The sequence below is a fragment of the Triticum urartu genome, chromosome 3 (genome assembly GCF_003073215.2).
Source record: "Triticum urartu cultivar G1812 chromosome 3, Tu2.1, whole genome shotgun sequence".
Taxonomy (NCBI): domain Eukaryota; kingdom Viridiplantae; phylum Streptophyta; class Magnoliopsida; order Poales; family Poaceae; genus Triticum; species Triticum urartu.
Window position 1 is genome coordinate 505373600 of NC_053024.1, and position 144179 is coordinate 505517778.

At 44.7% G+C, this 144179-nt stretch overlaps 1 pseudogene; it reads right to left on the bottom strand.

The window, feature by feature from the left end:
* Positions 1–23647: 23647 nt before the first annotated feature.
* Positions 23648–23789, bottom strand: LOC125549675 (annotated as a pseudogene).
* Positions 23790–144179: the final 120390 nt, after the last annotated feature.

Below are 144179 nucleotides of genomic sequence, written 5' to 3' on the forward strand. Positions count from 1 at the left end.
AGAGGCATACTAGTGACACTTTGTTTGTCTATGTATTCACACATGTATTATGTTTCCGGTTAATACAATTCTAGCATGAATAATAAACATTTATCATGATTATAAGGAAATAAATTATTGCCTCTAGGGCATATTTCCTTCAGTCTCCCACTTGCACTAGAGTCAATAATCTAGTTCACATCACCATGTGATTTAACAGCAATAGTTCACATTACCATGTGATTAACACCCATAGTTCACATCGATATGTGATCAACACCCAAAGGGTTTACTAGAGTCAGTAATCTAGTTCACATCGCTATGTGATTAACACCCAAAGAGTACTAAGGTGTGATCATGTTTTGCTTGTGAGAGAAGTTTAGTCAACGGGTCTGCCACATTCAGATCCGTATGTATTTTGCAAATTTCCATGTCAACAATGCTCTGTACAGAGCTACACTAGCTAATTGCTCCCACTTTCAATATGTATCCAGATTGAGACTTAGAGTCATCTGGATCAGTGTCAAAACTTGCATCGACGTAACCCTTTACGACGAATCCTTTTTGTCATGCCCATAATCGAGAAACATATCCTTATTCCACTAAGGATAATTTTGACCGCTGTCCAGTGATCTACTCCTAGATCACTATTGTACTCCCTTGCCAAAATCAGTGTAGGGTATACAATAGATCTGGTACACAACATGGCATACTTTATAGAACCTATGGCCAAGGCATAGGGAATGACTTTCATTCTCATTCTATTTTCTGCCGTGGTCGGGCTTTGAGTCTTACTCAACTTCACACCTTGTAACACAGGAAAGAATTCTTTCTTTGACTGTTCCATTTTGAACTACTTCAAAATCTTGTCAAGGTATGTACTATTGAAAAAAACTTATCAAGCGTCTTGATCTATCTCTATAAATCTTGATGCTCAATATGTAAGCAGCTTCACCGAAGTCTTTCTTTGAAAAATTCCTTTCAAACACTCCTTTATGCTTTACAGAATAATTCTACATTATTTCCAACCAACAATATGTCATTCACATATACTTATCAGAAATGCTGTAGTGCTCCCACTCACTTTCTTGTAAATACAGGCTTCACCGCAAGTCTGTATAAAACTATATGCTTTGATCAACTTATCAAAGCGTATATTCCAACTCCGAGATTCTTGCACCAGTCCATAGATGGATCGCTGGAGCTTGCATATTTAGTTAACACCTTTAGGATCGACAAAACCTTCTAGTTGCATCGTATACAACTCTTCTTTAGTAAATCCATTAAGGAATGCAGTTTTGTTTATCCATTTGCCAGATTTCATAAAATGCGGCAATTGCTAACATGATTCGGACAGACTTAAGCATAGATACGAGTGAGAAAATCTCATCGTAGTCAACACCTTGAACTTGTCGAAAACCTTTTGCGACAATTCTAGCTTTGTAGATAGTAACACTACTATCAGCGTCCGTCTTCCTCTTGAAGATCCATTTATTTTCTATGGCTTGCCGATCATCGGGCAAGTCAACCAAAGTCCATACTTTGTTCTCATACATGGATCATATCTCAGATTTCATGGCCTCAAACCATTTCGCGGAATCTGGGCTCATCATCGCTTCCTCATAGTTCGCAAGTTCGTCATGGTCTAGTAACATGACTTCCAGAACAGGATTACCGTACCACTCTGGTGCGGATCTCACTCTGGTTTACCAACGAGATTTGGTAGTAACTTGATCTGAAGTTACATGATCATCATCATTAGCTTCCTCACTAATTGGTGTAGTAGTCACAGGAACAGATTTCTGTGATGAACTACTTTCCAATAAGGGAGAAGGTACAATTACCTTATCAAGTTTTTTTACTTTCCTCCCACTCACTTCTTTCGAGAGAAACTCCTTCTCTAGAAAGTTTCCGAATTTAGCAACAAAAGTCTTGCCTTCGGATCTGTGATAGAAGGTGTATCCAATAGTTTCCTTTGGATATCCTATGAAGACATATTTCTCCGATTTGGGTTTGAGCTTATTAGGATGAAACTTTTTCATATAAGCATCACAACCCCCAAACTTTAAGAAACGACAACTTTGTTTTCTTGCCAAACCACAGTTCAGATTGTTGTCGTCTCAACGGACTTAGATGTTGCCCTATTTAACGTGAATGCAGCTGTCTCTAATGCATAACCCCAAAACGATAGTGGTAGATCGGTAAGAGACATCATAGATCGCACTATATCTAATAAAGTACGGTTATGACGTTCGGACACACCATTACACTATGGTGTTCCAGGTGGCGTGAGTAGTGAAACTATTTCACATTGTTTTAATTGAAGACCAAACTTGTAACTCAAATGTTTTACCTCTGCGATCATATCGTAGAAACTTTTATTTTCTTGTCACGATGATTTTCCACTTCACTCTGAAATTCTTTGAACTTTTCAAATGTTTCAGACTTATGTTTCATCAAGCAGATATACCCATATCTGCTCAAATCATATGTGAAGGTCAGAAAATAACGATACCCGCCGCGAGCTACAACACTCATCGGATCGCATACATCAGTATGTATTATTTCCAATAAGTCAGTTGCTCGCTCCATTGTTCCGGAGAACGGAGTCTTTAGTCATCTTGCCCATAAGGCATGGTTCGCAAGCACCAAGTGATTCATAATCAAGTGATTTCAAAATCCCATCAGCATGGAGTTTCTTCATGCGCTTTACACCAATATGACCTAAACGGCAGTGCCACAAATAAGTTGCACTATCATTATTAACTTTGCATCTTTTGGTTTCAATATTATGATTATGTGTATCACTACGATCGAGATCCAACGAACTATTTTCATTGGGTGTGTAACCATATAAGGTTTTATTCATGTAAACAGAACAACAATTTATTCTCTTACTTAAATGAATAACCATATTACAATAAACATGATCAAATCATATTCATGCTCAATGCAAACACCAAATAACACTTATTCAGGTTCAACACTAATCCCGAAAGTATAGGGAATGTGCGATGATGATCATATCAATCTTGGAACCACTTCCAACACACATCGTCACTTCACCTTTAACTAGTCTCTGTTTATTCTGCAACTCCAGTAGTTACTAATCTTAGTAACTGAACTAGTATCAAATACTGAGGGGTTGCTATAAACGCTAGTAAAGTACACATCAATAACATGTATATCAAATATACTTATGTTCACTTTGCCATCCTTCTTGTCCGCCAAATACTTGGGGCAGTTCCGCTTCCAGTGACCAGTCCCTTTGCAGTAGAAGCACTTAGTCTCAGGCTTAGGACCAGACTTGGGCTTCTTCACTTGAGCAGCAACTTGCTTGCCGTTCTTCTTGAAGTTCCCCTTCTTCCCTTTGCCCTTTTCTTGAAACTAGTGATCTTGTCAACCATCAACACTTGATGCTCTTTCTTGATTTCTACCTTCATCGATTTCATCATCATGAAAAGCTCGGGATTCATTTCTGTTATCCCTTGCATATCATAGTTCATCACGAAGTTCTACTACCTTGGTGATGGTGACTAGAGAATTCTATCAATCATTATCTTATCTGGAAGATTAACTCCCACTTGATTCAAGCGATTGTAGTACCCAGACAATCTGAGCACATGCTCACTAGTTGAGCGATTCTCCTCCATCTTTTAGCTATAGAACTTGTTGGAGACTTCATATCTCTCAACTCGGGTATTTGCTTGAAACTTCAACTCCTGGAACATCTCATATGGTCCATGACGTTCAAAACGTCTTTGAAGTCCCGATTCTAAGTTGTTAAGCATGGTGCACTAAACTATCAAGTAGTCATCATATTGAGCTAGCCAAATGTTCATAACGTCTGCATCTGCTCCTGCAATAGGCCCGTCACCTAGCGTTGCATCAAGGACATAATTCTTCTGTGCAGCAATGAGGATAAACCTCAGATCACGGATCCAATCCGCATCATTGCTACTAACATCTTTCAACACAATTTTTCTCTAGGAACATATCAAAATAAACATATGAAAGCAATAACGCGAGCTATTGATCTACAACATAATTTGCAAAATACTACCAGGACTAAGTTCATGATAAATTTAAGTTCAATTAATCATATTACTTAAGAACTCCCACTTAGATAGACATCCCTCTAATCCTCTAAGTGATCACGTGATCCAAATCAACTAAACCATGTCCGATCATCACGTGAGATGGAGTAGTTTCATTGGTGAACATCATTATGTTGATCATATCTACTATATGATTCACGTTCGACCTTTCGGTCTCCGTGTTCCGAGGCCATATCTGTATATGCTTGGCTCGTCAAGTATAACCTGAGTATTCCGCGTGTGCAACTGTTTTGCACCCGTTGTATTTGAACGTAGAACCTATCACACCCGATCATCACGTGGTGTCTCAGCACGAAGAACTTTCGCAACGGTGCATACTCAGGGAGAAAACTTCTTGATAATTTAGTGAGAGATCATCTTATAATGCTACCGTCAATCAAAGCAAGATAAGATGCATAAAAGGATAAACATCACATGCAATCAATATAAGTGATATGATATGGCCATCATCATCTTGTGCTTGTGATCTCCATCTCCGAAGCACCATCGTGATCACCATCGTCACCGGCATGACACCTTGATCTCCATCGTAGCATCGTTGTCGTCTCGCCAAGTTTATGCTTCTACGACTATCGCTACCGCTTAGTGATAAAAGTAAAGCATTACATCGCGATTGCATTGCATACAATAAAACGACAACCATATGGCTCCTGCCAGTTGCCGATAACTCGGTTACAAAACATGATCATCTCATACAATAAAATTCAGCATCATGCCTTGACCATATCACATCACAACATGCCCTGCAAAAACAAGTTAGACGTCCTCTACTTTGTTGTTGCAAGTTTTACGTGGCTTCTACGGGCTTAAGCAAGAACCAATCTCACCTACGCATCAAAACCACAATGATAGTTTGTCAAATAGACTCCGTTTTAACCTTCGCAAGGACCGGGCGTAGCCACACTTGGTTCAACTAAAGTTGGAGAGACTGTCGCCCGCAAACCACCTATGTGCAAAGCACGTCGGGGGAACCGGTCTCGCGTAAGCGTACGCGTAATGTTGGTCCGGGTCGTCTCGTCCAACAATGCCGCCGAACCAAAGTATGACATGCTGGTAGGCAGTATGACTTATATCGCCCACAACTCACTTGTGTTCTACTCGTGCATATAACATCAACATAAATAACCTAGGCTCGTATGCCACTGTTGGATTTCGTAGTAATTTCAAAAAAATTCCTACGCACACGCAAGATCATGTGATGCATAGAAACGAGAGGGGAGAGTGTTGTCTACGTACCCACGCAGACCGACTGCGGAAGCGTTGACACAACGTAGAGGAAGTAGTCGTACGTCTTCACGATCCAACCGATCAAGTACCGAAACTACGGCACCTCCGAGTTCGAGCACATGTTCAGCTCGATGACGATCCCCGGACTCCGATCCAGCAAAGTGTCGGGGAAGAGTTCCGTCAGCACGACGGCGTGCTGACGATCTTGATGCACTACAGCAGCAGGGCTTCGCCTAAACTCCGCTACAGTATTATCGAGGAATATGATGGCTGGGGGCACCGCACACGGCTAAGGAATAGATCACGTGGATCAACTTGTGTGTTTCTGGGGTGCCTCTGCCTCAGTATATAAAGGACTAGAGGGGGGGCTATCCGGCCAAGCTTGGCGCGCCAGGAGAGTCCTACTCCCTCTGGGAGTAGGATTCCCCCCCCCCCAATCCTAGTTGGAATAGGATTCGCGGAGGGGGAAAAGAGAGAGGGGGCCGGCCACCTCTCCTTGTCCTAATAGGACTAGGGGAGGGAGGGTGGCGCGCAGCCCATCTAGGGCAGCCCCTTCTCTTTTTCACTAAGGCCCATATCGCTCCCGAGGGGTTCCGGTAACCTTCCCGGTACTCCGGTAAAATCCCGATTTCACCCGGAACACTTCCGATATCCAAACATAGGCTTCCAATATATCAATCTTTATGTCTCGACCATTTCGAGACTCCTCGTCATGTCCGTGATCACATCCGGGACTCCGAACAACCTTCGGTACATCAAAATGCATAAACTCATAATATAACTGTCATCGTAACCTTAAGCGTGCGGACCCTACGGGTTCGAGAACAATGTAGACATGACCGAGACACATCTCCGGTCAATAACCAATAGCGGGACCTGGATGCCCATATTGGCTCCTACATATTCTACGAAGATCTTTATCGGTCAGACCGCATAACAACATACGTTGTTCCCTTTGTCATCGGTATGTTACTTGCCCGAGATTCGATCGTCGGTATTCCTACACCTAGTTCAATCTCGTTACCGGCAAGTCTCTTTACTCGTTCTGTAATACATCATCCCGCAACTAACTCATTTAGTTGCAATGCTTGCAAGGCTTAAGTGATGTGCATTACCGAGAGGGCCCAGAGATACCTCTCCGACAATCGGAGTGACAAATCCTAATCTCGAAATACACCAACCCAACATGTACCTTTGGAGACACCTGTAATGCTCCTTTATAATCACCCAGTTATGTTGTGACGTTTGGTAGCACCCAAAGTGTTCCTCCGGCAAACGGGAGTTGCATAATCTCATAGTCATAGGAACATGTATAAGTCATGAAGAAAGCAATAGCAACATACTAAACGATCGGGTGCTAAGCTAATGGAATGGGTCATGTCAATCAGATCATTCTCTTAATGATGTGATCCCGTTAATCAAATAACAACTCATTTGTTCATGGCTAGGAAACATAACCATCTTTGATTAACGAGCTAGTCAAGTAGAGGCATACTAGTGACACTTTGTTTGTCTATGTATTCACACATGTATTATGTTTCCGGTTAATACAATTCTAGCATGAATAATAAACATTTATCATGATTATAAGGAAATAAATTATTGCCTCTAGGGCATATTTCCTTCAGGGGCATGTCACTTTCTTCATACCTGCGGTCGACATAACTAAAACTCCAGGCGGTTAAACCAAAATCACACAGAACAAGGGAGTACCTTGCTCTGATACCAATTGAAAGTGCGTTATATCGACTAGAGGGGGGTGAATAGGCAATTTTTATGAATTCTTCACTGAGGAATTTGCAGGTGCGGAAATTCCTTAGCGAAGAACTACTAGCAGCGGAATAAGTACTCAAAAGTAAACATAGCAGAACACAATCATAGTCTTCATGATGAAATGAAGACAAGCACAGAGTACAGAAAGCGTAAGCACAGGATAACACTGGATGAAGACAAACAGACTGAAGAAATTGAGAAAGTCGTCAGTCAAAGTCTTCAAACACAGATACGAACAAGCACTCAACACGGTTATGAGGAAATGAAAGAGTTGAGGAAATAGAACCAGTGAGCTTGATGAAGACAATGATTTGGTAGACTAGTTCCAACTGCTGTCTTCGTTGTACGTCTGGTTGGAGCGTCTAGGTATTTAAACCTGAGGACACACAGTCCTCACTGTATTCCCCTTGAGTTAAGGTCACACAGACCTCGCCCAATCATTCGTGGTAAGTCTTCAGGTGACTTCCGAACCTTCACAAACTTGGTCACTCGGTGATCCACAATTCCTCTTGGATGCTCTAGACCTTGACGCCTAACCGTCTGGAAGAAGCAAAGTCTTCAAAAGGTAACAAGCGTCGGATCCACGCAGGATCAATCTCTTCAGTGATGCTCAATCACTTGGGATTTGTAGGTGTTGGGTTTGGGTTTTCCTCACTTGATGATTTTCGCTCAAAGTCCTCGGAGGATGGGATGCTCTCAAATGACAAGTGTCAGTTTCTCTCAGAGCAGCCAACCAGCTAGTGGTTGTAGGGGGTGGCTATTTATAGCCTAGGGAGCAGCCCGACATGATAATACATAAATGCCCTTCAATGATATGGCCGTTAGGTGGGTAGATATTTTGGGACAGCTGGCACATAGCACAGCAACGGTCGGAATTTTGAGTAGCAAAATCCTTAGGGCTATCATGTTCCTCACTGTGTAGGCAATCCGCACTGGCGAATTCCTAACTCCTCAGTCAAAACAAATTCCTCAGAGACCAGAAGAACTTCATCTCTGTCACTGAAGAATATGACTGAACTGTATGAGATTTCCAATGGCTTCACTCGAAGGGATTGGTAGGTGTAGGATTTTGAGTTGAGCATCACATGGAAAATTTTCCTTAGTATTTCCTCGACCCCCTTTAACAGTACGGTGTTTCCTACGATTCAAGAAAGAGAAAATGAAACTATAAAAACAAAAGTCTTCATGCTTCATGTTCCTCGAATGAATACCAATTCTTCAGGATTGCACCAATTTCTTCACTTTCAAAGTCTTCAGAAAGTCTTAAAAAATCCAAAGTCTTCAGTCGAAGAACCTCATTTTTAGGGGTCGACTTTCTCTGTAAATATCAAACTCCTCATAGACTTATAGACATGTGTACACTCAAAAACACATTAGTCCCTTAACCTATAAGTCTTCAATACACCAAAATCACTAAGGGGCACTAGATGCACTTACAACAAGCATCCCACTTATGATTAACCCCCATTGCAAGCATCCGCAACTACAACAGAAGTATTAAGGTAAACCTAACCATAGCATGAAACATATGGATCCAAATCAGCCCCTTACGAAGCAACGCATAAACTAGGGTTTAAGCTTATGTCACTCTGGCAACCCATCATCTACTTATTACTTCCCAATGCCTCCCTCTAGGCCCAAACAATGGTGAAGTGTCATGTAGTCGACGTTCACATGACACCACTAGAGGGATGACAACATACATCTCATCAAAATATCAAACGAATACCAAAGTCACATAACTACTAATAGCAAGACTTCTCCCATGTCCTCAGGAACAAACGTAACTACTCACAATTCATATTCATGTTCATAATCAGAGGGGTATTAATATGCATAATGGATCTGAACATACGATCTTCCACCAAATAAACCAACTAGCATCAACTATAAGGAGTAATCAACACTACTAGCAACCCACATGTACCAATCTGAGGCTTTGGACAAAGATTGGATACAAGAGATGAACTAGGGTTTGAGATGAGATGGTGCTGGTGAAGATGTTGATGGAGATTGACCCCCTCCCGATGAGAGGATCGTTGGTGATGATGATGGTGATGATTTCCCCCTCCCGGAGGGAAGTTTCCCCGACAGAACAGCTCCACCAGAGCCCTAGATTGGTTCCGCCAAGGTTCCGCCTCATGGTGGCGGAGTTTCATCCCGTGAGCTTGCTTATGATTTTTTTCCTCGACAAAAGACTCCATATAGCCAAAGATAGGCATCAGACTGCTAGGGGGCCCACGAGTGTATAGGATCTATTGTAGCCTTTTCGATAAGTAAGAGTGTCAAACCAACGAGGAGCAGAAGGAAATGATAAGCGGTTTTCAGCAAGGTATTCTCTGCAAGCACTGAAATTATCGGTAACATATAGTTTTGTGATAAGGTAATTTGTAACGAGTAACAAGTAATGCAAGTGAATAAGGTGCAGCAAGATGTCCCAATCCTTTTTGTAGCAAAGGACAATCCTGGACAAACTCTTATATAAAGGAAAGAGCTCCCGAGGACACATGGGAATTATCGTCAAGCTAGTTTTCATCACGTTCATATGATTCGCGTTCGGTACTTTGATAATTTGATATGTGGGTGGACCGGTGCTTTGGTACTGCCCTTACCTGGACAAGCATCCCACTTATGATTAACCCCTATTGCAAGCATCCGCAACTACAACAGAAGTATTAAGGTAAACCTAACCATAGCATGAAACATATGGATTCAAATCAGCCCCTTACGAAGCAACGCATAAACTAGGATAAACTAGGGTTTAAGCTTCTGTCACTCTAGCAACCCATCATCTACTTATTACTTCCCAATGCCTCCCTCTAGGCCCAAACAATGGTGAAGTGTCATGTAGTCGACGTTCACATGACACCACTAGAGGAAAGACAACATACATCTCATCAAAATATCGAACGAATACCAAATTCACATGACTACTTATAGCAAAACTTCTCCCATGTCCTCAGGAACAAACGTAACTACTCACAATTCATATTCATGTTCATAATCAGAGGGGTATTAATATGCATAATGGATCTGAACATACGATCTTCCACCAAATAAACCAACTAGCATCAACTATAAGGAGTAATCAACACTACTAGCAACCCACATGTACCAATCTGAGGCTTTGGGACAAAGATTGGATACAAGAGATGAACTAGGGTTTGAGATGAGATGGTGATGGTGAAGATGTTGATGGAGATTGACCCCCTCCCGATGAGACGATCGTTGGTGATGACGATGGTGATGATTTCCCCCTCCCGGAGGGAAGTTTCCCCGGCAGAACAGCTCCGTCGGAGCCCTAGATTGGTTCCGCCTCGTGGCGGCGGAGTCTCGTCCCAAAAGCTTGCTTATGATTTTTTTTCTCGGACGAAAGACCTCATATAGCATAAGATGGGCATCGGAGGGCCACCAGGGAGCCCACGAGGCAGGGGGCGTGCCCAAGGGGTAGGGCGCGCCCCCCACCCTCGTGACCAGGGTGTGGGCCCCCTCTGGTACTTCTTGCGCCCAATATTTTTATATATTCTGAAAAGTGCTCCCGTGGAGTTTCAGGACTTTTGGAGATGTGCAGAATACGTCTCTAATATTTGCTCCTTTTCCAGCCCAGAATTCCAGCTGCCGGCATTCCCCCTCTTTATGTAAACCTTGTAAAATAAGAGAGAATAGGCATAAGTATTGTGACATAATGTGTAATAACAACGCATAATGCAATAAATATCGATATAAAAGCATGATGCAAAATGGACGTATCAAGCATCATATGTTTTGGGCATAGAAATTCACCGAGATAGGAAAAAATGAAGTTTCAGGACTATCGCAGAAGGCATATTTAGAAAAGGTTCTTAAAAAGTATAATATGCATGCGAGTAAACCTACACCTTCTCCTGTAGTCAAGGGCGACAGTTTTGGGAAATTCCAATGTCCCAAGAACTAGCACGAGATCGATCAAATGAAAGCAGTACCATATGCTTTGGCTGTTGGAAGTTTACAGTATGCACAAGTGTGCACTCACCCTGACTTAGCTTTTATCACCGGGGTACTCAGTAGATATCAAGAAAATCCAGGCACAGAGCACTAGAAGATGGTAAATAAAGCATTGCGGCGCAAGGCACGAAGGACCTCAAGAAATCTGATTACCTAGAGATAAGAGGGTACTCAGACGCAAATTTTGTGGGAGATAGAGATGGTAGAAAATCCACGTTAGGATACGTGTTCACTCTCGCTGGAGGGGCTATTTCGTGGAGAAGCTCCAAACATTCACTAGTTGCATCGTCCATGATGTATGCATAATTTATAGCATGTTGTGAGGCCACGGTGCAGACGATATGGTTAAAGAAATTTATACCTGACTTGAAAGTGGTAGATTGTATTGACAAACCACTAAAGATGTACTGTGACAACCATCCCGCAGTATTCTATGCTCACAACAACAAGTCGAGTAATGCTGCCAAAACAATAGAGATAAAGTATTATGTTGTGAAAGATGAAATCCAGGGTCACACTATAAGTCTCGAGCAAATAAGGACAAATGATATGCTTGTGAGTCCACTTATGAAAGGCTTACCACCCAATGTGTTCAAGGAAGACTTAGCCGGCATGGGTTTAAGGGAAAGCCTATGATTCCTGGATCATGAGAGGCCCAAAAGGAACATAATTTGTTTCAAAATGGAGAGGTATGTTGTAGCTGTCTGATTCTATCGGCAATTGAGCTGTGACAATGAAACATGTTCTATGTATTGATCTGTGATGAAACAAGTAAAGTTAAAAGTATACGGTTAAAAGAAAAGTTGAGATCAAGGGGAGAATGTTAGGTTGATCTCCCGTGTGGGCCCAACGGCCAGCCGGGCCCTTAGATCCATGCCCTGATCGGGGGCTCCCAACCCACTATGGTTGATGGGCCCCTATCACACTGGGCTATATAAAGAGGTGGGGGCCGGGGCATGCACTACGAGGTTCGTCACGCATCCGCCAATCCCATCGACAAAATTTATTGATCTAGGTCAGCCATGCAGTGATGGGAAGCTCCGCCGCCACTGCCCACTCACTGTCACCACCGTCGCCCTCCACCATGGCCACCAGCTCGAGCTCATCGAGCCAAGGAGAAGGTATACTACCGATCTAATCTAGCCTACCCGATCCAAAGAACCTATCACCCTTGTCAGTGATTTTCGTGGTATAGATACTACCACCATCATGCCTTTTCTTTTCTTATAAAAACAAAATGGCAAAACCTCCAATTTCTGCATCCTCAGTAGTACACTCCGACTCACCAAGGGTTTAATTTCAAAAGAAGTTAAACATAAAGGCCGAGTTAATCGACTAGTACAGGAAAAATGTACCAACATACGGAGTCGACATCTTCAAAATATATCACAAGCCCATCAACCATTATCATCAAGCCTATCACCGTTGCCATCAAACGTAAATGATGAACCTGCAAAAGAGATAATGATGAACTCACTTGAATTTGTAACATGCTTTTCCATTTTTATTACATCGTCCACATAACTTCAGTTGTTCATCGTACCTCACCTACTTCTTTGCATAAATATTCATGCAAACAGTTTTAAAACCAATAAATGTTTATTCATAATTACGTAGTTGTATATTTAACCCTCACATTGTTGTAACATTGGAATTGCCATCACATGTGTTCAATAGACAATAAGCAGTATGAAGCTGGTACAAAAATTGTACACAAGTTGCATACATACATGATACACAAAACATTGTGTGCCAGAAAAGTGGTCCTAAAGGCATCACGGTTTTCATAATTATATTAGTATATACACTCATGTGGGGAGGCTTCAGCCTATACAAACCTAGGCAGTACAACTTGTTAGATGGTATTTGTGGCACATGGTACAATAAGTATGACTATCCCTCGATAACTTTTACCAACACTCTCTCCGGCGATCATATCTTGTAGTTGCAGACACTGGTCTAATAGTGTTCTCTCCGATGATTGTATCCAATAGTTGTTGTTTTTTTAACCAGGCTCCCCCCTTTTCACTACTCCCATAACGAAAATACACCGAGTTCACTAGAGATAGATGAAGGAGACAAGAAAGGGAGAGAGAGAGAGAGAGAGAGAGAGAGAGCAAGTTTGGGCATTGCCAAGAAACCCAATGGGCACGTCAGAATCGGCTCAGGCGCTGCTTTATTTGGAGCAATGCTAGACATACGAGGGATTTGCTGGGGGAGGGGGGTACCCACCACGTGAATTCAGGGGGGGAGTTAATTTGTTGGAAAGATCTTTAAAACTTTAGCAAAACATTAGTATGTGTGGTATTATTGTTTTAGTTGCTTCATCTATGAAGAATAAGCAAACCGAGAATATGCTACCATGCATATGCCGTGTGGCATATTTGGAAGGATCACAATCGAAGAATCTTTGAGGGGATCTTTGAAAAGCTTAATAACCAATCTTTGAGGAGAACAATGCAAGGTCTTTAGGAGGTTCTCATATAAATAAACCAATCTTTGCTTAAGCATCGGTGATTATTTCTATAGGATAGTCGCTTAATTAGGCACCCTTACTGTAGAAATAAGTCACTCTGTGCGTTCGGTTTATTCGGTTTTTTGGTTTGTACGGTATTAATACTTCGGTAAATACGGTATGAAATTAAAATACGGTTCGGTTTCGGTATATACGAAATTATTTCGGTATGGTTTCGGTATATACCATAATAACCAAAGTTGACGTGAATTTGAAAATGACGTAATAATAATTTGCAAATTTATGACTCAAAACACATATTGTTTTACACAAATAGTATATAACTATATATAAGTATATATGCATGCATTGATTCATCTGTTGATGGTTATGGACGTGCTTAGCATTTTCAAAAGAGAACAATGACTATGTTACAAGAAAAAAGTGTGTGCTTAGTAGTGAATTTGACTCATGTACAAGAAAAAATGACAACTTGTATTTTTTTGAAACGGAGGCAAAAGATTTGCCTCTTCTATTAAATAAGGGAGGAGCAGAGTTAAGAGTTTTACAAGAGCACTACATATACGACATGACGATTACTCATGGAAAAAATGATCCCTAGTCTTTTAGCATCGACGGTGATCCAGAGCTTTGCCTCCTCGACGATGTTGCTAAGTAGAATAGACGGCGGCGCGCTCTTGTGGTGGAACACTCTTGCATTACGCTCATTTCAAATGGTCCAGGAGACGAGCATAGTGAGGGAGGTCATAGCGCTCCGGTTGGGGATGTGATTGCCAGTTCTCTTATCCCACCACTCGTGGACGGAATCATCAAAGTGCCAAACGGTGGTGTCCATGTGAGCAAGGCCAAGTTTTTCAATGATAGTCCTCCATAGACGGAGCGTGTAGTGGCACTTGAAGAAGAGATGTGCACCCGATTCTTGCTCTCTTGAGCAAAGAGGGCATAGCCCACAATTTGTCCAACCCCGTCTCTCCAAGCGGTCGGTGGTCCAAATCCGATCTTGGATAGCCAACCAAGCAAAGAACTTGACCTTGGGGGGGGGGGGGCAAGCCTTCCAAACCATGCGGTCCATAGGGGAAAGAGTTAGCCCCTGGAACTGGGCTTTATATGCAGTTGTCGCCGTGTAAATCCCGCCGTTCGAGTGCTTCCAACAAATATCATCCTCAAGATGTTCATCGAGATGAACCTCGTTGACAAGCATCCAAAGAGTGAAAAATTCTCTAATGTGTTCGCCGGAGACAACAGTGTTGTACTTGATTTTGAAGATCCAGGCATTGCCCTTTAGAGCCTCTCCCACCTTCCAATTCTTTATTCTTGAGGCCTCAAAGATTAGCGGTGCAATATCTTTGGGCTTGCGCCCGAGAAGCCAAGGTGAGTCCCAAAAAGGCGTTTTGGCTCCGTTCCCCACAGTGATGGTAGTGGAGGCATAGAAGAAATTGGGATCATCTTCCGTGCAAGGATTGCCAAATCCTACCCATAATCCGTGAGGTTCCTTCCACTCATACCAAGGCCATCTTAGCCTTAGAGCACGTGCAAATTTGCTAGTATTAAGCACCCCAAGGCCACCACACTCCTTTGGCCTACAAACTGTATCCCAATTAACCTTGCATTTGGCACCCGTCGTCTTGTCCGCACCGGACCAGAGAAAAGCTCTTTCAATCTTGTTGAGGTTATGAAGAGTGCTTGGAGGAACGATGAGGGGTGTGATGGAGTACACCGCTTGAGAGCATAATACCGACTTGACCAGGGCCGTGCGGCCAATGGTTGTGATGTCCTGGCCCTCCCAAGTAACAAGTTTGCCGGCCGCCTTATCCTCAAGATATTGGAAATCCACCTTCTTAAGTTGCCACACCGAGAGAGGTAGGCCTAAGTATCTCACTGGGAAGGACGCTCGGGCTGCCGGAATGCTCTCGAGAATGAGACCAAGGTTGAGGTGGTTGCATCTGATTGGCATAACCGAGCTCTTCAGAAAGTTGGTATGTAGGCCCGTAACCTCGCCAAACCCACGCAGGATCGACGCAAGGTTATCAATGTCTTGCTTGATAGGAGCGACAAAGACCGCGACGTCATCCGCATAGAGAGATGTTCGCACCGTGGCTCCCCGGCCTCGAATCTTATGAAGAAGGCCTTTCCGCGTTGCCAAATCAAGGATCTTGTGCAGGGGGTCGATCGCAATGACAAAGAGAAGGGGGGACACGGGGTCTCCCTGCCGAAACCCACGGCCGTGCATGATCGGCGGTCCACGCAACCCATTAAGAAGGATGTGTGATGAAGATGTTGAAAGGAGAGCAGCAACCCAGTCACGGAATTTGGGTGGGAACCCCATACGCTGCAGAAGGTCCAGAATGTAACTCCGCTTGACCGAATCAAACGCCTTCTTGATGTCCAGCTTGAAAAGCACCGCCGGAGTTTTGCACTTTTGTAGCCTCCTTGCGAAGTTTCGGACATACATGAAATTGCCGTGAATGCTATGCCTCTTGATGAATGCACTTTGAGTGTTGGACACTAGGCCATCCATAAGGGGGGCAAGACGGAGCGATATGACCTTGGCGATGGCGTGGATGAGGCTAATGGGCCTGTAATCGGGGATGCCCTCCGCCCCCTCCTTCTTGGGTAGGAGCACGACATTGGCGGAGTTGAGCCAGTGTAGGTCGGATGTGTGGAGGGAGTCGAAACGCTCGATGACCCTCATGACCGCGTGCTTGATAATGCCCCAACACTTCTTGAAGATGACAACTTGTATGGTTGTTCATCATAAGAAATATAAAATTATTTTTTACTTCAATTTATTCGGTTAACCGTTTGGCTTTTGGTATATACCGTAAAAACCAAAGTTCAAATCGGTATGAAAAGTTCATACCATACCAAAACCAGAAACCGTAAAAACCATAAATTTGGTTTGGTTCGATTTATTTTTGGTATGGTTTTTTAGTTCGGTTTTCAAATGCACAGAGTGAGAAATAAGCACTAGCGCTTAACAAATATGATTTATTTTACTAAGCATCTCTAAGCACCCTGCATTGTATAAGGCCAACAGGTTAAGGGAAGCTTTTGCCGAGCAGTTTTCTTTGTGTTTTCTCTGTACAACCAAGCGGCTTTTTTATTTTTGTTTTTTCTTCATTGTGGCTATTCTTTGGGCATTTTATGTACAGTTTTCCAGGGTTTGTTAACATAAGCAGAGCAGCTGCTCTGCTGTTTGGCACACAAGCAGTTTCCTAGTTTTCCAGTGCATTCGGCAAGAGAACACTGATGAGAAGGGCGCACAAGCACGCACATAGTCCAGGCCAAAGGCGATCCAGCAAGTCCGCCTGCTACGTCGTCCAATAATTCCAGGAGCACGAGGGGGCCTCCCTCCACGCTGTGATGATTAGCTAGCCCGGGTTGGCGTGTTGCCATCATCCACGGTGACAGCGCCGCCGTGCCGCCGCGGCGGGAATCGGACGCTCCCCAGCACCTCCCCAGTGGATATCCCTCGCGCCGGCATATCCGCGTGGCATCTCCTCCGCGGCATGCATCGCCGACTAGTTCAGGCTACAGTTGGCGTGTACCCGCATCATGGCCCAGGCATACGAGGGATGGTATACCTGCTGATTGCCGGATATCCTTTTTCTCCAGTGACTGTAACAAGGCCCAAGGACATGATGAAAGGTCAAGTTTACGTACGGGATTGAGGAGTAACTCGACAGAAAGGGCATGAGATTGATTTCCAGCCGTGCAGGTCGATCTCGCTCACTGATCACCGGCTGGGGTCAGATTATGGATAACTAAACTACCTGTGTGATCCCCCCGGATCGACCGATTAATTTCTTATTCTCTCCGCATCGCTCTCGTGAAAACTGCTCCCTGCTCCCACCGAATAAGACCTTTCATTAGGGGGCTACAAATATCATCGGTCGTCAGCCATGTATTGCCAGATGCTTGCCGTTAGTTAACATTATCTTCCCCCTATGAATTGAATTGTGAGTGAATGAATAGTATAACATGGGCGAGTAGAGTGGAGTAGATCTTTTTTCTGATAGAGTGACATACAAGTGTACAGTATTTCTTACGCCTGGATCGGATCACACGTTTTAATCCACGACCACGAGACGCCTCAACTGCTGATACACATTCTTAAAAACTTGTTCTCTGCGTCGGCCTGGGGGAGATGATTCGGCTACTAACCACTGCCCACTGGTATATACCAATGTGCATATCATGGCTAACAGCATATATGCAATGTACCCGTGTTTTTGTGCTTTCAGCATTGCAATGGGCGGCGAGAATGGTAGCCACGCCCACACGCCGCACACAGAATTCTACACTATAGTAGTACGTACAATTGTCTTGTTCAGCGGCAAACTAAACAATGGGAGCTGGGGGCCAATGGCTTGACTTGTACATGCTCTGCCAGTGTGCCATGTAGATTAGGTCCGAAGCCCCCTGCATCTGCACCTCACGACAACATAGGAACACACTAATCATTGTGCATTCTTCTGAAATTTCTGCTCTTCTAATTTCCGTATTCGTTCTCTTCCTCGGTTCCTCGTGCCCCAAGAAAAGTTAGGGTTCCTCTGCTTCTTGTCGGCGTCGCCGCCGGTCCGCTTTGTCTCCGCTGGCCTTAGGACCATGCGGCGTGGTGGATCCTGGCCATGGCCGATGAGAGGACTTCGTTTTTTGACGTTTATTTGAGTTTTGTTAGGGTTTATGTCTTATTTAGGAAGGCGAGACGGCGGCGGCTCTCTGAATATGAAATAAGATTCTCCCAGCCTATCCCCCTTCCGGTGATGCGTCTAGTATCGTCGGTGGGCGTGTGGATGTATGTCTTCGATGGATCTGTCTTTGGTGGATCTGCTTGGATTTGGTCGTTGTTCGTCTATGTTCATGTGTCTTTTGGTCGGATCCTTTCAGTCTAAGCTACTATTCATGGACGGCGGTTGCTGTTCTGGTGCGCAGGTCATATGTGTCCTTAGCACGACGACTTACCCACTGTCTACTACAACAAATTTTGCATGGCTCCAGTGAAGAAGGGGCGATGACGGCGGCGCGCCTTCGACTCGCTTCTGGTAGTCATCGCTAGTTGGTCTATGGATCTGGATGTAATTTTTATTATTTCTAATTTTCGTTGTACTGCCATGATTAAAGATGAATAGATTTGAAGTTTTTTCGTAAAATAAGAGAAAATGAGATGGCTTTCGGAAATGAAATGAATGGCGGAACCGGAACCGTATGATCCTCTGGTTTATGAATCACAGGGAACTGAGGCGGGACGGATAATCTAGACAGGCTATGTTTTGTACATTTCTGCATTCAAACAAATGTTTTAGCGTATCAACAGTATCAAGAAATCTAATTATCAAACTGCCCTTCTTTGCGTCTTGTTCCCAGTGAACGCCAAGGAACGCGTACAGATATCAGATATGGAAGGAGAGCCCTTGCTTCCGCTGACGAATCATAAGGATGAAGAAATATATAAACGATGTTCACATTCCAAGCAACAAGGGCCAATGGCGGCATGAATGGTAGGGTAGCCGATGTTAAGCGGCGTGTCTCTAGCTTCCTTCGGATAACAATGCCAACGCTACCGGAGCTCTTTCGCTGCTCCTTCGGATGAGCTCGTCCTCGTCCGCTGCATCGCCACCAAATGCTGATATAAAGTGATAAGCACCCTCCTTAAACAATCAGAGGGAGCAGGTCAATCATGAGCTGCTCAGGTCCGTAGTTTGTAGTGCACATATATATATTCCTAGTACCAACTGGGTATATTTTCTCGATATATAAATCCCAAGCTCTTTTCGATGTGCCAAAGCCTGATGGAAGCAGGGACAATTCACTAATGGTTTAATAGGTGCGGTGAAAGTAATGTATACCCACATAGTCAGGAAAATTTGGTATAATGCAAGATAAAGTTCCGGTTGATTAGGTATCAGGGTGTATTTTAAGAGCACTTTCAGCAGTTTTTATGCTAAAGCTAAAGACCTTGCGAGGGTTTGGAGAAACTCCTGAAAGATTGCGTGGAAGCGTATGCCTTTGAGCAGGGACGCGTACGTGTTATATAGGCAATGCAGATTACATCATGCGGCAGTTAGGTTGTGGATTGATCCTCAAGAAAACTATACAAGAGATAAGGATAAACCCTAACAACCTAACCACCTAGATTACAACGCACGCAATCTACCTACCTCTCTACGGTATACGGTTTACACTACCGTATACCTTGTACATGACTCTTTCTAACACGCCCCCTCAATCACAGCTTCACCAAGTTGAGATTGCTCTTAAAGTCTTCTAACTTCTTTCATGACAAAGCTTTGGTAAAACCATCTGCAACTTGGTCACCTGTGGGAATAAAACGGATATCTAGTAGTTTGTTAGCTACTCTCTCTCGAACAAAATGATAGTCCACTTCTATGTGTTTTGTCCTTGCATGAAACACTGGATTTGCTGACAGATATGTGGCACCAATATTATCACACCAGAGACGTGCAACTGGTGAGTGCATAACTCCAAGTTCACGTAGCAAAGTCTGAACCCAAATAATCTCAGCAGTGGCATTGGCTAAAGATTTGTACTCTGCCTCTGTACTAGACCGAGAAACAGTAGCTTGCTTACGTGCACTCCAAGAAATCAAATTTGGACCAAAGAACACACAAAACCCTCCTGTGGACTTTTTGTCATCTGGACATCCTGCCCAGTCAGCATCAGAGAAAGCACTAACAACATTGAAAGTTGACTTGGTAAATTTCAGACCCGTACTCATAGTGCCCTTGAGGTATCTCAAAATTCTCTTAACAGCTGTCATATGTTGAGAATTAGGAGAATGCAAGTACTGGCATACTTTATTAACAGGGAAACAAATGTCAGGTCTTGTCAGTGTCAAGTACTGCAAAGCACCTACCATACTCCTGTATTTTGTTGATTCCTCATCCCCTAGAGGCTCCCCTTCTTCTCTTGACAACTTTTCTGACGTGGAGAGGGGCATGTTTGAAGCCTTACAATTTACCATTCCTGCACGCTTAAGCATATCCAGGACATATTTTTCTTGAGTAAGGAGTATTCCATCTTTTACCTTTCTCACCTCAATACCCAAGAAATAATGAAGACCACCCAAATCTTTCAAGGCAAAATCCTTCTTAAGATCTTCTAGCAATGCTACAGTTGCATCTTGTGATGAGCTAGCAACAATAATATCATCAACATAAACCAACATAAAAATAGTGATATTTCCCTTTCTGTAGAAGAACAAAGAAGTATCTCCCTTGGATGATTTGAAACCAAGTATTTGAAGTTTTTCCCTTAACTTGGAGTACCAAGCCCTAGGTGCTTGTTTTAGTCCATACAGAGCTTTATCAAGTTTGCATAGATAATTATCCTTTCCTTTTACCTCATAACCAGGTGGTTGTCTCATATAGACTTCTTCCTCTAGAACGCCATGAAGAAACGCATTCTGAACATCCAATTGCCTTAGGCTCCAATTTCTTGATACTGCAACAGAGAGAACAAGTCTGATAGTAGCTGCCTTTACAATAGGACTAAAGGTATCTTCATAATCTATACCATATCTCTGTTTAAAACCTTTGGCTACTAATCTTGCCTTATACCTATCAACTTGACCATCTGCTTTCCTTTTAATTCTATAAACCCATTTACAGTCAATGATATTCTTGTTTCGTGTTGGTGGAACTAGATGCCACATCTTATTTTTAATAAGAGCACCATACTCATCATTCATAGCCATTTTCCATTTTGTGTCACTTAGAGCTTCATGCAAACTACTTGCCTCACCAGTAGTTGTTAAACCTCCAAACCGAGGTTTGAGCTTGTCATACCTGACCGTACCGTCTGTACGAATTTGTGGTTTTACAATCCCGTGTTGTGATCTTGTCCTACAAGATGGCATATCAGGAGCTGCATGAGGCTGCGCCGCAGAAGATCCGGCCGAGGGAATCACAGCTGCGCGGGATCCCACGTCGATCCTGCCATCAGTTGCACGAGATCCCATGTCGATCCCGTCGTCAGTGCCGGGGGATCCGACATACGCGCCCACATCAGGTTGGTCCACCTGGCGGTCATCGTGAGGCAGCGCCCGGTGCGAGGGACCGGTCGGCTCAGAAGTTGGCCCACCCGGGGAGCCAACGCCCGACACGCCCACGCGCCCTCCTGGCCCACCTGGGGAGGCAGCACCCGACGTGCACACGCGCCCCCTGGGAGGGGTGCGATCCAAGGCGGATTCCCCTGGGATGCCGCCTGCACCTGCACTGTCATCCTCGGAATCAGCGGCAGCAGCACCTGAATCTCCTCCGTGCTCCGAGCCATTTTTGTCCTGTACTGCCTGCATAAAATGACGCATAGGGGCTAGATTTTCACCAGAATTAGCAGGAAAATTTGCATGTTGATCAAGCACTCGTTCACCCCCATGATCAATAGGCTCAGACAGGGTAGTTTCAGGTAGCAATAAGATCTCAGATCGAAGGGGAGTGCCTGCATTAGGGTTTAAAGCCTTGAAAGGAAAAACCGTCTCATCGAAGATGACATCCTAGATATGTAGAATCGGCCAACAGCAACATCAAGGCATTTAAAACCTTTGTGAAGATTGCTGTATCCGAGAAAAACACATTGTTTGGATCGAAATTCTAATTTTTTGGAATTATAGGGACGGAGGTTTGGCCAACAGGCACATCCAAAAACTCGAAGGGAATGATAGTTTGGTTGTTCATGAAACAGACGACCCAGGGGGGTTTCATAGTTGATCACTTTACTAGGGGTGCGATTTATGAGATATGTGGCAGAGAGAAAAGCCTCATCCCAAAATTTTAAAGGCATGGAGGCATGAGGCAAGAGAGAAAGACCCACATCGACAATGTGACGATGTTTTCTTTCAGCTGATCCGTTCTGCTGATGAGCATGAGGACAGGAGACATGGTGGGTGATTCCTAGTTGGCGAAAGAAGGAATTTAAACGTTCATATTCGCCACCCCAGTCAGTTTGCATGGTGATAATTTTCCTATTGAACAACCTTTCAACTAATGCTTGAAATTCATGAAAGATTTTGAAGACTTCAGACTTATGCTTAAGAAGATAGATCCATGTGAATTTGCTATAATCATCAATAAAGGACACATAATAGTTTTTCCTATTGATAGAATCACGGGCAGGCCCCCATACATCGGAGAAAATTTGCTCTAAAGGAGCTTTAGATACACTGATCGAACTAGGATACGGTAGTTGGTGGCTCTTGCCTAATTGACAAGCGTCACAAACACCATCTTTATTCAACTCACTACTTGAAAAAGGAATGTTGTTGTGGCTAAGGACATGACGAACTATGGTTGATGAAGGATGCCCTAGCCGACTGTGCCACCTGTCCGTGGACACTTTATTGACACCAAACGCCTGTTTGTTGGAGGTCACCGGAGCCGATGATAGGGGGTAAAGACCACGTTTACACCTGCCTTGGAGAAGGGTTCTCCTCGTTCCCCGTTCCTTAACGAAAAATAAACGTGGGTGAATTTCAAGAAAGGTGTTGTTGTCAGTGGATAAACGATGAGCTGAGATAAGATTTTTGGTGGCATCGGGTACATGCAATATATTTTTGAGATGAAGATCACGAGTGGGGGTTTGAACAGTGGATTGACCAATATGACAAATTTCCATACCTTCCCCGTTTGCAGTATGGACTTGCTCGTTGCCGTTGTACTTGTTGCGGACGGTCAACTTGTCGAGCTCGCTGGTGATGTACGGTCCGTAGCCCCCGTGTCCAGGTACCAGTTTGTGTCCACTCCATAGGACGAGGTGGTGGCCGAGCCTGCACTTTTCTCGTTCTTGGTGAAGGAGATGTCGAAGCGGCGGCAGCACTCGACGGCGGTGTGGTTTGCCTTCTTGCAAATCTGGCAAACAACCTCAGGGAGATCGTTGCCTCCTCCATTGCCGTTGCCACGGCCTCCATTGCCGCGGCCACCGCCTCCATTGCCACGGCCTCCATTGCCGCGGCCTCCTCCGTTTCCACGGCCTCCACGGCCGCCTCCTCGACCGAAACCACCACGGCCACGAGACACGGCGTTGGCCGAGGATTGAGAGGACTGATTTCCCCCTTCAAACATGGCAAGACGCTTTTCAAAACCAATCAGCTGAGAATAAAGTTCAGCTACCTTGATGGGCTCAGTCCTCGCAGCGCAGATGGACGAGACGAAGGAGATGTAGTCGAAGTCGAGTCCGGCGAGGATGTAGGAGACCATGTCGTCATCGTCGAGCGGCTTCCCTACTGAAGCCATCTCGTCGCCTAGCGCTTTCATGCGCCCGATGTACTCGGCGATGGTCGCGGTGCCCTTTTTGGTGGTGGAGAGGGCAATCCGCGTGTTGACGATGTGGCCTGCGTCTCGGAGAGAACCATCTCTCTGATCGCGGTCCATGCCGCGGCGGCCTTGGTGCAGTGGGCGACTTGGATCATCACAGGAGCAGAGATTGAATTGAAGATGAAGCTGAGCACCTAGGAGTCTTGCGCCAACGCGGTAGATGTTCCGGATTCGGCACATCGGTGGGCTTGCCGTCCTTGTCGACAAGCTTGGGCTCTGGGAACGGGTGATCGGGTTGAGGTGGTCGATTAGCCGGGCTCCGCGGATGGTAGCTAAGGCCTGTGCGTGCCACACTAGGTAGTTGCCGCGGTGGAGCTTTTCAGCGATGGGAATGAGGGCATATGGAGCGGCGGCGGCGGAGCTAGAGCTGGCCATGGCTACTAGGTTTGATGCGAGCTGCTAGGTTTGGATGCGGTAGAGGAACTAGACTCTGAATACCATGAAAGATTGCGTGGAAGCGTATGCCTTTAAGTAGGGACGCGTACGTGTTATATAGGCAATGCAGATTACATCATGCGGCAGTTAGGTTGTGGATTGATCCTCAAGAAAACTATACAAGAGATAAGGATAAACCCTAACAACCTAACCACCTAGATTACAACGCACGCAATCTACCTACCTCTCTACGGTATACGGTTTACACCACCGTATACCTTGTACATGACTCTTTCTAACAACTCCGACAAACAGGATCCAATGGCAATGCTATGTAGACTTGTAGTTATGCGATGCCATTTCCATGTCGTTCTCACATATTTACATAACTCTTTTATTTGTTGCAATCAAAAAGGATGATGCGCAAGCGAAGAGACACCACCGGTCATCGGACACATTTACATATTGATATATATGTATTGACAGGTACCTGATTTCTATTCGCATGCTATAATTGATGAAGACTCGGGATTTATCCACCCATCTTACCAAATTTCTACTGAATATATCACATGTGTGTGTGTGTGTAAATGTAAGCACTAGGATTTGAACGTGGTGTGTGGAGCCCTGGTCCTATGACTGCACCACACTAGCACTAGATTCCATCTCTAAGCTTGTATTGGCCGAATGTAACCCTGTTAACATTCAATATAACTCCCTGATTACCTGCAAAAAATGAAAGATGCATAACATTAGATACATAAGAGCAATACTTTGGTTTTCCTAAAAAAAATTGTTCATTCTTGCTTCATACGCAATGTGACCATTTTTGTCAACATTTTCAAAAAACAATTCTAGTAAGTTGAGGTCAGTTTTACTAACGCAAACTGCAGAGGTGCTGTGAATGGTTCAAAAGGTTTAAAGAACCAAGCATGCCAACTATCATAGGACAAGAATACTCTTTTCCAAGTTGTACTAACTACAGGGTACCCCGTGCGTTGCTGTAGGAATTATTGATGAAAATTTGAGTTGATAGCATGAAAACCAAAATTTAAAGTAATATGGCTTATTATATTTGATTATGTGTAGTTGTAGAAATATTTATAGAATATAATTGAATGAGAAATATTTTTTCATGCATGGTTGAATGTTGTGGTGGGTTCTTTCCCATGCATGATTGCAAGTTGAGGTGGTCCTTAGCCCATTCATAATTGTATGCTCAGGTGGCATGCTTGCATATTGAGATAAATAAGTTAGTGAAGATGACTCTCTTAAGTATATAGGATTTGAGGTTTGATTTTTAGTCCTTACACAAATATACGAAAGGATGTGTAGGAAATGGTATGATTTTAAACAAATAATACTTGGTTGAATATAAAAACTAAGACAAACAATGGAGACTCATGGCAAAACTAAAAGTAACAATAAAACCTTAAAAAGACCCTTACATATCTTCCTTACGGCTACACCTTAACGTCATTCATCCCTACCTCTTATGAAACAATTTCGAAAAATCAAAACTACATAAACTTGACTTCTCGCAAAGGTGTTGAATAGTACATTTTTTGTTATGTCACACTACTAAAATGACGTAACCAACAGGAGATCTACTATTCATTATAGTAATTGTATAATCAACAAAGTAAACAACTTTTAGAGTGGAATAAAACATGAAAAGAACGAAAATACCAAAGTCGGAAACACCTGGACTCGGAATAAGGAAGACTACTCCTCTTAGCCGCCCTCTGGGGTATCTGGAAGAGTTGGAACTCTACGGTTTTTCGGGACAATCACCGCCCACCCATGGTAGTGGCATGCAACATTGTGGTTGACGTTTTGTTGTGTCGTTGGCGCTGCTTTAGGTCTATGCGGAAATCAATTTTAGAGTCTTGGGTATAGATTTTCTTTGTCGTAGCGTAAGTGCTTTGTAAAACGCCTATCGGCGAGCGTGTTTGCTGCCGATGTCCAGAAACCCTTGTATACTTCCCTACATCCTTGCCGTGAAAACTAAAACCGCATCTTAATAAAAATGTTTAGGTGGGCATTTCGCGCTTTTCAAAAGAAAAAAACAGCCTATAAACTACAACGGGAGTGCAATCCCCCCCCCCCCCTCGAAGGTGCGATGATATCACTCTTTCCACAAATACCAAATCACATAGGAAGCAGTAGTGATACTTTCCTTTCTTGCATCCTTTAGCATAGGTAAATGATCCGCTACCAGAAAATGGTTGACATCTCATTCATACTAACAACAACCATCTCAGGGTTGGAATGGCTAATGGTGCTTAAACTTATTTTACAAGAGGTCAATTCAACATTAGATGACACCACACTACTTCTCAAAAATGTACCTCGTGCACCCAGGAGACTAAAGTGCAAAACAAATCTGGCATAGAACTAATACAATCCATGTACCATAAAATTTGAAAATCCAAAATCATCAGTGGCTCGAGAAATGGAATGGACAAGTGAGTGTAAATAATTCCAAATGTGAAGTAACATCAGTCAGCTTATACTATTCACAAGTTAATATGTCATTTTGTTTCTTGTGCTCTAGTTTGACTATCGGTTTGAAATAGTATGATAAAGTGCATATATGCCTATGTTAATGAGCTTTCTTATTTATGTTGACAACTTTTACGCGTTGTACTTAGGACTTAGTACATAAGGTGCACTCAAACCACAAAAACTATATCTCACCTATTTCTAGTTGGAGCAAGCACTCACTTACGTGTTTGCCAAATGAGCCACGACCACATATTAGGATTACTCTTTTTTTGTTTTCCCTTTTCCTTCTGTTTTCCCTTTCTTTTTACATTTTTTTGTTTTTTTTGTTTTACTAGCTGTTCCCTTTTTGTTCCTTTTTCTTTCTTTCCTTGTGTTTCTTGAGTAAAATGCATGGTTTTTATAAGACACATTATCCTTTTTTGAACACTTGGCAATTTTTCTATTACATGAACATGCATTGGAGAGATACAAAGAATTTTTCCATATACAAATAATGTTTTTTATAGATGAACATTTGTTTGCAAAACACATATTATTTTTCATATATACGTGAATACCTTTTTGTAACATTTGAAATTTTCTTTTCGCATACAAGAGATTTTCTATATAAAATATATATTAATAGGTACATGTTTATATTTGAAGTATGTGCAATCATTTTTCTCAACACATGAATATTATTTATTTAATTATTAAAATAATAACAATATAAACTAGGTTTTTAGACAATAATAATATAAACTAGTGAAATATGTCTATATGTCTGTATTTTTATTGATGCTGTCTATATGTTGTTTGTATTTAACATTTATATCAACGGAAACATATTCATGGGCCTATGTTGATCGCTAACGGCGCCCAATAGAGAGCTCCCCGGTGAGCCACCAAACGCCCACCTTGTTGTCATTGTGACGTGCTATGGAGTGAGCTCATCACTTGTCTCACTCGCTTGTATGCTCTCCTCTCTCTTTTGTAGCTCTTGTGATATACAAACCAGGCGCTATTGGTAACAGAAAAACCGACTCTATTTTTCATAGATTTAAACAAGTTATTCTAAAAAAAATCATGGATTCAAAAAATGTTCAACATTTTTTAAAATCTTCATTTTAAAAAGAAAATTCATGAATTGGATTTTTTTATGAAATTGAGAAAACATTTAGAAATTTAAATAATATTTGTTTAGTCACAAAATGTTCATGGTTTTTAAAAAATATTCATTACAGAATTTTTTCTCAAATTTAAAATGATGTACATGAATATAAAATAGTGTACAAATTAAAAAGAATGTTCACAAATTTAAAACTAAATACGAACAAATGAGAACAAGAAATTAAAACATTGAAGAAAACAGGTAAAGCCAACCAAAAATATATAAAAGGTAGAAAGCTGCAAAGTGATGGTTCAAGAAATAGTCCAAAACCGTTGACAAAAAAAGAGCCGCACTTAACGTTGTGAGCCGTGCGATAGAGTCGCCTGAAGGAACCTCTAGCGGGCCGGCCCAGTATAAAATTGCCAGATAGTCTTTCGTTTGATTTTTTTTCTTCTCATTCTTTTATTTTATTTAATATTCAAAATCTATAAAAAAAAATCCCCCTGGCCTTTTCTTAAAGAACCCGTGGTCTAGTATTATGTCCCTCTCCTATCTCTCTCTCTCTCTGTTAGGCTTCGGCCCAACTTATGTGGCCACTGTCACAGGCACCTGGGCGCTAGTTACTATTCCATGTTCAGCTGCAGTAGGTCCAGTTCACTCTATTTTCAGCCCGTTTAGATCTCTGGTCTTTATATTTATAGAGAATGTGTTAAAATGATCATGCTATAACTTTGCAACAGTAATTCAGAGTAAATAATTTATATATGTAATTTGACCAGAAAAATTCTTAGCTTCCAACCGTGCTATTAGCCGTTCCTGTTAACTAATATAAAATTCTTTTCAGGACATAAACCTTGATTAACCTAATTAATTGCTATGGAAGTATTGAATGTTTTCTACCTCGTTTAAATTGGATGTCTATGTTAAATAAAGTATGTAGAAGGGCCTGCGTGCACCTTTTTTTCTATAGACTAAGGAGTAGCGAATATATATGTGTGTGTTTTTACCCCATTTAAATTGGATAGATATGTTAAATAAAATATGTTAGGAGGGCCTGCATTGCACCCTTTTGCAGACTAAGGAGCAGCAAAAGTTATTTGTGCTTTGTGGGATTTGAACTCATGACCCCAAAGGCCCCAACCAGCTGACCTAGCATGTGCTTGTGTTAAAAAATAGGTTCACTATTTAATTGAAAGGTCCCGCCTCGACTCTTTACAGAATACATCATTTTATATACATTTGTAGATTGTGTGTAAATCGGGAAGTGACTTCAAGAACCAAGGAACAAAGCGAGCGAAAGAAATAAATGGATTTGGGTTAGCATGGCTGATTGGCTCTAAATAAATAAAATTATTGGATCTGCATGGATGGCTGCGTCAATATAAATTAAGCGGGTTTGTTCAATTCGGGATTATTGCTGTGAGGGGAAGACTCTATAATTAATGAGTTAATATTTCTGGAGTCTGCCAATCTTGCATTAATAATCCACTTTTTTAGAGTTTCGTGAGATAATCACAACAACGGAGGGAGTAGATTTCAACTTCGGCGTGCGTATTCCGGAGTCCACCAATCTTACTCCCTCTCTCTCAGTTTACAGGACGTGCGCGTATACCTAAGTCGTCAATTTGGCCAACCTAATACAAGTCATATATTACAAAAAGTATACCAATATAAACTTCAGAGTTTCTACTTTCAGAAGGTATAATTTTTGTGTTATATAGTTTATATTAGGGTGATAAAATTGGCAATCTAGGTATACGTGCATGACCAGTAGACTGAAACGAAGGGAGCACTTAATAACAAATGAGCTTTTGTTTCTGCCCATCCATTGTCAGATTTGCCCTCGAAGTTATCAATAATTACCTCCTATACCACCTATAAGTGGAAAAAAACAATTCACTTTTTCTTTTAAGTTACCATCGGCTTTATAGTTTATTTACAGTGAGGCCCCAAATTTTCTGCATGCATCGAAGTATTGTGGTGGATTGAGCCTAATCGCCCGATACAGGAGACCCGAGTTCAAATCTTGAATCTTCTCTTTTTGTGCACTTTCTCTCCAATTTCCAATTTCCGCTGGCGTAGGATTAAATTTCCTCGCCCAAGCCTATCTATGCACAATGTTGCAGCTTCAGCCCAGCTACTATATTTTTATCCCTTTTTCTTCTTTTTTGACAGATTCAAATGCTTTAAAAATATATTTCAAATCCTAAATACAAATTAAACATGTTATATATGGAAATCGTTTAAAAAATGTGTAGATTCCAAATATGCTATTATCCTGCATGTTAATACTTTATATGGTGTATTTTGAAAATTCCTATTATATATGTTTTCTTTATATGGTGTGTTCCAAATATGCTATTATCATGCGTGTTAATACTTTTTTATATGCTATTATACTGCTTGTTAATAATTTTCTCTAAATGGTGTATTTTTTAAAAATGTGTAGAATCCAAATATTTTTAAATTATTTTGAGGATGCACCCTTAATTAATACTTTTCTTTATATGGTGTATTTTGAAAATTCTTATTATATATGTTTTCTACTCATTTAAATTGACTAGATAGGATTTGATGGTCTTATAAAATCTAATATTGACGCCACAGAGGATGTACATATGCTTACGGTGTGTCTAATAAATTGGACATACCTTTAGTATACTTAAAATATCGTCCTACCTTTATGTCTTCGTGCAACACCACTTATCATGCTGTTTCTCGTACGACAACGTGAAATATTTCTAGGGATTTTTCGATGCCGTCAAGTGTGTATGAGGAGTGGTATGTTTTTTCTTACGTTGCAATGCACGGACACGTTTGCTAGTATTTCAAAAAGTACTTACTCCATCCCTTAGTCCCATAATATAAGAGCGTTCTTAACATTAGTTAGTGTCAAAATGCTCTTATATTATGGGTCAGAGGGTTTAATATTTAAGAATGTTCATCACATCTGTTCTCAAAAAAATTTAGAAGTGCTCGCACCATTTAGATTTTTTAAACATGTTTATCACAGTTTTGAGATATGCTCATGAGAAGTTAAAAAATTGATTGCGTAATTTTATAAGAATGTTCATACCATTCACGAAAATGTTCATGTCATTTAGAAAAATGTTCACACATATACTTTTTTATGTGGGTTCACCACACATATACAAATGTGTCCATGACTTTTTTGAAAATGCTTTGCGTGTGTTTGAAAAGTATTCAATATGCATTTCATAAATGTCCGCCTTATATTATAAAAGAAATAAAAATTTATTTTAAAAAATCAATGTGTATCTGATATGTTTTCAACATGTATGCGAAAAACGTCCAGTGTGTATTAATAATAAGGCGTTGTAATAGGAGAAGAATAGGGGGAAATGTGTCAGACCCTTGGAAAAAAGAGAAAAAAGAAAACTGATAAACCAGTAAACAAACAAATTAAAATGAAATACTCCATCTGTTCATTTTTATAAGGCCTTGAAGACATTTCAAACAGGGTGCAAAGTAGCTCATTTTCAGTTATCTGAAATGACTTATAAAAATGAATGGAGGGAGTAGGAAAAACTGTCAGAGCCTTCCGAAAACCATACGGAATGTTCCCAAAGCAGCTACTAATTGTGCTCTATGACAGTGTTTAGGCCGTGGCCCACTAGAAAATTGCAAAGGCGAGCATGACTGTTCTCTCGCAGTAAGCGAGGCATAGTATTTGCAGTTTTTTCGAGACCCCACGCTACTCGCTAAATAGAATCCATCGCCTAGGGCGCTAAATTCGATTACAAGGTTTTTCTTTTTCTTTTGAGCGGTATCTGATTACAAGCTAAATTCTATTTTCCCAACCTAGTTTGGTCTAGCCCACCACCACCACGATGCACATGGTGCAACCCAGCCCAATGAATGGATTTTTTTTGAGGGAAAAAGCCAAGCTTTATTCAGCAAAATCCACAAAAAGTGGGATACAACGTTGGTCATGGGGTTGGCCTAACCACAAGTGGCGCCCCTGACCTAAAGAAAATGCATGCTTGGCTAATCTATGTGCCTCGACATTGACGGCACGACCTTCAAAAGAAAAATTACAGCTCAAATTAACATCTATGTTTTGAATCTCCGTAACGATAGCACCACTCGTTCCATGGCTTCTATTGATGATCGCTCCAACTGCCCCCTTGGAGTCTGATTCTACCAGCAGGTTCTGAATATTGAGATCTTGTGCCAGAGCAAGCGCCTCCCTACATGCATTTGTTTCAAGAATCTTTGGGTCGTCGACGCCTGCAATCACCAGTGCAGAGCTTCCCAGGTAAGCTCCTGTTTCATCCCGGCAAACTGCTGCTGCTGCACCTCCTAACCCCTTTCTGCAAGAAGCGTCAACGTGGATCTTTGCATGGCCCGGCGGTGGAGCTTTTGGGCGCTGGATGCTAGTGCTCGTCGCCCGGGCACCTCTCTGACTCGGGTTAGTGGCTGGTGCAGCCAGCATCTTGAGCTCCTGTAGGTACCTGATGATGAAGCCATTGATGGTTTGCGGGCTTTGGAATAAACCTTCATGGATCGCTTTCCGGCGTGCCGCCCAGATAGCCCATAGAGTGACCGACAGCTTCACGAACGACTCATGCGATAATGCACCCATCAGAGTAAATAGCCATTGTTTCGCTTTCGGTTCTGTGATCGTTGCCAAATTTTGTGCCAGTTCATCATCAACGAGAGCCCACGTGCATCTTGACATTGTGCATTCTAAGAGGGAATGTCTCCATGAGTCAGGGGCGTCGCAAATGTTGCATGCGCTAGAATCTGACATGTGTCGTTTCGCCCTAACATCATTAGTCGGAATAGATTGTTTTGATAACCTCCAGAGGAACATGCGAACCTTCCCTGGTACTTCGGTTTTCCATAATCTCTTCCACTGTGCCTCATCCACGGAGGTGTTGGAGGAACCGGCCCTGTTTTCCAACCATGCCTCACGCCTCTGCCTTGTGCTCACTAGCATACGATATGCAGACTTCACTGAAAAGTTGTCGTTCTTCTCCTGGCTCCAGCTCCAGAAATCAGCTACGTTCGATGTGCACAAAGGGATTCCCAAAATAACCTTAGCATCCATGTTCATGAAGGTTGCTTGGACCTTCTGTTTGTCCCATGTAGCCGAGGTCATATCTATCAGCTCCGAAACATAGGTCGGTGGATCATTTAGTAGGCAGCCATAAGGCCTCATCATTTCATTCCGAGGGAGCCAATTATCTTCCCAGATCCTCGTGGTTGCTCCGTTGCCGATGCATCGGACCAGGCCCTGTCTGAGGATATCTCTTCCCTCCATTATTGCTCTCCACACCTGGCTCGGGTTGTTACCCAACCGGGCACTTAAGATTGATCCGTTGGGAAAGTAAACACCTCTGAGCAAACGCGAGCACATGCTATCAGGGTTTTGCAAGATGTGCCACGCCTGTCTAGCAAGCATTGAGAGATTAAAAAGCTCGAAATCTTTAAAACCCAGGCCTCCCATTCCTTTTGGTTGAGTCATCTCTTTCCATGGAACCCTGTGGGGTTTCCTCTTTCCTTCCTTGCTACCCCACCAGAACTTTCTAATAAGCTTATTGAGATGTTCACATAAGCCCAATGAATGGATAATAGGAATTACAAAGGACTAGAAGGTTCGGGAGCACCTTATGGGCCGGCCCAGGAACACGCATGGGATTTGTAGCGCGAAAAAGATCCAATTTTTTTGCTCCACTGAGGATTCGAGCTCACACCGATTAGTTACAGCACACAGTGCCTTACCACTTGAGCTAAAGGAGCTAGTGAATGATTACAACACGAAATGTTCAGAACGTACCATGCTATTCCTTGCACATACATTTCAGAAAAAGGTGTTTTTTGGGGAAAAAAATTGAACAAACTTTTTAAAAAATCACAATGTAGGAACAACTTAATCGAATATGAAAAAAGTTCATCAATTTTAAAAAGAAGTTCATCGAATTTGGGAAAAGGTTCATTGAATTTGACAAAAATTTCACCAAACTTTTAAAAAATCATCCATTTTGAAAACAAAAGTTCATCAAATTTGAAAATTTGCATCAATTTTTCTAAAAAATCATCAGAATTTTTCAAAACTAAAATAATTTAAAAGGTTCGTCAATTTAGAAAGAAGGTTCAAGAATTTTGAAAAAAACAGGCACTAAAGAAAACAGAAAAGAATGAACAGAAAAGGATAAAAAAACAAAACGAATTGAAGAACTAAATAAAAGAAAGAAGCGAAGTTTGTTTGCACGAGCGGGACGGTGGCCTGATGGTTAGAGCGTAGCCCTCGCAGCGAATGGGTCTTGGGTTCGAACTCGTGTGCCCGCACAATGACTATTTATCGCATTAGTCGAGTCCACAAGGATCTCTTGCGTCGACGTGAACAATGTCGAGCCGGCCCATTTAGCGCGCGCGGATTCAAAAAGTCAAGGATAAACGGGGAGCCCACAAGGTTCTCGCCAGCGCAGCTTAACCACTCCGCCCACTTCATGTTACTGGTTGGTAGTAGGATCGAGATATGCTAGAGGCGACCGAGCCATTCTTCTCCATTTTTTTCTTTTACTTTTTTTCGTTTTATTTTATTTCATTTCTTTTTCTTCTCCATTTTTTATTCTTTTTTTTCTTCCCAGATTTGTTTCTTTATTTTTTGTTTTCTTTTTTTCTCCATTTTTTGTTTTGTTTTCCTTTTTCTTTTCCATTTTTTTCTTTTTATTTTGTGTTTTCTTATGTTTGTTTTCGTTTTCAATGTACATTTTCGTACATGTCACAAAAAAAAATTTGTAACAAGTGACGTGTATACATTGAACACTATTTCAACATTTTTTAAATACTTGTTCAACATTTTAGTACTTATTCAACATTTTTTCAAATATTTGTTCAATATTTTTAATACTTATTCAGCATTTTCAAATACTTGTTCAACATTTTTAATATACTCATTTAACAATTTTCATATACTCGTTCAATATTTTTTAATATCTATTCAACATTCTTCAAATACTTGTTCAACATTTTTAATATCTGTTCAAAATTTTTAGATACCCGTTCAAAAAATTCCGTATACTTGTTGAACGTTTTTCATATACGTTCGACATTTTTCAACATCCATTCAACATTTTGAAATACTTGTTCAACATTTTTAAAATTCTTATTCAACATTTTTTAATAAATTTTCAAATTTAAAAAAAATGTATTTTTAAACAGTGTTTTTTAAATTATAAAGAAATGTACAAAGTAACAAAAATGATAATAGAAAACAAAAAATGAGAAAAAAAAACAGGTTGTGGCTCCCGCGCGGCTGGGCCGGCCCATTTAGGGCTCGGCCCCTCGCGAGCACATCCTCCTGTCTCGCTTAAAGTGAGACATAGGGGTGCCCTTGTGCCCACGCCTTTTTTACGTTTCTGAAAACAGGAAGAAAATTAGAAAATCGGCCAAACCCAGTAATCACGGCTGCAGGCGCCGGCAGAGTAATAACTGGCGCTTGGAGCGCTAAATAGGATTCGTCGGAAGGTTCTCATAAAGCATGCGGAAGCCCATGAGGCATATAATCTGGCAGCGAGCCAAGAGCCCACTTGTACGTGCCTGGGCCATGGTTTCTCCAACAATCCTTCACCTATGAAAGGCCCTTTTGTTGACTACATATTGTGAAGCTTCGGGCCACAGAATAAACATGTGCCCAATGAAGCTCTAAATGCAATATATTTGGGTATGCCAAGTGACGTAGGAATATCAAAAAATAGGGCATTCAAATATATAAAGGATAGTATGTGGAATAAGGTACAAGGGTGGATTGAAAGAACCCTCTCTTCGGCAGGGAGCGGAGTATTAAACTATTAGTTAGGTCGATTGCACAAGCCCTCCCAGTTTTTTCTATGTCATGTTTCAAACTCCCACGAGGTCTATGCGAGCATCTTAATTCCATGATAAGAAAATTCTGGCCGGGGAGTAAACAAGGACAGCGCAAATCTACATTGGTGTCTTGGGATGTAATGACGAGACCGAGTTTCTGGTGGGCTAGGTTTTAAGATTTTGAACTATACGATTTAGCTCTCTTGGCCAAATAGGCTTGGGGTTTGTTGCAAGCATGGAATCTCTTAGTGCAAGGATACTCAAAGTTGTATATTATCCGGATGGTGATATTTTAAATGCCAACCTAGGCTCCCACCCTTCACAAGTGTGAGATCAATTATTGAGGGAAGAGATGTACTATCACATGGGTTGATTAGGAGGACTGGGAACGGACAGGGCACTGACATATGGAGCCACAACTAGCTGCCTAGGAAGGAGATGATGAGGCTGTTGATGTCAAAACTTCAAGATCCACCAGTATGGGTGGCTGATTTGATCAATGGATTGAATGCAACATGAAATTTCAACACTATCCAACAAACTTTTTTTGCCTATGGACGCTCAGGTGATCATGAAAATTCCCTTATGCACAAGTAATACCAGCAACTTTTGGGCCTGGAATTGGGAACCATCTGGGCAATTTACAGTGAGGTCAGCATATCGGATGTTGGTCGATACGAAACGACGAAGGGAGGACTGGTTGGAAGAGAGGCCAGGCTCCTCTAGCACTAAGGGAACATAAGAGGCATGGACAAAGCTTTCCAATATTTCAGTTCTGGCAAAGTTAAAAGTTTTCCTATGGTGCCTTCCCTTGCATTCGCTACCGACAAATATTGTGAGAGAGCATAAAAAAATGGTAACTTGAAGAGCATGCTCACTTTGCGGAGTGGCGGATTCATGGAAGCATTTACTTGTGGAGTGCACATCATCTCGGTGTGTCTGGGCGCTGGTTGATCGAGAGCTACTGGATAAGATTATAAGCTCGATGGAACCCTCTGCAAAACAATGATTGTTCCTTATGCATGAAGCTTTATCACATGCTCAGTTTACTAGATTGGTGATCACCCTTTGGGCGATTTGGACGGTCCGCCGAAAAGCTATACATGAGGAAATTTATCAAAGTCCGTTATCTAATTTCTCGTTCGTAAATTGATACGTCGAGGAACTTGATCAAGTCCAAAAGATGAACAAGGTTCTAGTAACAAGGGCTCCAGGTGTACCACCTGGTCAATCCGCATGGTGTGCTCCACCACCAGGTACTCTGAAAATAAATGTTGATGCCGGTGTGGATACAACAGGTAATCGAGGAACTGTAATAGCAGTATGCAGAGATGAGCATGGACAGTACCAAGGGGCGTCGGCCCTAACAATTCTGGGAGTGGTGGACCAATTGATCCTTGAAACTCTAGCATGCAGAGAAGGACTAGCTTTGGTTGAAGATTTGAATGTCTGAGAAATTGTGGTAGTATCTGATTGCTCGTCTGCTATTTTGAACATTAAATCTGAAGCAATTGGCGAAACAGGAGCAATTATCAATGAGTTACATTCGTGGAGAAATATATTGAATATATGTGATTTTTTGTACGAGTCTAGGAGCACAAATATTGATGCTCATAACCTTGCAAACTTTAGTTTCAGACTAGCTTTTTGGTAGACACTTGTGGGCTGGGTTTCGTTCCACCACAAGCCGTCATCCTGTGATGATTCAAGTTTAAGTAATAAAGTTGCGGGATGATTCTAAATAAAACTATGAAAGGTCCATTGTAAGTTTACTTTTTCTAAAAAACAAAGTTTACTTAACCTTCCATAAGCCCCGCCCTCCCCAATTTAATCGGGCGGGCTCCAACTGCTAATCCTTGCCCAACTGATCACCGCCACATCAGCTTTTACGTTAAAGAGCCTCATGTAAGCTTTTGTATGTTTACCATTGCTCTAGATTCTCCTAACCTCCAAAATAATCTGTCGCGCTTCTCACTCTCCCTAGAAAAGGAAACGCGGCCCTTCAAAAAAGAGGGGGGAAAACGCCGCACCCCTAATTGTCATTTTCCGGCCACAGGTCCACCCCAAAACACCTGTTCTTCTACAACTCGTAAAAAACAATGTGTTCTCATTTTTTCACGAATACGTAAAAAACTTGCATATCATTGTATTGATATGAGAAGATAATTAGAAGTCATTACAGGAGCAGCCTTACAAGCACGGACACGGGTGCGCATGAGATGGGCAAGCACGACCCAAGAACAAAGCCTACGTCTCGGGAATCAGCTGGTCAAACCCCCTGGCCCCAGCGCGAGCCCAAGCTCTAGCGTCGTCTTTGATGCCGTTTGTGAGTCGCATAACCGAAGGTGTTTCACCAATGAACACGCAACCACATGCGGTGCTTCCATATTCGCCAAGCGGTGAGAATGAACATGGTGGCGAGGCCGCGTCGTAAGGCAGTCGGTGGGTCTCGGATAGAATCTGTGAACCACTGTAACATCCCAAATTTTCAATTTGAAATGTTATACACTAGATCAGCATTGCATATCATATTTATTGCATTTTGGTTGATCCTAGAAATTTCACGCAACTCAAGGACCCTCAGAGAGAGTTGGGGATTTCGTTATTTTCATATTTGAGTTGTCTCAAATTTTGAAAATAGGATCGTTTGATTTTATTTATTTTATCTTCAATTATTTCTATTACAAAAATATGAGAGAGGGAATAAAATGACTTTCTCAAAATAAAGAAATATTGGGGATTTAATAAAAAAATCAAATAAGATTTTATTTGGTTTTATTTGCTATTTATTTGAATTTAGAAAAAATGTGCATTTTTCAAAATTGCATTTAGGTCCCAAATAAATGTTCATCCTGTGCGGCTTGATTTTAGAAGCCGTGAAAATTTATTTTAGGATTTTTGAAGTCCGTTTAGTATTTTTTTTGTTTTTTTTCTAAGCTTAACTATTTAAGAAAAAAACGCAACCGACCTAACGGGCCGTGTCCGACCCGGACACTAGGCCCGGCCGGCTTTATAAGCCGGGGAGGCCCAGCCGGAACCCCCCCCAAACCCTAGCCGCCTAACCCCGCTGCCGCCTAGCGCCGCCGCCGCTGCCGCCGCCCCGCCCCGCCGCCTCGCGCCGTCGACCGCCGCCGCCCGCCGGATCCGTCGCTGTTTTTCTCGAAAAATCGTTCGGTTTTCCGACGGTTTTGTTCGTTTTTTAGTTTCGGTTTTTTTAAATAGATCGGTTTTTCCGGTTTATTTAATTAGCGAGCGTTCGTCCGTTCGTTCGTTTTAACGAACGTTCGTCATTTTTTTTTCTCGGATTAAATCCGCGATTTTTCTGATCGTGATTTCTGATTCGATTTTCGTTTTAGTCTAATTTTTCGCTCGTTTATCGGAATCAGGCGATTCAAGCGCCTGGAGTTTCGTCTCGAAATCCTCTTTCTGTTTAACCAACTCAAATAAGTTTTTGCCACTATAAAAATTGCCCTAGATCCAGAATAGTAAACGAAGCCTTTTTCTTTTGCCGTTTGTCTTTCGTTGCTTCGCTCGTTTTGATTCTTTTTGCCAACCGGAGTTCTTAAGTTAAACTTTCTGGTTAGATCTCTTATTTGAGTTTTACTTGTGCATTAGTTGAGTACTTATTGTATGCTTGTTTGTTTGCGATAGAGTACCCGGAATGCGCCGCTTGCTACTTCGAATCGCTAGGTTTCCCGGATCATCAGCAAGGCAAGTAACACTTTGATCATGTTTTTTCCTCTACCCAGTTTTATTGCATTAGATCAATCCTCACACATTGCATGATTAGGATCTAATTAAATTGTGGGTTTGGGAAGTCGTTGAGGTAGTACCTATTACCTGTTATCATCAAACCTTTGGGAGTTACTTCTACGTTTGCTTATTATGCCATGCTATGCTAGTAGACGTGGATTGGGTGAGTGTATCCATGACAGATGTGAGATGTTAATTAATGGTTTACTTAAGGTGGCAACTTAAATACACATCTGGGTGGATTGAGGCACCTGGGTATTCCAGCGATTGCCTATTTTTCTTTGTGGAACGCCACCCAGGCTCAAAGGGATCATGAGATTGTTCATGCTAGAAACTTCCGTGTGCAGCCACAAGCTACTATGGGCTCTAGCATAGTTGATTAAGTCGTGCGAACTCTTACAGTGGTAGACTAACAGATGTAGGGGATGTAGGTTGGTACGGTCTACCCGTTCGTAAGGTGCTAGCGCTTCTGAAAGACTATGTCTCGGTCATCCGTTTCTCAAACACCATGTAGTGCGAGAATCCCAACGGAGGAGATCAAGTCTTGTGGGGAAAAGTGCGCAAACCTCTGCAGAGTGTATAAACTAATCACGGTTAGCCGTGTTCTCGGTTATGGACATCTTGAGTATCTAGTATCTGGATTATCATGTGAATCTCAACATGTTACTCTAAAATTAATTTTGTTGGGTTTTGTTAATGATGATGCTTAATTGGGATTGAGAATGCTGTCAACCATTCTCAATGTTTAACAACTACCATGATAGTTAAATAAAATTTATTCCTTTGTAGTAGGGAAAAATTGGCTTTACGCAAACTGTAACTATAGAGCTTTCCACCAGCCAAATATGCATATAGAATAGCCTGTTTCATTCCATTACTCTCTATGTGTTACTTTGCCAGCATATTCCATGTGCTGACCCGTTTCGGGCTGCAACGTTAATGTTGCAGACTTTTCAGACGACGATTAAGGAGTTTTAGGTCGTGGTTCTATATTCAGTGATGCCGTTAGAGTTGATGGACTCACTTATCTTCCAAGCCTTCCGTTGTTATCGTTATTAGATGGCCTTAAGCCATATTTATTGTAATAAGTTTTCTTTTGAGACTCTCGATGTAATAAATGTGAGATTGCTACTCTGTTATAAATCCTTCAAGTACTGTGTGGTGTCAGCACTACTGATCCAGGGATGACACCTGAGCACAGAGATTGGACCGTTTGAGGTCTGGTCGCTACAACCACTCACGAAACTCGTCGTCCGGGCTAGGGAGCGTGGTCGTGTGTAACGCCCCGGATACAACTTTCCATATTCGTAACTCCAACTCTTGCCTTTTCCAGAGATGCGATATGTTATTCCCTTCGTGGTTGGGTTTTGTCTTCGTTTTGCATTTTGTTCATGTCATGCATTTCATATCATGTCATCATGTGCATCGCATTTGCATACGTGTTTGATGTCTACTACACAACCTTTTTCTTGTAGACGTTGTTGGGCCTCCAAGTGCAGAGGTTTGTAGGACAGTAGCAAATTTCCCTCAAGTGGATGACCTAAAATTTATCAATCCGTAGGAGGGGTAGGATGAAGATGGTCTCTCTCAAGCAACCCCGCAACCAAATAACAAAGAGTCTCTTGTGTCCCCAACACACCCAATACAATGGTAAATTGTATAGGTGCACTAGTTCGGCGAAGAGATGGTGATAAAAGTGGTATATGGATAGTAGATAATGGTTTTTGTAATCTGAAAATATAAAAACAGCAAGGTAACTAATGATAAAAGTGAGCACAAACAGTATTGCAATGCGTTGAAACAAGGCCTAGGGTTCATACTTTCACTAGTGCAAGTTCTCTCAACAATAATAACATAATTGGATCATATAACTATCCTTCAACATGCAACAAAGAGTCACTCCAAAGTCACTAATAGCGGAGAACAAACGAAGAGATTATGGTAGGGTACGAAACCACCTCAAAGTTATCCTTTCTGATCGATCTATTCAAGAGTCCGTAGTAAAATAACATGAAGCTATTCTTTTCGCTCAATCTATCATAGAGTTCGTACTAGAATACCACCTTAAGACACAAATCAACCAAAACCCTAATGTCACCTAGATACTCCAATGTCACCTCAAGTATCTGTGGGTATGATTATACGATATGCATCATACAATCTCAGATTCATCTATTCAAACCAACACAAAGTACTTCAAAGAGTGCCCCAAAGTTTCTACCGGAGAGTCAAGACGAAAACGTGTGCCAACCCCTATGCATAGGTTTATGGGCGGAACCCGCAAGTTGATCACCAAAACATACATCAAGTGGATCAATAGAATACCCCATTGTCACCACGGGTATCCCACGCAAGACATACATCAAGTGTTCTAAAATCCTTAAAGACTCAATCTGATAAGATAACTTTAAAGGGAAAACTCAATCCATTACAAGAGAGTAGAGGGGGAGAAACATCATAAGACCCAACTATAATAGCAAAGCTCGCGATACATCAAGATCGTATCACCTCAAGAACACGAGAGAGAGAGAGATCAAACACATAGCTACTGGTACATACCCTCAGCCCCGAGGGAGAACTACTCCCTCCTCATCATGGAGAGCACCGGGATGATGAAGATGGCCACCGGAGAGGGATTTCCCCCTTCCGGCAGGGTGCCGGAATGGGTCTAGATTGGTTTTCGATGGCTACGGAGGCTTCTGGCGGCGGAACTCCCAATCTATTCTCGTCTTCGATAGTTTCAAGGTATATGGATATATATAGGTGGAAGAAATACATCAGCGGTGCCACGAGGGGCCCACGAGGGTGGAGGGCGCGCCTAGGGGGGTGGGTGCCCCCTGCCTTGTTCCTTCCTCGTTGCTTCCCTTACGTACACTCCAAGTCTTCTGAATTGCTTTCGTTTCAAAAATAAGTTCCGTGAAGTTTCAGGTCAATTGGACTTCGTTTGATTTTCCTTTTCTGCGATAGTCTAAAACAAGGGAAAAAACAGAAACTGGCACTGGGCTCTAGGTTAATAGGTTAGGCCAAAAAAATAATATAAAAGTGCATAATAAAGCCCATAAACATCCAAAACAGATAATATAATAGCATGGAACAATCAAAAATTATAGATACGTTGGAGACGTATCAGTGTTTTCTCATGCATCCGAGCATTTTCTCTGTTGTCCATTTTGCAAACACTCCTACGTCCTCCGGCGTACCCCTTTTGTCTCTTTTCGTGAGCGGGTGTTAAACGTTCTCGGAACGGACCGAGATTTGCCAAGTGGCCTTGGTACACCACCGGTAGACCGCCTGTCAAATTTCGCGCCATTTGGAGTCCGTTTGATGCTCCAACGGTTAACCGGGTAACCGCGAAGGCCTCTTTTGTGTTGCAGCCCAACGCCCCTCCAAAACGGCCCGATAACCCATCTAAACCACTCCCATGTCCTCCGTCGTCGGATCACGATCGTGTGGGCGAAAACTACACTCCATTTGGACACTCCTACCTCGTCCTACCTATAATATGTGCAACCCTTCCAAATTCGCGGTTGAAACCCTAGCTTCCTTCTCCCCGCTCCGCCGGACGTCTCCGTCCGTGTCGGACGTGTCCATCGGCCACCTCACTCCTTCCAATCAGCGTCCGCCACGTCAGCCACGTCGCCGCCGCATCCAATCGGGAGCCGCCGTGTGGACCGGCCGCGTCCCTCTGCCACCGCGCGCCGCCGTGGCCCGCGGGGCCTGAGGCCGGCCCGCCCGAGCCGCGACCGGGCCCAAGCGCCTGAGCTCTAGCCGCCGCCTTCACCCGTTCACCACCCGTGCAACGCCTCCGCTCCACCACCGAGTGCCGGCGCCGGCGCCGCCCCTCCGCGCTACGCGCCGCCCGCCATCTTCTCCGCGCCCGCGCCACCTCACCTCTCCGGCGCCAGATCCGAGCTCCAGCGACGCCCCCGGCCTCCTCCTCGCCTCTCTAGTGAGCTTCGTCAACTTCGGCCGCCGTCCTCTCCCTCCCAGGCGAGTTCTCCGGCGAGATCCGCCGCCTGCCTCGGAATCTGTGCGAAGAACCCTAGATCTGGGCGAGGTGATTTCCACCAAGTATTTTCCCTGTGACTTTTTCATGCCATGTTCAATGCATCATAACTCCGTGAACGAAGCTCCGATTGATGCATATGATATACCGAAATGTTCATTGGGAGATACTCTTCATTTCATTACATTGTGGCATGCTTGTTTGAGTCCATCTTGATGCTCAAATAATTGATGCAAGAGTGCGATAAAATGTTTACTGCTGCTACTTATCAGTTTAGGATGATTTGTCATTTTTTCACATTTGTTGTGTGCTTCATATGGGCATGAGCTCTACATGTGTTATGGTCCATGTCATGCCATCTTTATAGGGGTGCTTTCTATGTATTTTTGTGATCAATGTGGTGACTAGCACAAGCATGCAAAGTAGCCTTCATGATATTGCTTTTTTCAGGGACTTGGGATTTTACCGTCATTTTTCCTGCTGTTATTCTGATGCCATGTAAGCATGATGCTACAGTAAGATCCATGCTTGTTTTGAGTTGCTTCATTAAGGATGTTTTGGGCATATGGTTATGCTCTATCCATCCATGCCCCTGTTTGCATTTATGGAGTGACCTAGCTTGTCTGAATCTTGCTCTACTTTTGCTATAAAATGTCCCTGGCAGATTGTTTACATGTTAATCAATTTTGCCATGGTTGTTACTAGTGATCCATGCATGCTATGAACTTGATCTTGCATGGTTAGCTTCCTGAACATGTCTTCTTGCTGTTAGTATGCTTATCTTGTCATGCAATGCCTTGTGGTGAGTGGTTTGAGCTCGCAAAGATGCCTTCATATTCTGTTTATGTCATGCTCTGTTTTCTGCTAAGTCTGAAACTGTTAATGAAACTTGCTATGTTTAGATGGGTGCCATCATATCTTCTGTGCCATTTTGGCTCATATTCAGTAAGGGACTTCTGTTCTATGCATTTAGTAGATTCATGCCATGCCTTGTATTCCTATGATATGTTCCTGTAGCATGTTGTTTGCTTGCTCTAAACATGGCTTCCTGATGTTATTTCTGGCATGTTAGTATTTTCACTAAGTCTGTGATGCTGATATCTTTTGCATTTTTGTCATGGTTGTTTGAACCTGCTCTTGTGTGATTTAGCTGTAGCTCAGTGTTCATGTTTTGTCAAGCATCGTGAGTACATCACTGCCATATTCTTTGTTTCTATGTTGGAGTGCAGTAGCTTAGTTTCTTGTTGCATTCTAGATGGCATCATGCTGTTAATCGTAGAATTGTGTCATTCTTGTTTTGCTTGCCATTTGCAAAACATGCATCCGTTTCCGGTGATCTTTATATCGATTTCATCCGAAATCATCTCATCTTTCCAGCGGCACACTTGGTTTGACAAGTTGATGCCTTGATCATTCTTTTCCTTCCGGAGCACGCATATGCATTGCATATCACATCTCACATATCATGCCATGTTTTGCATCATGTTGATTGTGCATTGCACCATGATTGATTGTTGTTCATTTTCTTGTGTTCTTGCTTTGGGTAGAGCCGGGAGACGAGTACGTGATTGAGAAACCTGTTGAGTACCCTTTCGAGGATCAATCTTTCGACAACTCTGAGAACTTTGCAGGCAAGATGACCATACCCTCGAAATCACTTCTATCTTTGCTTGCTAGTTGTTCGCTCTATTGCCATGCCGCGCTACCTACCACTTGTATATCATGCCTCCCATATTTCCATGTCAAGCCTCTAACCCACCGTCCTAGCAAACCGTTGTTTGGCTATGTTACCGCTTTTGCTCAGCCCCTCTTATAGTGTTGCTAGTTGCAGGTGAAGTTGAAGATTGTTCCATGTTGGAACATGGATATATTGGGATATCACAATATCTATTATGTTAAATAATGCATCTATATACTTGGTAAAGGGTGGAAGGCTCGGTCTTATGCCCGGTGTTTTGTTCCACTCTTGCCGCCCTAATTTCCGTCATACCGGTGCTATGTTCCTTGATTTTGCGTTCCCAACGCGGTTGGGTGTTATGGGAACCCCTTGACAGTTCGCTTTGAATAAAACTCCTCCAGCAAGGCCCAACCTTGGTTTTACATTTGCCTAATAACCTATTACCCCTTCCCTTGGGTCGGCCAACCCGAGGGTCATCTTTATTTTAACCCCCCCCCCGGGGCCAGTGCTTCTCTAAGTGTTGGTCCGAACCGAGTAGATTGCGGGGCCACGTCGGGGAAACTTGAGGTTTGGTTTTACTCGTAGGATGTCTCATCCGGTGTTGCCTTGAGAACGAGATATGTGCAGATCCTATCGGGGTTGTCGGCACATCGGGCGGCTTTGCTGGTCTTGTTTTACCATTGTCGAAATGTCTTGTAACCGGGATTCCGAGATTGATCGGGTCTTCTTGGGAGAAGGAATATCCTTCGTTGACCGTGAGAGCTTGTGATGGGCTAAGTTGGGACACCCCTGTAGGGTTTTGAACTTTCGAAAGCCGTGCCCACGGTTATGTGGCAGATGGGAATTTGTTAATGTCCGGTTGTAGAGAACTTGACACTTGACTTAATTAAAATACATCAACCACGTGTGTAGCCGTGATGGTCTCTTCTCGGCGGAGTCCGGGAAGTGAACACGGTTCTTGTGTTATGCTTGAACGTAAGTAGTTTCAGGATCACTTCTAGCTTCTCGACTGTTGTGTTGCTTCTCTTCTCGCTCTTATTTGCGTAAGTTAGCCACCATATATGCTTAGTGCTTGCTGCAGCTCCACCTCATTACCCTTTCCTACCCATAAGCTTAAATTGTCTTGATCTCGCGGGTGTGAGATTGCTGAGTCCTCGTGACTCACAGATACTTCCAAACAGTTGCAGGTGCCGATGATGCCAGTGCAGGTGACGCAACCGAGCTCAAGTGGGAGCTCGATGAAGATCTTGTTCGTTGTTTTATGTCTTTTTCGGTTGATCAGTAGTGGAGCCCAGTTTGGACGATCGGGAATCTAGCATTTGGGGTTGTCTTCTTTTATTTTGGTTCCGTAGTCGGACCTTGATTATACTCTGAATGATGTATGTTAATCCTGTATTGTGTGAAGTGGCGATTGTAAGCCAACTCTTTATCCCTTTCTTATTCGGTACATGGGATTGTGTGAAGATTATCCCTCTTGCGACAAACCTACCATGCGGCTATGCCTCTAAGTCGTGCCCCGACACGTGGGAGATATACCCGCATTGTGGGTGTTACAAGTTGGTATCATAGGCATCCCCGACTTAGGAGCCCCCTGCTTAATCGAATCGCTGACGTTGTTGAGTCTAGAACAAAATGTTCTGAGTCTTAGGATTATATATATATATATCGGAGAGTAGGATTCTTTTTACTCCTCAGTCCCTTCGTCGCTCTGGTGAGGCCTCCTGACGTAGAAGTTTTGACTCTTCTCTTCTCAAATTTCACGAAATTTATTTTAGGTTCACGCGGGTATCTTGGAATTGTTCCGATAGACTTGTGACGAGAATATTGTTCTTGGTGCCTCCTGACATTTAGGGGTTGGGGCAGTGTCCCGGGGAGTTGAGCTCTGAGGTGTTGTTGTCACAATTTTACCGTTGCAGTTCTGGAATACCTGAGTTCGCCGACATCGAAAATCTCTTTTATGCAGTTGTTGGTGAGATAACCTCGACGCCACCCAGTACTGAGGCGGGAGTTCAGGAGTATTGCCATAACTTGTATAACAGATGCTTTTCGAAAGTTGAGGTAAATGATTTCCGAAGGTTTATTGGTTATGTGTTGAAGGATGGATACAGCTGGATGTAGGAATTGTTAGTTTGGGTGAGATATTATGCTTCCCCTGTATCCCCAACACCCGATTGCATAACCAGAAAGTTTCGGGAGTTTATAAGTGGGAACTCAAGTATCTCGTAGGATATCTTTCCGACAGACACATGATACGATATGGGGTCTATCATATGTTTGTTACGACTTATTTTGCAAGCCAATCCTTTGTTTTGTTTTTGTTTGTGGTATTCGAGTTGCTTCGACGTCAAATGTGGATTCCATACCTTTCCTAAGCGGTGTCCTCATATTCCTATGTGAACACTAATCCTTCTTATTTATCGAAATTATCATCCCAATTCTATTTCCAACCGGTGCGCTTCTCTTCAAGATGATCCTATCATTTTTCTCATTCGCGAGATCAAATTTCAGTTTTCTCAACGGTGTTTGTGTGTTTCATCCGTCCCCAAGTTTCCTTTGTTTCCCGCCCTCCCACCCTTTCTCCTCAAGGACTCAGAGATACTCAAATCAACTATCCATTTTGTTCACACGAAGTCTCTCCATTCTTTTCCGTCAATGTTCTTGTCCGGTGATTCTCAGGAAGATTCTAATAGAGCTTCAAGTTCATCATTCTCCATTCTTTTCTTCTCCGGTGGATTCAAGTCAAGCTTTGTCGATCATATCCTTTTCTCATTTCAAATGTTTTCTCATGCCGGTGCACCTCTTAATCGTTCATCTCTCTTTATTCATATCCGAAGTGCCAAAGATGTCTCAGAAGATTCCCGTTTCCATTCTCAGTTCGCTCAAGTTGTTTTGAGGATGTTATCTCATTCAAGCAACTTAATTCAACCGGTGCAATCTCTCTTCAAAATCGTTCAACGGTGTATTTTTGAGTGGGCCCTAACCCACAGGTTTTTCCTAGGATCTTACCTGACTCTTCTAATTTTTCCGGAGCTATCCTCAAATTCTTTCAAAGTGTGTCGTAAGAAGGAATTATCATCAGCCTTACGTCTTTCTCCAAGATCTTTCAAAATCTTTTCATCGTTGGTTTAAACTTTCTAATTTTCATTCCGGAGTACCTCAAAAAATTCATGGTGGTGTTTCTCGTCATCATTCTCGAATTTTGAAGACCGAAGAAGAGTTTCTCCTTCAAATTTTATCCGTTCTCTCAAAGATTCGTGATTCTAGCTTGTTGCCATCCTCTCATAATTGTTTTCGATTGTGAGAATTATTTTCACCCATCCAAAGCAATTCAGGAGTCTTTTCAGTTTGATTCTCCGGAGCTCATCATCTCAGAATTATTCATTCCAGCTTTCAGCTCCCATTCTCCAAATCTTACCGGTGCATCATTAAAATATTCTCTAATCAGTTCATGATCTCTTCATTCTCATGTATCTAAATCCCAACAAGTATCTTCATTCGTTTTCTAATTCTTCTCGATGAATTGTGCCTTTGCTACTTGCATTTTCAATTCTTACAGTGGTGTGTTCAAGATTTCTCTTCCTTTGTTACTGTCTCTATTTATTCGTTGTTTCAATCCTACTGGTGGACCGTTGAAGATCTTCTCAAGTTTACGCTATATCTTTCTTGCCCCTTTCAACGAGAATAAGTAGTATGCCAAATCCATTGCTTGTCATCAATTTAATTTGATGAAGGATAAGCATACAATAAATCTTATTCTTATTTCCTCGAGGTGATTCAATTCATTTCTTTCGTAGATTGTTCATTTTCGGAGTTCCAAGCTCTCTCAGTTATCTCATTGCGAAGCTCCATCTAAATAATTGTAAGGCTTCACCTTGTTCTTTCAACTTCTCTTTCTTTCCATCATCCTTTTATTACCGGAGTTCTTCACGAAGGCTCAACATGGTGGTTTGCAAGGATACCTTTCATCCTTCAATTGTTTGTCAAGATTTTTCTCGGAGTTAGATCCGCCAAACTATACTCTAAAAATAAACATGGTGCCCAACACATGCCTTGTTTTGAGGAGTTCAAGCATTCTTCATCTTGCATTCCAAAGTGCAATTCTTTCTATCTTATCTTTTGAGGTGGTGTTATGTCACTCTTGACAATTTCCCTTCGTGTTTCATGATTCACAAGTTGTCCGGAATGACATATTTTAAACCCATCATTTTCAATTCGTTCATGAGATCCTTTGCAACCCATCAATCTCTTCATTGTAATTATCTTGGGTTATATTTCACCTAAAGCTTTCCCTAAAGTTTGTTGCTATTTATCATGCTTATAAATGACCCAAGTTCTTCATTTATCCTCCCGGTGATATAAGTTTCTCGTCTCCTTGTGGGTATCAATCCAATCTGTTGTTTTTTGTTAGTGGCAGAATTTTGCCTCAATTTTGAGAAGTTTTCCATAAGCCCACTACAAGTTTATTCGTTTCGTTGTTGGTTTTCCATCAACTCCGTTATAAGCTTTCTTCGAAGGGTGCTTTCCAAGCTCAATTGTGGCAGAAGTTGTCATTTTCTTCTCCGTTCTTTTGTTCTGACGATCTACCTTCTATTCCTTCATCCGGAGGCATTGTGATGTTAATATTTTCTCTCATCATCTCGAGTTGTGAGGATCGTGTTCTTTTCATGCTTATCCATTTAACCGGAGTGTTGTATCCTCTGCTCAAGTTCTTTTCATCTTATCAAGTCTTGCATATCTTTTCAACCGGAGTGCTATCCGAATTTGTTCTTCCATGTTCCTCTTTTCGGACAGAGTGTTTTCAACTTCATTCATCTCCATTGTATTCTTTCTTTCAAGTTGCTCAACCTATCAAGGTTCTTTAGTTTCACTCGTTTGTCAAACAAGCAACTTTGTTTTACCCCCTTCATCTTCTGTTTCCTTCCGGTGCCATCCTAGATCTCGGGACGAGATCCTCTCGTAGTGGTGGAGTGTTGTAACGCCCCGGATACAACTTTCCATATTCGTAACTCCAACTTTTGCCTTTTCCGGAGATGCGATATGGTATTCCCTTCGTGGTTGGGTTTTGTCTTCGTCTTGCATTTTGTTCATGTCATGCATTTCACATCATGTCATCATGTGCATCGCATTTGCATACGTGTTCGTCTCATGCATCCGAGCATTTTCTCCATTGTCTGTTTTGCAATCCGACACTCCTACGTCCTCCGGCGTACCCCTTTTGTCTCTTTTCATGAGCGGGTGTTAAACGTTCTCGGAATGGACTGAGATTTGCCGAGTGGCCTTAGTACACCACCGGTAGACTGACTGTCAAATTTCGTGCCATTTGGAGTCCGTTTGATGCTCCAACGATTAACCGGGTAACCGTGAAGGCCTCTTCTGTGTTGCAGCCCAACACCCCTCCAAAACGGTCCAATAACCCATCTAAACCACTCCCATGTCCTCCGTCGTCAGATCACGATCGTGTGGGCAAAAACTACACTCCATTTGGACACTCCTACCTCCTCCTACCTATAAATATGTGCAACCCTTCCAAATTCGCGGTTGAAACCCTAGATTCCTTCTCCCCGTGACGCCGGACGTGTCCGTCCGCGTCGGACGCGTCCACCGGCCACCTCACTCCGTCCAATCAGCGTCCACCACGTCAGCCTCGTCACTGCCGCATCCAATCGGGAGCCGCCGCGTGGACCAGCCGCGTCCCTTCGCCACCGTGCGCCGGCGCGGCCCGCAGGGCCTGAGGCCAGCCCGCCCGAGCCGCGACCGGGCCCGAGCGCCCGAGCTCTAGCCGCCGCCTTCGCCCATTCGCCGCCCGCGCAGCGCCTCCGCTCCGCCACCGAGCGCCGGCGCCGCCCCTCCACGCTGCGCGCCGCCCGCTGTCTTCTCCGCGCCGCGCCACCGCTCCTCCGCGCCCGTGCCGCCTCACCTCTCCGGCGCCAGATCCGAGCTCCAGCGACGCCCCCAGCCTCCTCCTCACCTCTTCGACGAGCTTCGTCAACTCCCGCCGCCGTCCTCTCCCTCCCCGGCGAGTTCTCCGGCGAGATCCGTCGCGTGCCTCGGAATCCGTGCGAAGAACCCTAGATCTGGGCGAGGTGATTTCCACTAAGTCTTTTCCCTGTGACTTTTTCATGCCCTGTTCATTGCATCATAACTCCGTGACCGTAGCTCAGATTGATGCATATGATATATCGAAATGTTCATTGGGATATGCTCTTCATTTCATTCCATTGTGGCATGCTTGTTTGAGTCCATCGTGATGCTCAAATCATTTATGCAAGATTGCTATAAAATGTTTACTGCTGCTACTTATCAGTTTAGGATGAATTGTCATTTTTGTCACATTTGTTGTGTGCTTCATATGGGCATGAGCTCTACATGTATTATGATCTATGCCATGCCATATTTACAGGGGTGCTTGCCATGTATTCTTTTGATCAATATGGTGACTAGCACAAGCATGCAAAGTAGCCTTCGTGATATTGCTGTTTTCAGGGACTTAGGATTTTACTAAGTCATTTTTCCTGTTACAATTTTGATGCCATGTAAGCATGATGCTACAGTGAGATCCATGCTTGTTTTGAGTTGCTTCAGTAAGGATGTTTTGGGCATATGGTTATGTTCTATCCATCCATGCCCCTGTTTGCATTTATGGAGTGACCTAGCTTATCTGAAGCTTGCTCTACTTTTGCTATAAAATGTTCCTGGCAGATTGTTTACATGTTAGTCAATTTTGCCATGGTTGTTACTAGTGATCCATGCATGCTATGAACTTGCTCTTGATGAACATGTATTCTTGTTGTTAGTGTGTTTATCTTGTCATGCAATGCCTTGTGGTGAGTGTTCTGAGCTCGCAAAGATGCCTTCGTAATTCTGTTATGTCATGCTCTGTTTTCTGCCAAGTCTGAAACTGTTAATGAAACTTGCTATGTTTACATGGGTGCCATCATATCTTCTGTGCCTTTTTGGCTCATGTTCAGTAAGGGACTATTGTTCTATGCATTTAGTAGATTCACATGCCTTGTATTGCTATGATATGTTCCTGTAGCATGCTGTTTGCTTGCTCTAAACATGGATTCCTGATGTTATTTCTGGCATGTTAGTATTTTCACAAAGTGTGTGATGCTGATATCTTTTGCATTTTTGTCATGCTTGTTTGAACCTGCTCTTGTGTGATTTAGCCGTAGCTCAGTGTTCATGTTTTCTCAAACACCTTGAGTACATCACTGCCATATGCTTTGTTGCTATGTTGGAGTGCAGTAGCTTAGTTTCTTGTTGCATTCTAGATGGCATCGTGCTGTTAATCGTAGAATTGTGTCATTCTTGTTTTGCTTGCCATTTGCAAACCGTGCATCCGTTTCTGGTAATCTTTATATCAATTCCATCTGAAATCATCTCATCTTTCCAGCGGCACACTTGATTTTCCAAGTTGATGCCTTGATCATTATTTTCCTTCCGGAGCACGCATATGCATTGCATATCACATCTCGCATATCATGCCATGTTTTGCATCATGTTGATTGTGCATTGCACCGTGGTTGATTGTTGTTCCTTTGCTTGTGTTCTTAATTTGGGTAGAGCCGGGAGATGAGTACGTGATTGAGGAACCTGTTGAGTACGCTTTCGAGGATCAAGCTTTCGACAACTCTGAAAACTTTGCAGGTAAGATGACCATACCCTCGAAATCACTTCTATCTTTGCTTGCTAGTTGTTCGCTCTATTGCCATGCCGCGCTACCTACCACATGTATATCATGCCTCCCATATTGCCATGTCAAGCCTCTAACCCACCGTCCTAGCAAACCGTTGTTTGGCTATGTTACCGCTTTTGCTCAGCCCCTCTTATAGCGTTGCTAGTTGCAGGTGAAGTTGAAGATTGTTCCATGTTGGAACATAGATATGTTGGGATATCACAATATCTATTATGTTAAATAATGCATGTATATACTTGGTAAAGGGTGGAAGGCTCAGCCTTATGCCCGATGTTTTGTTCCACTCTTGCCGCCCTAGTTTCCGTCATACCGGTGTTATGTTCCTTGATTTTGCGTTCCTAACGCGGTTGGGTGTTATGGGAACCCCTTGACAGTTCGCTTTGAACAAAACTCCTCCAGCAAGGCCCAACCTTGGTTTTACATTTGCCTAATAAACTATTACCCCTCCTTTGGGTCGGCCAACCCGAGGGTCATCTTTATTTTAACCCCCCGGGCCAGTGCTTCTCTAAGTGTTGGTCCGAACCGAGTAGACTGCGGGGCCACCTCGGGGAAACTTGAGATTTGGTTTTACTCGTAGGATGTCTCATCCGGTGTTGCCCTAAGAACGAGATATGTGCAGCTCCTATCAGGATTGTCGGCACATCGGGCGGCTTTGCTGGTCTTGTTTTACCATTGTCGAAATGTCTTGTAACCGGGATTCCGAGACGGATCGGGTCTTCTTGGGAGAAGGAATACCCTTCGTTGTCCGTGAGAGCTTGTGATGGGCTAAGTTGGGACACCCATGCAGGGTTTTGAACTTCCGAAAGCCGTGCCCGCGGTTATGTGGCAGATGGGAATTTGTTAATGTCCGGTTGTAGAGAACTTGACACTTGACTTAATTAAAATACATCAACCGCATGTGTAGCTGTGATGGTCTCTTCTCGGCGGAGTCCGGGAAGTGAACACGGTTCTTGTGTTATGCTTGAACGTAAGTAGTTTCAAGATCACTTCTTGATCACTTCTAGCTTCTCGACTGTTGCGTTGCTTCTCTTCTCGCTCTTATTTGCGTAAGTTAGCCACCATATATGCTTAGTGCTTGCTACATCTCCACCTCATTACCCTTTCCTACCCATAAGCTTAAATAGTCTTGATCTCGCGGGTGTGAGATTGCTGAGTCCTCGTGATTCACAGATGCTTCCAAACAGTTGCAGGTGCTGATTATGCCAGTGCAGGTGGCGTAATCGAGCTCAAGTGGGAGCTCGATGAAGATCGTGTTCGTTGTTTTCTGTCTTTTCCGGTTGATCAGTAGTGGAGGCCAGTTGGGACGATCGGGGATCTAGCATTTGGGGTTGTCTTCTTTTATTTTGGTTCCGTAGTCGGACCTTGATTGTACTCTGGATGATGTATGTTAATCTTGTATTGTGTGAAGTGGCGATTGTAAGCCAACTCTTTATCCCTTTCTTATTCGGTACATGGGATTGTGTGAAGATTATCCCTCTTGAGACAAACCAACCATGCGGATATGCCTCTAAGTCGTGCCCCGACACGTGGGAGATATAGCCGCATTGTGGGTGTTACATTGTGTCCCGACACCAGACGAGGATCGCGTGCCATACCTGGCAGGAGAAGGAGCAGCCGACGAGAAGGTGCTGGATGGTCTCGGGCTCCTAGTCGAAGAGGAGACAGAGCGGCGTGTGCCGCAGGCCCCGACGGGCTAATCTGTCTGTTGTCGAGCATCGGGCCTGATAGGTAAGCCATAGGAAGATCTTCACACGTAGTGGTGCCCATGATTTCCAGGTTAGGCGCCAAAACGGCTCGATGGTCGTTCCAGAGAAAAGTGCCAGGTAGCATGACTTTGCCGAGTACGTGCCCGACGAAGTCCAGTGCTAGGTGATGCGGTTTTCCTCGTCAGATAGAGAGAAATCCTGCAACTGGGCCCATAGGGAGACATACTGTGCTAGCTCGGTCTGGCTAAGGGTTCCATGGATGTCACGAATCCACAAGCACCCGAGCAGGCTATCATGCACAGAGCGGGCCTTGCCTCTACGTCGAGGGACCAGAGCGTATAGCAGAGGGCAACCTCAGCGATGCAAGCACCATGGAGCCAGTGGTCCTCCTAGAAAAGGCAGGAACTACCATTGCCAACCTCCCAACGGGCGGATCCACGGAAGATCGCGTGAACCTCGGCCGAACCGAGAGTGTGTAGGTGTTGCCAGGGGCGCAACTGGTCGGTCTTGTGCGGCCACAACCTGCGGGCTTGGATTGTGATACGTCTCCAACGTATCTATAATTTTTGATTGTTCCATGCTATATTATATTCTGTTTTGGACATTATTGGGCTTTATTATACACTTTTATATTATTTTTGGGACTAACCTATTAACCAAAGGCTCAGCCCAGAATTGTGGTTTTTTTTTGCCTATTTTAGGGTTTCGAAGAAAAGGAATATCAAACGGAGTCCAAACGGAATGAAACCTTCGGGAACGTGATTTTCGAAACGAACATGATCCAGAGGACTTGGACCCTACGTCAAGACATCAACCAGGAGGCCATGAGGTAGGGGGGCGCACCTACCCCCCCCCCCCCCCCCCCCCCCAGGCGCGCCCTCCACCCTCGTGGCCCCCCTGTTGCTCCACCGACGTACTCCTTCCTCCTATATATACCTACATACTCCCAAACTACCAGATACGGAGCCAAAACCCTAATTCCACCGCCGTAAGTTTTTGTATCCACGAGATCCCATCTTGGGGCCTGTTCCAGAGCTCTGCCGGAGGGGGCATCGATCACGGAGGGCTTCTACATCAACACCATAGCCTCTCCGATGAAGTGTGAGTAGTTTACTTTAGACCTACGGGTCCATAGTTATTGGCTAGATGGCTTCTTCTCTTTTTCTGGATCTCAATACAAAGTTCTCCCCCTCTCTTGTGGAGATATATTTGATGTAATCTTCTTTTGCGGTGTGTTTGTTGAGACCGATGAATTGTGGGTTTATGATCAAGTTTATCTATGAACAATATTTGAATCTCCTCTGAATTCTTTTATGTATGATTGGTTATCTTTGCAAGTCTCTTCGAATTATCAGTTTGGTTTGGCCTACTAGATTGATCTTTCTTGCAATGGGAGAAGTGCTTAGCTTTGGGTTCAATCTTGCGGTGTCCTTTCCCAGTGATAGTAGGGGCAGCAAGGCACGTATTGTATTGTTGCCATCGAGGATAACAAGATGGGGTTTATATCATATTGCATGAGTTTATCCCTCTACATCATGTCATCTTGCTTAAAGCGTTAGTCTGTTCTCTTGAACTTAATACTCTAGATGCATGCTGGATAGCGGTCGATGTGTGGAGTAATAGTAGTAGATGCAGGCAGGAGTCGGTCTACTTGTCTCGGACGTGATGCCTATGTACATGATCATACCTAGATATTCTCATAACTATGCTCAATTCTGTCAATTGCTCAACAGTAATTTGTTTACCCACCGTGAATACTTATGCTCTCGAGAGAAGCCACTAGTGAAACCTATGGCCCCCGGGTCTATCTTCCATCATATTAATCTTCCAATGCTTAGTTATTTCCTTTGCCATTTTATTTTACTTTGCATCTTTCATTTCTCTTTAGTATAAAAATACCAAAAATCTTATCTTATCATATCTATCAGATCTCACTTTCGTAAGTGACCGTGTAGGGATTGACAACCCCTTATCACGTTGGTTGCGAGGATTTATTTGTTTGTGTAGGTGCGAGGGGCTCGTGCGTGGCCTCCTACTGGATTGATAACTTGGTTCTCAAAAACTGAGGGAAATACTTACGCTACTTTGCTGCATCACCCTTTCCTCTTCAAGGGAAAACCAACGCAAGTGCTCAAGAGATAGCAGATCGCGTGCCCGAAACGGTGAAGATCGGGGATGCCCAGACCATCGAGGGCGAGAAGACAACACACCTTGCCCCAGCTCACGAGGCAGTGCCCGCCATTAGCCGTCTTTTGCCCGTGCCAGAGGAAGGCTCGCACCAGACGATTGATCCGTCACAGCGTGGTAGGGTTGGGGGCCATGGTGATGAGAATGTGTGTTTGCATGGTGCGGAACACGTGGCGCACAAGAGCAAGTTGTTCACCACGGGAAAGCATCGAGGCCCACCATGGGGACAACTTCTTCCCCAGTCGGTCAACATAAGGTTGCAGAGCGTTGGAGGAGGGCTTCCGGATGGACAGTGGCAACCCCAAATACTTGGTGGGGAAGACCAGGATGGGGCAAGGGAAGTGGTTGGCAATAGAGTCGCGATGCGCAGCGTGCACTGGATGGGCAAGGCCGAGCACTTGGCCAAGTTGGTGTGAAGGCCTGAGACCATACCAAGTGTTTGGAGCAGCTCGCGAGCGGCGGAAAGATCCAGCTCATCCGGATGGCAGAATTGCACGGCATCATCGGCATAGAGGGAGAGACTAGAGGCCATGTGTCTCTCGGTGAGGCGCTTCATGATGCCGAGCTCCATGGCTTTCTGAAAGAGCTTGTTGAGCACGTCAATCGCCAGGACAAAAAGCATGGGGGAGATGGGGTCGCCCTGGCGCAGCCCATTCCGGTGAAGCACTGGCAGTCCTGGCGTGCCGTTGATGAGGACGTGTGTGCTAGTCGTGGATAACATGATGCATATCCAGTTTCTCCAACGTGGCCTAAAGCCCAAGTGCTGCAAGACCTCGAGCAGGAAAGGCCAAGACACGGAGTCCAAGGCACGGGCAATGTCTAGCTTCAGCAGAACGCGCGGTGAAGGAGGTTGTGCAGCTGCCGGGCAGTTTGTTAGACCAACATGAAGTTGTCATGGATGTTGTGGCCGGCGATAAAGGCACTCTGATTGGTGGAGATGATCTCTTTGAGACGCGGCGCGAGCCGGAGCGAAAGGACCTTGGCGAAGAGCTTGACGATGAGATGGATAAGTCTGATCGGGCGGTAGCCCGAGAGGGAAGCAGCACTAGGGGATTTAGATAAGAGGGTGATGAACGCCTCATTCAGCATGTGAAAAACGCGGACGTTGAGCCAATGAAGGTTGGCGAACGCGTCCATGATGTCGCTCTTGATCACGTCCCAAGCAACGCACAAGAAGTCGGAGGTGAAACCGTCCGGACCGGGCGCCTTACCCTTACCCTTGGGAGGCTGCAGACCTCCTCGAAGGACAGCTCGACGGAGGCGAAGTCGAAGATGCGCGGGTTCTTCATTCACGCCTGTTTTACTCGACGGCCGTGGGTAAAAAAGCGCGAGTGGCGCACGCAACAGTCACGAGTAACGCGCGTGCTGATAAACCTTGGGCCCCGGTGGTCAATACGGCGTTAGCCATGATGGCGGCACCGATGCGCCAATCGCTGACCAAATCGAGCGCTGTCGGTGAGGGACAAGAGCGAGTTGCGTCCATGACAACATGTTCCTTGTGCCACTCCTGCGATTGTGGGCAACGACTCGTGAAGTCCGGAGGATGCTTTCCGCTCACCGAGCTGTTGGCTGACCAGCATGCCCACAGTTTTCCGCTTAGAACACGCCATTCCTGTAGAACATGAACCTCTGATGGTGACGTGATATACTGAAATTACGGACAAAAGGCAGTAGCCAAAGCGCTTTCTACTTCGCAATAGTTAGGACCTCCATCGCAGGCTCAACGGAGATACCATTAGTATGTACGTATCACAATTAGCTTCGATGGTCAACCCTCTCTGAGCCGTGAAGAAGCCAATACACCGATATTTTACACAGCCCCTCGATTTCGACGAGGAGAGTTTGTTAGCTTGTGCTTGTGCGCTGCGCGCCTGCACATGTCAGAACACCCAGCTTAATTTAGGCTGCCCAATTCACAAACGATGCCAAAGCTGTACTTCCCCACGCAATACTGGTGCCAGACACGTACTCGAAGTGGTAAATAAATTGCGAGGCCCAGAGTGCATTTAAAAAGAGAGGTTCACTGTCCACGGAATCTCCCTCTCACTCCTTGGCTAATAACTGTCCCAGGCAGGACAAACGGCTCAGTAAGTCAAAGCATCGCATGTTCGCAACGATACGAATGGTCCCGGCCCGGGGTCGCCAAACTCGTGCCACGTACAGCCTTGCATCACTACCGGGAGTATGGAGTCACATGACAGACCCCAGTCATTTGGGGCTCGATTGCAATGACTCCGTATTAAACTAGTCTGATACTGGAGCGCAATTACAGGCATGATTGGTGCTCAAGTGCTCAACCCAACCCTGCCGTATCTGAATCTCTGCCCCACCATCCACACACTCTACCATTGTTTGGGGGCAAGGGCCATTGTTTGCTGGTTGAGTGCAGGTGAAGAGACAACTTCAATTTTGAGAAACTGGTGAGGCAACAACTGGGCATGTGGGAGGGCTCTGCGTCCTTTTTACCTGACTTTGTGGCGAGTGTACTGAGATCCAGTAATCACGTGCCCTCGGACTCGCGCTGTCGCGCTTTCCGCTTCTTCGCTCTTCATCAGCCGGCTTTGTCTTTACTGTTTGCCCTTGACCTTTCTCTTTGCACTTCCAACCCCTCAATCTCTGGATTCTGCGATTTTATACACACCAGATGTTGCATGCATGAGCACTTCCTGCTCCAATTAAGATCTGAAACATTAGTTAGGATCCATTTGCAAATTTCACACGAATGACCATTTTATATTTGCCGCATAACCTTCTGATTGAATGGATGGCCCCACCACCCACCCACAAGGGAAAACTCATTTTTATGAGTTTTTAAAATTTTCAAAAAAAATAAGGAAACAAATTGTGAGTGTTCACATCATGTGTGTCTACGATCCCGAAAATTTTCAACCCCTTGTGAAATACACAGAGAAAAAAAATCGTGTAAAAAATAAATGCACAAATGACACTATTCACATCTCGTTCTATCTTTTTTTGTTTATCTATTATTCTTCAATTTTGGATTGGAAAATTCTAGGGATCATGAACACATGCCATGTGAACGTCCGCAATTTCTTTTTTGAACTTGAATTTATCATGTGAAGTGTGGTATCATGTCATATCCTTTTCCTCCTCCACTCTTTTTCGGTTGATTTCACCCAAGCTGACGTCCAACACCTCTGGCTATTTCATCGTTGTTGCTTCTCTCTCTAATATTATTTTCGCCTTGCCAACACTTCCCAACACCCATCCATCGCCACCCCACAATCGATGTCCCCTATAATGATCCCTCTTCTAAACTACAGGGACCAGGTTACCAATCCAGTTGAGCATTATCGTCGAGTTCAACTTTCGTCGGTTGACGCTCACTTTCCTCCATACCACTTGTTTTTCTTCTCCCTCATGCTTCTTCATCCTCCTTGCTCACCTGCTTCTTTCACCCTTGCTGATAGATATGATTAGGTAATAAATTGTTGTCTCCTTAGAAACAGAGAGTGAAAGTTCGCACATTTGAATTATTTTTTTGCATTTTCATGAGTAACAAAAGTTTCCATGTTAGCCTATGAAGGAGATATGACCTAGAGGCAATAATAAAGTTATTATTTATTTCCTTATATCATGATAAATGTTTATTATTCATGCTAAAATTGTATTAATCGGAAACTTAGTACATGTGTGAATGCATAGACAAACAAAGTGTCACTAGTTTGCCTCTACTTGACTAGCTCGTTAAATCAAAGATGGTTAAGTTTCCTAACCAAAGACATGAGTTGTCGTTTGATTAACGGGATCACATCATGTAGCGACCCGACCTCAAACGGTCAAGTCTCTGTGCTTCAGTGTCATCCTTGGATCGGTAATGCTGACACACACAGTACTCGAGGATTTATAACAGAGTAGCAATCACACACTTTATTACATCGAATGTCTCAAAAGAGAACTTATTACAATAAATATGGCTTAAGGGCATCTAATACGATAACATCGGAAGGCTTGGAAGATAAAGTGAGTCCATCAACTCCAACGGCATAGCTGAGCTGCACGACAACGATCTAACGAACCTTACTCCTCGTCTGAAAAGTCTACAACATAATACGTTGCAGCCCGAAAACAGGTCAGCACATGGAATATGCTGGCAATGTAACACAGTAGAGCAAGAACATAATAATGCTATCACTACATGCATATTTGGCTGGTGGAAAGCTCTATGGTTATAGTTTTGCGAAAAGCCAATTTTTTCTTACAAAAAAGGAATAGATTTTATTTAACTATCATGGTAGCTGAAACATCATTGAGAAGGCTCCCCCAACTCAATCCCAATTAAAAGTAATTATCAACCCAACAATATTAATTTAGAGTGATGAGATACATATGATAATCCAAGTACTAGATACTCACGATTGTCCATAATCGAGGACATGGCTAACCATGATTAGTTTATACACTCTGTAGAGGTTTGCACACTTTTCCCCACAAGACTCGATCTCCTCCATTGGAGTTCTCGCACTACATGGTGTTTGAGAAAACGGATGACCGAGACACAGTCTTTCAGAAGCATGTACTCCGGATAGACTATACCTCCTACAACCCACTACCTGCTAGTCTATCTCTTCAAGAGTTTCACGCAACTTACTCAACTATGCTAGAGCCCATAATAGCTTGTGGCTGTACACGGGAGTTTCTAGCATGAAATATCTCAGTTCCCTTTAAGCCTGGGTGGCGGACCTTAGAATTATCACACGGGTACTCCGGGATATCCTAGGACAACGCTGGATTCTCCAGGTGCCCAACAAACAATCCACCCAGATGTGTATTTAAGTTGCCACCTTAAGTTGAACCATTAATTAATAATCTCACATCTGTCATGGATTCACTCAAACCCAATCCACGTCTACGAGCATAGTATAGCAGTATAAGCATAACGTAGAAGTAACTCTCAAGGTTTGAATGCAGGGCAATAGGTTCCTACCTCATCAACTACTTCCCAATACCCACATGTTATCAAGTCCCAACCATGAAGTATTCGAGGATTCGAACTAATGCATAAAAATTGGGTATGAAAGGGATATGATCAAAGTGTTACTTGCCTTGCTGATGATCCACAAAACCTAGAGACTCGTAGTAGCACACTTCACACTCCGGGTGTTCTATCGCAAACAAACAATAGCATGCATAAGCAATCAAGCAAAGAAGCATGGGTAAAACTCAAATAAGAAGATCTAACCAGAAAGTTCAACTTAAGAACTCCGGTTTGCAAAAAGAATCAAATCAAACGGAGCAATAAAACTCAAACTGCGAAAGAAACAAGATCCGATTACTAATCTGGACCTAAGTCAAATTTTACAGTACCAAAATCTTGTTCAAGTTGATTAAACAGAAAGAGGGTCTCGAGACGAAGATCTAGGCGCTTGAATCGCCTGATTCCGATAAACGAGCGAAAAGATAAACTAAAACAAAAATCAGATCAGAAATCGCAATCGAAAATAATCACAGAAAATCCGAGAAAAAGAAAAACTGACAAACAGGCTAACGAACGAACGTTCGCTGCCTACGGCTAACGAGTGAACACCGTTCTTTAAAACGAACGTACGGACGAACGTCCGCTAGATAAACTAAACCGGAAAAAAAATAAAACCGATCTATTCAAAAAAACAACTTAGGGTTTTCTAAAAAACGGAACGGTTTTTTCTCTCAAAACCGACGGCGGCGAGGCGACTACCTTGGCGGGGCTCCGGTGAGGTCTGGTGGTCTCCGCTGGGTCCGGGTGGGGCTGCGGGCGGTGCGGCGCGGCATGCGGCGGCGGGGAGGTGCGGCGCGGCGGCAGTGCGGCGGCGGGGAGACGCTGCGGCGTGGCGTGGCAGGCAGCGGCGGTGCGGCGCTGCGACGGGCGAGGCAGGCGGCGGGGTTTGGCGGGTGGTGGTGGAGTCGGGGCTGGAGCGCGGCGCTATAAAAGGAGGGGGGTTTGCTTGGGGGAGGGGGCAAGGCGGCGCGGGAGAGTTCCGGCCGGACTCGGCTTCGGGCGGCGGTGGCCTCCCGGTCTCCTGGAGGGAGACGAGGCGCAGGGAGGTGGGCCGGCTCGGCTGGGCTCCGGCCCAGCCGGCGCTGGAGATATTTTTTAAATAATTTCGCCGAAACGTAAATAAATCCTAGAAAATAAAATAAAAATCTAAAAATGCCAAAAACAAATTTTCACCATCTAAATAAAATATTTAGAACAAGATGAACATTTTCTTGGCCCTAAAATGCAATTTTGAAAAACGTGCAATTTTTCTAATTCAAATAAAATAGCAATAAACTCCGAATAGAAAAATATTTGATTTTAATATTTTTCATCCAATATTTCATTTATTTTGGAGAAGTCATTATCTCCTCTCATATATTTTAATATGAAATATTTTCAGAGAGAAAAATAATTAAAACAAAAAATCCTCGTTTCAATATTTGATAAATTTCAAATATGAAAACAAATTGCTTAGGATTTCGAGGATCGCAAAACGAAATGCAGCAAAATATGATATACATGAATGATCTATGTATAACATTCCAAATTGGAAATTTGGGATGTTACAAACCTACCCCCCTTAAGATGAATCTCGCCCTCGAGATTCAGGTTGGCTAGAAAAATAGGTGTGGGTGGTCTTTGCGAAGATCATCCTCTCGTTCCCAGGTGGCTTCATCCTCGGTATGGTGGCTCCACTAAACTTTGCAAAACTTGATAACCTTGCTGCGGGTGACTCGGCTGGCAAATTCAAGAATCCCGACTGGCTTCTCCTCATAGGTCAGATCACTATCCAACCGAATCACTGCTCATCCTCACGAAAACCTTTGGCCTTTCCTTTGCCCATTCTCTCCTTTATCTCAGCAATCTCTTTGTCATCCTTCTGAGCTTCTCGGATCTTTCCTAACAATGTCGACTGAACTTCCATTGTTGCAACAAAACCTATAGGAACAATCTCCAATCGAAGTTCCCTAAGATCTTCTGCTAACTCCTTTGGCAATCCCGTGCTCACTAGGGTATTAGCATAACTCTTCTGGCTCAAAGCGTCTGCTATGACTTTGGCCTTGCCTGGATGATAGTGAAGCTTCATGTCATAATCCTTTATAAGCTCCAACCATCTCCTCTGCCTAAGGTTCAACTCCTTCTGTGTGAAAATGTACTTCAAACTCTTATGATACGTGTACACATCACAACGGTTTCCAATAAGGTAATGTCTCCAAGTCTTCAACGCATGCCTACTGCTGCTAACTCCAAATCATGCATCGCATAATTCAATTCGTGCGGTTTTAGTTGTCGTGAGGCATACGAAACAACTTTTCCGTCCTACATAAGCACACTTCCAAGTCCTACGCGAGAGGCATCGCAATACACTTGAAACTCCTTGCGTATATCCGGCAGAATCAACACTGGTGCTGTAGTTAAACGTTTCTTTAACTCCTGAAAACTTGCCTCACATTCTTCCGTCCATTTAAATTTGGTATCCTTCTTCAATAACTCCGTCATTGGTTTTGCAATCTTGGAAAAATTCTCAATGAATCTCCGATAGTATCCTGCGAGTCCAAGAAAACTGCGGATATCGCTAACTGAAGTGGGTGCCAACCATTCAGTGACTGACTGAACCTTGGTGGGATCTACTGCTACACCTTCGCCTGATATAACATGACCAAGGAATCCAACTTCCTTCAACCAAAACTCACATTTGCTAAACTTGGCATACAATTGGTGTTCCCTGAGTTTCTCGAGAACTAAACGCAAATGCTCTTCGTGCTCCTCCTCAATCTTCGAGTATACCATTATATCATCAATGAACACCAGAAGAAACTTATCCAAATATTCCATGAACACCTTGTTCATCATGCTCATGAAATAGGCAGGGGCGTTAGTCAGTCCAAATGACATGACAGTATATTCATACAACCCGTACGTTGTGGTAAATGCTGTCTTTGGTATATCCTTCTCTCGAATCTTCAGCTGGTGATATCCAGATCGCAGATCGATCTTTGAAAACACCTTAGCTCCTTGCAACTGGTCAAACAAATCATTGATCATCGGCAGTGGGTATTTGTTCTTGATCGTCATGTCTCGATCCAGTGGCATGCCTGGTAACTCCTCTGGGAAAACATCCGGGTAATCCTTCAGTACAGGCACTTCCTCCTGAACAATTCCCGTGAGGGTATTCACTTGGCTACTCCTAGGCGCATGCCTAGATACATACTTAATCCTTTTTCCCTCAGGGGTGGTGAGACAAATTGACTTACTAACACAGTCAATGCTTCCTCCATTGTGGGTGTGGCCTCCATGTCTCGATCCAGTGGCATGCCTGGTAACTCCTCTGGAAAAACATCCGGGTAATCCTTCAGTACAGGCACTTCCTCCTGAACAATTCCCGTGAGGGTATTCACTTGGCTACTCCTAGGCGCATGCCTAGATACATACTTAATCCTTTTTCCCTCAGGGGTGGTGAGACAAATTGACTTACTAACACAATCAATGCTTCCTCCATTGTGGGTGTGGCCTCCATGGTTATGAACAAGTCCTCCCGAGTTTGGGGGTTAGGCGAGGCTTCTGCTGAGCTCCTGAATTATACCTTCCTTGTCCATACTTCCTCTTACGGCTCTCAATCTGCTGCTGCTTCCCTTCAATCATAAGAGCCTTATCTACCAACTCATGGTAGTTGTTGAATGTTGCCACCATCAACTGCATGCTCATCTCATCATTCAGCCCTTCCATAAACTTCTCCTGCTTTGTGACATCTGTGGCCACATCATCGGGGGCATAGCGAGATACCTTGCTAAACTCATCCGCGTACCGAGCCACAGTACGGTTCCCCTAGCGTAAGTTACGAAACTCATGCTTCTTCATACTCATAGCTCCAGTTGAGACATGGGCTGTACGGAAAGCTTGCTGAACCTAGTCCCATGTAACAGTGGCTATAGGATAGGTGACAGTGTAATTCTCCCACCATGAGGCTGCTGGTCCATCCAACTGATGTGCAGCAAAATGCACCTTCTCAGCATCTGTACATCCTGCAGTGGTTAACTCCCTTCCAATCCTGCGGAGCCAATTATCTGCCACTATCGGCTCGGTGCTACTAGAAAACGCCGGCGGCTGCAACCTCAGGAAGTGGGCTAAGTTTTCAACTGGTGGTGGTGGCGGTGGGTTGTTGTTGTTGTTGTTACCTTGGTTCTGAACTAACAACTGCATCAGGGTATTCTGCTGCTGGATCAACTGAGTGAGCTCCGGTGGGAAAGTAAATTCGGGGTCACGTCTCGGAGGCATCTGATGGGTTTAGAGGGAATAGAATAGAATGAGGTCTAACGAGAAAAACACTACCCATATGCACATGAGACAGACACAATCATTTCACTCAATCAATCAAGCAAGGGCATACAATCGATCTAACTATTGTTACAAAAGTGGTCGGACTATACTATATACATGGTGGAATACTACTACTGATGTAGTGGTCTACTAGAAATATTGCTCGGTTGAAGACTCCATAAGATCTGCTCCAGCTTCATCTTCATAGTCATCATCGCTATCGTCGGGGTCCGAGTCGGTGTCGTCGATGATGACGTAGTCCTTCGGACGAATCTCCTTGGGTTCTTCGTCTTCTCCTCCTAGTGCGGGGTCTCCCATGAGTACTCCTAGCTTCCTTTCCAGATCGTCATTCTTCTCCACTAGTACGACGATTTCCTCCTCATAATCTTCATGTGTTGCCTTGAGTTCTTCCTCCAGGTCCGTGATCCTAGTCATCTCCTTCTTCAGATCTATCATTCCTGCGCACATCTGGTTCTCCTGGCGACGAATGTGCTGGTTTAACTCCTGGATGAAAGCTACAATTGATCTATCCTTCCTGGTGCTGATCATCTCCCATTTCTCGTCTCGGCGCCCACAAATCTGGTAGATAGTATCCTTAAGCTCCTTATGGTAAACTTCTCCAATGCGTCTCATGGTGATGTGAGCTGCCATACTCTTTCCTAGACTCCAGGTTGGTGCATCGAAGGAAAACTCTATGGACTTACTGGCTGGCGTGAATGTCCTTCCTGGAACTTGAACTTGAATCATCCATCGCCCCTCTTCTGGTAAAGTGGCGTTCTAAGTCCCGGTGAAGCTTGGTATTCCAATGTTCAGGTACCTAGTGACTTCCTTCAAGTGTCGTCCAAAGGGTGCGTCTTCATCCGGTTGTGCAAACTTATTCCTTACGTCCGCCATCCTAAAGAATAGAAACTGGAGAGGAGTCAGAAATGAGAAGAGAATAGTGATCCAGGGCTTTTAGCTTAGTGGTCGTGTCCTACACTCAACGTGTGCTCTGATACCATCTTGTAGCGACCCGACCTCAAACGGTCAAGTCTCTGTGCTTCAGTGTCATCCCTGGATCGGTAATGCTGACACACACAATACTTGAGGATTTATAACAGAGTAGCAATCACACACTTTATTACATCGAATGTCTCAAAAGAGAAGTTATTACAATAAATATGGCTTAAGGCCATCTAATACGATAACAACGGAAGGCTTGGAAGATAAAGTGAGTCCAGCAACTCCAACGACATAGCTGAGCTGCACAGCAACGACCTAACGAACCTTACTCCTCGTCTAAAAAGTCTGCAACATAATACGTTGCAGCCTGAAAACGGGCCAGCACATGGAATATGTTGGCAATGTAACACAGTAGAGCAAGAACAGAATAATGCTATCACTACATGCATATTTGGCTGGTGGAAAGCTCTATGGTTATAGTTTTGCGAAAAGCCAATTTTTCCCTACAACAAAGGAATAGATTTTATTTAACTATCATGGTAGTTGAAACATCATTGAGAAGGTTCCTCCAACTCAATCCCAATTAAAAGTAATTATCAACGCAACAATATTAATTTAGAGTGACGAGATACATATGATAATCCAAGTACTAGATACTCAAGATTGTCCATAATCAGGGACACGACTAACCATGATTAGTTTATACACTCTGTAGAGGTTTGCACACTTTCCCCCACAAGACTCGATCTCCTCCGTTGGAGTTCTCGCACTACATGGTGTTTGAGAAAACGGATGACTGAGACACAGTCTTTCAGAAGCATTAAATCTCTACTCCGGATAGACTATACCTCCTACAACCCACTACCTGCTAGTCTATCTCTTCAAGTGCTTCACGCAACTTACTCAACTATGCTAGAGCCCATAATAGCTTGTGGCTGCACACGGAAGTTTCTAGCATGAAATATCTCATTTCCCTTTGATCCTGGGTGGCGGACCTTAGGATTATCACACGGGTACTCCGGGATATCCTAGGACAACACTGGATTCTCCAGATGCCCACCAAACAATCCACCCAGATGTGTATTTAAGTTGCCACCTTAAGTTGAACCATTAATTAATAATCTCACATCTGTCATGGATTCACTCAAACCCAATGCACGTCTACGAGCATAGTATAGCAGTATAAGCATAATGTAGAAGTAACTCCCAAGGTTTGAATGCAGGGCAATAGGTTCCTACCTCATCAACTACTTTCCAGTACCCACATGTTATCAAGTCCTAACCATGAAGTATTCGAGGATTGTAACTAATGCATAAAAACTGGGTATGAAAGGGATATGATCAAAGTGTTACTTGCCTTGCTGATGATCCGCAAAACCTAGAGACTCATAGTAGCACGCTTCACACTCCGGGTGTTCTATCGCAAACAAACAATAGCATGCATAAGCAATCAAGCAAAGAAGCATGGGTAAAACTCAAATAAGAAGATCTAACCAGAAAGTTCAACTTAAGAACTCCGGTTTGCAAAAAGAGTCAAATCAAACGGAGCAATGAGACTCAAACTGCGAAAGAAACAAGATCCGATTACTAATCTGGACCTAAGTCAAATTTTAAAGTACCAAAATCTTGTTCAATTTGATTAAACAGAAACAGGGTCTCGAGATGAAGACCTAGGCGCTTGAATCGCCTGATTCCGATAAACGAGCGAAAAGATAAACTAAAACAAAAATTGGGTCAGGAATCGCGATAAAAAATAATCGCGGAAAATCCGAGAAAAAGAAAAACTGACGAACAGGCTAACAAACGAACGTCCGCTGTCTACGGCTAACGAGTGAACGCCGTTCGTTAAAACGAATGTACGGATGAACGTCCGCTCGATAAACTAAACCGGAAAAAAATAAAACCAATCTATTAAAAAAACCTAGGGTTTTCTAGAAAAACCGGATCAGTTTTTTCTCTCAAAACCGGCAGCGTCGAGGCGACTACCTTGGCAGGGCTCCGGTGAGGTCCGGCGGTGTCCGCGGGGTCCGGGTGGGGCTGCGGGGCGGCGGGCCGTGCGGCGGGCGGCGGCGGGGAGGCACTGCGGCGGGGCGCGGCAGGCGGCGGATGTGCGGCGCTGCGATGGGCGGGGCGAGGCAGGCAGCGGGGTTGGCGGGTGGTGGTGGAGTCGGGGCAGGGGCGCGACGCTATAAAAGGAGGGGGCTTGTTTGGGGAGGGGGCAAGGCGGCGCGGGAGAGTCCCGGCCGGACTCGGCTTCGGGCGGTGGCGGCCTCCCGGTCTCGTGGAGGGAGACGAGGCATGGGGAGGTGGGCCGGCTCGGCTGGGCTCCGGCCCAACCGGCGTTGGAGAGTTTTTTTAAATAATTTCGCCGAAACTTAAATAAATCCTAGAAAATAAAATAAAAATCTAAATATGCCAAAACAAATTTTCACCGTCTAAATAAAATATTTAGAACAAGATGAACATTTTCTTGGCCCTAAAATGCAATTTTAAAAAACATGCAATTTTTCTAATTCAAATAAAATAGCAATAAACTCCGAATAAAAACAAACATTTGATTTTAATATTTGGGACTTTTACATCTATGCCCTTAACTCGAACCCACTACTCAGTTTTGCCCCTAATTTTTAGGTATGCTCAGTTTTGCCCCTCCGCCGTTAGTTTCACTTATAGAAATGCCCTTCTCTGCCGTTACCATCCGGTCAAAGGTCTTTGACCGTCCTGAAAAAATAGCAAAAAAAAATCAAAAAAATATGAAATTTGGTGGGATTGAAGATAGTCATGTCCGCAAGGCGCGTGCACATTTTCATGCCGTTCGGACACTCCGGGAGCTCGTGTCAAAGGAAAACATAAATTTTGTACGCATGCGAGCAGTAAATTCAAAAAAAATAGAAAAAAAATCAAAAAAATATGAAATTTCGTGGGACTCAAGATATTCAGGTGCGCAATATGTGTGCACGTTTTTGTTGTGTTTGGACATTGTAGGAGCTCGTGGAGAAAAAAAACAAATTTTAGCTCAAAAAAACTTTGAAAAAATACACTATTTTGTTTTTTTTCTCTAGAGCGCCCCGTACGTCATTTGATCACCAAAACTTGCAAGCACTTTGTGCACTGAAGCCTCTTTGACACCAAATAAATTCAAATGTTTTTGAACTTTTTTGCTATTTTTTTCGAATTTACTGTTCATAGGCATAAATTATTTTTGTTTTCCTTTTCCACGAGCTCCCGGAGTGTCCAACCAACACAAAAATGTGCACACGCCTTGCGGACATGACTATCTTCGATCCCACCAAATTTCATATTTTTTTGATTTTTTTTGCTATTTTTTTCTGGATGGTCAAAGTACTTTGACTGGACGGTAACGGCGCAAAAGGGCATTTCTATAAGTGACACTAACGGCGGAGAGGCAAAACTGAGCATACCTGAAAATTAGGGGCAAAACTGAGTAGTGGGTTCGAGTTAGGGGCAGAACTGGAATTGGCCCTTAATATTTTTCCTCCAATATTTCATTTATTTTGGAGAAGTCATATTATCTCCTCTCATATATTTTAATATGAAATATTTTAAGAGAGAAAAATAATTAAAACCAAAAATCCTCGTTTCAATATTTGATAAAATTCAAATATGAAAACAGGGAAATCCCCAACTCTCTCCGAGGGTCCTTGAGTTGCTTAGGATTTCGAGGATCGCGAAATGAAATGCAGCAAAATATGATATGCATGAATGATCTATGTATAACATTCCAAATTGGAAATTTGGGATGTTACAAACCTACCCCCCTTAAGATGAATCTCGCCCTCGAGATTCGGGTTGGCTAGAAAAATAGGTGTGGGTGGTATTTGTGAAGATCATCATCTCGTTCCCAGGTGGCTTCATCCTTGGTATGGTGGCTCCACTGAACTTTGCAAAACTTGATAACCTTGCTGCGGGTGACTCGGCTGGCAAATTCAAGAATCCTGACTGGCTTCTCCTCATAGGTCAGATCACTGTCCAACTGAATCACCTCCAAGGGCACTGTATCTCTTAGCGGTATATGGGCCATCTTAGCATGACACTTCTTCAGCTGTGAAACATGACACACATCATGAACTCCTGACAGTCTTTCAGGTAACTCCAACTTGTAGGCAACTTCTCCCATACGCTCCAAAATTCGATACGGTAATACAAATCTCGGGGCTAACTTTCCCTTAACTCCAAAATGTTTCACTCCTCGCAGGGGTGACACTCGCAGATATGCTCTGTCTCCAATTTCATAGGTTATTTCCTTGCGTTTCGAATCTGCATAACTCTTCTATCTGGATTGAGCTACCTTCAATCTATCTCGGATCAACTTAACCTTTTCTTCCGACTCCTTGATCAAAAACTGTCGGTCTCCAACTTCATCCCACATCAACGGTGTTCTGCACCTCTGTCCATACAGGGCTTCGAACGATGCCATCTTCTGGCTTGATAGCTATTCTTGTATGAGAACTCCGCATAGGGTAAATTGTCATCCCAACTAGATCCATAATCTAGTGCACAACCTCTCAACATATCCTCCAGAATCTGGTTGACTCTCTCGGTCTGTCCATCCATATGCGGGTGGAATGCTGTACTGAACTCCAATCTCGTTCCCAAAGTCTGGTGCAGCTGATGCCAAAACTTTGAGGTAAACTGTGTTCCTCTATCTGATACAATTTTCCTCAGAACTCCATGCAGACATACGATCCTGGTCATGTATATCTTGGCCAACTTCGCACTTGTATAGGTGATTTTCACTAGGATAAAGTGAGCCACTTTGGTCAAGCGATCAACTACCACCCGTATAGAATCATATCCTGATTTGGTCCTGGGTAATCCAGTGATAAAATCCATGCCAAGTTTATCCCACTTCCATTCCGGTATCAGCATAGGCTGTAACAATCCTGCTGGCTTTTGATGCTCAACCTTCACTCTTTGACATACATCACATACGGCTACATACTCAGCAATATCCTTCTTCATACCAGTCCACCAGAAACGTTCCTTAAAATCCAAATACATCTTGGTGTTTCCGGGCTGTATCGAGTATGGTGAGTCATGAGCCTCCAGAAGTATTACCTTCCTGATCTCTGTGTTATTGGGCACGTAAATACGGTCCTCAAACCATAAGGTGCCGTGTTCATCCTCACGAAAACCTTTGGCCTTTCCTTTGCCCATTCTCTCCTTTATCTTAGCAATCTCTTCGTCATCCTTCTGAGCTTCTCGGATCTTTCCTAACAATTTCGACTGAACTTCCATTGTTGCAACAAAACCTCTAGGAACAATCTCCAATCAAAGTTCCCTGAGATCTTTTGCTAACTCCTTTGGCAATCCCGTGCTCACTAGGATATTAGCATAACTCTTCTGACTCAAAGCGTCTGCTACGACTTTGGCCTTGCCTGGATGATAGTGAAGCTTCATGTCATAATCCTTTATAAGCTCCAACCATCTCCTCTACCTAAGGTTCAACTCCTTCTGTGTGAAAATGTACTTCAAACTCTTATGATCCGTGTACACATCACAACGGTTTCCAATAAGGTAATGTCTCCAAGTCTTCAACGCGTGCACTGCTGCTGCTAACTCCAAATCATGCGTGGCATAATTCAATTCGTGCGGTTTTAGTTGCCGTGAGGCATACGAAACAACTCTTCCGTCCCGCATAAGCACACTTCCAAGTCCTACGCGAGAGGCATCGCTATACACTTGAAACTCCTTGTGTATATCCGGCAGAATCAACACTGGGGCTGTAGTTAAACGTTTCTTTAACTCCTGAAAACTTGCCTCACATTCTTCCGTCCATTTAAATTTGGTATCCTTCTTCAATAACTCCGTCATTGATTTTGCAATCTTGGAAAAATTCTCAATGAATCTCTGATAGTATTCTGCGAGTCCAAGAAAACTGCGGATCTCGCTAACTGAAGTGGGTGCCAACCATTCAGTGACTGACTGAACCTTGGTGGTATCTACTTCTACACCTTCTCCTGATATAACATGTCCAAGGAATCCGACTTCCTTCAACCAAAACTCACATTTGCTAAACTTGGCATACAACTGGTGTTCCCTGAGTTTCTCGAGAACTAAACGCAAATGCTCTTTGTGCTCCTCCTCATTCTTCGAGTATACCATTATATCATCAATGAACACCACAACAAACTTATCCAAATATTCCATGAACACCTTGTTCATCATGCTCATGAAATAGGCAGGGGCGTTAGTCAGTCCAAATGACATGACAGTATACTCATACAACCCGTGCCTTGTGGTAAATGCTGTCTTTGGTATATCCTTCTCTCGAATCTTCAGCTGGTGATATCCAGATCGCAGATCGATCTTTGAAAACACCTTAGCTCCTTGCAGCTGGTCAAACAAATCATTGATCATCGGCAGTGGATATTTGTTCTTGTTCGTTACCTCATTTAACGTTTGACAAGCTCGGTATGATGACTACTTGATAGTTTAGTGCACCATGCTTTACGTCTTATAACCGGGAATTGAAAAACATTTTAAATGCCACAGAACATATAAGATGTTCTAAGAGTTGAAATTGGTATTTCATACTCATGCCCGTGTCAAGAGGTATGAGACCTCTGACAATACGTTGCCTACAAGATGGAGGAGAATAGCTCAACCACTGAGTATGTGCTCAGATTGTCCGGGTACTAAAATTGCTTGAATCAAGTGGGAGTTAATCTTCCAGATAAGATAGTAATTGATAAAGTTCTCTAGTCACTATCACCAAGTTACTAGAACTTAGTGATGAACTATAATATGCAAGGGATGACGAAAACAATTCCCGAGCTCTTCGTGATGCTGAAATCGGCGAAGGTAGAAATCAAGAAAAAGCATCAAGTGTTGATGGTTGACAAGACCACTAGTTTCAAGTAAAAGGGCAACGGAAAGAAAGGGAACTTCAAGAAGAATGGCAAGCAAGTTTCCACTCCCATGAAGAAGCCCAAAGCTAGACCCAAGCCTAAAACTGAGTGCTTCTACTGCAAAGGAAATGGTCACTGGAAGTGGAACTACCCTAGATACTTGGCGAATAAGAAGGATGGCAAAGTGAACAAAGGTATATTTGATATACATGTTATTGATGTGTACTTTACTAGTGTTTATAGCAAACCCCTCAGTATTTGATACTAGTTCAGTTGCTAAGAGTAGTAACTCGAAATGGGAGTTGCAAAATAAACAGAGACTAGTTAAGGGCGAGGTGATGATGAGAGTTGGAAGTGATTCCAAGGTTGATAACATCACCATCGCACACTCCCTTTACCTTTGGGATTAGTGTTGAACCTAAAATAAATGTTATTTGGTGTTTGCGTTGAGCATAAATATGATTGGATCATGTTTATTGCAATATGGTTATCCATTTAAGTCAAAGAATAATTGTTATTCTGTTTACATGAATAAAAACTTCTGTGGTCATACACCCAAGGTGAATGGTTTATTGAATCTCGATCGTAGTGATACACATATTCATAATATTGAAGCCAAAAGTTGCAAAGTTTATAATGATAGTGCAACTTATTTGTGGCACTGCTGTTTAGGTCATATTGGTGTAAAGCGCATGAAGAAACTCCATGGTGATGGACTTTTGGAATCACTTGATGTTTGCGAACCATGCCTCATGGGCAAGATGACTAAGACTCCGTTCTCCGGAACAATAGAGAGAGCAACTGACTTATTGGAAATAATACATACTGATGTATGCGGTCCGATGAGTCTTGAGGCTCGCGGTGGGTATCGTTATTTTCTGACCTTCACAGATGATTTGAGCAGATATGGGTATATCTACTTGATGAAACATAAGTATAAAACATTTGAAAAGTTCAAAGAATTTCAGAGTGAAGTGGAAAATCATCATAAACAGAAAATAAAGTTTCTACTATCTGATCATGGAGACGAATACTTGAGTTACGAGTTTGGTCTTCAACTAAAACAATGTGGAATAGTTTCACAAATTCATGCCACCTAGAACACCACAGCATAATTGTGTGTTCGAACGTCATAACTGTACTTTATTGGATATAGTGCAATCTATGATGTCTCTTACCGATTTACCACTATCGTTTTGGGGTTATGCATTAGAGACAGCTACATTCATGTTAAATAGGGCACCGTCTAATCCATTGAGACGACACCGTATGAACTATGGTTTGGCTAGAAACCTAAGCTGTCGTTTCTTAAAGTTTGGGGTTGTGATGCTTATGTGAAAAAGTTTCAGCCTGGTAAGCTCAAACCCAAATCGGAAAAGTGCGTCTTCATAGGATACCCAAAATAAACTGTTGGGTACACCTCCTATCACAGATCCGAAAGGCAAGATCTCTGTTGCTAAGAATGGATCCTTTCTAGAGAAGGAGTTTCTCTCGAAAGAAGTGAGTGGGAGGAAAGTAGAACTTGACGAGGTAATTGTACCTTCTCCCTTAATGGAAAGTAGTTCATCACTAAAATCAGTTCCTGTGATTCCCACACCAGTGAGGAAGCTAATGATGATGATCATGAAACTTCTGATCAAGTTACTATCGAACCTCGTAGGTCATGCAGAGTAAGATCCACACTAGAGTGGTACGGTAATCCTGTTCTGGAAGTCATGTTACTTGACCATGACGAACCTACGAACTATGAGGAAGTGATGATGAGCCCAGATTCCGCAAAATGGCTTGAGGCCAAGAAATCTGAGATGGGATCCATGTATGAGAACAAAGTGTGGACTTTGGTTGACTTGCCCGATGATCGGCAGGCCATAGAGAATAAATGGATCTTCAAGAGGAAGACGGACGCTGATAGTAGTGTTACTATCTACAAAGCTCAAATTGTCGCAAAAAGGTTTTCGACAAGTTCAAGGTGTTGACTATGATGAGATTTTCTCACTCGTAGCGATGCTTAAGTTTGTCCGAATCATGTTAGCAATTGCCACATTTTATGAAATCTAGAAAACGGATGTTAAAATTGCATTCCTTAATGGATTTCTTAAAGAAGAGTTATATATGACACAACAAGAAAGTTTTGTCAATCCTAAAGGTGTTAACTAAGTGTGCAAGCTCCAGCGATCCATCTATGGACTGGTGGAAGCATCTCGGAGTTGGAATATACGCTTTGATGAGTTGATCAAAGCATATAGTTTTATACAGACTTTTGGAGAATTCTGTATTTACAAGAAAGTGGGTGGGAGCTCTGTAGCATTTCTGATATTATATGTGGATGACATATTGTTGACCGGAAATGATATTGAATTTCTGGATAGCATAAAAGGATACTTGAATAAGAATTTTTCAAAGAAATAACTCGGTGAAGCTACTTACACATTGAGCATCAAGATCTATAAAGATAGATCAAGACGTTTGATAAGATTTTTCAATAGTACATACCTTGACAAGATTTTGAAGTAGTTCAAAATGGAACAGTCAAAGAATGAGTTCTTTCCTGTGTTGCAAGGTGTGAAGTTGAGTAAGGACTCAAAACCCGACCACAGCAGAAAATAGAAAGAGAATGAAAAGTCATTCCCTATGTCTTAGCCACAGGTTCTATAAAGTATGCTATGCTGTGTACCAATCCTATTGTATACCTTAGCATGATTTTGGCAAGGGAGTACAATAGTGATCTAGGAGTAGATCACTGGACAGCGGTCAAAATTATCCTTAGTGGACTAAGGAAATATTTCTCGGTTATGGAGGTGATAAAAGAGTTTGTCATAAAGAGTTACGTCGATGCAAGCTTTTTACATCGATCTAGATGACTCTAAGTCTCGATCTAGATACATATTGAAAGTGGGAGCAATTAGCTAGAGTAGCTCCGTGCAGAGTATTGTAGACATAGAAATTTGCAAAATACATACAGATCTGAATGTTGCAGACCCGTTGACTAAACTTCTCTCACAAGCAAAACATGATCACTCTTTGGGTGTTAATCACATAGCGATGTGAACTAGATAATTGACTCTAGTAAACCCTTTTGGTATTAGTCACATGGAGATGTGAACTAATCACATAAAGATGTGAACTATTGGTGTTAATGCACATCGTCATGTGAACTAGATTACTGACTCTAGTGCAAGTGGGAGACCGAAGGAAATATGCCCTAGAGGCAATAATAAAGTTATTATTTATTTCCTTATATCATGATAAATGTTTATTATTCATGCTAGAATTGTATTAACCGGAAACTTAGTACATGTGTGAATACATAGACAAACAGAGTGTCACTAGTTTGCCTCTACTTCACTAGCTCGTTGAATCAAAGATGGTTTAGTTTCCTAACCATAGACATGAGTTGTCATTTGATTAATAGGATCACATCATTAGAGAATGATGTGATTGACTTGACCCATCCGTTAGCTTAACACGATGATCATTTAGTTTGTTGCTATTGCTTTCTCAATAACTTATACATGTTCCTATGACTATGAGATTATGCAAGTCCCGTTTGCCGGAGGAACACTTTGTGTGCTACCAAACGTCACAACGTAACTGGGTGATTATAAAGGTGCTTTATAGGTGTCTCCAATGGTGTTTGTTGAGTTGGCATAGATCGAGATTAGGATTTGTCACTCCGAGTATCGGAGAGGTATCTCTGGGCCCTCTTGGTAATGCACATCACTATAAGCCTTGCAAGCATTGTGACTAATGAGTTAGTTGTGGGATGATGCATTACAGAACGAGTAAAGAGACTTGCGGGTAACAAGATTGAACTAGGTATTGCAATACCGATGATCGAATCTCGGGTAAGTAACATACCGATGACAAAGGGAACAATGTATGTTGTTATGCGGTTTGACCGATAAAGATTTTCGTAGAATATGTAGGAACCAATATGAGCATCCAGGTTCCGCTATTGGTTATTGACCGGAGACATGTCTCGGTCATCTCTACATAGTTCTCGAACCCATAGGGTCCGCACGCTTAACGTTCGGTGACGACCGGTATTACGAGTTTATGAGTTTTGATGTACCAAAGGTAGTTCGGAGTCCCGAATTTGATCACGGACATGAGGAGGAGTCTCGAAATGGTCAAGACGTAAAGATCGATATATTGGAAGCCTATGTTTGGACATCAGAATGGTTCCCGGGTGAAAACGGGAGTATACCGGAGCACCAGGAGGTTACCGGAACCCCCCGGGAGGTATATGGGCCTTATTGGGCCTTAGTGGAAGAGAGGGGAAAGAAGCAAAGGAGGGCCCCGAAGCCCAATCTGAATTGGGAGGGGGGCCAGCCCCCCTTTCCTTCCTTCTTCCCTCTCCTTCCTTCTCTCCTAGAACCAACAAAGGGAAGGGGGGATCCTATTCCCGGTGGGAGTAGGACTCATTGGGGAGCGCCTAGAGAGGCCGCCCCCCTCCCCCTCCTCCACTCCTTTATATACGGGGGAGGGGGCACCCCATTGACACACAAGTTGATCATTGATCTTTAGTCGTGTGCGGTGCCCCCCTCCACCATAATCCACCTTGGTAATATCGTAGCGGTGCTTAGGCGAAGCCCTGTTCCGGTAGCAACATCATCACCGTCATCACGTTGTCGTGTTGACGAAGCTCTCCCTCGAAGCTCTACTGGATCGTGAGTTCGCGGGACGTCACCGAGCCGAACGTGTGCAGATCACGGAGGTGTCGTATCTTTGGTACTAGATTGGTTGATCGTGAAGATGTACGACTACATCAACCGCGTTGTCATAACGCTTCTGCTTACGGTCTACAAGGGTACGTATACGATACTCTCCCCTCTCGTTGCTATGCATCACCATGATCTTGCGTGTGCGTAGGAATTTTTTTGAAATTACTGTGTTCCCCAACAGCCTATGGTCCATAATAACATATATTTGTACAACAAGATTGAGAGCTAAGGGTAACTCCAATATGAATCATCAAACTGATGACAACAAATGTCTGTAGACACGTTCAGACATGTCTGCAGACAGCGGGCAAGGCGACTATCATCCAAAGATAGGCCCTAAATGCCCGACCCAATTCAAACGTATTGATTATAAAAAACGGATAAAATTGATGCTAAACGACCTAAATTTGTAAAATTTTAATATATTTAAAACCAAATATATGAAATTTGACAAAGTTCTAACCGACCTAACAGAAATTAAACTAAATAAACTAATAAACTAGGCAATGATAGAAGTACGTGTCTTGTCCCTTTCTATCACTGGGATTGAGCAACGCAAGATCGAACCCATCACAAAGCACCTCTCCCATTGCAAGATAAATCAATCTAGTTGGCCAAACCAAACAGATAAATCGAAGAGAAATGCAAAGCTGTAACAATCATGCATAAAAGAGTTCGGAGAAGACTCAAATAATATTCATGAATAATCTGATTATAAACCCACAATTCATCGGATCCCAACAAACACACCACAAAAAGGATTACATCGAATAGATCTCCAAGTACATTGAGGAGAACATTTTATTAAAGATCAAAGAGAGATGAAGCCATCTAGCTACTAGCTATGGACTCGTAGTTGAACGAAATATGCCCTAGAGGCAATAATAAAGTTGTTATTTTACATTTCCTTACATCATGATAAATGTTTATTATTCATGCTAGAATTATATTTAACGGAAACTTGATACATGTGTGAATACATAGACAAAATACAGTGTCCCTAGTAAGCCTCTACTACACTAGCTCGTTAATCAAAGATGGTTAAGTTTCCTAACCATAGACATGTGTTGTCATTTGATGAACAGAGTTAGTCACGAGGTGATGTATTACGGAATGAGTAAAGAGACTTGCCGGTAATGAGATTGAGCTAGGTATGAAGATACCGACGATCGAATCTCGGGCAAGTAACATACCGATGACAAAGGGAATAACGTATGTTGTCATTAGGTACGACCAATAAAGATCTTCATAGAATATGTGGGAACCAATATGAGCATCCAGGTTCCGCTGTTGGTTATTGACCGGAGAGGTGTCTCGGTCATGTCTACATAGTTCTCGAACCCGTAGGGTCCACACGCTTAACGTTCGATGGCGATTTTGTATTATATGACTTATGTGATTTGGTGACCGAATGTTGTTCGGAGTATCGGATGAGATCACGAACATGACGATGAGTCTTGAAATGGTAGGGAGGTAAGGATTCATATATTGGATGATGATATTCAGACACCGGAAGTGTTCCGGGGGTACCGGGTACATATCGGGTCACCAGAAAGGGTTTCGGGCATCCCCCGGCAACTACATGGGCCTAATGGGCCAAGAAGGGGATAGACCAGCCCCTAGGGGGCTGGTGCGCCCCATGTAGGCCAAAATAAGGGGAAGGAAAGAGGGGAAGAGAGAAAGGAAGGGGAGAAATTTGGCCCCCCCTTCCTTCTCTCCTCCCTCCTCCTTCCTTCTCGCTCCGGATGAATATGGAAGGGGGAGGCCGAATTGGGAGGCGCCCAAGTAGGATTCCTCCTACTTGGGGCGCCCCCTTGGCTGCCTCTCCTCCCCTAAAACCTATATATATATATATATATGAGGGGGCACCGCTAGAACACACATCAACAGTTGTTAGCCGTGTGCGGGGCCCCCCTCCATAGTTTACGCCTCCTGTCATATTATCGTAGTGCTTAGGCGAAGCCCTGCGCGGATCACTTCACCATCACCGTCACCATGCCGTCGTGCTGACGAAACTCTCCATCGACACTTTGCTGGATCACGAGTTCGAGGCACGTCATCGATCTGAATGTGTGCAGAACTCGGAGGTGCCGTACATTCGGTGCTTGATCGATCGGAACAAGAAGAAGTTCGACTACATCAAGCGCGTTGTCAAACGCTTCCTCTTTCGGTCTACAAGGGTACGTGGACACACTCTCCCCCTCTCGTTGCTATGCATCTCCTAGATAGATCTTGCGTGAGCGTAGGATTTTTTTTTGAAATTGCATGCTACGTTTCCCAATAGTAGGTCTGTGGTAAACTACTCACACATCATTGAGAGGGCAACAAGGTTGATGTAGAGGCCCTCCGTGATCGATCCCCCCTCCGGCATAGTACCAGAAAAGGTCTCGAGATGGGATCTTTAAAGAACAGAAAATTGCAGCGGTGGAAAAAGTATTTGGGGTGGCTCTCTGGTGTACGTGGAATATTTGAGAATTTATAGAGGCGGAATTAGGTCAAGAGATGCCACGAGGGGCTCACAAGCCTGGGGGCGCGCCTCCCGAGCTTGTCGCTCCCTCGTGGCTCGTCAGGTGTGCTCCCAAACCTTCTAGGGTCCCTTCTGGTCCAGAAAAAATTAATCCAAAGTTTTTTCTCCATCTGGACTCTATTTGATACTGATTTCCTGAAAATCCAAAACAAGCAAAAGAATGGCATTGTGCACTAGGTTAAGATGTTAGTCCCAAAAAAGATATATAATTACATAATAAACATCCAAGATTTGTAATATACGTTCGAGAATATATAGATACGTTGGAGACTTATCAGTGCAAGCATCTTAGATTTGGAATATACGCTTTGATGAGGTGATCAAAGCTCTGGGGTTTATACAAAGCTTATGAAGAAACGTGTATTTACAAGAAAGTGAGTGGGAGCTCTATAGCATTTTTGATAGTATATGTGGACGACATATTGTTGAGTGGAAATGATGTAGAATTTATGGAAAGCATAAAGGGTTGTTTTAAAGGAGTTTTTCAAAGGAAGACCTGGGTAAAGCTGCTTACATATTGGGCATCAAGATCTATAGAGATATATCAAGACGCCTGAGAAGACTTTCATAGAGAACATACCATGATAGGATTTTGAAGTAGTTCAAAATGGATTAGCCAAAGAAGGAGTTATTTCATGTGTTGTAAGGTGTGGATTTGAGTAAGACTCAAAGTTTGACCACAACAGAAGAAGGAGAAAGGATGAAGATCGTCCCCTATGCCTCAGCCAAAGCTCTATGATGTATGCCATGTTGTGTACCAGACCTGTTCGCTGCCTTGCCATGAGTCTAGCAAGGGGGTGCTAGAGTGATCCAGGAATAGATCACTGGACAATGGTGAAAATTATCCTTAAGTACCTAAAGAGGACTAAGGAAATGTTCTCGTTTATGGAGGTGATAAAGAGTTCGTCGTAAAGGGTTATGTCGATGTAAGCTTTGACACCGATCCAGATGACTCTGAGTCTCGAACAGGATACGTATAGTGGAGCAGACGTTTGGAGTAGCTCTAAGCAGTATGTGGTAGAAACATCCACATATGACATAGAGATTTGCAAAGTACATATGGATCTGAATGTGGCAGACCCATTGACTATACCTTTTCCATGAGCAAAACATGATCAACACCAGGACTCCATGGGTGTTAGATTCATTACAATGTAAACTAGACTATTGACTCTAGTGCAAGTGGGAGACTGTTGGAAATATGGCCAAGAGGCAATAATAAAATGGTTATTATCATATTTCCCATTCATGATAAATGTTTATTATTCATGCTAGAATTTTATTGATCGGAAACTTAAATACATGTGTGGATACATAAATATCACCGTGTCCCTAGTATGCCTCTACTAGACTAGCTCATTGATCACAGATGGTTAAGGTTTCCTAACCATTGATACATCTCCAACGTATCTATAATTTTTGATTGTTCCATGCTATTATATTAGCCATCTAGGATGTTTTATATGCTATTTTATATGCTTTTTGGGACTAACCTATTAACCTAGAGCCCAGTGCCACTTTCTGTTTTTTCCTTGTTTTTGAGTATCACAGAAAAGGAAAACCAAACGAAGTCCAATTGACCTGAAACTTGACGGAGCTTATTTTTGGACCAGAAGAAGGCCATGGAGTAAAAGAGTTGGGCCAGAAGAGTCTCGGGCTGCCCACGAGGGTGGGGGCGTGCCCACCCCCTGGGCGCGCCTCCCTGCCTTGTGGACAGCCCGGAGACCCCCCTGACTTGTTCTCGACGCCAAAACCTCTTATATATACAGAAACTTCCAGAAAGAAACCTAGATCGGCAGTTCCGCCGCCAGAAGCCTCCGTAGCCACTGAAAACCAATCTAGACCCGTTCCGGCACCCTGCCGGAGGGGGGAGATCCCTCTTCGGTGGCCATATTCATCATCCCGGCGCTCTCCATCACGAGGAGGGAGTAGTTCTCCCTCGGGGCTGAGGGTATGTACCAGTAGCTATGTGTTTGATCTCTCTCTCTCTCTCGTGTTCTTGAGTCGGCACAATCTTGATGTATCGTGAGCTTTGCTATTATATTTGGATCTTATGATGTTTCTCCCCCTATACTCTCTTGTGATGAATTGAGTTTTTCCTTTGAAGTTATCTTATCGGATTGACTCTTTAAGGATTTGAGAACACTGATGTATGTCTTGCATGTGCTTATCTGTGGTGACAATGGGATATCACGTGATCAACTTGATGTATGTTTTGGTGATCAACTTGCGAGTTCCGTGACCTCGTGAACTTATGCATAGGGGTTGGCACACGTTTTCGTCTTGACTCTCCAGTAGAAACTTTGGGGCACTCTTTGAAGTTCTTTGTGTTGGTTGAATAGATGAATCTGAGATTGTGTGATACATATCGTATAATCATACGCACGGATACTTGAGGTGACATTGGAGTATCTAGGTGACATTAGGGTTTTGGTTGATTTGCGTCTTAAGGTGTTATTTTACTATGAACTCTAGGGCTGTTTGCGACACTTATAGGAATAGCCCAACGGATTGATCGGAAAGAATAACTTTGAGGTGGTTTCGTACCCTACAATAATCTCTTCGTTTGTTCTCCGCTATTAGTGACTTTGGAGTGACTCTTTGTTGCATGTTGAGGGATAGTTATATGATCCAATTATGTTATTATTGTTGAGAGAACTTGCACTAGTGAAAGTATGAACCCTAGGCCTTGTTTCCTAGCATTGCAATACCGTTTGTGCTCACTTTTACCACTTGCTACCTGGCTGTTTTTATATGTTCAGATTACAAAAACCATTATCTACTATCCATATTGCACTTGTATCACCATCTCTTCGCTGAACTAGTGCACCTATACAATTTTCCATTGTATTGGGTATGTTGGGGACACAAGAGACTCTTTGTTATTTGGTTGCCGGGTTGCTTGAGAGAGACCATCTTCATCCTACGCCTCCCACGGATTGATAACCTTAGGTCATCCACTTGAGGGAAATTTGCTACTGTCCTACAAACCTATGCACTTGGAGGCCAAACAACATCTACAAGAAGGTTGTGTAGTAGACACCAAGCTCTTTTCTGGTGCTGTTGCCGGGGAGGTTAGTGCTTGAAGGTATATCTTTAGATCTTGCAATCGAATCTTTTTGTTTCTTGTTTATCACTAGTTTTGTTTATAAAAGAAAACTACAAAAAATGGAATTGAGGGTACCTCATATGCTTCATCTTTTTAATATCTTTTATGAAAATAAGGATTTTGATAATTGTGCCAAAGTGTTAGAAGAAGAATGCATTACAATGTTTGGCGCTAAATCTTTGAATGATGAGCATGATTGCAATGTTATTAGTATGAACTCTTTGAATATCCATAGTACTAATGATGATTGCACTAGTCATGATGAAAATGTCTCTTATAAGCATGTCAACTTTTGTGGAATACATAGAGCTTGCAAGCACACACCAATTAGGGAAGATAGATTTTGCAAGAGGCGTAAGTATTTGGAAACTAAATGGTTGCAAGAAAGGCTAGATGATTGTGCTGAAAGATTCAATATTTATCGCCATCCTTGTGAACTTTGCAATGAACATGGTCATTTAAAGCTCCAATGCTATTTGTTTCATGATCAAATCGTGTCCAAAAATTGTGATAACTTGATTACCCTTGAGCATCATAAAGAACTTAGTCTTACTTTGGGGTATGAAGAAATGAAACGTATAACTGAGGGTATTCCAAAATTTAATCTTGATAGATTTCTTGATTTTGATCTAAAAGAAATTTTATGTATTTTGCGGTGAATTGCATTGAAAATCCTTATATTGCCAATTACATAAAGACAACAAAACAAATAGAAGATGAAGAGAATACTAATGAAAGGGAAGAGACTTCCCAATATTCTCCTATTATTTCTTATGATGAATCAGGTAACGAGGAGGAGCCTCCTATTCAACCAATCTCATTAATAAGGAGCTCCAAAAAGAGGATTAAACCCACACATGATGTGAAGAAGAGAAAGAAAAGACGGAGAAGCAAAGGTAAAAATGTATCCCTCCCAAATGATGTTGCTCCTATTACTCATTGTGATGATGATAATTGTTATACTATTGGTGCTATCCATACTATTAATGATGAGAATGATTATGCTTATGATATGAAAAAGCCCAAGCTTGGGGATGCTATGTTTGATGAAAATGACATGTTTGAGAATTTATTTGCTGCAATTAATGTTTGTCCCAAGCTTGGGGATGATATGTTTTATGAAGATGATATTTTTAATCTCCCAAGTTTTGATATGCAAATTTATTATGATGATAGCATGCCTCCTATTTATGATGATTATATTGATCAAAGTGGATTTGGAGAGGTCATGACTTTGTTTAGTAATGATTCCACTGTCTTGGAAGAGGTTTCAATTGATTATGATGAGAACAAAGTTGCTACTTACGATGATTATTGTGATGACACTTATGCTATAAAAGTAGTGATGATTATATTAAAACTTGTCATGATTACGATTGCCCTTTTTCTGAACATTACTCTTTTAATGTGGAAACAATTTATATTATTCGAGTTTCTTATGATACTCCCACTATTCCGAATGAGAAGAATTTTGCTTATGTGGAGTGTAGTAAATTTTCTATGCTTGTAGATCCTGAAAATAATGCTCTATGTGATGGTTATATTGTTGAATTTAATCATGATGCTACTGAAAATTATTATGAGGAAGGAATATATGCTTGTAGGAGTTGCAATAATATCAAGTTTCCTCTCTATGTGCTGAAAATCTTGAAGTTATCCTTGTTTTACCTTCCTATGCAAGTTGATTCTTGTTCCCACAAGTTGTTTGCTCAAAAAATCCCTATGCATAGGAAGTGTGTTAGACTTAAATGTGCTAGTCATATTCTTCATGATGCTCTCTTTATATTTCAATTCTTATATTTTATGTGAGCATCATTGAAATCATCATGCCTAGCTAGGGGCGTTAAACGATAGCGCTTGTTGGGAGGCAACCCGATTTTGTTTTTGTTCCTATTTAGTAATAAATAATTTATCTAGCCTCTGTTATGATTGAGTTTTTATGTTTTAATTAGTGTTTGTGCCAAGTAGAACCTTTGGGAAGACTTGGGGAAAGTCTTTGCGATCTTGCTGTAAAAAACAGAAACTTTAGCGCTCACGAGATTTGCTGCTATGTTTTACTGGAGAATGCTACTTAGTTGATTCTTTTTGAAGATGATTAATAGATAAATTACTCACTTCCAGAAATTTATTTTAGAATTGTTTGGGTTCCATAAGTATACGTTTGATCCAGATTACTACAGACTGTTCTGTTTTTGACAGATTCTGTTTTCTATGTGTTGTTTGCTTATTTTGATGAATCTGTTAGTAGTATCGGAGGGTATGAACCACATATAAGTTGGAATATAGAATATATTACACTAATATGAATTTAGAATGAGTTCACAATAGTACCTAAGTGGTGATTTATTTTCTTATACTAACAGAGCTTACGAGTTTTCTGTTAAGTTTTGTGTTGTGAAGTTTTCAAGTTTTGGGTAAAGATTCGGTGGACTATGGAATAAGGAGTGGCAAGATCCTAATCTTGGGGATTCCCATGGCATCCCAAGGTAATATTTAAGGACAACCAAGAGCCTAAGCTTGGGTATGCCCCGGAAGGCATCCCCTCTTTCGTCTTCGTTCATCGATAACTTTACTTGGAGCTATATTTTTATTCACCACATGATATGTGTTTTGCTTGGAGAGTCATTTTATTTTCTTTTGTTTTTCTTGCTATTTGAATAAAATACCAAGATCTGAAATTATTAAATGTTAGAGAGTCTTCACGTAGTTGCATAATTATTCGACTACTCATTGATCTTCACTTATATATTTTTAGAGCATGATGGTAGTTTTATTTTGAAGAAATAGATGAACTCTCATGCTTCACTTATATTATTTTGAGATTCTTAAATAGCATGGTAGTTTGCTTTGGTTATAAAATTAGTCCTAATATGATAGGCATTCAAGATGGGTATAATAAAAACTTTCATATAAAATTAATTGAATACTATGAGAAGTTTGATACTTGATAATTGTTTTGAGATATAAAGGTGGTAATATTAGAGTTGTGCTAGTTGAGTAATTGTGAAATACTTGTGTTGAGGTTGGCAAGTCCCGTAGCATGCACGTATGGTAAACGTTGTGTGACAAATTTGAAGCATGGGGTGTTCTTTGATTGCTTTCCTTATGAGTGGCGGTCGGGGACGAGCTATGGTCTTTTCCTACCAATCTATCCCCCTAGGGGCATGCATAGTAGTACTTTGCTTCAAGGGCTAATAAACTTTTGCAATAAGTATATGAGTTCTTTATGACTAATGTGAGTCCATGGATATTACGCACTCTCACCCTTCCATCATTGCTAGCCTCTTCGGTACCGTGCATTGCCCTCTCTCGCCTTGAGAGTTGGTGCAAACTTCGCCGGTGCATCCAAACCCCATGATACGATACGCTCTATCACACATAAACATCCTTATATCTTCCTCAAAACAGCCACCATACCTACCTATTATGGCATTTCCATAGCCATTCCGAGATATATTGCCATGCAACTTTCCACCGTTCTGTTTAGTATGACACACATCATCATTGTCATATTGCCTTGCATGATCATGTAGTTGACATCGTATTTGTGGCTAAGCCACCATGCTTAATTTTCCATACATGTCACTCTTGATTCATCGCATATCCCGGTACACCGCCGGAGGCATTCACATAGAGTCATATTTTGTTCTAAGTATCGAGTTGTAAATAAATAAAAGTTTGATGGTCATCATTAGAGCATTGTCCCATGTGAGGAAAGGATGATGGAGACTATGATTCCCCCACAAGTCGGGATGAGACTCCAGACGAAAAAAAGAGAGAATAAAAAGAGGCCAAGAAAAAAAAGAAAAAAAGAGAAGGCCCAAATAAATAAATAAAAAAGGAGAGAGAAAAAGAGAGAAGGGACAATGTTACTATCCTTTTTCCACACTTGTGCTTCAAAGTAGCACCATGATCTTCATGATAGAGAGTCTCTTATGTTGTCACTTTCTTATACTAGTGGGAATTTTTTATTGTAGAACTTGGCTTGTATATTCCAATGATGGGCTTCCTCAAATGCCCTAGGTCTTCGTGAGCAAGCAAGTTGGATGCACACCCACTTAGTTTCTTTGATGAGCTTTCATATATTTACAACTCTAGTGCATCCGTTGCATGGAAATCCCTACTCCCTGCATTGACATCAAGCGGTGGGCATCTCCATAGCCCATTGATTAGCAGCGTCAATGTGAGACTTTCTCCTTTTTTGTCTTCTCACATAACCCGTATCATCATACTCTATTCCACCCATAGTGCTATGTCCATGACTTGCGCTCATGTATTGCGTAAGGGTTGAAAAGGCTGAAGCGAGTTAAAAAGTATGAACCAATTGCTTGGCTTGTCATCGGGTTGTGCATGATGGGAGCATTTCGTGTGACAAAAATGAAGCATGGCTAAACTATATGATTTTGTAGGGATAAGCTTTCTTTGACTATGTTATTTTGATAAGACATAATTGCTTGGTTATTATTCTTGAAGTATTATTATTTTTATGTCAATATTAAACTTTTGTCTTGAATCTTATGGATCTGAATATTCTTTCCACAATAAAGAAAATTACATTGATAATTATGTTAGGTAGCATTCCACATCAAAAATTCTGTTTTATCATTTACCTACTCGAGGACGAGCATGAATTAAGCTTGGGGATGCTTGATACATATCCAACGTATCTATAATTTTTGATTGTTCCATGCTATTATATTATCCATCTAGGATGTTTTATATGCTATTTTATATGATTTTTGGGACTAACCTATTAACCTAGAGTCCAGTGCCAGTTTCTGTTTTTTCCTTGTTTTTGAGTATCACAGAAAAGGAAAACCAAACGGAGTCCAATTGATTTGAATCTTGACAGAGCTTATTTTTGGACCAGAAGAAGGCCATGGAGTAAAAGAGTTGGGCCAGAAGAGTCTCGGGCTGCCCACGAGGGTGGGGGGCACGCCTACCCCCCTGGGCACGCGTCCCTGCCTCGTGGACAACCCGAAGACCCCCCTGACTTTTTCTCGATGCCAAAACCTCTTATATATACAGAAACTTCCAGAAAGAAACCTAGATTGGGAGTTCCGTCGCCAAAAGCCTCCATAGCCACCGAAAACCAATCTAGACCCGTCCAGGCACCCTGCCGGAGGGGGGGGGATCCCTCTCCGGTGGCCATCTTCATCATCCCGACGCTCTCCATGACGAGGAGGGAGTAGTTCTCCCTCGGGGCTGAGGGTATGTACCAGTAGCTATGTGTTTGATCTCTCTCTCTCTCTTGTGTTCTTGAGTAGGCACAATCTTGATGTATCGCGAGGTTTGCTATTATATTTGGATCTTATGATTTTTCTCCCCCTCTACTCTCTTGTGATGAATTGAGTTTTCCCTTTGAAGTTATCTTATCGGATTGAGTCTTTAAGGATTTGAGAACACTTGACGTATGTCTTGCATGTGCTTATCTGTGGTGATAATGGGATATCACGTGATCCACTTCATGTATGTTTTAGTGATCAACTTGCGAGTTCCGTGACCTCGTGAACTTATGCATAGGGGTTGGCACACGTTTTCGTCTTGACTCTCCGGTAGAAACTTTGGGGCACTCTTTGAAGTTCTTTGTGTTGGTTGAATAGATGAATATGAGATTGTGTGATGCATATCGTACAATGATACCCACGGATACTTGAGGTGACATTGGAGTATCTAGGTGACATTAGGGTTTTGGTTGATTTGCATCTTAAGGTGTTATTTTACTACGAACTCTAGGGCTGTTTGTGACATTTATAGGAATAGCCCAACGGATTGATCGGAAAGAATAACTTTGAGGTGGTTTCGTACCCTACAATAATCTCTTCGTTTGTTCTCCGCTATTAGTGACTTTGGAGTGACTCTTTGTTGCATGTTGAGGGATATTTATATGATCCAATTATGTTATTATTGTTGAGAGAACTTGCACTAGTGAAAGTATGAACCCTAGGCCTTGTTTCCTTGCATTGCAATACCGTTTGTGCTCACTTTACCACTTGCTACCTTGCTGTTTTTATATGTTCAGATTACAAAAACCATTATCTTCTATCCATATTGCACTTGTATCACCATCTCTTCGCCGAACTAGTGCATCTATACAATTTACTATTGTATTGGGTGTGTTGGGGACACAAGAGACTCTTTGTTATTTGGTTGCAGGGTTGCTTGAGAGAGACCATCTTCATCCTACGCCTCCCATGGATTGATAAACCTTAGGTCATCCACTTGAGGGAAATTTGCTACTGTCCTACAAACCTCTACACTTGGAGTCCCAACAACGTCTACAAGAAGAAGGTTGTGTAGTAGACATCAACCATAGACATGAATTGTCATTTGATAACGGGATCACATCATTAGGAGAATGATGTGATGGACAGACCCAACCGTAAGCTTAGCATCATATCATTTAGTTATTTGCTATATCTTTCTTCATGTCAAGTATCAGTTCCTTAGACCATGAGGTCATGCCACTCTCAGACACCAGAGTAATACTTTGTGTGATATCAAATGTCACTTTGTAACTAGGCAATCATAAAGGTGCTCTTTTGGTATCTCCAAAGGTGTCTATTGGGTCGCATGGATCGAGACTGGGATTTGTTGCTTTGTGTGATGAAGAGATATCTCTGGGCCCTCTCAATAATACAATATCATAAGAAGATTCATGTGACTAATGAGTTTAGTTAAGGGATCTTTTATTACGAAATGAGTAAAGAGACTTGCCTGTAACGAGATTGAACTAGGTATGAAGATACCGACGATAGAATCTCGGTAAAGTAACATATCGTCAGACAAAGGGAATTATGTGTCGGATTGACTAAATCCTTGACATCATGGTGCAAATGATAAAGATCTTCGTGGAATATGTGGGAACCAATATGGGCATCCAGGTCCCGCTATTGGTTATTGACCAGAGAGGAGCCTCGGTCATGTCTACATGATTCTCGAACCCGTAGAGTCGCACAATTAATGTTCGGTAGCGCTAATGTAGTATTGAGATATTAATAGTGGAAGGTCTGAAGATTGTTCGGAGTCCCTGATGGGATCCGGGACATCACAAGGAGCTCCATAATGGTCCAGTGGTAAAATTTATATATGGAAAGTTGTTGTCGGGGTTCCGGGAAAAAGTCCTGTTTGTTCGGTATTGTACCGGGAAGTCACCAGAAGGTTCCAGATGGTTTTAGAGGGGTCCGGAAGTCCTCGGAGGGTTCCACCACGCCAAAAATAGTAGCATGGAATATATGGGTGCGCTCTGGCCTTATTGTCCAGGCGCATCAGCCCCTACTTGTCCCATGCGCCTAGGGGAAGGGAAACCCTAAAGGGGAGGGCCCTCCACTTGGCTTGGAGGGCACTCCTCCCCCCTTGGCCGCCGCCCCTGCCTAGGGAGGGAGGCTAGAGCTGGCATGCTCCTCCCTCACCCATATATATAGTGGGGAGGCATAGGGGGTAGCCAAGCCATCCACACTTTCCCCGTCTCCCTCCCGTTAACCCACCTCCACGTTTTGTCAGCGCTCGACGAAGCCCTGCCGGAATTCCGCTACCACCACCACCACCATGCCGTCGTGTTGGTTCATATCTCATATACCTCCTCTCCCTACTTGTTGGATCAAGGAGAGGACACCACCGAGCCGTACGTGTGCTAGATCGGATTGGATCGCGATAGGATCATGAAGAGTACGACTACATCAACCGTGTTACGATGCTAACGCTTTTGGTCTACAAGGGTATGTAGACACTCTCCTCTCGTTGCTTTGCATCTCGTAGATTAGATCTTGGGTGTTTCATAGGATTTTTTTTGTTTTTGATGCTTCGTTCCCTGACAGGTGTCGTGGACTAGGGGGTGCACACCACATCGAGCAATCATACATGGGCCGAGCCGAGGACCCACCGGCGATCAATGAATGGGCCCGTATGGCCTTGCCCTCACGGTCATCAATATGAAGATCTCCGAAGACTTGGCACACCCTTCAAGACATGTTTAAACGATCGCATGTTTATTCCAAGATTGTAAGCCGAATATGTAAACCCTAGATACCCCCCGATGCCTATATAAGCTGAGGGGTTTAGTCCGTAGAGGCATTATTACAAACTTTAGAGGCTAGAACTCATTCATATGATCTCGAGGTAGATCATACCCTACTTTGTACCACCTCACAATCAATATAAAAAAGAGCAGGACATAGGGTTTTACCTCATTGAGATGGCCCGAACCTGGGTAAAACACCGCGTTCCCATTCTTCCTATTACCATCGATCCAAGATTACCAACTCAGGACCCCCTACCCAAGATCTATTGGTGTTAGCAGAGACATTGGTGGCCCATGCATGTCCCACTGTGTGGTTGATGTGACGCCCCCGATTCAATCGTACACTAATCATACACGCAAACGTGTATGATCAAGATCATGGACTCACGGGAAGATATCACAACACAACTCTAAAATAAATAAGTCCTACAAGCATCATAATACAAGCCAGGGGCCTCGAGGGGTCAAATACATGTGCTCGATCATATACAAGTTAGCGGAAGCCACAATATCTGAGTACAGACATAAGTTAAACAAGTTGCCATAAGATGGCTAGCACAAACTGGGATACATATCGAAAGAGGCGCAGGCCTCCTACCTGGGATCCTCCTAAACTACTCCTGGTCGTCGTCGGCGGTCTACACGTAGTAGTAGGCACCTCCGGTGTAGTAGGAGTCGTCGTTGACGGTGGCGTCTGGCTCCTGGGCTCCAGCATCTAGTTGCGACAACCAAGAGGAAAGGAAAGGGCGAAAAGAGGGAGGAAAACAACCGTGAGTACTCATCCAAAGTACCCGCAAGCAAGGACCTACACTACATATGCATTGGTATCAATGAAATGGATAGTATCTGTGGACTGAACTGAAGAATGCCAGAATAAGAGGGGGATAGCTAGTACTATTGAAGACTACGCTTCTGTCAGCCTCCATCTTGAAGCAGTAGAAGAGAGTAGATGGTAAGTTAACCAAGTATCATCGCATAGCATAATCCTACCCGGCGATCCTCTCCTCGTCGCCCTGTTAGTGAGCGATCACCGGGTTGTATCAGGCACTTGAAAGGGTGTGTTTTTTAAGTATCCGGTTCTAGTTGTCATAAGGTCGAGGTACAACTCTGGGTCATCCTTTTACCGAGGCACACAGCTATTCGAATAGATAATCTTCCCTGCAGGGGTGCACCACATTACCCAACACGCTCGATCCCTCTGACCGGGCACACTTTCCTGGGTCATGCCCGGCCTCAAAAAATCGACACGTCGCAGCCCTACCTAGGCACAACAGAGAGGTCAACACACCGGTCTAACTCCTATGCGCGCAGGGGTCTGGGCCCATTGCCCATTGCATACCTGCACGTTACGAACGTGGTCGAAAGCAGACCTAGCCTCCCTAGTACAAGAGCAGGCATTCCAGTCCAATCCGGCGCGCGTCGCTTAGTCGCTGACGTCAAGAAGACTTCGGCTGATACCACGACGTCGAGTGCCCATAACTGTTCCCGCGTAGTAGGTTAGTGCGTATAGGCTAGTGGCCAGACTCAGATCAAATACCAGGATCTCATTAAGCGTGTTAATTGAAGTATCCGCGAACGTCGACTAGGGCCAGTCCCACATCTCACCTAGGTGGTCTCAACCTGCCCTGTCGCTCCGCCACAAAGATCCACCCAGAGGGCCGTCGGGACAAATGTCCCTTCAGCCCCCAATCCGTGAATCACTCGCGGGTACTCTACGAGCTGACCCGACTTTAGTCACCACATGTATCATATATTATGAATATAAGTATATACCCGTGATCACCTCCCGAGTGATCACGGCCCAATAGTATAGCATGGCAGACGGACAAGAATGTAGGGCCACTGATGATAAACTAGCATCCTATACTAAGAAATTAGGATTGCAGGTAAAGGTAACAACAGTAGTAGCAAAGACATGCTATGCAGCAGAATAGGATTAACCGAAAGCAGTAACATGCTAGACTACTCTAATGCAAGCAGTAGAGAGAAGGAATAGGCAATATCGGGTTGATCAAAGGGTGGGCTTGCCTGGTTGCTCTGGCAAGAAGGAGGGTGTCGGTGTCAAAACCGGCGGATCTCGGGTAGGGGGTCCCGAACTGTGCGTCTAAGGCGGATAGTAACAGGAGGCAGGGGACACGATGTTTACCCAGGTTCGGGCCCTCTTGATGGAGGTAATACCCTACGTCCTGCTTGATTGATCTTGATGATATGAGTATTACAAGAGTTGATCTACCACGAGATCGTAGAGGCTAAACCCTAGAAGCTAGCCTATGGTATGATTGTTGTTGTCCTACGGACTAAACCCTCCTGTTTATATAGACACCGGAGGGGGTTAGGGTTACACAAAGTCGGTTACAAGGGAGGAGATCTACATATCCGTATTGCCAAGCTTGCCTTTCACGCCAAGGAGAGTCCCATCCGGACACGGGACGAAGTCTTCAATCTTGTATCTTCATAGTCCAACAGTTCGGCCAAAGGATATAGTCCGGGTGTCCGGAGACCCCCTAATCCAGGACTCCCTCAGTAGCCCCTGAACCAGGCTTCAATGACGATGAGTCCGGCGCGCAGTTTTGTCTTCGGCATTGCAAGGCGGGTTCCTCCTCCGAATACTCCATAGAAGATTTTGAACACAAGGATAGTGTCCGGCTCTGCAAAACAAGTTCCACATACCACCATAGAGAGAATAATATTTCCACAAATCTAATCCGCTAACGTGTTTAGCAACATGACATCATGCCATGGCCCGGTCTTTATTCGAACCGTTTTTCTCAACCAGCACTGCACATATCGCGAGGCGGTTTTCCTGACATGTCTTGTCAAAGAAGAGATCGTGTCCCCCTTATTACGGGATTCTCATCAATACGGACGTGGGTAACCCAATCGTGCCTGTTGGTATGACTCCTTGATTTTAGGCAAGTCCCGAACGGCCACGAGGAGGACGCTTGATATTCACCCTCTTTATAAAGAGGTCAAGGCCTATCCTTTTTTCCCTCTCGTGCTCAATCGAATCCTTCCCCGGCCTCGAGTTCCAATACCCAAGGTTTAGGTCAGGCGCTTCAGACCTTCAACCATGTCCGGATCCAACCTTCAAGGTCAGTGGATGCCCTCCTCTGTCACAGAGGAAGACAACAAGAAGCTAAGAGAGGCCAGGCATCTGAACGCCGAAATCTCGCACAGGCTGCCTGCCCGAGGGCAGGTCATCCCCACTCCCGAACCCAACGAGAGTGTTGTGTTCATATCTCACTTTCTCCGAGGGCTAGGCCTTGCTCTGGATCCCTTTGTTAGGGGGCTCATGTTCTATTATGGGCTGGATTTCCATGACCTGGCCCCGGATTCCCTCCTTCACATCTCGTCGTTCATCGTCATGTGTGAGGCCTTCCTCCGCATTACCCCACACTTCGGCCTGTGGCTCAAGACTTTCAATGTGAAGCCGAAGATGATCGAGGGGCGACACGTAGAGTGCGGAGGTGCTGTAATAAGCAAAAGTGCTGATGCTCCATGGCCAGAGGGTTCCTTCCCAGAGGTGTCCAGTTTGTGGCAGCGAGAGTGGTTTTATATCACAGGTCCCCGGAGTGCCAAGTGGGTAGCCGCCCCTGCCTTTCGCTCGAGCCCCCCACCACAACTGACGTCATGGATCAACAAGGGGCTGAACTGGGGGCCAATAAATGATGTGCCAATATTGTAGAGTCGCATCTGAGATCTCCTCGAGAGAGATGTCAGCCTGGTCTCGGTAATGCAAGTCATGCTAGTTCGTCGGGTCCAACCTTGCAAACGTCGACCCATCCGTATGTGGGAATTCAACCCGGAAGGAGCGCGAACTATTCAGCACTTCCTTGGCATGACGCTCGAAGATATGTACAAATTGTTCTTCGGACCCCAAATAGAGTGTCCGGACACCACCGAGGATGCGGGTCTGAGCTGTAATCACCCCGATACCCAAGTAAGTAATCCCATGGACGAACACGCTGTCTTTTCATTTATCATAACATCATTGTGAAGAGTCGCTCTTTGACCAAGACTGGATAACAAAGGCGAAGATGATCAGGTGTTCGGCCCCCCTTCCCGAAGGCTCAGCAAATCCAGTACTAGCCAGAATGCCCGAGCCGGCGCCTTATCAGGCGCCCTCAGGGGAAGATAAAGGGGGAGTAAAGGGGCTGAGAGCCGGCCTCACTCATTATTCATCCAAACTGGGGGAATTAGCACCTCCGCGAAGGAGGATAACCAGGGAGAAGAATATGAAATTCCCTCTCCCCAAGGAAGGAAGAGGACCACCTCTGAAGACCCGGAAACAAAGGTTTCCAAACGGGGGAAGAAATCTTCGCCGGAGGGTCCTGCCTTGGAGGGTACTCTTGCCGCACAGTGCCCGCAAGGGAATCATCCCTCTACCGAGCTGTAAGTAAACAAAAAGTACTTAATAGTAAAAATATCCTACATTACTTCTGAAGACAATGACCGAAGCATATGTTTTGTAGTTTGGGTCGTAGCCCTTCTCGACAGAGTTCGTCTTCAAGGGATCTTCTTCCGGAGATGATGGAGAGCGAAACACCTCCCCCTGACACCCCGCCTCATGGGGCGGGCGACCCTGAAGTGTTGTTGTGGAGGGTTTCTCCTGATCCGCCAAGGCCAGAGGGTAATCCTTTAGCCACCCGAAGTCCTCAGTATTCGGCTCCCAAAGAGAGCAACAGAAAGAGTCTGGAACCGTACAGTGTGCGGTCGGACGCACTGAAGGATCTTCTGGAGAAAGCGGCCATCTCAGAAGCGCATCGTACGCTAATGGGTATGGTGATTGAAAGGATTTCATCCGTCAAAAGCGGGTTGCATGAAGCTTTTATGAGTCTGCTGAAAGGCTTTGAGGTACGTGAAATAGTGTATATTTTTTTACAGTACCACACACGTTAGGTGTGCCCTATGCAGATAGTAGCCCCTGAGACTCTGGTTGCCGTCGAGAAAGGCGGCAAATAGAGGATCATAGTCCCAGGTAATAATCAGGCCGCCTTCATGTGCAGGTGGCTGAAGGTCCGGCAGCTAGCTAGACTGATGAGTTTGCCGAGCTAAAGCAGCAACTTGATGCGGCAGACGCCGACATCGTGCTTGTCAACAAGCGGCTTGACGAGGCACAGGGTATGTGATTTCTCCGGTGATCAACACATAGTAAGAGGAGCATGATGCCAGTACCTTTAATATGTTGTGACTGCAGATGGAGCTGCCACAGTGGAGATCCTTCGGGCGGAACTTGCCTGAGCCAAGGAACAAGCCAGAAATAGCGATGCGGCCGCTCTAAAGGCGGTCGAAGAGCTGAGGGCCGAACAGGCCGCGCATTGCTAGAGCAAGGAAAGAATGGCCAAGATGGTCATTGAGTTGAAAGATGTCGCCGACCGTTACCAGCTTCTTGGAGAAGAAAACCGAGCGAAGGCAACAGACCTGGAGAAGGCCATGGTTGCAGCCAAGGAAGCCTGCTCCAAAATCAGAGCGGCGAAGGAGGAGCTGCGTCAAGCTGGAGATATCGCTGCTGGGAAGCCCTTTTTGTTGCGGACTAAGTTCGGAGATCTGAAGTATGCCTCTCTTGATCAACTATGGAGTTCTGCAGACGCATACGTGGATTTGGCAGCAAGTGCCGCTGATGCGGCCGAGTACTTCAAGGATCAAAAAGATCATGAAGTGGAAAAGCTGTTCTGGTCACAGTTCCATGCTCCAGTGCGTCCACTGCTGTTGAATGAGTGAATGGCCGAGTGGGCCGAGCTCCATAGGTTATCCAGACTTGCCATGAGGTTTGTTGTGGATCATCTGTGGCCGGAAGGGCCAAGGACGAATAGTTACTTTAGTTTAGTGCAACAATTCCTTGGTGCTGTGCCGCACATCGACGCTATGAAGAGGTCGGCATGCATAGAGGGTGCGCGGATGGCACTTGCCCGTGTCAAGACATATTGGGCAGATATGGAGGCCACCACCATTGCGACACAGGGTTCGCTCGTAGGCCGAGTAGCTGCCGAGCACTACTTTGAAGAAGTCCTTGAAGGCGCTCGTTCGATAGAGGCTTAGTGCTCGAAGAATATTATGTTCTGGTGACATGTATTCCCATTGTAAAAACAATGTTTTATTGAATTATAAAGGCTGTGTTTATACTTTTGACAAAAAGTATTATGATGCCTCCTGTGCGGCCGTTTATGTATATATGTATATAACCTGAAAGTTTGCAGTCGTCGGCTTCAGCCCCCACGCATATAATGCGGGGGTGTTCGCAAAAAACGCGTATTCACACTTGATCCAACGTCTTGGTTCATTAAGGAGGTGGTAGCGCAGCGAACGAGGCAATAAGACTATATTGCTTTAACACTTTCACTTAGCCATAGGAGTTTCACTACTGGAATCAGCTAGTTTGCCATCTGCCAGTTCTTTGCCGCGGACGGCAGAGAAGCTCTTTGCCATCAGCTTCCAAAAAGCGGACGGCAAAGAACTGGCTGATGGCAAAGACCAAGTTTGCCATCAGCCAGTTCTTTGCCGTCCGCTAGCGGACGGCAAAGAGGGAGGGGCCCCACTGACGAACTGCAAAAAAAACCTAACGGGCCCCCTCTTTGCCGTCCGCTAGCGGACGGCAAAGAGCAAGAAGGCGGACGGCAAAGTGCCGCGGACGGCAAAGAGGGAGGCCCCACGTAACGTTAACGGGGCCGCGCCCCACACCCCCCTCTCTCTCTTTCTCTCCCACCTCTCGCCACCCCGTCGCACCATGCCCCGCCGCCGCCCCAGCGCCCCCCGCCGCCGCCCCGGCGCCCCCCCGCCCCGTCGCCCCCGCCGCCCTGCCGTTGGGCGCCGGCACCTCCGCGCCCCGCCGCCCCGGCCGGGCCCGGCGCCGCCGCCCCACGCCCCGCTCCTCCGCCGCCCCAGGCCGGACCGCCCCCCTCCTCCACCCTACAGGTGAGCTTCTTCCTTTTTTTCCTTTTTTCTGTTTTTTTAGTTTTAGGTTTATGTTTAATTTAGATTTAGTTTTAGTTTTAGGATTAGTTTTTAGGTTTTTAGGTTTAGTTTTAGTTTAGTTTTAGGTTTAGATTTAGTTTTTTTCTTTTTCTGTTTTTTTAGTTTTAGGTTTAGGTTTAGTTTAGTTTTAGGAAAGAAGAAAAAGAGAAAAAGAAGAGATCAGGAGAAGAAGAAGAAGAAGAGGAGGAGGAGAAGAAAAAAGAAGAAGAGGAAGAAGAAGAAGAAAAAAGAGGAGAGGAGGAGAAGAAGAAGAGGAAAAAGGAAAGGAGGAAGAAGAAGAAGAAAAAAGAGGAGAGGAGGAGAAGAAGAAGAGGAAAAAGGAAAGGAGGAAGAAGAAGAAGAAGAAGAAGAAGAAGAAGGAAAAAAAGGAAGAAAAGGAAAAAGAGGAAGAAGAAGAAAAGGAAAAAAACCCGACCCGACACGGTACCCTGACCCCGACCCGGCACCGACACGACACCCCGACCCCGAGACCCCGACCCCGACACCCGACCCCGACCCCGACCCCGACCCCGACCCCGACACCCCGACCCCGACCACACCCGACCACACGACCGACCCGACCCGGCACCCCGACACGACACCCGACCCCGACCCCGACCCCGACCCGACACCCCGACCCCGACCCCGACCCCGACACCCCGACCCCGACACCCCGACCCCGACCCGACACGTCCCAGACCCCGACCGCACCCCGACACGACACCCCGACCCCGAGACCCCGACCCCACCAACCCCGACCCACGCCCCCGACCCGACCCCCACCCCGACCCCCGACCGACCCGACACCCCGACCCCGCCGGCACCCCGACCCCGACCTGACCCCTCGAGCCTGACCCGACACCCTGACCCCGAGCCTGACACGACACCCTGACCCCGACACCACACCCGACCCCGAAACAACACCCCGACACCGACACGGCACTACCCCGACATCGACACGACACCCCGACCCCCCGACCCCGAAACAGCACCCCGACCCCGACACGGCACCCCGACACCGACAGGACACCCCGACCACCGACACCTCCCGAAAAGGTGTTCTTTGGCCTTCCAGAGGCCGACGGGGTCATATATTTGTGAATTATTAGTTAGGGTCATATATTTTTCGATTTTGTTATGAAAAACATCATATATAATTGTGTTGATCGTGTAGTTTTAAATGTGCAGTTGTTTCATCGCTGCGAGGTTTGGTGTTCGACGACCTCGCCGTGCGTTTGACGAGCTCTGCCCCTTCGTTCGTGGGTGAGCACAAATGACAAGTCCTCCTCCCCCATTAATTATTTGATCTATTCCGATGAAACTTGATAGCTAGCTATATATGTGTCTTGAATCATCAGTATGCGTAACCAATATGTGTCTCCCGTTCGAAAGCGTCATAGTTATAAATATGCATGCATTTGCATATTTATAACCTTGATTCTTTCGAATTGTCCAACGCTATCCATGGACAGCCCGAGTATGTATAGATTGGGTTCGTTTTTCCATATGCTTTGCTCCGGATCCGACGCATATATTTCATCAGTGCCTCCCCTGTTGTTCTCCGGGTACACATCCTCTCTGTTTATTGCAGAGACGTGTATCAGGAGAACAGCGGGGAGGTGCTGCCGAAATTTTGCGTCGGATCCGGAGCATAGCATGGGAAAATAAACCCAATCTACACATACACGGGTGGGATTAGGACCTATCATTACCTATTAGAGTGTAGGTTGCATGGACGTAATAAAATTGACAAAGTATATCAACTGATGAATATATACATGGTGAATTACATATATAATTGTTGTGTGTCCAGTAGCTCTGAAAGTCAAGATGAGTGACCGTGCTTGGATGTATACCGGTCACACTGGTCAGAACAAATGGAGCGCTGAATGGTTCACAAAAACTAAGGGGTTTGTGCAAGCCGCATTTGCAAATGGCCGAAAGAAAACCTGGTGCCCCTGTTTCCGGTGCGGCAATTGGGAAAAGAAGACAGAGGCTGAAATGGGCAAACACCTGCAGAAGAGTGGTTTTACGCCCGATTATACGGTGTGGACATTTCATGGTGAGTCTGCCCAACATGACCGAGCTGAGGTGGATCGTCGTCGCACCGACGAGCATGGTACCGGGATGGAAAACATGGTGCAAGGCTATGATGATGCTCGGGATTCGGACGAGGAGATGGAGGAATCTGCAAAGGCCTTCAATGAAATGTTGGAGTCTTCGAAACGTCCGCTCCACGAGCACACTGAGCTTTGTCAGTTGGATGCCATCTCACAAGTAATGGCTCTGAAGGCTCAGTTCAACTTGGGCAGAGAATGCTATGACGCAATTATGACAGTATTTGGACGCTTTCTACCCAAAGGCCATGTAATGCCTGCAAACCTGTACCAGTCGGACAAAATCCTCTGTGCACTGAAGATGCCCTATGAGAAGATACATGCCTGTGACAAAGGATGTGCCTTATTTAGGCTTGACTATGCGGACTTGAACTATTGTCCCATTTGCAAGTCTTCCAGGTATATTGTGGTAGACAACGGTATGGGTGAGAAGACACAGACCAAAATCCCCGTTAGTGTTCTTCGGTATATGCCAATCGTACCAAGACTTCAACGTCTTTTCATGGTCGAAGAGACGGCCAGACAGATGACATGGCACAAAACAGGCAAAAGAACCGAACTAGATGCAGATGGGAATCTGATGATGGTACACACATCGGATGGTGTTGCGTGGAAAAAGTTTGATGAATTACATGCTGACAAAGCGGCAGATCCGAGGCATCCTCGAGTCGGCATCAGCACGGATGGGTTCAGTGTGTTTGGTATGACGGCAACCCAATACAGTTGTTGGCCCGTATTTGTCTTTCCACTCAATCTCCCCCCGGACAGATTATGCAAAGAAAGAACATTTTCCTGACGTTGAGTTCCTGAGTAAGGAGCAATACATGAAGGTAATTCTTAAGGCCTTCTCTACTTAAGTTCCTTCATTTAGTAATTCTTAGCCGTAGCGCTCAAGTTTCTATTTGCTAACTTAGGCGCCTCCGAGATGGTGTGCGGATCGGATGGATTGTTGGGAGGTGTTGGTCGATGAGTGGTGCTCACAACGATGGCTAGCCCTCCACAACGAGGCCAAGGACAAACATGCCCAAATGGAAGGTGTGCCACACCATCAAGGCAGCTCCAACTTATATCAGTTCAGGCGCAACTGGGTATGTGGTTTGCTTCATGATTCATGCAATTCATTCATCATGCTAGCTTGAGCCCTTTAATTACTAATTTTCATTGTTTCTCTCTTTCAGGCACGCTACAATAAGGCGGATAAGGTGCCAGAGGTGTACGACCTGTATGCCATGGCCCACACTGCCTCTTTCAAGAAAGTCAAGGCTTTCTCTCAGTCTGACCTCGATGATGCAAACAACTTCACCAACATCTCCTCCCACAACAAGCTCGTGAGATATAGAGATGAGGGGAAGGCGAGGAAAGGGGAGGACTTTAACCCGAGCCAGGGTCCCATTGATCCAGAGCTGTTGATGATATCTGGTGGCGGGAGGTCCCATGGCTCCATAGCCATTGGAGATGGACTTATCCGTTGTCCTATCACTCTCCCGGAGATCAAGGCGCGCTAGTCGAGCTCCACTCCTGAGATAAGGCCTCGTGAACAGCCAGTGCAACTCGCCATCAAGGTTAGTGATACGTACTCAGTTATCTTTCTCCATTACATTGTGTGCGCTTCCATCAATGATTACAAATGGTCATGTGAGTGGTGTTGCAGGCTGCTATACAGAGTGAGAGAGATAGAACGGAGAAACTTCTGGCGGAGGCGGCGGAGAGGCAGCGGGAGTTGGAGGAGAGGACGACAAAGATGATGGAGGAGGAGAGAGCACGGAATGACATGCAGGCAAGGGCCATGTATGAGCTCCTTGTGGTAAGTTTCTTCTGCAGATTAGCCAAAACATTCATGTAGTGTTTGTCTCATTACTAACTAGTATGACTGACTCGTCAAAACCAAATATGCAGTCTGTGTGCGAGAAGACAGGTCAGACCGCTCCACCGATGCCAGTGATTGCTCCTGGGACCACGGTGAGTTTTATTGAATGGACATTACTTGCTAGTCTTAACATTTGAGTGTCATCATGCTAACAAGACATTGGAAATGTTCTTTGGTGCAGCGTAACTCCAGACAAGCATCGCACGATCCTTCTCCAGCTACCGACACGAGCCACCCCGCTCCTACACCTCCTACATCTTGGTAAGTTTATCTAGTGTTTTGCTTAACACATGCATAAAGACCTAGACTTAGCTTTATTTCCTCCAACGCTTACCATAATGACCTAGACTTAGCTTCTTCACCTCCAAAATGACTTAATAAGCTTACTGACCTCCAAAACCATCCATTTTACCTAAGTTAGCTCTAAAACGATCTGTACTTAGCTTACTTATGTCAAAAATTGCATAATTAGCTTAGTTAGCTTATAGACGATCCATTTTACCTAAGTTAGCTTTAAAATGACCCATTTTACCTAGGTTAGCTTATAAATGATCCAGTTCATCCAAGTTAGCTCAAAAATGACCCATTTTACCTAGATTAGCTCCTAAATGATCCATTTTACCTACGTTAGCTTTAAAATGACCCATTTCACCTAGGTTAACTCCAAAATGACCAATCTTACCTAGGTTATCTCATAAACGATCCATTTCAACTAATTTAGCTCATAAACGATCCATTTCACCTAGGTTACCTAAAAAACGATCCATTTCACCTAAATTAGCTCTTAAATGATCCATTTCACCTAAGTTAGCTCAAAAAGATCCATTTCAACTAAATTAGCTCATAAATGATCCATTTCACCTAAGTTAGCTCAAAAAGATCCATTTCAACTAAATTAGCTCATAAATGATCCATTTCACCTAAGTTAGCTCAAAAAGATCCATTTCAACTAAATTAGCTCTTAAATGATCCATTTCACCTAAGTTAGCTCAAAAAGATCCATTTCAACTAAATTAGCTCATAAATGATCCATTTCACCTAAGTTAGCTCAAAAAGATCCATTTCAACTAAATTAGCTCATAAATGATCCATTTCACCTAAGTTAGCTCAAAAACAATCCATTTCAACTAAGTTAGCTCATAAATGATCCATTTCATCTAAGTTAGCTAAAAAAGATCCATTTCACCTTAGTTACCTGAAAAACGATCCATTTGACCTTAGTTAGCTCATAAACGACCCATTTCAACTAAGTTAGCTCATAAATGATCCATTTCACCTTAGCTAGCTCATAAACGACCCATTTCAACTTAGTTAGCTCATATATGATCCATTTCATGTAAGTTAGCTCATAAATGACATACTCTTCTTGTTCTAGTCTTCTTCTTGTTCTACTCTTCTTGTTCTAGTCTTCTTCTTGTTCTACTCTTCTTGTTCTAACTTTCTTATTTTTCATTTTGCAGAGATCATTCACTTGACGAAAGCTTGCATAGATGGAGTGCTCCTTATCCCTTTCTCTGTTTCTTTTGTATCGTTGAACTTGTTATGTATGATGGAACTATGCATGTAATATATATGGTTGGATGATGAAGTTATGTGTTGGATATCTTATATGTTTGCTCTATAATGGCCTTTTGAAATATATCTATATATGTCATCTATATTTGTGATGAAAATTGTTGGATTTAATAAAAAACAGATAAAAGAGCCAATATGCAGGCTCTTTGCCGTCTGCCACCGACGGCAACGGGCTCTTTGCCGTCTGCCACCGACGGCAAAGAGGACACGTGGCATCCAGCTGTGCTTCCTGGGAGCTGACCCATTTGGTCAGTTTGCCTACAGTGGCAGACGGCAAAGACTTTGCCATCAGTGGCAGACGGTAAAGAACCTGCCATGTAGTGACGTGTAGATGACATCATACGGCGGACGGCAAAGACACTAGAAATTTTGCTGTCAGCGGCGGACGGCAAAGGCCTGCCGTTAGCCACTTAACGGACTGACAGCGCAATTATTGCCGTCCGCCTTCTTTGCCGTCTGCCCGCTCTCTTTGCCGTCCGCCGCAGACGGCAAAGACTTTGCCATCAGTAGCAGACGACAAAGTAGCTGTTTACCGAAGCCTACTTTGCCGGAGCCGTTTGCCGTCCGCGGCTGACGGCAAAGGCCTTGGCCGTCCGCCGTTCATGCCTTTGCCGTCCGCCGTGGCGGACGGCAAAGTAGCTGATTCCTGTAGTGTTTGACGGCGGGACTACTAGATAGCCCCTAGTACCTCCATGCTTGTCCGAATACGGGGCACGTACGTACATGACCAGAAAACGGCCCTTCGTTAATGCGGAGGAATCGCGATGATTTCGCTAAGTCATGGAGTGGTTGACCAGTCTCGCGCTTTATCATGATAGTCAGTTTTCAGCTTTCTCTACTGAGGTGCTCATCCGGATGAACCAGGGCACAATCGCAGTAGTTCTCCCAGTGCTACCTTAGCCGATATAGCGGAACGTAAGGTACCAAAACATGGGAGCCGGGCAAACCCAACATTTGACCAAAGACATGATTCAGAGCTGATGCATATAAGGCCAAACTCGCGACGCCGAACACTCCCTAAGGTATTCGGTCTTTATAACATATGCCGGGCTGAACAATGCCCTTAATAGTAAACCCCGTGTGTCCAGGTATGTGCAATATCCTGACGTGGCCACATGCCAATAACGTCAGCATCCTTCTCGGTTGTATTGAGTATCCGGAGGATGTGACCAACAAGAGACAGTAAAAAGGTTTACGCAGGGTCTTAATCTGAAAAGAAACCTTTGAGCGGGTCCCTGCTGCACGTCTGCGCCTGTGTCTCCATTGTGCCATGTCCTGGACGAGTCTAGCACGATTGTTATCTGTAAAAGAGAAGAACTTATATGAAAGTTGTCGTGCCAAAAAAGGTTGGTTATTCTAGATAAACCATTAAAATTCAAGATAAGTCAAGTTGAGCCGAACTAGCCCTGATTACACGCGTGAAGCCCCTGGTACCATCTATGAGGGTTTAACCATCAAACCAATTCTTAGGTATATCTAGTGATGCGCCGGACTCATATAACCGTGTCCGCGGTCTTGACGACCTGTCACTTATTCTGGTTGGTGAGGCCGTCTAGTGCTCGGCTGTTAAAGCCGCCGCACGTTCTTCTGCGCGTAGAGAACGCTCAATATTTCCACTAACTGTGATGGTGCCATGTGGATCGGGCATCTTAAGCTTAAGAGAAGCGTAATGCGGTACTGCATTAAAATGAGCGAAAGCCGCTCTTCCGAGTAGTGCTTGATAGCCACTTCGGAATGGAGCGATGTAGAAAGTTAACTTTTCGCTTCAGAAGTTGTCGGAAGAACCGAATACCGCCTCTAGTAATAGAGAGCCCGTGCAGCGGGCCTCTGGGCCTGGTATTACTCCCTTGAAGGTAGTATTACTGCGGCTGATTTTTGTCGGGTCGATCCCCATTTTGCGGACTATGTCCTGATATATCAGATTTAGACCACTGCCGCCGTCCATAAGGACTCGTGTGAGATGGTATCCATTTATCATTGGGTCTAACACCAAGGCAGCTAATCCTTCATGCCGGATGCTTGTCGCGTGATCCCCCTGATCAAAAGTGATCGGGTAGGCCAACCATGGGTTGGACTTAGGGGTGACGGGCTCTATGGTGCGTATGTCTCGGAGTGCATGTTTGCTTCTCATGTTCGTCACATGGATCATGTTTACTGTCTTAACCTCTGGTGGGAATTTTTTCTGTCCTCCAGTGCTTTGCTGGCGAGGTTCGTCCTCGTCTTCGCTTGGTGTCTCCCCCCCCTTGTGTTCAACGTTTAGCTTACCGGCCTGCTTGAAGACCCAACATTCTCTGTGGGTGTGATTTGCAGGTTTATCGGTGGTTCCATGAATCTGACATAGTTTGTCGAGGATCTTGTTTAGGCTAGACGGTCCATCTCTGTTGCCTTTGAAAGGCTTTTTCCGCTGACCTGGTCGAGATCCCCTGAATCCGGTGTTGACCGCCGTATTATCTGGGCTGTTTTCTTTATTTTGACGCTTTTTTTTACTGCGTCGTGGTTTTCCATTGCCATCCCTGACTTCGGATGTGCTTGGGTCGCTGGTGCTACTGTGAGCTAACCAGCTATTTTCGCCCGAGCAAAAGCGGGTCATGAGGCTTGTCAGGGCTGCCATTGTTCTCGGTTTTTCTTGGCCGAGGTGTCTGGCGAGCCATTCGTCTCGGACGTTATGCTTGAAAGCTGCTAAGGCTTCGGCGTCCGGACAGTCGACAATTTGGTTCTTCTTAATGAGAAACCTGTTCCAAAGCTTTCGGGCTGACTCTCCGGGCTGTTGAATTACATGACTTAAATCGTCTGCATCCGGAGGTCGGACAGAGGTCCCTTGAAAATTAGCCCGAAAAGCGTCCTCGAGCTCCTCCCAGCTTCCAATTGAGTTTTCGGGGAGGCTTTTCAGCCAGTGCCGAGCTGGTCCTTTAAGCTTGAGGGGAAAGTACTTGATGGCATGGAGATCATCTCCGCGAGCCATATGGATATGGAGGATAAAGTCCTCAATCCAGACCCCAGGGTCTGTGGTCCCGTCGTACGCCTCTATGTTCACTGGTTTAAATCCTTCTGGGAATTCGTGGTCCAGCACCTCATCGGTGAAACACAGGGGGTGTGTGGCACCCCTGTATTTGGATGTATCATGGCGTTCGGACGGTTGTAGTAGATTTTGTGCCGGAGCGTGCTTCCTAGATTCATAGATGGATCTGGTTATGCTGGATTTTTGGCGCAAGTCCTCATGTAGATCGTGTGTTGACTTATGTGCGACCTTGTTAGCCGCTCTATCGCGGTCACAAGGTGGTTGATCCGGCCGGTTGGCCGTTTTATTGTTCGGTTGTATGGGCTCTAAGGCCTCATCATCGAATACGGGTAATAGCTTGTGCTTTGGATAGCTCTTTGTGTGGTAACCTCCACCATACTTTTCTTCGTTGTCGAGCACTTTGTTCCACCTGCTGTTGAGCGTATTTTTTTTGGCCCTAAGCCTTTTGTCGTGCTCTGCCGCCGGGGCAATGTGGTCGTCGTTTCCTCTAGAGTCAACTAGAGTGTTATTTTCTCTTGCGATGTTATCGCTGTTTTTGCCGAGGCGGGATTTGGAGCGGCGCCTACGCCGATGCTTTGTTTACTTCTTGGAGGGGTCATCCTCCACTGTCTCCTCCCGTTCCTCGTCATCGTTTTCTTTGGGTGTATCCACCATGTATATGTCATGTGATGAAGTGGCTGTCCAGTGCCCTATGGGCACTAGTTCCTGTTCGTCTCCTGCATCGTCGTCCATACCGTCGATGTCTTCGGAGTCGAAGTCGAGCATGTCGGTTAAATTGTTGACATTGGCTACTAAGTGGGTGGTGGGTGGGGAGCGAATTTCTTCATCGTCCGCATCCCGTTCTAGCCGGACACAGTTTGGCCAAGGTTCTCTTGACAAGGAGAGAGACCTTAATGAATTTAGCACATCGCCGAAAGGCGAGTGCTGAAAGATATCCGTGGAGGTGAACTCCATGATCGGCGCCCAATCAGATTCGATAGGCACGGATGCAGGCGGCTCGGAGTCCGTGGCCGGAGATGAATCCAGTGATTCGGCAACACGGCTCTCGTAAGGGGTGAAGTCAGTATCCGGCTCCATCACCATTGAGAGTGCGGCCTCCATGGCGGGGTCTATCCCTCCGTCCTCGGATGGCGCAATTTGCTTCGGATCGAAGGCCGGAGTAGGTGCAGATGCGATCTCGCGAACACTATCCGACGACAGAGTTACGTCGTGCTCGTTGTGATTGTGCGGCGCACCTGACATGGGCTCGAATCTGTCAAAGATCAAGTCTCCGCGGATGTCAGCAGTGTAGTTTAAGTTTCTGAACTTGACCTGATGGCCAGGGGCGTAGCTCTCGATCTACTCCAGGTGGCCAAGCGAATTGGCCCATAGTGTGAAGCCGCCGAATACGAAGATCTGTCCGGGGAGGAAAACCTCACCCTGGATCGCATCGTTACCGATGATCGAAGGAGCCATCAAGCCTTACAGTGACGGCACAGTGGAACTCTCAATGAAAGCACCAATGTCGGTGTCAAAACTGCCGGATCTCGGGTAGGGGGACCCGAACTGTGCGTCTAAGGCGGATGGTAACAGGAAGCAGGGGGCACGATGTTTACCCATGTCCGGGCCCTCTTGATGGAGGTAATACCCTACATCCTGCTTGATTGATCTTGATGATATGAGTATTACAAGAGTTGATCTACCATGAGATCATAGAGGCTAAACCCTAGAAGCTAGCCTATGGTATGATTGTTGTTGTCCTACAGACTAAACCCTTCGGGTTATATAGACACCAGAGGGGGCTAGGGTTACACAAAGTCGGTTACAAGGGAGGAGATCTACATATCCGTGTTGCCAAGCTTGCCTTCCACGCCAAGGAGAGTCCCATCCGGACACGGGACGAAGTCTTCAATCTTGTATCTTCATAGTCCAACAGTCCGGCCAAAGGATATAGTCCGGCTGTCCGGAGACCCCCTAATCCATGACTCCCTCAGAGGGGTCGTCAACACCGTAGTCATACTGGGTAGCAGCGGCGTTGATCCCGATGTCTAGCGAGAGAAGAGGGGGAAGAAAGAATAAGTATAATGCAAACATAAGCATGACGATGCACGACATGACAATGAGCGGTGCTAGGTGTGCCCTAACGCGATAGTAGGTGATTCCGGCGAAGGGGGGGAAACATCTGGGAAAGTATTCCCGGTGTTTCGCGTTTTCGGACAAACGGACTGGAGGGGGAAAGTTGCATGTTCGCTATGCTAGGGACGTGTGGCGGGTGAACGGACTGCGCATTCAGATTCGTCTCTTCGTTCTGAGCAACTTTCATGTACAAAGTATTTTCATCCGAGTTACAGATTATTTTATATTAATTTTAAAAAGGATTTAATCATTTTCAGGAATTAATAGATTTATTTTAAATCAAAAATAGGTTTACTACATCAGCAAAACGTCAGCATGACGTCTGTGGTCAACTGTGACCGTTGACCGATCAAACTGACAGGTGGGGCCCGTTTGTCATAGTCTTAGATTAACTAATCATGGTTAATTAACCTAATTACTTGATTAGGTTAACTAAATAAAGTTAATTAGGTTTATTTATTTATTTTCTAATTAACTAATTTCAATTCTTGTTTTTATATATTTTTTAAACGTTTTGGGGATGGGGCCCATATGTCATAGGCCCAGAGGCCTTAACAGGTGCTAGGCAGACGGGTTTCAGGCGCTCGGGCGCTGACGCCCAGCCTGTTTGGGCATGGTTGGGGAGCAGCGGCCACGGTGGGGCGGACGGGGCTTCGGTGAGCCACCGGAGAAACGGCGGCTGGCGTTGGGATGAAGGGCACAGCCCTGGGCAGCGGCCCTGTGGGCGCCGACGGCCGTGGCCACAGCTAGAGCAGGGAGGTGCGGGTAACGGAGAGGGCCGCCGCGATAGACGGCGCACGGCCGCGGAGCAGCAGTAGCCGCAGGCAGTGGTGGTGAGGCGAGTTGGGCCGAGGGCGAGGTCAAGGGGGAGGTAGGGCGTTGGCGGCGACGCAGGGACAAGGGCAGGGCGCGGCGGCCACGGTGTACGGTGGTCGCCGCTGCAGGCGGAGGCGAGCAAGGTCAGGGGCAGAGCGCCTAGGCGGTGGTGGACGGGGGCGCATGAGCGGCGGCAAGGGTGGCCGGGGCAGGGCAGCGGCGAGCGCTAGGGGAGGCGCAGACGAGCGCGCGAGGCCGACGGGCGCGTGGGTTGGTCGCGGTGCACGCGGCGTGGGCGGGATCCGACGGCGGGGAGAAAGAGGAGGGCAGACGGGGCTCACAAGGAAGGGAGCGTGCGAGCTCGAGGGGGTGCGTGGGCGGTCCGTCGATGGTGGGCGAAGGGGTTGTTCATCGGGGTCGGGTGGTGAGGTGACGGCAACAACATCGGGCGACGGGGGTCGGGGCGGCCATGGTGACGGTTGCATCGAGAGGAAGCGGATGCGCCAGGAGGCCAGTCGGTGAGGAGGGTTGAGGAGGCGGGCGTCGGGGTTCGGCGACCGGGGTCGGCAGTGGGTGGCGGGGCCGTTCCCAATCTGGATCGGGGGCGCCAAGGGACGAGACGAGGGGAAAGGGAAATCGGGGTGGGGGGTGGGGGTTGCTGTGGGTGCTGGGCTAGGGTTACGGGGGATAAGGGGGAAGCGGGGGTGGGCCGACCGACTGGCCTGATTGGCCTAAATGGGCAAGGGGCCCAGCAGGGGAGGGTTGTTTCTTTCCTTTCATTTGTTTTTTACTTTTTATTTATTTTATTTTCTGTTTTATTTTAGTTCCCTTTTATTTTTGTTTTAGCAAAATACCAAAGTGGCACCTAATTTGATGTTACCAAATATGCTACTACCACATTAACTTGCTACCCAAACTAAAATAGTTTCATAATTATTTAATATTTAAAAGTATTTAAATAATAGTTTTCACTGGTGTTTTATCCATCTGATAGTATTTAAATATTTTATAAAGGTGCGGTTTCTCGACCATAATTACATATGCATTATTTGCCACCTCCAGAACATTTTAGTTTTAATGTTTGAAAACTTTACTGTTTGCTTGATTTTGAATTTGATTTTGAATCCGTTTTTGAATTAATGCGAGATTAGCAACAGAAATCGAGGTGACGTGGCATCATTAGCAGAGGTTCACTGTAGCTCAAATATCTGGGCGTCACAGTATAGGGGATAATCGTAGTCCTTTCCATAAGTAAGAGTGTTGAACCCAACGAGAAGCGGAAGGAAATGACAAGCGATTTTCAGCAAGGTATTTTCTGCAAGCACTGAAATTTTTGGTAACAGATCGTTTGGTAGTAGGATAATTCGTAACGGGTAACAAGTAACAAGTGTAACAAAGGTGCAGCAAGGTGGCCGAATGCTTTTTATAGCAAAGGATAAGCCTGGACAAACTCTTATATAAAGCTAAGCGCTCTCGAGGACACATGTGAATTATCATCTAGTTAGTTTTCATCATGCCCATATGATTCATGTTCAGTCGGTGAGAACGACACCTATGGGATCACTAGGATCCCTTCTACGGTCGGCGGGCACGGGGTTGTGAGAAGAGCAGGTTTAGGAGCAAGCACACAGGTCGTTTACCCAGGTTCGGGCCACGAGGATGCATAAAACCCTAGTATTGCTTTGGTGGATGTATTGAGTGTTCTTGAGCTTTTCGAACTAGCTACGGTGGCTGTGCCGTCCAAAAAAGCCGAATCCCTCTCCTGGTCGCCTCGGGCCTCCTTCTATAGGAAAAAGGGCTGCCACAGTGGCACACATGAGGTGGAAAGGCCTACAGTGCGCGAGCTTATCACATGGCATTACGGGACAAAGCGCATTAAATGCGCTACGTAGGTGTCCATTAGCTTTATCGGGGACGGGAACGAGGCCCGTCCCGTCCGTCACCGCTCCACCTCGCTTCGACTCGCGCCTAGGCTAGCGATGCATGCAGCGCCATGTAGGCAGGCAGGCAGCTGAGGTGGCGCGGTGGTAGGGCCTTCATGAAGATCTGCATGCCGCCACACAAGTGCTTGCTGATTTGGCCTGGAAGCTGCATGTTGCCACGCAGGTGCCTGCCCAGCTGGTTGGGCTGGCGACTGCATGCACACGGCGGCAGAGTCTTGGCCGGTGCGGGCCTGGCAGTGGTCCTGCTGACGCCCTCGGCAAGGGTCTTGCCGGGGGGCCCGACGAGGGTCTTGCCATGGCGTTGCTGTCATCCCCGGCAAGGGTCTTGGCGGGGGTCTTGTGGATTTCCTCGGCTAGGGTCCTGCCAAGGGTCTCCATCTTCTGGTCCTCATCTGAACTCATATGTTTATGAACTTGACGAAGATTTGCATGCCACCACAGAGGCGCCTCCCGAGCCTTGGTTCGAACGTAGTTGGTTAAGTTGGAGCCGGTGGGCTCAAGGGTGGCTCACTCCGCTGGCATCGGGCAAGTTGCCTCGGCAAGGCTCTTGCCGGGGCTGCGGGGGGGGGGGGGGGGGGGGGGGGGGGGGGGCTCAGCAAGGACCTTGCCGAGGGAGTCCACTTCGCCCTCTTGCCCTCGTGCGCTTCTGGTCTTGGCGTTGCCTTGGTTGCCTTGTGCTTTGGCTTCTCTCCGGCTTCCCTCATCTGCCTTGCTAAGTGTGGCCGCGGCGCGTGGCTCTGACTGCCCGTGCACAAGTAAAGGGGTCAAAAGGAGAGCCCCTACTTTTGTACACCGACACGTTCGTTACTTTGATAATTTGATATGTTGGTGGACCGATGCTTTGGTGTTGTCGTTACTTGTAAAATACTCCCACTTATGATTAACCCCTCTCGCAAGCATCTGCAACTACAAAAGAAGAATTAAGAAAAATCTAACCATAGCATGAAACATGTGGATCCAAATCAGCCCCTTACGAAGCAACACATAAACTAGGGTTTAAGCCTTTGTCACTCTAGCAACCCATCATCTACTTATTACTTCCCAATGGCTTCCCCTAGTCCCAAATCATGGTGAAGTGTCATGTAGTCGATGTACACATAACACCACTAGAGGAAAGACACCATACATCTCATGAAAATATCGAACGAATACCAAATTCACATGATTACTTATAACAAGTGACTCCTCCCATGTCTTCAAGATCAGGGGGTAATAAATATCATTAAGAATCTGAACATATGATCTTCCGCCAAATAAACCAACTAGCATCAACTACAAGGAGTAATCAACACTACTAGCAACCCATAGGTGCCAACCTGAGGTTTTGGGACAAAGATTGAATACAAGAGATGAACTAGGGTTTGAGAGGAGATGGTGCTGGTGAAGATGTTGATGAAGATTAGTCCTTCCACGATGAGAGGATCGTTGGTGACGACGATGGCTTCGATTTGCCCCTCCCGGAGGGAAGTTTCCACGACAGAATAGCTTTGTCGGAGCCCTAGATTGCTTCTGCCTAGGTTTCTCCTCGAGACGGTGGCGCTTCGTCCTAAAAACTTCCTTATTATTTTTTTAGGTCAAAACCCTTCATATAGCAAAAGATGGACACTAGGGGCTGGCCAGGGGGCCCACAAGCTTAGGGGGCGCACCCCCAGGCTTGTGGCCACCTGGTGGGTCTCCTTATATTGTTTCTTCGCCCAATATTTTTTGTATATTCCAAAACAATTCTCCATAAAGTTTCTGGACATTTGGAGTTGTGTAGAATAGGTATCTCAGATTTGCTCCTTTCCGGTCTAGAATTCCAGCTGCCGGCATTCTCCCTCTTCATGTAAATCTTATAAAATAAGAGAGAAAAGGCATAAGAATTGTATCATAAAGTGAAATAAGAGTCCATAATGCAATAAATTTCAACATAAAAACATGATGAAGAATGGACGTATCATGTTGCAAGTTTTTGTTGTTTGTGTGCAGGTGTTGTTTACATACCGTTGCTTGGTTCTCCTACTGGATTGATAACCTTGGTTTCATAACTAAAGAAAATACTTACCTTTGATGTGCTGCATCATCCTCTCCTCTTCGGGGAATTAGCAACGCAGATACAAGCAATCAATACATCTCCAATGTATCTATAATTTTTAATTGTTGTTATACTATCAGTCCTGGATGTTTTATATACATTTATTAGCAACTTTATATTATTTTTTGGGACTAACTTATTGATACGTCTCTAACGTATCTATAATTTATGAAGTATTCATGTTGTTATATTATCATTCTTGGATGTTTTACAATCATTTTATAGCAACTTTATATCATTTTTTGGGACTGACCTATTGACATAGTGCCCAGTGCCAGTTGCTGTTTTTTTTGCTTGTTTTTTTACATCGCAGAAAATCAATACCAAATGGAGTCCAAACACAGTGAAACTTTTTGGAGATTTTTTCGGGACCAGAAGACACCGGTGGGCCAAAGAAGTACCAGAGGGGAGCTCCGAGGGGAGCACAACCCACTAGGGCACGCCCCCAGGCGCGCCCAAGTGGGTTGTGCCCACCTCGGTGGCCTTCCGCACCGCCTCTTCGCTCTATAAATAGTCAAACATTCCAAAAACCCTCGGGAGAACCCTAGATGAGAAGTTCTGCTGCCGCAAGGCTTTGTGGCCACAAAAAATGAATGTAGACCCTGTTCCGGCACTTTATCGGAGGGGGAAATTATCACCGGTGGTCATCTTCATCATTTCGGCGGCCACAATGATGAGGAGTGAGTAGTCCACTCTCGGGGCTGAGGGTTTGTACAAGTAGCTATGTGTTTAATCTCTCTCTCTCTCTCTCTCGTGTTCTTGAGATGGCACGATCTTGATGTTTCGTGGGCTTTGTTAATACAGTTGGATCATATGGTGTTTCTCCCTCTCTACCTTGTTGTGATGAATTGAGTTTTCCCTTTGAGATTTTGTTTTATCGGATTGAATACTTTTATTGATTTGAGAGCGCTCGATATACGTATTGCATATGAATACCCGTGGTGAAAATGGGGTATTATATTGATTCACTTGAGATATGTTTTAACACTTAACTCACGGATTCCCGAGGGTGACATTGGGGTAACCTACGCATAGGGGTTGACGCATGTTCTTGTCTTTGTTTCTCCGGTAGAACTCTTGGGGCAGTCTTTGAGGTTCTTTGTGTTGGATTTAGTATTATAAATCTGAATTTGTTTTGGTGTTATTTTAGTACGAACTCTTGATAGATCGACCGGAAATCAATACCTCTGTGTTATTTTAGTACAAACTCTTGATAGATCGATCGAAAAGAATAACTTTGTGTTTTTTTAGTATGAACTCTTGGATAGATCAATCAGAAAGAATAGCTACGAACAATTTATTCTTATGTTCTCTGCTAGATAAGAACTTTAGAGTGATTCTTCATTGCACTTTGAGGGATGGTTACATGATCCAATTAGATTAGCATTGTTGGGAGATTGCACTAGCGGAAGTATGAACCCTAGGCCTCATTTTCAAGCATTGCAATACCATTTGTGTTCCGTTTTATCAATTGCTACCTTGCTGTTTTTTTATTGTTCCTATTACAAAAATCCATATCTACTATCATTACTACACTTGTATCACCATCTCTTCACCGAACTAGTGCACCTATACAAATTGCCATTGTATTTGGTGTGTTGGGGACACAAGAGACTTTTTATTATTTGGTTGCAGGGTTGTTTGAGAGAGACCATCTTCATCCTACGCCTACCACAGATTGATAAACTTAGGTCACCAACTTGACGAAAAATTGCTACTATCCTACAAAACTCTGCGCTTGGAGGCCCAACACAAGTCTACAAGAACAAGTTCTGTAGTAGACATCACCTATTGACATAGTGCCCAGTGCTAGTTGTTGTTTTTATGTTTGTTTTTTTACTTTGCAGAATATAAATAAGAAACGAAGTCCAAATGCCATGGAACTTTTTGGAGATTTTTTTCTGGTGATAAGAGATCCCTGGAAGCTAAATAGGAGCACACGAGAGGAGGCCCGTGGGGCCGAGTAGGCACCAGGGCGCGCGAGGTGCCTCTGGCGCGCTCTCATGGGTAGCGGAGCCCATGGGAACCTTCTTGACCTACCTCCACCTCTATAAATACTATAAAATCCCAAAACCCTAGGGGAGTCGACGAAATACTTTTTCCGCCGCCAAAAGTTCCAGAACCACGAGATCCAATATAGAGGCCTTTTCCGGCACTCTGCCAGAGGGGGCAATGATCACGGAGGTGTTCTTCATCATCCTTGCTGCCCCCCCGATGATGCGTGAGTACTTTACCACAGACCTACGGGTCCGTAGTTAGTAGCTAGATGGATTCTTCTCTCTTTTTGATCTTCAATACATTGTTCTCCTCGATGATCTTGGAGATCTATTTGATGTAACTCTTTTTTGCGGTGTGTTTGTTGGGATCCGATGAATTGTGAGTTTATGATCAGTTCTATCCATGAATATTATTTGAGTCTTTGTTGAACTCTTTTATGCATGGTTTTAATAGCCTCGTATTTTATTCTCCGATTTATTGATTTGGTTTGGCCAACTAGATTGATTTATTTCGTGATGGGAAGTTGTGCTTTGTGATCGATTCGATCTTGTGGCGCTCAATCTCAGTGACAGAAAGAGACATGACATGCACGTATCGTTGCCATTAAGTGTAACAAGATGGGGTTGATTCATACGTGAATTTATCTTGTCTACATCATGTCATCGTTCTTATTGCATTACTCCGTTTTTCCATGAACTTAATACACTAGATGCATGTTGGATACCGGTCGATGTGTGGAGTAATAGTAGTTGATGCAGGAAGGAGTCGGTCTACTAATCTTGGACGTGATGCCTATATACATGAGCATTGCCTTGGATATAGTCATGATTACTCGCTTTTCTATCAATTTCCCAACAGTAATTTGTTTACCCACCGTATGCTATTTTCTTGAGAGAAGCCTCTAGAGAAAACTATGGCCTCGGGGTCTATTTTCTATCATATATTAAATCCAAAATAGGTTTCTACAATTTTTCTTTATTTTGTTTTATTTTATATTTTTGTTAGATCTATTTATCAAACCTATACAATTTAATCTATCTCAATGTCGTTGAGGGATTGACATCCTATCTTATGCGTTGGTTTGCAAGTAATCGATCTTGTGTTGCCTGGTTGTCCTATTGGATTGATAACCTTGGTTTCATAACTAAGGGAAATACGTACCTCTTCTGTGCTGCATCATCCTGTCCTCTTGGGGGAAATACGTACCAATGCAGATTACAAGCATCACCAGACTATAGATGACTTGAAAAGTTGTTCTAGGAAGGTGCGGGCGAGGATATCGGCGGCCTGGTTGCTATCATGGGGGATACGATGAAATTCAGGCCCCTCAAACCTAGCCGAGATGTTTAGTACTACATTCTTCAAGCTTTCATTTTTGGGTCCTTGGCATCAAACTCTCCATTTACCTGTGAGATGGTGAGGTTGGAATCTCCTGGGACCTCGAGGCGTTTAACGCCCATCGAGACTACTATCCAGAGCTGAAAGCACAAATGCTCCCTGGGTGATATTGGTAATTAATGTCAACATATCTCTTGTTGGACTAATGCTTTTATCAAGTATATTTCAGATAAGTTCAACAAATGGAGTGGCGTGGACAAGAGGATATGGAACTCCTACAAGATGCTAAGAACAAAGGATTGTCTCAAGCTCAAAAGCTCAAGACTCTAAATTTTCATTTTAGTGATCCAAGATCACATTGAGTCCATAGGAAAGCCAATACTATTAAAAGGGGATGCGGTGTTGCTTAATGGCTTGCTTGCTCAAAGTGCTTAGTGACATGCTCCAAAGCCCTCAACCACTTTCTCATATCCACATATGTCCCAAACCAAAAGTCAAACTCGACGCCACCGATTAGATCTATTCAGCGCCACTGAGTTCACTTGACATAGCCACTGCCAGAAACCCTAATCAATTCGGTCTCACTGAGATGGGCTTGCGAACTCTCTGTTGCGTGTTGCAATTATTTCGGTTCCACCGAGATAAGCAATCGGTCCCACCAAGTTTGCTTGACCAACTCTCTGTTTTGCATATTACCAAAATCGGTCCCACCGAGTTTGTGTAATCGATCGAACCAAGATGAGGTTTTACCCTAACCCTAACATATCGGTCCCACCGAGTTGATATTATCGGTCCCATCAAAATACATAACGATCACATTATGAACTAAATCGGTCTGACCAAGTTTTCTGATTCGGTTCCACCGAGTTTGGTAAATTGTGTGTAACGGTTAGATTTCGTGTGGAGGCTATATATACCCCTCCACCCTTCCTTCATTAATGAGGAGAGCCATCAGAACGTGCCTACACTTCCAGCATTCATTTTCTGAGAGAGAACTACCTACTCACGTGTTGAGACCAAGACATTCCATTCCAACCATATGAATCTTGATCTCTAGCCTCCCCAAGTTTCTTTCCACTCAAATCATCTTTCCACCAAATCTAAATCCGTGAGAGAGAGTTGAGTGTTGGGGAGACTATCATTTGAAGCACAAGAGCAAGGAGTTCATCAACTACACACCATCTATTACCTTTTGGAGAGTGGTGTCTCCTAGATTGGTTAGGTGTCACTTGGGAGCCTCCGACAATATTGTGGAGTTGAACCAAGGAGTTTGTACAGGCAAGGAGATCGCCTACTTCGTGAAGATCTACCCTAGTGAGGCAAGTCCTTCGTGGGCGATGGCCATGGTGGGATAGACAAGGTTGCTTCTTCGTGGACCCTTCGTGGGTGGAGCCCTCCGTGGACTCGCGCAACCGTTACCCTTGATGGGTTGAAGTCTCCATCAGCGTGGATGTACGGTAGCACCACCTATCGGAAGCACGCCAAAAATCTCCAAGTCTCCAATTGCATTTGCATACTCCAATCCCATCCCTTTACTTTCTTGTAAGTTGCATGCTTTACTTTCCGCTGCTCATATACTCTTGCCATGCTTGCTTGAAATGTATTGTGAGTGGTTAAACTTGTGCTAAAACTCCACCTTAACTTAAAGAAATTTAAAACTGCTACTTTTCTTTGCTAAGAGTCTATTCAGCCCCCTCTGGACACCTCTTCTTGATCCTTTCAATTGGTATCAAAGCATTGGTCTCCATTGCTTTGGTTTAAACACCTTTAGAGGAAGATGGATGAGTCTACGTTGGGGAGTCTTAGACGTAGAGTGCCTATACTTGATGGAGAGTTCTTTCATGAGTGGAAAATCGAGATGCTTGAGATTTTCAATGAATATCATTTGAACAAGTACATTACTTGCCCTTGTGCACCTCATGTTGATCCTTTGCATCCTACCCTTGATGAGTCTATTGATATGATCCGTAATCTTTGAACTTTCAATTTAATCACTAGAGGATTTCCTAGAAACTTGTTTGCGAGCTTGCCTGCTCTTGATTGTGCCTACACCATATGGAGATTTCTTGTGGAATGATTTCCAAACCATTCCTTGCAAAACTTGGATGAAATTCTTCATAAGTCTATTGTATTGAGTAAGATGAGTTCCAACGATCCCAAATTTGGCGACTGTCTATTTGATCTTACTAATCTTACGCGTGCCAAAGGAGATGTTGGAATCATTAGCAATATCATCTCCAAAGCCATTAGAATTCATAAGATGACTATTGTGATGACCATTTATCTAATAAATTACCCTCTCTAGGAATTGATCCATCACAAGACAATGTTGAACATGAATACTATGATGAGAATGATTGTCGGTGTCAAAACCGGCGGATCTCGGGTAGGGGGTCCCGAACTGTGCGTCTAGGCCGGATGGTAACAGGAGGCAGGGGACACGATGTTTTACCCAGGTTCGGGCCCTCTTGATGGAGGTAAAACCGTACGTCCTGCTTGATTGATATTGATGATATGGGTAGTACAAGAGTAGATCTACCACGAGATCAGAGAGGCTAAACCCTAGAAACTAGCCTATGGTATGATTGTATGTTATTCTACGGACTAAACCCTTCGGTTTATATAGACACCGGAGAGGGTTAGGGTTACACAAGGTCAGTTACAAAGGAGGAGATATTCATATCCGTATTGCCTAGCATGCCTTCCATGCCAAGTAGAGTCCCATCTAGACACGAGAGGAAGTCTTCAATCTTGTATCTTCATAGTCCAACAGTCCGGCGAAAGGAGATAGTCCGGCTGTCCGGAGACCCCCTAATCCAGGACTCCCTCAGTAGCCCCTGAACCAGGCTTCAATGATGATGAGTCCGGCGCACAGTATTGTCTTCGGCATTGCAAGGCGGGTTCCTCTCCAAATTCCGTGTACCTGTCGAAATAGTGTCCCGCCTTTTGTGAATGTTGCACTCCTTGGCTTCCATGCCCAATAATGGCCACTTTCCACGTGTTGAGAGAATGTGGAGAGCCAGGGTGTTTTTACATTTACCCCCTAGCTGTGTGAATGAGATGCCTATTAAAAAGACGAGGATTCAGATCCAAATCACACCATCCTCCCTCGGCGAGCCTTCATCAGAGCGCATTCGACAGAGATCCATTCCATCATGGCCGGTCAACGCAGCTCCTGCTCTCGCTGCCCTAGCCCCAAGCCTGGAGATTGGGAGAGATGTTCCGCCCCGCACAGCAAATTAGTGATGCTTCAGACCAAGGGATTTCTTCCCCCAGCGTGCATGGTCCCAGTTAGAGCCGGGCTTGCCACCTATAATGGCGGAGAGCAAGCGGAGAGCCTACCCAATCCCTCCAAGGGAGAGCGGGTATGCCTTGTCCCTTATTTGGTAAGAGGGCTCGGATTTCCAATTCATCCGTTTCTCCGGGGGCTCCTGGAGTTCTACGACCTCCAGTTGCATAATCTTACGCCTGCCTCCATGCTGCATATCGCGGGATTCGTAGCCCTTTGCGAGTTGTTTTTGGGTTGTGAGGCTCATTTCTCTCTGTGGAGGAAGCTATTCTGCCTTGTGCCCCGTTCTCAGAAGGGGTCAATATATCAAGTGGGCGGAGCCGAAGTGTGGCGTATTGCGGGGACCGGATACCTTTCCGGAACCCCAAAGAAGACGTCCGAAGACTGGCCTTCAGAATGGTTTTATATAGAAGACGTCCACCTCCCGGATCCTATTAGAATCGGCCTTCCTGAGTTCGACAACACCCCTTTGAAGAAGCGCCGGAGCTGGTGTCCATGGAGCTCCCAGGAAGAAGATGACAGGGATGTTCTTTACCTGATGAGTCAAATAAGTTTTTTAGCTCGATCCGGATTGACCATGATCGAGGTCATGGCCATATGTATTATGCGGGGAGTGCAGCCGCTTCAATATAGAGGCCACCCCATGTGGGATTTCAACGGGGAGGATGACGCCACCCGCCACGGTCGCAAAGGGCCGGGATCGGCTGCTGATCTAATAAAGATCTTATCCACTTTGTACAAGGGAGAAGAGGAGGAATTCTTCGTGTCAACCCGCAGGGCGGATTTTCTAAGTACAATCCTCCAAGCTGGGTAAGCGGAGACTTTTTATCGCCCATCCGTTTCGTATTCCTGTAGTTAAGTATTCAGTCTAGCGATTTCATCGCAGGAGCTGCGCCAGGCTGTAAAGGAGATGAGCAACCCTCCTCCATAACCCGAGGACCCTGGACGGTCCCTTGACCCGGCCTCCCAGGAGGATCCGGACATATCTGTGGAGCTGATCGATGGGGTATTTTACCAATCGAGTAATGACAACACTTTGGTGGTCAATACGGCCGATTACCCTAGGTTACTTCCAGCCTCACAGGTGACTGAGACCAAACTCCCAGCACTTCGAAAGGGGATCCGTCCTTGCACTTTTTTGATTGCCATATAACAGTCGTGTTTTGCAGGGGAGGTCCTCGAGGCAGAAGGCCGAGCCTGCAGCAACTAGCCAACAAGGGGCCGCGAGGCCAGGCAGGCTAAAAAGACCCACAGTCCGGATTGAGACACCGGCGCAGCGGTACGGCGCGCTGTCTTTATTGCAAGACATTATTCTCAAAGGCATACTAACGCCCATGCCTTCTTTTCAGGAAAAAGAGTGCTCGCCGGACTATACCTGGAGAGGCTACCAATCGTGCCTCCACCAGCCAGGCCCCAAGGCCGGATTCGGAGGCGGGAACGAGTACGAGGCATGCGCCGGGCGCTCCTCCGATAGAGGATGCGGATAAACTGTCCGCCACTAATTCTAAGGTGGAAAGTGCCATGAACCACAGGCGTCGCCGGACTGTTCTTCGTGATGCTTGTTTCTCCCAAGAGGCATTGGATGCCTTCAGCTCGGGAGACGCGTACCTCCGTGCCGCTCAAAATGGTCTAGCCAGAGCCACGGAGCAGTATGTAAAAGACATACGGGTGAGAAAATTTGGTGATTATATATATCAGTAGTCCCTGAGACTTGAAACAGTTAGAATAACTTATTTAAGGATCATTTGTTATGCAAGTTCTTACAGAAAAGAATACTCAACTGTCCCAGGAGCTGGAAGAATGCAAAGCCCAACTTCAGGCCGCACTGGCCGCAGCAGGGGAGCCCAAAGAGACCCCCTCTGGTAACATATCCTTTGAATGATAAGTATCATATTAGAAGGCGGCGTATATGCGGATCTGATGATAAAATTGCAGATGACGCTGGATTAAATCCGGATAAGCAACAGCTCATACGCCAGCTGAAGGCCGGTGAGAGCGTGCTTACGAGGGTGAGGCAGGAGAAGAATGATCTCCTAGATGCCAACACCAAGCTGGGCGTGGAAATAAAAGATGTTCGTGCCCAACTATCGGACTCTGTTAAGGAGAATCGGCGGCTTCGACGCGGCATATTTAGTAAGTGCTCGAACGAACTTTGAAAAATAGTTCGGCGAGGAAGCTGGCTGACAGAGTTATGTCTGTAGGTATGCTAACAGGTTGTCCTGCCGAGGAGATGCCCGGTTCAATGGGTGATCTTCTTCTCGAGCTCTCACAGTTGCACGAACGAGTTCGACAGGTGATGCAAGGCGTCACCCAGGCCTTGTGGCCATCCGTCTCCATACCCGAAGGCCTTGGAGAGCTTGCAGAAAAGCTGAAGGAGCACGGCGGCGCTTCCGATTATGGAAGATATCGGCCTACCGTCAGGGCACCAGGGAAGCCTGGGCAATGGTGAAGACACGGTACACGAAGGCTGACCCGAACCACATGGCCGAAGTCGGACCTGTGGGGCCTGATGGGAAGGAGATCCCTGTGAGCTTAGTGTACGGCCAAGTAGAATTGGCCGCAAAGTATTCCCAATAGGACTGTAGACTAGACAGCCTATTGGATGGTATTGAAGAGGAATTCAACCAGTCAAATTGACTATGTAATTTTAAAGTGACATGTATAATGCCTTCTAGCCGGATTGTAGATTGTTTGTCGTGGCGGACCTTTTCGCTTCAACCTCGGGACCCGACGGTTCGGAGTGTATCCGAATACCCTCTCGGTTATGTAACAACCGGGGCATGCGTGGAGACCAGGCGTAGGGGTCATTAGTGCTTTATCAGACAAGTGCCCAACTAGTTATGTTATATTACATGGGTAGTAAGAAACATCTTCCAGGGAGAATAGTTCCGTTAAGGGTTCCTTTCTACGGGTAAGCATGCCCTAAAGTGCATGTCCGGACTGCGATAAGAAGTGCAGAGAAAGCATCTGGGGGCAGATATGGATAATAAAAGTCATCTTTTGTTCACCGACCGAATATTCCCTTAAAAACGCTAGCTTTCGGCTTCACCCAGTCTGAGGTACACGTCCGGCTGACCCGGCGGTAACAATCGCAGAGGTGCTCCCCTTATGCCCTAGCCGAATTAATCGGAACGTAGGGCATAAATACAAGAGCCAGGCAACCCAGCTTGGCCAAAACTTAAGTCATATCGATGCATATAATGGTGAAAAAAGGTACATGCGGATGTATAACACATGTGTTGGGCGTGAGGCCCAAGTAAATAACTTAAGCTTCTATGAAAGAAGCCCCCAGGTATGAATAGTGCGGCTAGCGCATCTGTAATGTACGAGTGAGGCACAAGGTGACCCTTGAAGGCCTAGAGAAATAAAAGAAAGAAAGGGAAACAAGACAAATGATGGATATGCAGAAAATGGACAAAGGGAGGGGACTAACATAGAGTCCGGTGCTAAGCGTAGAATCTTCGAAGCCTGGCTGCGTTCCATGGGTTCGGCTCGAGTCGACTAGTCGATGCATCCCGCAGTAGGTATGCTCCACCAGTCAGAACTTGGTCGATAATGAAGGGACCTTCCCATTTGGGCTTGAGCTTGTTCTTTTTCTTATCCAGCAGCCGTAGAACTACTTCGCCAACGTTATAAGTTTTGGCCCGTACTTCTCTGCTTTGGTATCGGCGAGCCTGTTGGTGGTAAAATGCGGAACGGGCTTTGGCTACGTCGCGCTCTTCCTCCAAGGTGTCCAGACTATCCTGCCGATCGAGCTCGGCTTCTCTTTCTTCGTACATGCGCACTCGAGGTGAGTCATGAATTATGTCACAGGGCAGGACTGCCTCTGTGCCGTACACCATAAAAACCGATGTATATCCGGTACTACGATTCGGCGTGGTCCGCAGCCCCCAGAGTACGGAGTCGAGCTCCTCTACCCAGTGCGTGCCAGACTCTGTTAAGGAGCGCACTAATCTGGGTTTAATGCCGCTCATTATAAGACCATTTGCTCATTCGACTTGTCCGTTGGTTTGTGGGTGATAGACTGAAGCATAATCGAGCTTGAGGCCCATTTTGCTGCACCAGAGTTTTACCTCGTCGGCCGTGAAGTTCGTGCCGTTATCAGTGATGATGCTGTGGGGGACGCCGTAACGGTGTACAACCCTGGATATGAAATTATCACCGGTCCGGATTCGGCTGTTTTAACCGATTTAGGCTCTATCCATTAGGTGAATTTATCCACCATGACCAATAAGTATTTTTTCTTGTGGGTTCCCCCTTTAAGGGGTCCAACCATGTCAAGCCCCCAGACCGCGAAGGGCCATGTAATGGGGATTGTTTGGAGGGCGGTGGGTGGCATGTGGCTTTGATTTGCAAAGAGCTGGCAACCGGCACAACGTTGGACCAAGTCCTGTGCATCTGCCCGGGCCGTTGACCAATAGAATCCTGTATGGAAGGCCTTGCTTACAAGAGCCCGGGCTGTGGCGTGATGACCGCCGAGTCCGGCGTGAATTTCTGCCAAAAGGTTCCGCCCTTCCTCTTCGGAGATGCACCTTTGAAGGACTCCGGTAGCGCTTTTTTTGTACAATTCTCCCTCATGGACCCTGTAGGCCTTGGATCACCGCACTACGCAGCGTGCCTCATTTTGGTCCTCCAGAAGTTCTTGTCTAGTTAGGTAGGCCAGGAACGGTTCTGTCCATGGGGCAATAATGGCCATTATTTTGTGGGCTGAATGTGTTATTTCGGTGGCGGGGCCTCCGATTGTGTCAGAGAGTTCGGTATCGAGTATTTTGGCCGGGTCCGGACTGTTGTTACCGGTGTCTCCTTCCCATGCTACGGATGGCTTGAAGAGCCTTTCCAGAAATATGTTGGGAGGGACCGCGTCGCGTTTTGCACCGATGCAGGCGAGGATATCCGCCGCCTGATTGTTTTCCCGAGCCACATGGTGAAATTCAAGCCCCTCGAACCGAGCTGACATTTTTAGGACGGCATTGCAATAAGCTGCCATTTTAGGATCCTTGGCATCAAAGTCTCCATTTATTTCGGATATCGCGAGGTTCGAATCCCCACGCACCTCTAGGCGTTGAATGCCCATGGATACTGCCATCCGGAGACCATGTAGAAGGGCCTCATATTCGGCTGCGTTGTTTGAGTCCGTATACATTATCTGTAGTACGCACTGAACTGAATCTCCTGTTGGGGACGTCAAAACGACGCCAGCCCCCAGACCAGCCAACATTTTGGAGCCGTCGAAGTGCATGATCCAATTTGAATATGTGTCGTACTCCTTAGGGAGTTCAGCTTCCGTCCACTCGGCGACGAAGTCAACCAAAACTTGCGATTTAATAGCTCGCCGTGGCTTGTACGTTATGTCGAACGGGAGGAGCTCAATGGCCCATTTGGCAATCCGGCCCGTCGCGTCGCGGTTGTTTATAATATCGTTAAGTGGTACTTCTGAGGCTACCGTTATCGAACACTCTCGAAAGTAGTGTCGCAGCTTCCGGGATGCCATAAATACCGCGTACGCTATCTTTTGATAATGCGGGTAGCGTGATTTGCATGGAGTAAGGACAGTGGACACATAGTACACCGGTTTTTGAAGGGGGAATTTGTGTCCGTCCGCTTCTTGTTTGACGACGAGTACTGCGCTTACTTCTTGATGAGTTGCCGCAATGTATAATAGCATTGGTTCGCCAATGTTTGGCGCGGCCGGGACTGGGTTTGTTGCCAATATGGTTTTTATTTCGTTGAGTCCAGCCGTGGCGGCATCCGTCCTCTCGAAGTGTTCGGTGCGCCGGAGGAGGCGATAAAGGGGTAATGCCTTTTCTCCCAAGTGGGAGATAAAAGCGACTTAGAGCTGCCACGCATCCAGTCAATTTTTGTATTTGTTTGAGGTCTGTTGGGGTAGCCAACTGTGACAACACTCGGATTTTGGACGGATTAGCTTCAATACCTCTACTGGAGACAATGAATCCCAGGAGCTTTCCGGCTGGTACGCCGAAAACGCATTTATCCGGATTGAGCTTGATGTCATATGTTCGGAGGTTATCGAATGTGAGCCTCAAGTCGTCTACTAGAGTTTCGATATGCTTGGTTTTAACGACCACGTCATCTACATATGCCTCCACTGTTTTGCCGATCTGGTTTGCCAGACATGTCTGAATCATGCGTTGATATGTTGCGCCGACGTTTTTGAGCCCGAAGGGCATTGTGTTGAAGCAGAATGGGCCGTATGGTGTGATGAATGCCGTTGCGGCTTGGTCTGGCTCTGCCATTTTAATTTGATGGTAGCTGGAGTATGCGTCGAGGAAACACAATGAGTCGTGTCCTGCGGTGGCATCGATGATTTGATCGATGCGAGGGAGGGGGAAAGGATCCTTTGGGCAGGCCTTGTTAAGGTCCTTAAAATCGACGCACAAGCGCCAGGATTTGTCCTTCTTTGGTACCATCACCAGGTTTGCTAGCCAGTCCGGATGTTTTATGTCTCTGATGAATCCGTCCTCCAATACCTTGGCTAGTTCCTCTCCCATGGCTTGTCTCTTAGGTTCGGAGAAACGCCGAAGAGCCTGCTTAACTGGCTTGAATCCTTTTAGGATATTTAGGCTGTGCTCGTCCAGCCTGCGTGGGATTCCTGGCATGTCTGAAGGGTGCCAGGCAAAAATGTCCCAGTTCTCGCGTAGGAACTCTCGCAGTGCGGCATCGACATCAGGGTTTAATTGTGCCCTGATGGAAGCTGTTTCTGTAGGGTCCGTTGGATGGACTTGGAATTTGATTATCTCATCTGCCGGTTTAAAGGAGGTGGACTTGGATCTTTTATCGAGTATCACATCGTCCCTGTTCACCGTGGAGCGCAGCGCAATTAGTTCCTCGACCGCTAGGGCTTCGGATAGTGCCTCGAGGGCCAGTGCGGCTGTCTTATTTTCGGCGTAGAGTGCTATGTCCGGATCATTAGCAAGAGTGATGATTCCGTTGGGCCCGGGCATTTTGAGCTTCATGTACCCGTAATGGGGTATGGCTTGGAAGATTGTAAACGCCTCCTGCCCTAGTAGAGCGTGGTATCCGCTGCTGAACGGGGCCACTTGGAATGTAATTTCTTCGGACCTGTAATTATCTGGCGTGCCGAATACCACATCTAGTGTGATTTCCCAGCACAGCGTGCTTCCCGATTGGGGATGATTCCTCTAAAGGTTGTGCTACTTTGCTCAATGCGGCTCCAGTCTATTTCCATCTTTTGAAGAGTTTCCTCATAGATGAGGTTTAATCCGCTGCCGCCGTCCATGAGTACCTTGGTGAGTCGAAAGCCGTCCACGATTGGACTGAGGACCAGTGCGGCTGTTGCTCGGGCTGTTCGGAATTTGGGTTCGTCACTGGCATTGAAGGTAATAGCCATGTCACTCCAAGGATTCATTTCTGCTACGTGGCAGATTTCGGCCATGCTGCGGAGTGTTCGCTTGCGTCTATTATTTGACGCGAAGGTCTCAAAGACCGTTAACACCGTATTGTTGTCCATGGGATGGTGCTCTGTGGTATTTGGGAGTAGATCCTCACCACTTTTGGCCACCTACCGGAGTATCCAACATGTTCTAAGGCTGTGCATTGGTATTGCATCCGCTGTACTATGAATTTTGCAGGGTCCGTTGAGCCATCCCTCCAGTACAGTTCCTTGCCCCGTAGAGGGCTTTTGCTTTTTGGTAGTTAACTCAGGTGTATTGTGATAATGCCCCCTTTTATTTCGGACTGGGTTTGTATTCAGGGCCGGATTATCCCAAAATTTTATTTCGGTTTTCCAGGCGCTTTCCATCGCATAATACTTTCGTACTATGGACACCAAGTCGGTAAAGCGTGTAATTTCGCGGTGACTTATGGCGTTGAGGATTCCATTGTCCGTGCAATTATTGCAGAAGAATGAAATTGCGTCTTCCTCGCGGCAGTCCTTTATCCTGTTCATGACTAGGAGGAATCTGGCCCAGTAATGGTGTACTGTTTCTTCGGGCTCTTGCCTAATTTGGGATAGATCGCTTATGTTTGGGTGGGTGGGTGGAATTGAGCCCGAATCCTCACCCGATCTGAGACTCAGGGGCCAAGGAGTTTCCGAACGCGGAAGTTTGGATTCTTGGATGTTTTCCGATAAATCTAGCCCGCTGCCTGACTCTAGGTTCAGGCCTTGAGTGACGTCCTCCCCTCCGCGGGTATCCGGCTTGGAGGGATCAGGAATCCGGACATAGCTAGTCCTTAATATAGATGAAGGGTTGCCGCATTGTTCCTCCACCACTGCAACGTGATGGATGACCTGGGGAGAGTTGATCTCTCTCAGATCGGGTTTAGACCCAATCTGATCGTAGTCTGTAGCGACTCCCAGGGCGGCGATGCGATCCAGGAGCTCATTCAGGGAAGAGAGCTCCATAGGATCTAACTGCTCGGCGAGTTCCGAGTTGACGTGAAGATTGCTTTTGATGACCCGATAAGTCATCGTCGGCGCAGCGGCCGAACAGGCGGTCATAAGAAAACCACCTAGCCGGAGAGTTTGGCCGATAGCCAAAGCTCCTTCAGCAACAGTGCCGTCTTTAAAGACGGGATGAGACATCCTTCCCAATGGCGACGACACAGCGGAACTCTCAATGAAAGCACCAATGTCGGTGTCAAAACCGGCGGATCTCGGGTAGGGGGTCTCTAACTGTGTGTCTAGGCCGGATGGTAACAGGAGGCAGGGGACACGATGTTTTACCCAGGTTAGGGCCCTCTTGCTGGAGGTAAAACCCTACGTCCTCCTTGATTGATATTGATGATATGGGTAGTACAAGAGTAGATCTACCACGAGATCAGAGAGGCTAAACCCTAGAAGCTAGCCTATGGTATGATTGTATGTTATTCTACGGACTAAAACCCTTCGGTTTATATAGACACCGGAGAGGGTTAGGGTTACACAAGGTCGGTTACAAAGGAGGAGATATTCATATCCGTATTGCGTAGCTTGCCTTCCACGCCAAGTAGAGTCCCATCCGGACACGAGACGAAGTCTTCAATCTTGTATCTTCATAGTCCAACAGTCCGGCCAAAGGAGATAGTCCGGCTGTCCGGAGACCCCCTAATCCAGGACTCCCTCAATGATGATAGTGACTTTGATCTCGATGAGTCCATGAGACACTTTGGTATTATGGCTAATCTTCGTGGCTACATGGCTGGAGGAAAGGAATGGGTTCTTGATAGTGGGTGTACCGATCACATGACCGGAGACAAGGATATGTTTCGTGAGCTTGATGAAAACGACGACCCTCAAAAGTATGTCACCTTTGGTGACAAATCAAAGGGTAAGGTGGTTGGCCTTGGTAAGGTGAGCATCTCACATGATATCTCCATACAAAATGTTATGCTCGTTGAATCTCTTGGATATAATCTACTTTCCATATCTAGACTTGCTGACTTTGGTTTCAATGTCCTATTTACTGAAGTAGATTGCCAAGTGTTTCGCAGAGATAACCACAATATGGTCTTTACCGGTTTATGTAGAGGTGATCATTACATTGTTGATTTCACTAAAAAGGCTCAACCTAGAACTTGCTTAATTGCTAAATCTTCTAAAGGTTGGTTGTGGCATAGAAGATTAGGTCATGTGGGCATGCGAAATCTTGGTAAGCTTATTAAAGGTGATCATATCCTTGGAGTAAAAGATGTTATATTTGACAAGGATAGATTGTGCAGTGCGTGTCAAGAAGGAAAACAAGTTGGAGGAATTCATCCCGTGAAGAACATCATGAGACCACAAGAAGACCGCTCGAGCTACTTCATATGGATATCTTTGGTCCCAATGCCTACAAAAGTCTTGGTGGTAACTCATTTGGTCTAGTCATAGTCGATGATTTTTCAAGATTTACGTGGGTGTTCTTTCTTGATGATAAATCACAGGTTCAAAAGATCTTCAAGAACTTTGCTAGGAAGGCCCAAAATCAATTTGAAGTGAAGATCAAGAAGGTTCGAAGCTACAATGGAACAAAGTTCAAGAACGCAAACGTGGATACCTTTCTTGACAAAGAAGGGATTTCACACGAGTTCTCGGCTACGTACACACCTCAACAAAATGGAGTTGTTGAGAGGAAGAACCGGACTCTTATTGAGATGGAGAGAATGATGCCTGATGAATACAAGACGCCAAAACACTTTTGGGCGGAAACGGTTGAGACAGATTGTCATGCAACAAATCGCTTGTATCTTCACAAGCTACTTAGCAAAACGGCATACGAGCTTCTCACCGGTAACAAACCCCAAGTTGGATACTTTTGAGTATTCGGCTCAAAGTGCTACATTCTTGATAAGCATATTCATTCTAAATTTGCTCCTAAATCTCATGAGGATTTCCTACTTGGTTATGGCTCAAACTCTCACACTTACCGTGTCTACAACAATTTCACCCGAAAGGTTGAAGAGACGGTGGATGTGAAGTTTGATGAATCTAACGGCTCGCAAGTAGAGCAATTACCAATTGATGTAGGAGACAAAGACCCTTCGGAAGCAATCCAAGACATGTCTATTGGCAAGTTTCGTCCAACAAAGGTGAAGGAAAGTACCTCGTTCATCCAAGTGGAAGCTTCTACCTCACGACAAGGCGAACCAAGAGTTGACATGGAAGCATCCACAAGTGGGACACGCCAAGATGAAGAAAACGAGGGAGTACTCCAAGATGAACCTCATCAACCTCCTTCTTCACCTCGACAAGAGAACAACAACGTCAACAACGAAGAAGGCCATGAAGAAGAACGAGATTATGAAGAAGATGCTTCAGCCCGACCCAAACAAAAGCTCCCACGAATTTGAGCAAGAGTTTCACGAGACCATCCCATTGAAAAAATCTTCAACAATATTCAAACCGGGGAATCACTCGATCTAAAACTCGTTTGGCTAACTTTTGTGAACATTATTCATTCATCTCTAGCATTGAACCTATGAAGGTTGAAGAAGCATTGGAAGATCAGGATTGGAAAAATGCCATGCACGAAGAGCTACACAACTTTGGGAGAAATCAAGTGTGGACTTTGGTCAAGAAGCCCGACAACAACCACAACATCATCGGCACCAAATGGGTGTTTCACAACAAGCAAGACGAAGATGGACAAGTAGTTCGCAATAAAACACGTCTCATCGCCCAAGGCTACACTCAAGACGAAGGTATGGACTATGGTGAGACATATGCCCCCGTTGCTAGACTTGAGTCCATCTGCATCTTATGTTTCTATGCTAATCACCATGATATCACCTTGTACCAAATGGACATTAAAAGTGCTTTCCTAAATGGTGAAATTGAGGACAACCTCCCAGCTTTGTTAATCCCAAGAAACCCTATCATGTTTACAAACTTCACAAAGCTCTTTATGGTCTTAAACAAGCTCCTAGAGCATGGTACAAATGCTTGACCAAGTTCCTTATTGAAAAAGTCTTTGAGATTGGAAAGATTGATTCTACTCTTTTTACTAAAAGGGTTCATGGTGAATTATTTGTGTGCCAAATTTATGTTGATGATATCATATTTGGTTCAACTAACCCCCATCTTAGTGAAAAGTTTGGAAAGCTAATGTCCGAGAAGTTTGAGATGTCCATGATGAGTGAACTCTAGTTCTTTCTTGGTTTGCAAATAAAGCAAACTAAGGAAGGCACCTTTGTCTCTCAAACAAAGTACACCAAGGACTTATTCAGGAAGTTCAACATGCAAGAAAGCAAAGGTATGAAAACTCCCATGCCTACTAGTGGACATCTTGACTTGACCAAGGATGGCAAATCGGTTGACCAAAAGTTTTATCGTTCTATGATTGGTTCATTGTTATATCTATGTGCCTCCCATCCTGATATTATGCTAAGTGTGTGCATGTGTGCGCGATATCAAGCGGCCTCCAAAGAGTGTCATCTTAAGGCTGTGAAAAGGATAGTGACATACTTAATCCATACACCAAATTTTGGCATTTGGTATCCTAAGAGTTCCTCTTTTGATCTTGTTGGCTACTCCTACTCGGACTTTGTCGGAGACAAGGTTGATAGAAAGTCCACTTCGGGTACTTGTCAATTTGTTGGTAGATCTCTTGTGTCTTGGTCCTCCAAAAATTAAAACTCGGTATCCTAATCCACCGCCGAAGTGGAATACATTGCTGCTGGTTCATGTTGTGCTCAATTACTTTGGATGACCTGATAACCCACATGTCGTGGAATTGTCACGGCAGATGTCCTAGTGAAAGGACTTAGTCATAGGGCCATCGCAACTAGGAAGCTTAAAGGGGTTAATCGGGACAAAGGACACGAGAGGTTTATACTGGTTCGGCCCCTTACGGTGAAGGTAAGGCCTAGTCCAGTTGATGTTGTATTGCTAGATTTCGATGACCAAGGAGCAAATCCGCTAGCTTGGCTATCGATCTATTGTTTCTTGTCCTAATCCACCGCCGGGTCGTCCCCTTATATACACGGGGCAACGCTTGGTGGCCTACAGTGTCCCTACCGGCTCATAAAACGTGTCCGGTCGGTGACTTCTTTTACATGCCTTTCTTTACAAGTCTTTCTTTTCATACGGCGGTTTACAATATTGGGCCTTAAGCGGCCTCTGGGCTTAGGCCTTCTACAATTGGTAATAAACTATCACCTTGAATATTACCGGCCTTCTTTTTGTAACCCACCATTGGGGTTGACCCGGCCCCTCCTGGGCGGGTCATACCTGGTAGCAATATCCCCAACATTAGGCCCCAGGTTGACTTGAACTTTGTTCTTTGTCAATCTTCAATACTTAGATGAAATCTATCTTCCTCTGTCTGTAAAAACTCTGTAACCCGCCATGACGTCATCTTCTGAAAACATGAAAGCCTGCTATGACGTCACCTTCAATGGATCTTTATCTTTTAATGTCTTCCGAGAATCGAGGCGTCCGTTTAGCTGGATAATCATTATTTTGGTCTTCCTCAATTTTCGTGCCTGCCCATTCACTTATCTCCTTATAAATAAGCTCGGCCAGCTCTTCCTCTTTCTTCTTCTTCCTTCCTTCTTCTCGCTACCTCTCTGCCTCTCGAGCTCCACCGCCGCCGTACGCTCACCGTTGCCCTCAACGTCGGCTGCTGCATCACCCTGAGCTCGTCCAGAGAACCGCGGCGACTGTTCGCAGTCGATCTGCATTCGTAAGTTCCTCCTTTTCCTTGCACTTAGATCTGTATTAGGGTTGCGAGTTCATTGGTGTTCTTCGCTGTTCGTCACAGATCTTCTTGTAGTTTCTTCTCCGTACCCTCCTTTGATCTAAAAACAAGTATAGAACGTGTGCGGTAGTTGTTTTGCATCCATTTTTTACACTAGTAGATCGCTTTTTCCTGTACAGAGGCCTCATTATAACTCACGAACTCATATGTACCAGATTTTTAGGTCTAGAATATTTTCTTTTCGGAACAGCCATTTGATCCAAAATAATAGTGACAGCTTGGTGAACTTGTTTGTGTCAACACCTAGCCAATTCTGTTTCTGGCAACCTTCAAATACCTTTTAGTCATGGTGGCTTATGACTCCGGCTTATTTTTTCCTTTATATGTCATTAGCCCTTATTTAAGCCGCCATTACTCATTTGTACCATCATCATTTAACTTTTAATTTCACTGTTGGACTGAATCGACACATTACTTTCTTTTCAGCTTGTCGTTTACTCATCATGCCATCAAAAGCACCAACTGTCTGCAACTGGGTCCCTTCCACAGTCACTGAGGATACCTTGAGGGAATTTGTCACCATAGGATTTTGCCAGAGAAAAATGTTATGTCTTATCTTGCACCTGACCTGGATGAAGAACGGACTCATCCCAAAGACGGTGAAGTTATCATTTTCACTGATCACATGAACTGGGGCTTTTCTCCACCCGGCTCAAAGTTCTTCCGAGTCGTTCTGCATTTTTCAAGCTTCGACCAGAAGACATTGGACCCAACTCCATCTCCAATATCTACAATTTTCAAGTTCTTTGTGAGGTATATCTTCAAGAAGAACCGACTGTGGAACTCTTCAGAGAATACTTTTACTTGAACCGCCAGAATGAATGCACCAACGACCTTAGTTTGGAGCTTGGTGGAATCTCAATTCATCACCGACACGGCGCCCTCTTTCCCTTAATAGTCTAACCGAGCCATCCCAAATATTGGAATAAGACCTGGTTCTACTGCCAAGACACGTCACCAGCCAATGAAAAACCACTGCCGGGTTATCGCGCGGAGCATCTGGATTCCAAGTTTGTGCTCCCTGACAAGCTTACCGCCGCTGAATGCAAGAAGCTTATTCCATCTATTAAGATGATTCAAGCTTTATTAGGGAACGGCTTAACTGGAGTTGACCTGACCCGTTGTTGGGTCGCATGGCGGGTCATCCCTCTAAGCCGCCGATCCAAGTTAATGTATGAGTATGGCGGAGGCCCAAATGACTCTCTGCGTTATAGCTCTGTTCAATTGACTGAAGAAGACGTTGTTGCAATGTCAACCATCCTCGTGAACGACAAATACGAGGACTGCAGTAAGGTTGGGTTAAACCCCTTCTGCAAACTTAACCCGGCCTCTCTTTTTTTGTGTTTTCCTCGGTAGTTTAAATACTTGCATGACCTTTCAACCTGTTTATTTGTTTACATGCCAAATCTGACTTCTGGAAGGTCAAGTATGATCATGAAGCTGCCAAGAAGGCTAGAGCCGCTGCCATAGCCGCTAGGAGAACGACCCGGAAGCCCAAGAAGAAGAAAACTGCATCTGACTTATTCCACCTGGATGATGCTTCTGAGTCGGAGGTAGCCCTTGACTCCCTTGGCCAGTTTTTTAACTATCTTATTGACACTGACTATTGCCAGGACGACACGGGGGCCAGCCAGGCCGTGGAAGAAGAGGTAATTATTTCCTCCGACTCAGCCCCTTTGCCAAGACAGAAACTTCGACTGGTAACCCGGAAAGTAAGGTTTTCGCACCCTTTGGCTTATCTGGACCCTCATTTTCTTTTGAAAGAGCAGCAACATGAGAGCCGCCGTCAGGCCCGGACTAATGACGACGATGAACCTCCTTCCGATTTACAACAAACTCATCGAAAACACCAAAATGAGGTTTCTTTCATATTTATCTTTTGCTTTCATTAATGGATCTATTCCCTTGCACCACTAACTTTATTTTACCTTTGCAGGAGGTTTCTCACTCTTCTGGCGACTCATCTCAGACTCAATTTCCAGCTTTCAAAACTGCTCCTGGGTAAGGAAAATCATCTTTCTTCTGTATCTTTAAAACTGCATCCTTACACTGACTGTCTCATAAAATCTTTCTTAGTGGTCAAGCCAAATCCAAGAAGGCCAAGGTGATTAAGCTGTCTGAAGACACGAAGGTTCCTATACCTGAGCCGGCCATGCCAACTCCTCCCTCTCAAACCGAAGCACCCGAAGACCCGACTGTTCATACTCAATTGGACCCTCCCAAGTTGTCAGCCGATGAGGCCACCCTTAATCCGACCATTAGTGAACCATCTAGCTTAGCTAACCCGCCAACAACTTCTGATACTGACGTGTTGATTACTGGTAGCCGATTTGTTGAACCGGGGACCCCCACTGTATTAGCCCCGCATACTGCTAAGCAAGAAGCTTTGGAGAAGCAGAAAGTGCGGTTTGATATCTCCCACTACACTCACCTCAATGTCAATGATGTAATGTCCGGCTATCTCAGTCATGTGCACTCCAGCCGTGACTCGGAAATTGAGATGGTCAAACAATTGCAGCTAAAATATGAGGTATGTTCTCCGGTTTACTTATACTCTACCAGCCCCCAAGTCTTCAGATGATGAACTTGAATGATCTGTAGACTTTATGATATAAGTTGATAATTTTCCTCTAGGTTTTTCGAAAGTCCAATAGAGTAGCGTAAACTTCACCTGTAGTCCCCAAGGGCCGGCTCAATTTATCATAAATGAACCGGTACTTAATTGCATAACTGTCTTTGACTAGTCCCAATAAGTATTGAGATCCGGCTCAATCTTGAAAAACCTTTCTGAATATCATGCATTAGCCTCCATGTGCCAAGCGTTGTTACTTTGTAAAACCCTTGGGACTTGAAACATATAAAAGTCATAAAAAATTGCTTTGGTATACATTAGCCCCCAAGTGTCAAGTGGTATTGCAGTGCAAAGTACTTGAGACTTGAACCTTTATAACTTCTAGTTTAAGTCTTGACACACCTGTGAATGTTTTTTAGAACGCCTTATCTGAGTTGGGCAATCAATTGATGGATGCCAAGACCCGGTTGGCGGAGTAGGAGACAGAGATAAAGACCACTTAAACTCCAATTGAGTCTCTCTGAATCTGAGAAATTGAAGACCAGCTTAGCTGCACAAAAGAAGTCCTGGGCCGAAGAAAAGACGCTGCTGATACAACATGCTGAGACAGCTGAGGTGGCTCTTGAGGAGGTTACCACGGAGCTCACCGGCTTAAAAACGGTGTGTCTCAAATGGTCTCTGCCATCTTCGGTAAGTCATTTGTATTAATCACTTATACTTTACTTTGGCCAGGAATATAAACCGCCTGCTGAGCCTTTGTTAAAAAACACTCGCAGGTCCACGAAGTAAAAACCTGAGCTAAGACAGTGTGACGAAACTGAAGGCGGTTTATACCTTGGTGGAGCAATTGTATACTGGTGCTCAACGAGCACTTGCTACTATCTCCCCTGCCAACCAAGGACCCAACCATTTGAGTGATGTCTTGAAGAAGTTATCGATCTTACCCGCCAGGTTTCAAGAGGTCAACCGATCCTGTGCTAGAGCCGGAGCCCTGACTGCCCTGAGCCGCTCCAAAGCCTAGGTGCCGGATCTAGACCCGGTGGATGTGGCTAAGTGGTACCCTACCGTGAAGGAAGATGGGACTCCATTTGAGCAAGATGACTTCATTGCCTGTGTGAGGGGAGTTTGTCCTCAAGCTACCATTCTTGGAGAGGAGACCAACATCGATAAATATCAGCCGGGTTTTGATATGGGGAATAAGAAGATGGCGACTCCCTCTTATGAAGTGACAGATCTTATCCCGTCGGTTTGCCAACACACCTTTGCCCCAGAAATTGACCCGGTCGGCCTAATTGACGATGAGGCTGAGTTCATTGCTCTGAACGGCTTTGACTGGTCCAATCCCAGCTTCCAACCAGTGGAGGGAGGTGAGTTGGCCAGGGGGAGTCATAACCATCTGAACAATCCAGCTTTTAGCTTAAGACCTGCTTAAGAGAGAAAAAACAGTCTAACCTTTTAGGCTCTCAATGCCTTCTAATAGCTTAGTTTGAAAACTGCATATTTTGCCTATGCCATCGTGCATAATATGTTGCATATGACTCTTTGCCTATGATGTCAATATATATGTGCATTACATCTGTGGTTACATCTGTAATGTTTTAACTCTGGCGGTTTAGCACCGGACGGGTCAAAAACAGCCGATATATGACTATGAAATTATCATAGTGGAAAAGACAGAAACATATGTAAGATAAACAAGGCTGAAAAAAACCTTTGATTAACGAAAAAACACAGAAAAACCTGTTCATGAATGACATTGTCATACCTGTGTTCTTTGAATCTGGACTGCCGGTTTACATGACCCGAATGATGAGGTTGATAACCCAATCTTTTGTAGAAGTCAATATTTCCATGTGTCTGATGACTGTTATGCCTTGGCAACTCATTGTCAAATAACCGAGCCGGTTTAATTTGAAACCATACTGTCAGTTAAATTTGAGTGAGACAAAACACTAGGCTTCAGACAATGTAAATCAACATATATTTAAATAAAAACTGGAGGCCTCTGATTCAAATACGATCAGTAAACTAGACCAAAGGGGTTAAGCTAAGATTCGAATACGATCATATAGCCCCCAGTGGCTTTGGCGTTGTGCCAATCAAGAGGGTATCGACAACTATGTTCTCTTTGGTTCGAATACGACCTATGTTTGAACAAGAAGCCCCCAAATGACCTTGAGAGGTTTTTAACGACCCTGATTCGAATACGATCCAAGTCGGACCCAAAAGGGGTTAAGCTATGATTCAGATACGATCAAGAAGCCCCCTAGTGAGTTTGGCTTTGAGCCGATCAAGAGGGTTATGATAGCTATGTTCTCTTTGGTTCGAATACGACCTATGTTTGAACAGGAAGCCCCCAAGTGACCATGAGGTTTACAGCTAGATTCGAATATGATCATGAGCCGGACCAAAAGGGTTAAGCTAGATTCGGATACGATCAGCCCCCTTTTGGTCATTTTAAATAAAAATAATAAAGATATATGATCATTGAAAAGGAAAAGGACAGAGGTCCTGCTTTATTACTTATCATAATGTATACAACATCAAAGTATGTACATGACGAGAGCCGGTGGCTTAAGTATAGTATGGCCGAAGCTGAGCAGTGTTCCACGGCTGGCGGGTCTCCTCCTCTGACTTACGTGAGTCTTTGTGCTCTCGAACGTCAATGAGGTAATATGACCCGTTGTTTAAGTTCTTGCTGACCACAAAGGGTCCTTCCCAAGGTGGGGATAGCTTGTGTGCATCATACAGATCCTGGATGAGCCGGAGCACCAGGTCACCTTCTTGAAAGGTTTTGGACTTAACCCGGCGGCTGTGATGATGGCGCAGGTCCTGTTGATAAATTGCTGATTGAGCCACTGCCAAATCTCTCTCCTCATCTAAAAAGTCAAGTGCATCTTGTCGGGCTTGTTCATTATCAGCTTCAACATAAGCCGCCATGCGAGGCGAGTCATGACGGATGTCACTAGGCAGCACTGCTTCTGCCCCATAAACCATGAAGAAAGGTGTATAACCTGTAGACCTATTAGGAGTGGTATTAATACTCCACAGCACCGAAGGTAATTCCTCTACCCAATAACCCGGCGTCCATTGTAAGGGAACCATAAGCCGGGGCTTGGGACCATTTAGGATTTCCTGATTTGCTGTCTCAGCTTGACCATTGGATTGGGGTGAGCTACTGAAGAAACATCAAGCCGGATATGCTCACATTGACAAAACTCCTCCATAGCACCTTGGGACAAATTAGTGCCATTGTCAATTATAATGCTGTGTGGAAAACCAAAGAGAAAAAAATCACCTTTTTCATGAACTGAACCGCCGTGGCTGCATCACACTTGCTCACTGGCTCTGCCTCAACCCATTTCGTGAATTTGTCAACTGCCACCAAAAGATGTGTCTTTTTATCTTTGGACCTTTTGAAAGGCCCAACCATGTCAAGCCCCCAGACTGCAAAGGGCCAAGTGATTCGAATCATCTGCAACTCTTGAGCCAACGCATGCGCTCGTCGTGCAAAATTTTGACATCCATCACACCTACTGACCAGCTCCTCCGCATCAGCGTGAGCCATTAGGCAGTAAAAACCATGACGAAAAGCTTTGGCCACAATAGACTTTGACCCGACGTGATGACCACAATCCCCTTCATGGATCTCACGAAGAATTTCTTGACCTTCTTCAGGAGAAACACAGCGTTGAAACACTCCAGTGACGTTGCGATGATACAACTCACCGTCAGAAATTGTCATTGACTTGGACTGCTGGGTTATCTATCGGGCCAGGGTCTCGTCCTCTGGCAACTCGCCCCGGGTCATGTAAGCCAAGAATGGTACTGTCCAATCTGGAATGACATGAAGAGCCGCCACCAACTGTGCCTCTGGGTCTGGAATGGCCAAATCTTCCTCTGTAGGCAACTTAATACACGGGTTATGTAAAACACCGAAAAAGGTGTTAGGTGGCACCGGCTTGTGCTGAGATCCCAACCGGCTTAAGGCATCGACCGCTTGGTTCTTTCTGCGGTCAATGTGTTCCACTTGATAACCCTTAAAATGCCCCGCAACAGCGTCGACCTCGTGGCGATTAGCCGCCATGAGAGGATCCTTGGCATCCCACTTGCCTGACTCCTGCTGAGCCACCAAATCTGAGTCGCCAAGGCATCGTACCCGGCTCAGACTCATCTCTTTAGCCATTCAAAGTCCGTGGAGCAAGGCTTCATATTCTGTTGCGTTGTTAGTACAAGGAAACATCAATCGCAACACATAACAAAACTTGTCACCTCAAGGAGAAGTTAAAACAACTCCAGCCCCCGAGCCTTCCAACTGTCTGGACCCATCAAAGTAAATCGTGCAATATGTCTTGTCTGGTTTCTCCGCTGGCATCTGCAACTCTATCCAGTCATTAATGAAGTCAACCAGCGCTTGAGATTTGATCGCAGTACGTGGCACATACTTCAAACCATGAGACCCAAGTTCAATAGCCCACTTGGCGACTCGTCATGTGGCTTCTCTATTTTGAATAATGTCTCCTAAAGGAGCAGAGCTAACCACAGTGATTGGGTGACCCTGAAAGTAATGTTTGAGCTTCCGGCTTGCCATGAACACCCCATAAACAAGCTTCTGCCAATGTGGATATCTTGGTTTAGATTCAATGAGCACCTCACTAACGTAGTAAACCGGCCGTTGGACCGGATGTTCCTTGCCAGCCTCCTTGCGCTCCACAACAATGGCCACGTTGACAGAACGTGAGTTAGCAGCCACATACAACAACAACGACTCTTTCTCAATCGGAGCAGCAATAACCGGCGGCTCAGCGAGCTGTTTCTTCATATCCTCAAAAGCAGAGTTAGCAGCGTCACTCCAAACAAAGTCATCCGCCTTCTTCATCATTTGATACAAAGGCATCGCCTTTTCCCCTAACCGGCTTATGAACCGGCTTAAGGCTGCGACGCGACCCACCAACCGCTGAACGTCATTGATGCACGCCGGTTTAGCTAGAGATGTAATTGCCTTAATTTTCTCCGGTTAGCCTCAATACCTCTGTTAGACACCAAAAAAACCCAAGAGTTTGCCAGCTGGGACTCCAAAAACACACTTGGCCGGGTTAAGCATCATCTTGTAGACCCGGAGGTTATCAAAGGTCTCCTTCAGATCAGTTACCAAGGTTTCCTTCTCTCTGGATTTCACCACTATGTCATCCACATAAGCATGAACATTACGCCCAATTTGATTATGAAGGCAATTCTGTACACATTGTTGATAAGTCTCCTGGGCACTTTTCAGCCCAAAAGGCATAGACACATAGCTGAAGGCTCCAAACGGAGTGATGAAAGCTGTCTTCTCCTATTGCTTAACTGCCATCTTGTTCTGATGATAACCCGAATAGGCATCCAAAAAACTCAAACGCTCGCAACCCGCCGTAGCATCAATGATCTGATCAATACGAGGGAGGGCAAAAGGGTCAGCCGGACAAGCCTTGTTTAAATCGGTGTAATCCACACACATACACCAGGTGCCGTTCTTTTTTAATCCAAGAGGTGGGCCACCGCTTCTCCAATCGCCTTGCGCCTTTCCATCATCGAAGAAACTACGTGACCGGCTTAAATTTCAGATCAATATTGAGAGTGTCCTCGGCGAGTTCTCTCGGGACACCCGGCATGTCAGAAGGCTTCCATGCAAAGATGTCCCGGTTCTCACGGATGAACTCGATGAGCGCGCTTTCCTATTTTGGATCCAAGTTAGCACTGATAATGAACTGTTTGGATGAATTGCCGGGCATAAAATCAACCATCTTGGTGTCATCAGCTGATTTGAATTTCAACACCGGTTCATGCTCCATAGTTGGCTTCTTCAAAGACGTCATGTCTGTCGGGTCAACATTATCTCTATAAAACTTTAATTCCTCTGTTGCACAAACGGACTCCGCATAAGCAGCATCACCTTCTTCACATTCCGGGGCTATTTTCCGACTCCCATGTACTGTGATGGTGCCTTTATAACCCGAGATCTTGAGCTGCAGATATACATAACACGGCCGGGCTATGAACTTGGCATAGGCCGGCCGTCCAAACAGGGCATGATATGGGCTTTTGATCTTAACCACTTCAAAAGTTAACTTCTCATCCCTAGAATCGTATTCATCCCCAAAGGCTACTTCCAGCTCAATCTTTCCAACTGGGTATGCCAACTTACCAGGTACAACACCATGAAAAACAGTGTTGGATTGTTTAAGACTCTTGTCAGTCAACCCCATGCGACAAAACGTATCATAATAGAGGATGTTGATGCTACTGCCTCCGTCCATGAGTACCTTAGTAAACTTATATCCACCAACTTGAGGCGCCACCACCAAGGCCAAGTGACCCGGATTATCAACCTGGGGAGGGTGATCCTCCCTACTCCACACAATAGGTTGTTCTGACCATCTCAAATAACATGGAACCGCCGACTCAACAACGTTTACAACCCTCTTATGAAGTTTCTGGTCCCTCTTGCACAAACTAGTGGTAAATACGTGGTATTGCCCACTGTTCAGCTGTTTCGGGTTACTCTGATACCCGGACTGCTGCTGCTGTTGCTGCTGATTACTTTGGCTGGATTGCTGATTATAACCACCTTGGCTACCCGGATGGCCCTGGCCGTGAAAACCGCCTCCTCCTGAGCCGGCGCCTGGGCCATGAAAGCCGCCGCCGCCAGGTCCATGGTTACCATCGAACATGTTGGAATTTTTAAACGCCTTCATGATCGTACAGTCCTTCCACATATGGGTAGCTGGCTTCTCCCGGGTGTCGTGTCTCGGACAGGGTTCATTTAGTAGTTGCTCAAGAGTGGGATCTGACCCGCCTGACCGAGGAAGTGGCCTCTCCTTGCGCCGTTGGTTGTTGCCCTGTGTACTGGCGTTAGCCACAAACTCGTCAGCCTTATGTTTATTACCTCCTTGGTTCACCGGGTTATGCTGGTGACCCTTGCCATTGCCATTCTATTTTCCCTTCCCTGCCTTCTCTTCATCAGACACGGGATCCTTGGTACTATCTGAATCAGCATATTTGACTAGAGCCGCCATCAACTGGCCCATGTCATGACAATCACGCTTGAGCCG